This window comes from Typha angustifolia, chromosome 9, assembly GCF_048772165.1.
Source record: "Typha angustifolia cultivar Huaian chromosome 9, ASM4877216v1, whole genome shotgun sequence".
NCBI classification, from domain to species: Eukaryota; Viridiplantae; Streptophyta; class Magnoliopsida; order Poales; family Typhaceae; genus Typha; species Typha angustifolia.
In genome coordinates this window covers 10083992-10228170 of record NC_133247.1, presented here as the reverse complement: position 1 = coordinate 10228170, position 144179 = coordinate 10083992, and the positions used below count along the sequence as shown (strand labels likewise).

Below are 144179 nucleotides of genomic sequence, written 5' to 3'. Positions count from 1 at the left end.
CGCGCGTCGAGGGCGAGCCGGTGGCGACTCCCGGACTCGACCTCGAGCCACCGCCGGCAGACGAGGGAGCACCGCTTGCGGTCTCCGGAGGTCAAGGAGTGGAATACCAGGGCCAGTACCTCGTCGGGGAGGTCGAGGGTATGGTCAAGCGCGCTGGCCACACCGGATGTGATCGGATCTGACGACGCCATCGGCAGGATGTCTGAGCGGCGGGGAGATGGCGAGGACATGGTTTGGCCCATCCACGACGGAGCCAATGATCTTACCGCGAGGCGGTCAGATGGGAGAAGTTTACACCAGAGGGAAGACGGAGGAGGAGGAGGAGGAGGAGGAGCAAGAGGCGACCATTTCTGATCCTAAGAAAGATAGAGACGAAATAGACGGACTCGTGGTGGGAATTAAATCCAACTTATTATTGCTCAGGTTAGCTGTTCTTTTTTTTTTTGTTAAAATAAATAAAAAGTAAATAATTAAATATCTTTTTTTCTGATTAATGGAATAAATGAAATAGAGAGGGTTCTCTCTCACACTAACTCGTATTCTCATATATAAGATGATGAGGTGGGAGAGAGGTGATGACGTGGACAGGAAGCGGGCGACTGTCAACCAGAGGCGTGCGCGTCGGCAGCACTCCTGAGAGTGGGGTGCGTGCTTTGACGCGGTACACAGTAAAGCGGTCGACTCTCTGCAGGCCACGCTACACAAATTTCCTGCAGCTGTCTCCGAGTTGAACGTTGAAACTTCTTTTAATCAAATCTGTATAATAGATTTAATTACACAAACACCCAAACTAGTTTGGTATTACTTAACTATTATAAGTCTTTTCTTTTCTATGTTACAATTTGCTCCCTCCTTTTTAACATTTTTTATGTACTAAATTTACCTTTTGTATTGGACATCGTATATCTTGACAAATACCTTTTGTATGTTACGATTATTTTAACTTTAATGGCAATAGGTTTCGATTATTAATTTTAACCGCCCCCTCCCATGCCACCCACACCACCCCTCCCTCCGCACCCCGACGACCACTACGCTCTCATAAAAAAGAAACAAAACACGCTGCAACTCATTTAGGTCGGCATCACCCTCTCTAATGTCGACGGCTGCCTACCCGATCTTTGGACCGGCAGTGTCACGCACTTTATTTGAGAGTTCAATATCTGCAACTTTGACGTTCAACTTGACCTTCACTCTTCGGACTCTGTTATGAAGGGATTGACTCAGGCACTTCGTGCATCTCCTCCTCTTTAACTCGGGCCTTCTCTCCAGCAACGTTATCAACTGGTTGAGTTTCATAGCACGTACGATTTTAGATACATCATCAAAGCTTTGCTTCGTAACAACCCGTCGAACAATCTCAGACAATTCATGTGGTTTATTCGAGTTTTCTTCTGTGATCAGATTTTTGACATGAACATTATTCGGTACTGCAATAGATCTACGATGAGTTGGAGAGAACATTGAGTTTGCTGGGTATCATCAATCAGGATCAGATGCTCTCCTCATATCTCTGGTTTTTAAAAGACTCGTAGAAGTTTATTTTGCTAAGAATTATCGATGTCGCCTCGAACATTAAATTGGGATCTTATCGTTTTTATTCTTAAACAAAGTTTGACAAAGATTCGCATTCAGATTCGAGGTTTCTGAGCTTTTAGATCTTACTGTTAGTCTTTCATTAAATAAAAATATTGACTTCATTTGAGAGATAGAAATAGATAGAGGATGATTTCGCCTAACATTCAAGTGCGCTATGTAGAAGACGAACATGGAGCACGAATTCCATCTCATCTCTCACTTCACTTCATATTCGTCACCATCAATATAAATTTCTCCAGCTTCATCTACACCCCTCCCCTACACCCGACCCCACACCCCCGCCCTATCCCCCACCACTACCCAGGATTGCTATGCTCATGCACCTCATTTAGCTCAGCATCACCCTCTCGATCTTACTCGACCTTAGACTCCATCTAGGAGTCAATATCCTTGGACTCCATCAACCTTCTCATCAACTAGGGGATATCAACTAGTTGAGTTTCATATAGCATGTATGATTTTAGATACCTCATCAAAGTTTTGCTTCGTAGCAACTCGTCGAACAATCTCAGACAATTCATGCAGTTTATTCGAGTTTTCTTCTATTGTTGGATTTTCGACATGAAGAACATTATCCAAATCTATGACGGTTTGGAGATAACGAGTTTGCTGGGGATTAAGAGGACAATAATATGTCTCATATCTCATATATCTAGCTTTAAAAGACTTATGGAGGTTTATTTTGCTGAGAATTATCAATGTTGTCTTAAACATTAGATAGGAATCTTATCATTTTCATTTTTAAATAAAGTTCAATAAAGATTCGCATTCGGATTTAAGGTTTTCGATTTCTTTTTAAATCGTACTATAGTCTTTCCTTAAATTTACTTCATTTGAGAGAGAGAAATAGATAAAGGATGAGTACGAATTCCATCTCATCGGATCACTCATCTATCATTTCAGTTCATCACCATCAACACAAAGTTCCCAACTTCATGTACAACCTCTTCCCCTACGTCCCACCAACACTAGCCCTGCTCCTCCCCTTCCCCATTCCCTCCCACCACTAGCCCCGCTCCTCCCCTTCCCCATTCCCTCCCACCACCACCCCTCCCTCCGCACTCGATCGCTGCGCTCTCATAAAAAATAACAAAACATGCTGCACATCATTCAAGTCGGCGTAATCCTCTCCGATGTCGACGGCTGCCTACTCGACCTTGGAATCGGCGGCGCCACACACTTAATCTAAGAGTTCAATATCTGAACTTTGACGACCATCTTGACCTCCAATCCTCGGACTCCGTAAACCTTCTCATTAACCAGGTAATTAACCTCAATCGACTCCGTAATGAAGAAATTGACTCATGGAACTTCGTGCATCTCCTCCTATTTAACTCATGACTTTTCTTCTCTGAACAATGCCATGAAGTTTCATGGCACGTATAATTTTAGATACTTCATCAAATCTTTGCTTCGTAGCAACCCACCGAACAATCTCAGACAATTCATGTGGTTTATTCGAGTTTTCTTCCATGGTCAGATTTTTTAGATGAAGAATATTGTCATGTAATGCAATGGAATCTACGACGGGTTGAAGAGAACAATGAGTTTGCTGGAGATTAAGAGGAAGGTATGGAGGTCTCATTAATCAGGATCAAATGCTATACTCATATCTCGTTTTTAAAAGACTCATAGAAGTTTATTTAGCTGAGAATTATCTAACATTAGATAGGGATCTTATCATTTTTATTATCTAGGGTTTAGCATCTAACTAGCCGAACTTCAAATCAGTCTGCTTTTTTGCAAGTTCTATTTGATAAATTTTACATTTCATATCTTAACTATATATACTTTATCTTATATCCCTATTCCTCTTTCAATCTTGGATAAGATTGACAAATTTCTAAGTATTACCTATGAAGTAGGAGGGATTTAAGCACTATGGATTTAGGCATCTACAACACCAGGAATACTAGGGTTGGTCTTCTAGGATCTTGCGCCCTTGATCTCCTTAATTGCGTTGATAAATCTTAGGTTAACCTTATGATGTCTTAGTATAGCCAACCTTGCCGGATTTGGTGTCTTCTATATGCTAGGGCTAAAAATTTTTTTGTGTTTAAACACATTTTGTATTTAGTCCTAGTATACGCTTGGACTTAATTAAATCTATTGGTAATAGTAGTATCATGAGCTTTTTAGATGAACTTTAATTCTTTCATCTCTCTATCCGCTTAAAGCCCACCTTCATTAAAATGTCACCTTATTATTTTGTAAAAAGATGTCGTGACTCATGTTTGATCAAACATTCAATAGGGATAAAATTAAGTATTATTTTGGAGAGGTCTTAGCCTCGGTTATGTGTTCCTAGCCTCTTTCCTATTTTTAGGCTGAGGATTTTTGGATTTGGACTCCTAACCCCTTTGGCCGTGCTATTGCTTTCTCTATTGTACCACAGCTCAAGGGATGTGAATGTGGCAGCGTTGGAAGGGCCACAATAATATTCCAAAAGAAAACTACCACTCATTCACAACTTTTCTACAGAAGTATGGCTGATGTCATTAAGTCCATCAATACTAAAAAAATGCAAAGAAAGTCGCCACAACAGCCTAGTACAAAGATGTTGGTGACCCCCAGACTATGAGGTACACTAAACTTAACGTTGATGGAGCTATGTATGTTGCCTCTGGTTGTGTAGGGGATGATTCAATTGCTTGGACCATGGATGACAGCCCTTTGCTATCTAGTGCGGATGATTGTACTATTACAAACTGTTTGCAAGCGAAGGTTGAGGTACTTAAGTTTGCATAATCAAAGCTTGGGACCACAATTTATCAAATATCAATATTGAATCCAACTCTCGCTCCCTAATCAAAATCTGACTACGCCATTGTGCGGCTCATTGAAATATAAGCACATGTTTTATGATAATTATCTATTACTTAATACCCTATTTACTCTTTTTATCTCTCATTTTGTCACGAAGGCTAACCATTCTATTAATTGGTTGGGTAACTAGAAAAGTCTCAATATTTTTCTTCTGTTTGGGTCTCTTCTTAGAAATTATATATATAAATACTTTTATTGTCCCAGATACATGAAGTATTTTTGAGTCATTTTTTTTTTGAGATAATATAATACCTTTTTTTATTAAAAAAAATCTTTCTAAAAGATATACACCCTAAAAGGAAAAGAATACCCTTTGCAAAATGCACCCACTAGGTCATTTTGTTGTGTAACAAAGGTAAATAATGGACAACCCTAGTAACAATTTACAAATAGTTCCCAGGGCCCTGTTCCACTATGTGCAAGGTCTCTTTATCACTATCACTATCACTATACTGTGATAAATTCTAAAGGAGTTCACATTGTTTTGTATGGTGGTTGATAGTAGTTGACAGAATAGTGAATAATTATTATTAGCTTTAAAACAGAAAAATAAAAATAAAAGTATCTAAAATACCCTCATTTGCCTTTTAAGACAATATCCCTTTCTACTCTTATCTCAACTTCAACAAATTTACTCACACTATTAAGATTACTCTATACTTACAGTTAATTTAATTTATCTAAGTTATATATGTCTTTTGAGATATTAAATAATAACATACAGAGATCTAATATATAATATATTGGTAGGACGTGATATGCAATTGTTTCTTCTTTCATGCGCCCATCCCTGCAGCCGATCCAAAAACAGCGAGGCCAAAGCGGAATGCGTCATCGATTTCTCCGAAAGCTACCGATTACCGTCGTTATTCCGCATTTCTTATTCGGAGGCCATGGAATAGTCTTTATCGAGACGTATAAGTTTGGAGTTATGCGTAGTATCTTATGACTTTAATTTACGTAATAGAAGAACAAGCAACGTTTAATTAATCCAGCCCTCCTTAATTAATTGATTAATTAATTAATTAATTAATAGTGTTGCCAGCTAAATGATGGTCTTTATTGCATTATTAGCAAGAAACTCCCATTTATTTGGAGAAATGGGAGAACTGCAGTGATATATGAAGAAGAATTATAAGATTACAGTAATATTATTTGAAGCATAGTAATAGTTTAATAATTATCTTAGTAATCCACTTAGTAATAATTTAATAATTATCTTTATTTTCTCTTTTTTTCACGTTAAAATTATTTATTTATTTTTTTCTCTCTTATGATTCATGAGTATGTCTCAAGACCAATTTATTTATTTATTTATTTTCTTTTATTTATGCACATGAATCATACTATGCTTCATTTGAAAACATCCATATACAATATATATGGATGAAGTGAATCAATAAATGAAGTGCATTTTGGTTTTCCATGCAAAGGATTCATGCATCTATCTATCTATCTATCTATCTATCTATCTATCTATCTTTGGCTTGGAATTCGTCAAGCATAAGACTTCTCTACTTTCCCTTCTATGATTTTGAAAATGGCATGACAAGTTTCAAACAAAGACAGTTAAAGGAGAATAATTCTACCCAAATTGGAAATTAAGGTGTTACTTGGTATGACCATGACTGTTATTATTTTAGAATAGGAGCAGTTTTTATTCTGGAAGTACAATCAATCACATCTTATGCCTGTACCAAAACTTTACATATGTCATAGAACTACCTTAAAAATTATATAACATCCTGTCTATTTATAAATAGGGCGTTATAATTTAATGAATATGTACAGAAAATACTCTGTCGTTAATTTAATTATACTAAAAAATTATAAAAATATCTTCAACAAAGTCATATTAAGAGTATTTAAATTATTTAGAAATAAAGATATTTTAAGTATTTTAGTTAATTTAGAAATAAATATATATATGTAATAAATATTTTTATGTTATTAGTTCAAATCTAATTCAGGGTATTTTTTTTTTGCATATATTAACTAAATTATAAAACTCGATTTATAAATAGTAAATTCTTTTTTATATTTATTCATTCTACGTACATTGCAATATATTTCTCTAGTTTATTCGATTTTAACATGATATAGTTTCTTTATCTCTAATTTATCTAATTGTATTATAATATTACCCTCTTTTTTATCTGCATAATCGGATAAACTAGATAAAGATATCAGATTTAAATCAAAAGATAAGATAAATATATAAAAATCCAATCTTCTTAGTTAATTATTTTATATTCGGAATAAAAGATCGTTGAAAAGATTAACGGGTTACATGTTATTTAAAACTCTAATCATTCAAATATGGCAAATAATTCAATGGTAAGATATTAAATAATACTAAATAAAATTAACTAAAAGTGCATGACACCTTTCAAAATTATAACGGTAAATTAGTTATATTTTATTTCTCTCTTAAGTATCTATTATTTATTAAAAAGATAAAATAATAATAAAAATTAGTAGAAGTTGACACTCTTATTATTAAGAAAATAATTATAAGGAGTGTCAACTATTTTCTAACGAATCCAAGATCATAGGGTTTGGATGGTTAGATCTTGAGATATTAGCTGAACAGTAGTCGAAGGTCGGATGAACCCTAGCTTGTTAGCCTTGTAATGACTAGATAGGTACTGGGTTAATTCTTTCAGAGTGAAGATGGAGAAGTTGTGTAGAAGAGGGGAATTCGGAGTTAGAGGAAATTGACCAGGGACTTAGGCGGTAGAAGAAAGGAGATGGGAGAGGACGCCAATAACTAGAGCAAGAAGGAAGGAGATAAAGGCACAATGCTATTTCAATTATGAGATAAACTCCAATTAGGGTTTTTTTCCATATATTTATAGAGGCTTACTTTAGGGACTCAAACTAGAGTAATACTCTTGATTCATGATAAATCCAAGAAATTGGTAGGTTATTAATCACCATCATTGTCACGAAATAAGTGCTGAATTATCTATTTTGTCTTCTCTTGATTGTATTAATGGGAATTATGTAGCATATTAAGAGGAAACTGGATAAGTTTAACGAGTAATTTAACCCCATTTCAGAGAGTACGGTCATCTAATTTAGCACAAAATAAACTTAAAGGCACAACTACAAATGTCATACTTCTATTAGAGACTAAGTTTAACCACAAGTTTTATCTCTTAGAATACTAAAAAATACTCTAATCTAGAGTAGTACAATTACAAATGTCATACTTCTTCAAGTTATTTTAGTAAATTTAGTTAGCGTGGGATTAAGCTAAAAAGGATATCAAGGCTATTTTTATAAATTTATTTATAGAGAAGTTTACATATAACGCCCTGCCGTGTAACGAAATTATGGTTAGCACCCTATATTTTCACTATTTGTAAATTAAGCTCTAATATACACAGAAGATACCATGTTAGTAAATCTGTTAGTTAAACTTAACCAAGCATATGGGTTAAATTAACTATTCTAATAAAATTATGAAAATACCCTCAATTAAGTCATACTATGGGTGTTTAGTTATTTTAAAAATAAAGGTATTTTAGTTATTTTAGAAATAAATATCCCTACTTAATGTAATATTCTCTCAAATGCAATATATTCACTAAATTATATGACTTGATTTATAAATAATAAAATATAGGGTGTTATATGCAAATTTCTCTTATTTATAATATAACGTTATGACTAGTTAGTTAGAAACATAGGGTGCCGTATAAAAATCACAGGCAAAAAGACGAGGTCGGTCGATGATAAATAGCTTAAAGACGGGTGTTGATAACGAAAACTACTTAAAAGTAGGGTGCTATCTGGAAATTTCATTTATTTTCTACGTCTAAGGTGAAAAAACTGGCTATAAACTAAATAAATAAATAAAATATTTATAGCGAAAATTGAGAATAAACTGCCTGGCCCCACAAGCCACTAAAAGTGGAGTCTCCACCAAAAGAGTTGACTTTATTATAGAAATAGATTCCCAAGACAAGATTTCACTCTCAAAACTTAATTGCAAAAAAAGAAAGAAAAAAAAAGAAGAAAAGAATAGTAGTCGTTGCAAAGTTTCTCATGTCAATCTCACGTTTTGCATCTGTGGTCTATAAATGAAGTCTTGGGTCTTTCTCAGCATCTACTTGGCCAACCAACCATCAACCTTCGACCTTCTCAGAAGCTTGAGTTCATTTGGTCAAATGGGTTACCGAGAAGAATCAAAAGTGTCCACGATTTGCTTCTCGGGACCACCAAATATGGTTGACTCCATGGGTTCTTATTTCAACTGTTGGATATTTTTTATTTCTTTTGTTTCTAACTGCGAAGCTTAGTGGTTGCAGTGGAAACTCTAGAAGGTCAGGAAGGTAGAATAGAATTGGGGCATTTCAAATTGAGCTCTAAAATAGTTTGGTCAAAAATAGACAAAATTTGCCCCTTTCAATTTATAATAATTAGTTGAAATTTAGGTTTTGTTAGAACACTTCAAAGCCTTTTTTTTTTTTTTTCTATCTGCTTCAAGACTGTACAGCGATGAATGAGAAAACAAAATAAACTAAGGTCTTATATTCTTGATGTTAAAGATCAAAAGAATGTGTTTTGACATTCACTTATTTGAATCGGATGTTTTATAGCTGGCCACGAGCAGAATTGTCTATTAGAATTTCCCTTTCCCCTCTCATGTGAGAGCTTTCTTCTGATGCCGACATTGTTGATCTTTTGGCGAGGAGGAAAGACCTCCCTATAAGAACTCCATCTTTCTTCTTTGCTTAGATCGTGCGCTATCGGTGGTTTTTAGTTAAGATTGGATGCTGACATACAACTTGTCAACCTCCTCATCAGTCCTTTCTCCTTTTCCTCTCCTTTCTCTTCTCCTCACATAACTTGGTCTTGACCTTTCCTCACTATTGCTTTGGGGGCTTTCCACCTCTACCTTCTAAGTAAAAGGTGTAGCCACGTTCTATTGCTTCTTTCATTTGCTCCACTTCCATCAATTGGGATTCATTGGATGTGTTTGAAAATTTTGGATTCTTTTGTAGTGTTTTTTCTTCACCATTGCTGTGGTCGGAAGCTTGGTGGCTTCGAGAGCAATCCAGCTGGCTAGGGAGTACATTAGGTCGCCCAAAGTATCTCTAACAAGGAAAATAGGGAATGTAAGATGTTGTTGGAGAATATCAAGATGGTGCAGGACTAATAATTCAAGACAAAAGTGGTTTGCTTTGAGCTATCGCGTGGGAGCAATGCCCTAGTGAGTCGATCATCCTCTCAAAATCTTGGCCAATTTGATTAGGTCTCCATATGACCCCTAGAGGGTCCAATATTGTCCTTACGACGGATTCCTTAGATGCAATTAGAATCGTCAAAAGATAGATATTTATTTCTTGGAGGGTGAGGAACATAATTGGAGAGTGTCTAGAGTTAATGAAGGGATTCAACAATTTTAGGATGCAACATATTGTTAGGGGAGGCAATTGGGTGGCCGACTAGGCAACACATTAGAGTAGGTGAGAATCTGACAATTGTGTTCTTAGGCCTGAAGTCCCTTTTTTGCTAGACTTTTGTACAATTTTGTCTTTTGACTCCGACCTCTACATAGCAGGAATTAGGGCAATTTAAGCTGAAACAAGCTAACAATTCTAAAAAAAGTTCTCTATTTTTATCCTCTCCACGACATGAGTGTCGGTCTATTTGTTTCTCTATTCTTTATAACAGTATAGTAATGCAAGCTATGCATACTTGGGTTTAGTGGAGGTCATGACGGTACCATTGGACATCGAACCATTTTGCTTCTATATTCCTTCCAAGACTGGATGATATGCTAAACTTTATGCCTATCGAGCTTAATGTCATATCCTTTTCTTTTTGAAGGTCATAATGCCCAACAACATACAGAGAAGATAGAGTGACAACCTTTAATACCCTTTCCTTTGTTATGCTGTCTTTCTACAAGTTTGAGGCTTATCTTATTATCTCCTTATATCAAACATTGTAGCTTTTTTGATGTTATGAATAGAGATGTCAAAATAAACGAGCAGCCCGAGCTCGGCTCGACTGAAGCTTGGGCTTAGCTTGATTTGGCTTAAGTTGAGCCGAGCCTTAGCTTTATTTTAAGGTTCAATTTGTATTTTTAGCTAAACTTGAGCTCGCTTAGGCTTAACTTGATAGGCTCGACTTAAATATAATATTTATTAATATTATATATATTAATATATATTATATATAAATATATTTATAACTATTAGATCTTTGATCCAATGGTTATTGTTATACTATCTCTATCTAACCCTAACCCTAAATCTAATAAAAAACTCTCAACAACCCAACACCCAATCTCCTCCTCATTTCCTCTTACTTCTCCTCCATTGATCGGCTCTCATTTGACCTCTTTCGGTGGCCTCCTCCATTGGCTCGGCCTCGACCTTAGTGTCGGCCTCCTCATCTTCATCCTCCACCACCTCCTCCTCTTTCTTCTATGCCTCCTCGTCCTCCTCTTTCACCTCCTCATCTGGCCTTCTCATCATCCATCGACAAGTTGCCGCCTTCTTCTCTCTGTTGGCCTCCTCCTCCTCCTCCTCCTCCTCTCCTCCTCTCTAATCAAGCTCGGTCTTAGTCTAGATTGGCTCGAATTGAGTTGAGCCGAGCCTAAACATTTTTAAAGGGCTTAAAATTAATCTTGAGTAGAACCTGAACTAGAGCCTACTCGCTCAGGCTTAACTCACTCACATCCCTAGTTATGAATGAAGTCTTGCCTACGAGATTTCTCCCAAAAGAAAAAAAGATGGATGTTAAGAACCTGTATGTGAGTGCACCTTAGCCTTTAGAAATTCATGGGATCCATAAATTAAAAACTAATTTTTACATTACACTTTATATATATATATATAGCATTCTTTTATTTTAAATTTATCTCATTTCTAAAGTTCCAATATTGCAAACATCTCAAAAAGAGAGAGGATAAAATAAATAAATTTCAAAAGTTTGTAGGTCTTAATAGAAAATTGCCTTCACCATTATCTTTGGATAGAGAAACTAATAGGGAAAACTACAGAAATATTTAAGTAGGGGTGAAAATGGGTCGGACTAAAATATAGGTAGAGATTTCCTATCCATCTTGATACCCAAATTCACATCCATACCTATATAGTTTATGCGGATAAGGATATAACTTCAAAAGTAATATCTAAAATAATATCTGAATTAGTTTCAAATATCATATAACTTGTGATATAAAAACATTTTAATACTTTATATATATTTTTAATCTAGTTTTCTCGTATATATACTAATCGTCTATAGATTTTACTAATTATGTTACAAATTCTTATATATTCAAAAAATGAATATAGATATATTCAAAATCCGATTCATATTCATGGTTGTACTTGGCAGATATGGTAATTAAGCTTATTATCTGTATTTGGATTTGTTTCCAAAGAAAAAAAAAATTATACTGATATGATTTTATCACACTCGGATCTATATCCAATATGTTTTTGCTTCTAGGTTTAAGTGTCATTAGCGAAGGCTCAAACATAAGGCCATCTTGGCAATCGCCTAGGGCTCCAATCCTAATAAAATTTTAGAGTTTAGATAATGGGTCTCCAAGTGTCCACGCTCCAATGTATTTGGGGCCCACATTAGGTTAAATATACTTGAGTTGAGCTGATTGAACAAAGTTTTACAACCCATTTTAGACCATCACATAAGGTTCTAATTTATGTTGAGCCAACTCTAAGTGTCACAAATAAGGCGCAACCACTAACATAGGTAGCTGGAACCTATCACCCACAATAAAGGTTATAGATTTAAATCTTACCTTAGGTATAGGAGTGATCACGGTGAAAAATGAATAGCCTATTATTTTTGTCTATTTATAATTAGCTTACAAACTTATGATCTACCTAACAGAAAGTATTAAAAATAAAATGTCAAAGAATACAAGGGAATAAAATATATTTTTCCCTAAACAAAATCTTCTCTATTAAGAACCTTGAGTAGAATCAGGTGTTTTAGGTAATTAAATTTAGATAGCATTTCCTCAGTAATACAATTACTGTTCCTCTAATTTTTGAATTTGGGAATACTATTATCCCTCATGTTTTTGAATGCAAGAGGCATCTATTAAATTGGGGATCATTAAATTTTATTTGTATCACTTTACTTTTAAAGTAAATAAAAAAAGGCTGAAATTTTTTATTAAATTTTAAATAAGGTTAAATATATTTTATTTCTTTGTATTTATGGCTAAAATTACTTTATCCTCGTCTACTTAAAAAAAGTCTCAAATCAGTCTTTATACTTACGACTAAAGTGAAATCGTCGATTTTCCTATCAAAGTTAACGGAGCGTGCTCAAATATCCAAAGTACCCTCGTCGTATTTATTAGGCAAAATAGATTGATTTTTTATCTTATTTTTTTAATTTATATTTATTTTATTCTTAGATATGACATAACTATTAAACTTCATAAAAATCTAGGTTTAATAAAACTTACTATATAGTTAACACAATTAAAAAAATAAGATAATTAAGCATATGAGTATTCTTTCAAGAGAAAGAAATACTTATATAAGAGAGGAAAGAGACATTTTTGTCTGTCAAAAATTAAAAATAGAGATAATCCAGTTCGGCCCGCCATTTAATTTTTTAAAGTATTTGAGCGTGCGTTCCATTAATTTGGATGAAAAAATTAACGGTCTCTCTTTACTAATAAATACAATGACTAATTTTATATAGAGATGCATAAATACAAAGAAATAAAATGTATTTAATCCTCTCAAATAACTTTTTATATAGTTGGATATAAGAGTAGCATCTCTCCTATCAGCTTTGGCCTTTTTTGAGTAGCTTTGACCGTATTATACATCCTTTGTTTCCAGTGAATGCATCGATGCTCATCGATGGAGAGTCACATGAATCCTCCTCCGGAGCCCTGGCATTGCCTTGCTTGCATGCATGCAGCTGCGAGCCGACGAATCCGCCGTCGAACGCTCGATCGGCAAAAAGAAGACGTCCAAACGCCGGAAGTACTTCTCGTACGCCTTTTCACGGGAGCCTCCTGCGAATTGAATGGCATTGGATGCATCTGATTACTGCTACTGCTACTGCTACTGCCAGTATCGATGCATCCAATGCGATACGACAGCCGCCGTCGCCCCCGTGCCGATCGTGACTTTTACCACCACCAGTTAACTATATCATTCGTCAGCCTTCTCCTCCGGCGCCGGAGGTCGACTGCTCGAACCGGCGGCTGCGGCAGAAGCTCTCGGTGAGCCTGTCTATCAATCAAATTAACAACTACCAAGATTCTTTGCAGTGTTTTCTACTAGAGAGAATTATAAGTAAAGAGATAAAAGTTTGGGTAAAACTCCATTAAATGTACATTAATTGTTTGTGTCTGCTTAGATATTTATCTAAGAAGACTGCATTGAATGATTTTAAAAGTGTTTGACCTTCTACATAGGAGATACCAATAGAAGAATTTTTTTGTCTACCTACAATAAAGCTTGAACACGAGTTTCGAACAAATATTGTGCAGTGGGCCTTGGGCTTGGGCCTGGAAGGAGAAGTATTGGGGTTCATCTCATTTCTGCTATTTTGGCGAAAATGACAATTTTGCCCTTAGGTTAATATATATTGTTGGAAAATTGTAATATATGATTGTTGAAGATTGAATTTCTATTGTTCTTCGTATCCTTTGAATTTTTCTCGAATAAAATGGTAGTCGATGTTTTGTCCTAGCATGGAATATAGTATTGGAAGCTTATATAGTAAGCGGAGATTATAAGAAAATTCTAATGTCTTTTAGCAACAATGTCAACCAAAATATGTATCAATGCCGTGCTTCGATATTCAGCTTCAGTACTTGAACGATGAGATTCTTGGCTAGAAAAACTCCTTATCCACTTGTAGATCTCCTATTATCTAGATTGCCAACCCAAAGGTCTTCGCTAACAAAGCCCTTCGGCTGCTCCAAGTGCACTTCCTCTTCGAGAAAGTTATGTAGAAATGCATTGGGCACGTTTAATTGAGAGATAACCTAATGGAAGGTAACTACAAGAGCAAGAAAAACTCTAATAGTAATCCGTTTTTTTACGAAACTAAATGTCTTCGAGAAGTGAAGGGAGATATTTATCATGAAATACTTGTAATGTAATTATATTGTACAGGAGATTCACTACTCCTTGTGCTCGATCTCTAACCTTGATGACCCTTAAGGTTGTCTAATGGCTTGTCTCTTTGGTGATTAGGACTATGTTCACCAAGCAATTCCTTTCAATAGGAGCATCCAAGGAAGTTGATGACCTTTCGACTATCCAGCTCGGTAGTTTTCCCGGGTTTTTAATTAGAGGCGTAAATGAGCCGAGCTAGCTACTTCAATTAGAACTAAATTTTGAGCTCTTATTTTTAAATAGGCTTAAACTGAGTCCATTTTTAAATTATAAGTTAATATTGTTATTATTATCATTTTTGACCAATACTATCCAGTGGATGAGGAGGAACAGAGAGCATTCTGTGGTGTGGTGAATTGATTTGTAATGTTCCAAAGTGGTCAATTCAGGCAAACAGAACTTGCATTGATCCAAGAGGAAACAAAGTGGGACATCAGATGAAGAATAGCAAACCACTATCCATTTCTCCCAGAAGAACAAACTGACAGCAACTCAGAGTAAAATTTGTGCTTTGATCTTAAGAATCTCAACCAAAATGATCAAGAGATGGATCCTCACACACCCTTACGTTTCTTCTTTGTACAGATACTTGAGAGTAGTAGTGTTTGCAGGACCACGAATTGTATACTTCCAGGTCCACTGCAAACAAAGTTCCAGGCAATAGTAAGAGTAAAGACTGCTGGTTAAATATACAAATTGCCAGTCTTGTAAGCAAACAGCAAGCCACCAAAAAGCATAAAGCCAGCAGTCCTTTGAGGACCAGTCTTGGAAGGAAAAAACAAACACCTAACCTTAAGACAATGGAAAGTAATTTCTTACCATGCTAAGGGATTAGCATGTAAAGTGTAGGGAGATAAAAGTAACACAACTCACTGAAAATTAAAGAACTGTGTGTAGTAGTAGGCAATGTCTTACAGATTTAAAGTATATCAAACTGCATCAGTAATTTTCAGGAACATATTTTTCCATTGCAAATACCTACCTGAATTGATATGATAATTATTATGAGAAGTATGCTACTGTAGATATGTTGATTTGTTTTGTTTGATGATTCTCAGATCTAATTCCCACCACATTCTAAAGCCTCAACTGCGAGTTGAAAAGGCTTTGAAAATTATTTAGAACCTTACCATCAATGCTAAAAGCTGACTCGGAGGAAAAAGTAAAGGCATATGCCAAGAAAAAAGATTCAGCATTACCCGAAACTTCTCCTATTTCAATGGAGGAGGAAATGAAGGTCGACCGAAGAGATGGAGGATGACGGAGGAAGGAAGGCTAGAGGAGGTTAACATGATGAGGGATTAGGATTTGAGATAGTGGTATTGCACTATTTAAAAGCGATACAAGTCATCGAATCAAAAATAAAAAAAAAATCTAGTAGCTTCTACTCATGCTCAGACTCTGCTCGAAATTATTTATCAAAGCTACTCTCTTTATTTTAATGGGCACATATACAACCAAACTAGGCCCAATAGTAATGTCTCCATGCCATGAGGCACACATCCTCCATGGCACTGTCAGGAGGGAGAGCACCAAAATTGAATCTCCAAAGGAAGGCTTTGACTTTAGGTATGGCTTCTTTGCTTCACCAGATAAACCTCCATATATGGGTAGAACTGGATTAAGGTGGAAGAGCTGCTCCAAATTTTCATATAGCAGGCAGTAAAGAATCTCAAACATTTATGAATTCAAATCAATTAAACTATGTTAAACTATGCACACAAAAAAAAACTAAATTTCATTAATGGATCTACCAAATTACTATAACACCTATGTGCTGTTAACTATCCCATTATTTGAACAACCATGGATCTTCTACCTATATTTTTAGGATGATTAAGATATAAACAATCTAGACAATCACATGTATCATTCAAAACACCAAACTTAGTGTGATCATATAATACATCCAGAGCATTATAGTTTGTTTGTTCAAGAGATTGTCATGTTGCAAGTGGCATTTGAGTTTTGATATGACTCTTAACCCCACATTGATAACACGTTGGAGTATGATTTTTACTCTTATAATTATTCCTAGATGTCCTAGTATCTGTATTACACTTATCTATATGTGTCTTAATGTTTGACATCTTATTAATTATTTTCAATATCTTTTAGTTACTTTCTTAATTTTTCAGAAGCTTAGGATCAATATCTTCGTCTTCATTTGATTTTAGAAAAGCATGCATCATATTTTTTTTTCCAAGATAAATAATCATATTAATCTAATGCGAGATTTCTCTCTAGAGTAAGAGAGTTATGCTTTATATTAGGATATCGGATTTACTACACGCTATAAATATAACTATACAATATTGATACCAATTAAAAATATAAATATTAGGATATCGGATTTACTACACGCTATAAATATAACTATAAAATATTTAAGCATAGAAAATAATCACAAATGTGCATATTTTTATGTGAAGAACACTTTGAAAATAGGGTAAAGTTCCACAAATACTACCCAGAACAAACCAATCACTAAAATACCCATGACTATATTTGTAAAATCTTAATCACTTGAACCTAGGATGTACTACATAATTAATTTTTTAATCTTAGTGACAATCAAGATTGATGCTTACATTTAGATAAAATCTTTCAAAATCCTTCATAAAACCTCCCAAACTTTGTGATGTGATCTCCAAAAATCTCTAACAATTATTAAAGAGATGTCCTTAAGGTTAGGCTAATACCTCCCCTTAAATAACTCTTTTAAGTAAGTCCACATAGCATCAAAACTGCCCACCAAAAATATAGCATATTGAAGTCTCAAAGGTGCTTTTGAACTCCTTATACTAAAACCCATTTTATTCTTAATATTCATTCCTAGAGTAGTTAGAACCAATCTTCTAACAACAGCATAACAAGAGTAGAGTTTCTGAGTTTGTGTGTTTGAACTACTTTCAAAATAGTTAGAACCACTTCTAAAAGATTTGCCTCTCAAAATTCTACATATAGTTATCATATTATCCACACAAATAATCTAAACAGTTTTACACAATTTGAATGTTTTAAAACATATTGCCGAGGTACAATAAAATATTTAACCTCCGTTCACTTGTAGAATAAAAATTGACTTCTTCTATAATAATCGTCCTTATATTGGTATCGTAATTAAACAATCTCTTATGCTTATTCTACTATACTAATTCTTATTATCTCTACTCTCAATTTATACACAAAAATTATTTTAATTTAATAATAATGTAAATTACTATTTTGTCCCTTGATAAGAAAACATTCATTAACCTTACACATTTTAGTAATAATTACTTTCTCTCTACTCTCACAACAAAATTATTTTAATTTAATAATAACATAAAATTACTATTTTGTCACTCAATCGAATAACACCTATTAACTTATCACTTCAGTAATAGTTCTCCCCAAAGTCAGTCGGTTTATTCCATGTAGGTACTGAAATAATACAAGAATGTTAAGACAGTGTGGAAAAAGATTTCTCTTTGTAATCATATAATGCGAGTATATTATATATATGGTCTACACTTTTATTAATAAAAATAATCACCGGTATAGATTTATTATAAATATTAGTACTTCTTTAAATCCAATCAAAGGTATTTTTATTATTCCGTATAAAATACCACCAATTCTTAATACGATACAACTCTCTTCTTCTAATATAAAAAATTAAAAATACAATCTTGAAGATAGACATCAATTCAAACCAAGATAGATATCAATTCCAAAAGCTTCTTTGTATTCACAAAGAAGTAAGTATGTATGGTTAATAAGACATTCCAGGCTATGGAACAGTGGTCAATAAACTTTTGCTTGGCTGTTTGTAATGAAAACTGACAGTGCAGTGATACTGATACCTTCTTCTGAAATCTTCTTTTATATAAGAAGAAGAAGAAGAAGAAGAAGAAGAATTGTTATTAAGCTTTTTCCACAGGCATTGAAGTTTTAGTAGTGGAGAAGACAAAGACTGCCAAAAGCTATGCTTCAGATGTTTCTTAAAAAGAAAGCCAAGTTTCAGAAATCCGTAATAACGGCTGCTCAAACGTTTCAAATAAATTATTTTTCGTTCTTGGAAACTTAAATCAAAGTCTTTTAAGCTTTTGCTCCTCTCGGAAACTGGAGCAGAGGAGGAAAGAACGATTAAGAACAGTGGGCTATACCTGGTAGAGAACTATATGATGTCTATATAGCATCAGGATTTTTTATTTTTTTATTAATGAGTTGAATCTCTTTGATGATATCTTTAAAAATTAAATGGACAAAGATTGTATTATGTTAATTTTTAAACTGATTAAAAAAACTTAACCTTGTGAAGGATGATTTTTTATTTATTTTATATTTTAATAAGAAAATGTGTGAAGTTCGGTTCTCAGCTGCGAAGACGAGGGTAGAAAAACCCTAACGGACCGGGTAGGGTTATATATATATTTTCGGAGTTTAAGAGTGTCTATATATATTTATATTATACCGTTTAAGATTATACCTAATTAGGCTGCTAGCATTAATAAAAAAGCAAAGATTCTCTTCAAATACTCATTATTTTATTTTATTTTTAAGGAAAAGTTTGTCTACTATTTGGCATCCTATGATGGGGCTGTATATTTAAACTTTTTAATATTTTTTTTAAGGATTTAAACATGAGAACAAATTCTTAATTGATGCCATAAAATGAGCAGGGTTTGATTCATTGCTTTAAATTCGAAATTAAATTTAAGCCAAGTTTTATATATAAAAAGACTCATTTGAGTTTGATTATATTCAAGCTTCAAACAGGTTTGAATCAGGAATAAACTAGGTTTTGCATAAATAACTTTTGAAAAGAGCTCAAAAGTACATAGAAATTTAAAATAAAATGAGCCAATTCGCAAACATGGATCCATAAAAGAAGAGTGGATTTGCAAATGTTTAAAGAGGAGGGGGTTTCTCGCAATAAATCTTTAGGTGGTTATTTGCAAAAATGTCAAATAAAAAACACTACATAGAGGGAGGGAGGGAGGGAGGAAGGGAGAGAGAGAGCGAGAGAGAGAAGCGGAGAAAGATAAAAGGTTGACAGCGAGAGAGGGAGACAGAGACCAAGATGAAGGGAGTCGACTCCCTCTCTTCCTCCTCTTCACGTTTCTCCCATCAACTCTACCACCATTACAACCCTTTCGTATCATGAGCAAAACCCAAGAAGGACATGGCGCTCTCCTCCCTCCTCGACCCTCTCTACTGCCAAGAAGAGCACTTGGAACTCGACCAACCCCAAGACCAAGATTTCCAAACCCAACCCAGTAAAGAAGATGACTTGCTTGAGCTCTTCGCCTCCCTCACCGCCAAAGAGTCCCAAACCCACCCCGAGCTCCGGGAAGGAGACGACGGCTTCGACAACCACCATCCTTATCTTTACTCCGCGAGGAAGGCGGCGGTAGACTGGGTCCAGCACGTGGCGGCGCACCATGGCTTCTCGGCTCTCACGGTCCTCCTGGCCGTGAACTATCTCGACCGTTGCTTCCTCCACGGCGGCGGCGCGCTGCGGGTACGCAGCGACAAGCCGTGGATGGGTCGGTTCGCCGCCGTGGCCTGCCTCTCCCTCGCGGCCAAGGTGGAGGAGACACGCGTCCCTCTCCTCCTCGACCTCCAGGTGCCGGTCGACGAGGTGGGCCACGTGTTTGAATCGAAAACTGTTCGTCGAATGGAGCTTCTGGTGCTTACCACACTTGGTTGGAGGTTGAATCCAGTCACCCCTCTCTCCTTCATCCACCCATTGCTCTGTTCCTCCTCGGATCGTCTCCAGTGGTGTGAGAGCATTCTGCTCTCCATTTTGGCTGGTGGGTTCCCAAATCCTTATATTTGCAATCTTTTATATGGGCCCATGTCTTAGATTCATCAACTTTATTTGCTGTAGATTTGAGATGGGTTCGTTACTCAGCATCGGTTTGGGCTGCTGCCCTGCTACTCTACACGACGACGGAGTGTGATGAAAGCCACCAACTCCTCACCCTCCTCAATGTTCACAAGGTTCCCTTTTTATTCCACTTCTCAATCGATTTGATTAAAGTTCTTCCTGTGAGCTAATGTTTGGTTGGACTAATTGGAGGAGAAATCTTGCAGGAGAAAGTGGAAGAATGCTATCAGATCGTCGTCGAGTACATGGGCAATGCTGCTGTTGGTTCAAAGCGAAAGCATTTCATCTCTCCCTTGTACTATTACTCCTCCTCCTCCTCCAACTCCTCCTCATCACCATCTAGCCCAAGTGGGGTGATCGGTTCTTGCCTCAGCTGCGAGAGCTCCTCCAGCAGTGGAGAATGGCAGCTTCCACCGCTCAAGAGACCCAACTGCAGCGTCGTCGCCGAGAGTGGAGAAGAGATATAGAATTAGCCCCCATTGTATAACTTTCTCCAACTGTTCCTCCTAGCTCTTGTCATATCAAGTTATCATCATCAATGCCCACTGTTTTCACTTCTCAATCTCATCAATACAATCCCAATCTATTTATGAGCAGTTATATATATATACCTCTCTCTCTCTCTCTCTTACAAGTTACAAATGCTAACATAATAACAAGAATTGGGAAAAGGAAAGGCAAATTGGAGGGAAAAAGAGCAAGGGAAGATCAGATGTTTTGTTTGCATGTGAGAGAGAAGCAAGGATTCCAAACAGGATGTCGGCCACTAGCAAGGAGTTAATATAATATCCCACTTCTTGGAAGGGTCTGCTTGGACTTGTGTAGGCTTTGACCTGGAGGCCTCTTTTTTAATCATAAGTTTGTCATTACTAACTCGTGAAAGGTGGGGAGGGGTTTGGATTAAGATTATAATCTAAGGTTGGGTTTTGCTTAAAGGTGAGAGGAAAGAGGAGTAATTAGGGAAAGGGGGTGGTTTTCTTTTCTTTTCTTTTGGAAGGAATCGAGAGGAGCAGTGGAGCCGGACAGGAACCACCATATACTTTATTTATTTATTTTTCATCCGTAGCATAGGATGGGATGGGGGCTTTTGTGGTATGTTGTAGGCCAGATGTGCCCCAATAGAATAGAATCAGGAAACAGAGAGATTTTCAGAGGCAGGTAAGGAAGACAACCAAATTATCCCTGTTTTTGACCCAATTAGACCCCTTTTTTTTATTATTTGAAATAGACTGCTGCTTATAACTTATTATCAAATAGGATTTCAAACTCATTCTTGAATTGATCAGTCTATGGTGAATAAAAAAAACTAATCAGTTCAGCGTTAGCTAGCGCTATTAACGTCGAATGTTTTTTTGTCTTAACCGCTGAAAGATTAAATTAAAGAGATTTTTATATATAATATTAATTTATTTATGTTTTTTTTATTAGAGCCACGATGAATTAGATCGACCCCACTTGATAATAAATTTAAGAGATAATCTAAACTTACTACCAAAATTGATCTATTTTACGGTAGTCCTATAGAAATTATTGAACCTCTAGGGTAACCGTTTTTATATAAAAGTAAAATTTTAACTTAAACCACTGAAACATTACCTTAAATGAACTCAAACAAATAAAAGAAAAAATTCTTATGAGTTTAGTATTCTAGTTAGAGCTATAGTAAAATATTTTTTTTTGGTAATAAATTTGAGGGGGCAGGCAATCTATTTTGGTAAAATAAATTTAGAACACGACTAGTTTGGTCGATCACTCCAAATTAACCTATATAAGTAAAGGGGGGTAGTTTAGTATTTTTATCGATAGCTCAATAGGTCGAAAGTTCAAAAGAGGTATACAAAAAATATGTGATAATTTAAAGATATAATTAAAATTATCAAAGTGTTTAGTTAATAGAAAATAAACAAATAACTTGATTGAACTTCAATTTCTATAGCTAATAAGATTTTGTTTTGCCACATTTATTATTTTTATTTGTTCATTCTAAATCTCAATCTAATATCTATGTTTTAATAAATTATCTGATCCTAATCTAATTTTTATTCTATTTTATTTTATCTCTAATGTAAAACCCTAATTATGTTAGTGGCTTTGACCCCCCCCAAAAAAAAAAAAAAAATGAGGTGATATGGGTCATCAAAAAAGATTAAAATGGATGTGGTGATCACTTTCAACTGCTGACTTACTTTTGACCATGGAGAATTTTATATAGGTTTTGAAAGCATACTTGGATTTTGAGAAAAGTTCAAGATTTTGAGACATTGGAATATTCTAATGCTTTATTCTTCTTCTTTTATTCTTCTCTTACATATTAAAAAATAGGAAAAGTTTTATTTCTCACACTACCTTTTTAATGATATTATATTTCATATTTATAAATCAAATTCTATAACTTTGAGCTTTAATCCACACCAAAAATTTAAAAAAAAAAGGAAAAAAAAAAAGCTGAGATGAGATTAAATTAAAAGGGCCCAATGGAAAGGCAAAATGCACATTGTTTCTTGTAAACATTTTTTGGCTTAATTATTTGAAATATTTAATTCTTCATATTTTACTTTTTGACATTTATAATTTAAAATCCTAATAATTTAGCCAAAAATATTTATACCCTTCTATAGTTAAAATGATAGATTTTAAATTGTTATTTAGATATGTGAAGTATCCATGCAAAAAAAGTTCATTATCAAATTAGAGATCCTGGGAGATTTGCATCATAAACCAAAACAATGTTCCAATGTTTTGTTTCACTCTATTATTTATTTTAGTTTTATTTTGAGCTTTACTCAAGTTTTTTTTAAAGTAAAAAAAAAATTATCTCTCCAACTAATTTTGAGGATATTTTCTTATATTAAATGCAGGAATTTCTCTTCAATTATTACTTACCATAATATCTTATTTAATTTAAAATTAATAAATTAAATAATTTTTTTTAGTTTTAGAATGATTAAGAAAGAAAATTACCATTCTTTGAGGAAAATAGGAGGAGAGAAATATTTTATTTTTCATTCGTTATATTACTCTATTTTAGTTTTTTAATAGCAATGAAGAGTTTTGTAATAAATTCTTTCTTTTTAACTTCTCCAATAAAAATAGCTACAAATAATGTTTTATTTATATGGTTATGCTATATTTTTTTTCACATAGAGAGTGCTATAACAATGGAAGAGCATAAAATATTTTAACACTGGATTTTATAATTATTAGATATGAATTTCATAGTTAATAATTATAGAGTCAATAGTTACTTAGGATTTTATTGAAATAATAATTTCAAATACACTCTGATATAGATAGTATGAGTAATTTCATTAAACTCAACTTATCAAAATAAGAATTGATTAAGCATAAACCTAACACAATATATGAACACATAGATGAGTCTATAGATACAAAATAGGAATTCATATATACACGTAGACTGATAAAATAATATAATAAAATAAATTCGAATGTTGTGGCAGGCATCAGAGCTAGTGGTACAGTAGACACTTGGTTATTTAGATCGTTCGAATTATCCTAGTAATATCTTATATTATGCCCTACTTTTTTATATTTTGAGTATCTCATTGTCTTTACCACCACCTTCTCACAGGGGGAACCCCCGCCTGCATGCATTCGGATTCATGTAAGATATTAAGAATTTTGGTAGTTTGCAATACGGAGAAGATCAGTTATACAAATAATATTCAAGATATTTTAACTTTTTTTCATCAGAGAAGAAATAGAATTAGAGAAATAAAAAACTATTTGTTTTCATATTTTATAAATGAAATCCCTCAGCAAAATTAGTGCAATTTTAGTGGGATATATATGCAAAGAAAATTGTATTAATATAAGCAAAATGATCAATTTGTTCTACTATTGCAAATTATAAGTTTGCGCTGTTGGCCCAGAAGGCATGCAGGGTGGCAGAGTACGTTTCGAGTCTTGGGAGATGAACAGTGCGCCAAGATTGACGTCGCATGTCGTCAATCTCGAGACAGGCAGAGGCCGCACACTCTTTACTTTTTGCCGCGGCGAGTGAGAGTATCAGTGCTTAAGTACGTAACGTGTAAAGCAAAAATAGTCAATAATATAGGGTCTAAAATAACAATAATAATTTAATAATAATGTACGGGCTAAAAGGTAATAATGGTGTCAACTTTTATTTAATCTCCAATCCAAAAAAATAAATATATAATTTTTTATTTGTTTGATTTTGTAGACTAAATAACTATCCTTTCCATTAATTATATTTATTTTTTAAAAAAGAAGGATTTTATAAACTAAATTCCACCGTTATAAAAAGCTCTGTTAGAATCGGAAGCTAACAACCGTAGAAGATCAAAAGGAAAACCCCCATCCCAGATACAACCATAACCATTGGTTCTACCAAAATTAGCAAGCCAATCAGCATAATAATTTGTCTCTCTAAAAATATGATTAACTTTATAATTTTGGTAATTATAAGTTAGGAGGAGGCTACGAGGAAAATTATTATTGTTGGTTTGAAAATGAAAGGGTAATAATAATATAATTGGGTTCCATGATGAAGCCGTGGAAAGAAGCTTCACGTCCATGCAGGAAGAACAGAGCACGCTCATGCATGCAACAATGCCAAAAGAAAGAAAGAAAGATCCTACCAAACACCAGAAGAAGACAAAAGAGAAATGAATGGAGGGGGCGGCATGAACCCCACCATCTCCCCCCGTAACTCACAAGAAGAATATATATAATGGAGTTGTTTTTGAAGTGGGAATCTCATCACAGAAGAGATCCACTTTATTATATATTACCCCTCCTTTTGAAGTTTGAATAGGGAGAGGAAGATCAGAGGAGGAGGAGGAGAAGAAGAAGAAGAAGAAGAAGGAGAGAGAAGAACACCAACTTTTCTTTTTGGTTCGTCTGAGCTTCTTTTCGAAGCCTTTTTCTTTAAATTTGTTGATAGGAGGAGGTAGAAAGCATCAAAGGAGAGGAGAGGAGAGGAGAGGAGGGAGAGAGAGAGAGAGGCCACACAATAATTGTGGAATAATATGATGGCGAGGTCTCCTTTTTGACCCGGTCATCCTCCACGCTGCCTTCTCCTTATGGGGACACCGACAGTAAAATTACGTAGGGGTTGCAGAAGAGGGAGAGAGAGGAAAGCTTTATTAGTCAACATACTTGGAGAAATAAAGTTGGTAGGTTGAAAAAAATTTATGAGAAATTTATATATAACACCCTACATTATAGCGTAATCATAATTTACATTCAATATTTTCACTATTTATAAGTCGAGCGTTATGATTTAGTGAATCTATACAAAAAATATCTTAAATTAGATTTGAACTAACACCGTGAGAATATTCTGTTCAGTAGAGATATATATGACTTAGTTGATGATATTTTTATAATTTTTTAGTATAATTAACTTAACAATAGCATATTTTTTTTATAACATAAGGCTCTATTTATAAATAGTAAAATTATACGGTATAAACAATAAAGTTAGATTTGAACTAATATTATGAGAGTATTATATTAAGTAGAAATATATTTTATTTCTAAATAACTAAAATGTCCTCACTATGATATAATTAACTTAACTCAGAGATTTAGTTAAGTTTAACTAACTGATCTAACAATGTAATTTTTCAGTATATATTTACTAATTATATGATATAAACCATAATTATAGTAAAAGATAAGGTATTATATGCAAATTACCCTATAATCATTGGTCCTACTAGAGGTTCATCTTTCGATCTTTACTTTGCTTCCAACGACTTAAAAAAGCTTTAGCAACAACCGAATAGATAATAATTCGTTAATGAGAAGTATAATACATAAAACACCTCTCATTTGAGTTTAAAAATCTAGGTCTCTATTTCTAATTTAAGATCATTGAAGGGGTGATGAGGTCTTTTTACATTAGTTGAGTTATTTTGACTCATAGATTTGGTAACAGATCATTAAGAAAATTAACGGAAGAATCGAATGGCAAATATCCAAAAATATAGGGTGTTTTTTTCTAAAATTCTCTAAAAATTTAAAGAGGTATATATTATATATATATATATATATTAGTTTTGTTAGAGGGTAGGGCTATTAGTTATTAGAGAAATTTAGTTAACAAATAGTATACATTTTTGGCTTTTTATATTCATACTCTAATATATATATATATATATATACCTATTTATTATTCAACCTATGCATTTTTCTTTTACTGTCTAAAATGTTGGAAAAATCATGTATTTAATATTAATTTTGAGCCTAAATTTAAGTGAGGTACAAGCATTATTAATAATATATTAATAGTAAAATTAAAAGATCTTATAGAGTATTTTAACATCGTATATTCACTTATTCAAAATAATAAAAAAAGTGAAGAAAAATTAGTTTTAAAATAGCTATTATTATAGTAAAAAATAAAAAAATGAGTTTAATACCATTTTTACTATTTAAGAAATATTAGTAGGATATATATAAAGTACTAAGTTACTCGTAGCCTTTGGGCCCTAAAGAGGTACTTAATTTTGTGGGTTAAAAAAAAAATCTATGCAAATCAATTCGAACAGATGCACGCTACCTGGCCTGGCTCGACTCGGTTCTCATGCGGGGTCAAGTCTAAAATTATTTTTTAACTTTTGCTTGTTTGATATGATTTTGGCTTGGTTGTGATAGGAAGAGGTGTGTGCCCAAAATGATATCTTTTGGTTTGAAGAAGTGCATCCTTTCATGTGAAATAATGCATCATTTCTTGATCAGATGCGACCTTTAGTTTTAACCAAAATTTTGTACTGATTGGTCGTAATTGTTCATTTCCATAAATACGTCTTACAGTCTGATGAGACTGTTCTTAAAGCAACTGATAAAAGGTAAATTAGTTTTAAGAAAATAGTGTTCAATATTAGATTCGACTTATATAGAATGTTACATTATGTAATTGATAAGTTTAGTTATTTATCTATTACTGTTGTTGAATTTGATTTTATAATTATTTGAATCAGATTGTTATCGACGTGATAAAAAAAACACACAACTGAACAAAATTTAAACTTAGAATTATTAGGGAATAGAAAATATTTTATTACTTTCAAAATTTTTAAAAAATAATATATATAATACATAAAATATGCCTAGGTAAAGTTGTCTACAAAGGGGACAACAATAACTTAGCAGGAGTGAATGTAGATATATTTACATACAATCATTATCTTATATTTTTAATTTAACTTCTTTATGTGGTAAATTCATAGTACTAAACCGTGCTATACGCTAATAATTATTATATATATTAGCCCTCAAATAAGAAATATTCTTTGTATACGTTTTTTATTTGTAACGAAATATTTCTTTGTTGATATCTTTCTGTTTGAAAATAGTTATGTTAAATTAACTCACAGTATATATAAAAATTACAGAGAAAAAAAGGGCAATTGAGTTATCAAATCTTTAAAGATTCAGTGCTAATGAAAGTAATGAAAAATTAAAATACTCAAATCCTAAAAAATTTCTCTTTATTTAATATCAGTTGAAAATTTTGAATGAGATAGAAATTCCTAGACCAACTAGGTAATGATAAAACTGAAATCTCGAGTCAAAGTCAAAGTCAAATAGTCAAATAGTCAAATAATCAAATCTTAATCAAACTAGGAAAGTCTAATCACTTACTAGGTTTAGAAAACTGATTAGGATCATATTTAGAAAACCAAAATTAAGTAAGAAAAGAAAAACATAAAATTATATAATTTTTTTACCTAGAAAAACTCACATTAGAGAGGAAAAATGTTGATCTGATCACCCTCTCAGATCAATCCATTTTATACTCAAAACTTTTAACAATCATGTTTACCATACCCCGAATGGGCGATGATTGAAGGCCTTTCTTACTCATACTTCTTGCTTCAATAAGCTATTTTGTGAATTGATTGCTCATCATTAGTTATTCTTAACTCGACGTAGATCAGACTATCAAACTCTTTGTATTAATGTAAGTGTCGACATAGATAACTCGGTTTAGCTCAGACGGTGCTCAATTATCTATCTTTGTAGTAGCCTAGCACATGAACATATGTAGTAGCTTTACTCATATTTTTGTAGAAAATATGCTCCGTGAGAGAATTAAGAACTCACTAATGATGAACTTGAAGCTTCTCAATTCTCTTTAGATAAGTCCTTCCTCTAACCTCTAGTTTCAGCTCCTCCAAAGTGCTACAAGATATATTCAATATTTGACTAGTGCTCGAAATAATAACTCCTCATTCAATGATAAAATTATAAGCTCTTTAGATGAGGAACCCTAGAATTGGATGAATACCTTTACTCTATCCCTAGATCCCTTTCTTAAGTGCGGTAAAACACTTTCGATCATAGTTAAAGATTTACTAAAGAAAAACACCAAATTTGAATCAGTTTATCCTTTCCTTATCAATTCTGTGTGATCAGTTTGAATCGATTTGAGTTCGATTCTTACCAAATTTATGTTCTTTAAGTGTTTCGGGCAATTCAAAAACTTAGCTGCAGTTAGAGCCATTTGAAATCAGTTCAAACCGACACTAGTAATATTGCCTGATTTTACTATAGCAAAGGATAAAATTGAGGTTTTTTTTTAATACTCCAATTGATTCATTTTTTGGTTATCTTCGAATATACACTTCTTCCATAACTAGTGCGACTTGATCATATATTATTTCTATATTATTTTTCTAATTGTTCTATATCCACCAACTTGTCATTAAATTGCACTAATAGTTGTTACAACAACTTATGATGGTTAAATGATTTAAGTTGTATGAGTAAACTAGGGTCTAATTCTAATGCCACCCAATGGTTTAAATGGGATGCCATTATAGTTCTCACTTCTCTAATATATATAATATCCAATACCTATTTTGCATCTATATTTAATCTGGATCGATTCAAAAGTAAAAAAAATTATGAAAATTTAAGTGGTGATAACCACACGAGATAAAGTTCTAATTACTCTAGTTTCATATTAATCAGACGTCCGGATGAAAAGACATAACTAAAATAATAGTGAAATATCAAAATATAACAGAATGGTAAATATCTGATATTATGGCGGGCATCGGAGGGTGGGGAATGGCCATAAAGTAGGGTGGCTCATGGTGGAGAAAGGTGACTAAGGTTTAAAAGCTTTAGATATTCTACGACTATAATATATTTATAGAAAGATAAAGACGATATAATGACTATAGTAAAAGGTAAAGACGAGATAATAAATATAACTTAACTCAATTCTCATGATTCATTCTAATCAACACATGACCACTCATATCTATAAGAGTAAAAATCCTAACGAATTGGATACATATACAAATTATCTAATTTATTTGAAATTTAAAATAATAGGATAAAGTTAACTAACTTGACTCAACTTAACATATGTGATTGGATTCAAACATACACCCTCCATTCTAAATCAATCTTTTTTTTTTTGGTTAAAAATTTGCTAAAAATATCTTATTTTTTGGTTTTATTATCATTCACATTTTATTATATAAATATTTGGTAATAGAAAATATTTTGTTACTTATAAAAATAAAACTAAAAATGCATACAATACGTCTCATTTGACTTAAAATTTTACTTTTCCATTTATTTCTACCCTAACCTAAAAATCTTGTTTTTCCATCTTTAGTTTAACTCATTTATATGTTAACTTTTCTCTGAGCGTGAGCAAAAGAAAATGAAATAAAATTTGACTAGGAGGAAGTTTCAGTTTCCTGATAGCATTAATGACTATGCTAGAGTCTCCTTGAATAAGGATAATGAGAGCACTGTCAGTGTTATCTGTTAAGTTAATCTCTAGAGCTACTCAATATGAGCAAAAAGAAACCCTAAGAAAATTGGTTATTATAACCGTTAGATTAAGATTATAATTTGTAAAGAGGTATTTAAGTATTTACTATAATATATAGTCAAATGTTTTAATACCTCTTTAAAAGTTATAATCTTAATCTAATGGCTATAATAGCCAGTTTTTCGGTACCGGTTCCAAAGCCACATTACCTAGATTTAATTACATGTGCCTAACTTTAAATTATACATTCTTTTCTTCCATTAAGATATGATTATGCCTTAATTATGAGAGTTGTCATTTAATACTAAATATTTAAATTTAAATTAATCTTAAACTAATGAGAGATATATGTAAATAATAAACAAATAATCAAAGATATAAACTTTAATTAAATTTTTATCAAGTTAATTATAAAAAGACATCAATACCCTTATTTTGATATATATATATATATATATATATATAGAGCAGATAAGGATATATACATCTTCTACTTAATAAAATATTAAGATAATATAACTGTCAAAAAAATAATGTGCAAGGCAATATCTTTTACCTATTGAACCAGTAATATCTTTTAAATTTTTTGCATTCTTATTATATTTTCGAGGGTTTTAACCGTAGGTTTTATAGAACCGATTGATAAATAATTAACTCTTTCGTACGAAAGAAGAAGCGTTACTATATATATATATATAAAATATTACTTGAACGCAGACTTGATTATGGCGTTCACTGTTATACGTGTGCCAATTCAACTGCATCCCTCCCTCCATCCATCCATCCATCCATCCATCCATCCATCGTATATACGCAGAAAAACCGATCTCTGGCAAATGCCAGAATGAAGAACAGTTCGACGTACGTCAGGCTGGCTGCTCATCACGTCGATCGAGAACGCCGTAGATTAATTATATAATGTATATATATAGAGAGAGAGACATTTACTAAGGGCTATGAAGGCATCTAATACGGGTGGTTGGCTAAGCTTCGACGATCACGTCGTTCACGGGCTTTGCCATCACTTTTGCATGCCGGAGAAGAGGGAGAAGAGGGAGAAGAGGGAGAAGAAGGAAGGAGGAAATTTTCCATATAACACCCTGCATTTAGATATTTTACACCTCTTAACTTTCCAAACACCGTTTTAGATTGGGATTTTGATTTATTTTCCTGGACTTCAGTTCTCATTTTGCGAAAAGGGCAGGTGTGTTTTGTAAAAAGATGAAAAAAAAGAAAAGAGAAGAAAAGTGCCTGAATTTATTGCCAGTGTGGGTGGGGTGGGGTGGGGTGGGGGTGGTGACGAGGAAACACAATTAAATTGAAGAATTGAAGGAAGGAGATAAGATATATAGGATGCGTAGCTCTTGTAATTAATTGTTATCAAATGCCAAAGCCATCTTAATTGATGAGAGATGGTCAGCAGTAGACAGTGGGCAGAGAGGGGCTCATACTCACTCATACGCCTTGCGTGAATCCAATCACGCCCAGGATGGATGCCTTCCTTCCTTAATTTATTCTCATCATGAGTGGATATGATGAGCTCTCTGCAACCTCACTGCCATGGTACATCCAATTTAAACATCAACATTGTACAGGACATAGGAGGAACGACATGGCCCTACCTCATTAGCCACTCTTTAAGTCCTTCTACACACATTGGGAATAGAGCGGAATAAGGATAACAAACTCTAAAATGAGGGTATTACTTGAGGAAAAACTATTCCAATATCTAGTTATATTCTCGAATAAGAGTTTAATGATTATATTTAATGTGATATTTTATGTATGTAATGTTTGGAGGCTAGACATTACATATGTAATTTTAGTTTTTATTTGCACACTTATGTAATTGATAAATTATATTTTAAAATATAATTTATATTCACGTATTTTATCTAGAATTTTATGTATGGGCATATGCACTAGTTATGAAATATCTGATGAATAATATTGAAGTGAAAAATTAATTTTGCAGTCAAAATATCATTGAAGTCTCAAACGACAGTGTCATAAAGGTTGAAATAGTATGAAAAAAAAAAATACTCAAAGGCATAGGAACTATTACTCTGTATTAAACTATCTAGTATGCCATTCGAACGAGGCGTTTGAAGTGTGTTTGAAAAAACATAGAGCTTGTTTTGGCCGTTCAAACGCACCCTACAGGCGTTCACACGTACACATGTCCATTTTTGATTGTTCGTAGCGCGTTGACAATTCAAATCATCGTATTGGAACGCACTCGGGTCGCATTCGGGTCGCATTCGAATGAACTCATGTAATTTACAATTTTTAGAGTTACATGATATCTGATTTGTCTTTATCTTTAAAAGGATGAGGTTATCGAGTATTAAATTAGAGATCATCTTTTGAAAAAGTGGTATACTATCATATCGAGATAATCTTTTGGAGACTATCAGAGATCATTTCTTAATTTTAGATAGAACGTGTTAAATCGTTCTTATCTCAATACATTTACATTGGATCTAAAAGAACTATGTCTCAAGGGTTACTAAGATAGAATGATTAACGTTGAGAGTCACTAAGGTTTGAAAACTTATCATAGAAAGTAGTGTGTTGCGGGATCTAGCGAACAAGGTTGATACATATTGAGTCGTGTAAATGAACGGGTAATCTATAAACCTCTTGTTAACTGCTATAGATTTTAGTAATTGGTTTCGATAAGAGTTTGAATATATAGTTTTTTACCCAGTTTGAAAATATCATTGATTATTCATCTATTTTGTCAATCCCCAATAAAAATTAGGATTACATATATAAATATGTAAAAAAATAATTAAGTATATGAATTTGTTTGAGACTTTTTAAAGTATAGAATAGTAAAGTGAGTAAAATACATTTAACCCTAAAAAATTTAATAATCTTTTATTCAATTTTGTGGTACAACGGAGCTCGACGAAAACAAAAAATAGAATAAAATTATGATTATAGATAATATAAAAAGAGATTGATACTTTTGAATTCTACTAACACCTATCTAATAGGATTTGATATTAATGTAGTTGGGCAAATGTTTCTATTGAGTTTACTGTGCCCCTATGCATGCATGGATGGCAATGTATGATCAAAGAGAGGGCAATCAATCATCCCCCATCATTCTTTCTATCACCCTTAATTTCTCCTAAAATAAGCAACAGCTAAGAAGGCCATCTAATTAACTCATTCCAGCCCGTTATCAAATCAATGGGCCTAAAATATATTGAAGAGCCTATTGGATCATTAATTATAGTTGCTCTTTTTAATCCTGTGTACAATGAGAGAGAGAGAGATGGGAGCTTACAAGTGCATAGATCTACGGCAAAAGTTAGTTTTGGATATTTTTTTTTTAATTTTTAGCCGTTGAATACTGTTGAGATTTGCTTTTGATCTTGTAAAATATAAAGATTTTAACATAAAATTTGTAGTCTGAGTTAATTAAATCTAACCTTTTTTTTTAATATGATAAGAGTCAATAGGCTAATAGTATTAGACAAATGAGTAAACTCTTTAGAAAACGCACCATAAGGGGCCCAAACAATACTTACAGAATCTATGATCTCTGTTTAATAAACGGACCATAATAGCCTCGTTTTAGATATAATCATTAGGCCCGACTTGTTCAAACTCAGCTCGAATTTGCTCGGTTTTAATTGGGCTAAGCCTTTGTCCATCCGACCCGGGCACGAAAACTCGATCCACTACTCTCTTGTATAGCCTAACCCATAATACATACATATTCCTATATTTTTTCTAGTCCTATATTAGATATTTAGTGAACTATATATTAATATATAAGTATGTTCTCATGAAAGATAATTAAAATATCTTAATATAAACCCATTAAACTTAGCCAAAAAAAGTATAATATTTTTTAATATTTAATCCGCCTAATATCTAATGGACTAGTGGACGGTAACAGGCTAGAATATTTTAGCCCGGCCTGAACCCTGCACGATCCGAGTGATTGGTGAATCGGACCATGAATAAATATTTAAGCCCAGTTGGCTTGTAAAGCACGGCCTAGCTCGAACTGCTCAGATGATATGTACAAGCTTAGGATGAGATCGAGCTAGGCTTATTTAATAAGCAAGTAAGCTATTTATTGTAACACCTTATAACCTATGGGCTAATTGGGCTTGGATCGAAGAGCCCCACACTCGGCCCAACATTTCTTGGGCTACTTGTACGCCCAAGCTTAACAATAGTGACATGATTCAAACTTGGCTTGAAAGTGCCATGATTTAAGCTTGATCTGCATAATAGGTTCGGAATTAATTTCGAACCGAGCTTGCTCACTCGGTGGAATAAGCCTAAAAAATTATGTATTTAGGCTCGAGCTTCGGCTCTAGTTCGAAATTAATTTTAATTCAAGCTTGATCATAACTCGGCTCGATTATATCCCAGATTTCTGATTAACGTGAAATTGTTAAATTTTTTGTCCTAACTTAACATAGCTTTTCCAAATTACTAAAGTACCCTTTTATATTTATCAAACAAACTAATCGAATCGAAGAAAAAGGTAATTTGGATATTTATTAGATTTATTATATTTTATATAAATAGGCATTCTAGTAATTTGGATAAAATTTGTTAAGTTTAATAGAAAATTTCATACCGCTCTAAACAACTTAAGAAATGAAATAAAATTTATCTCCATTTGGATGTCATTTAAGTTTCTTAAAGTGATCTTAGGTTGAATATTAGGTCGTCACTTACTTTCATTATAATAAGGTTCTAAAATAGAAGATTAATACTATTTTTCTTCACACTTCGACTTAATTTTTCACATTATTCGATCTTCCATAAGTTATATGACTTGATAGCACACTTGAACTAATTTGTACAACTTTAAACATACATTCCATAAATTTAACACTAAAAAAAATTTAACTTACAATCTCCCTTCAGTAATTTTGTGATACAACACAAACCTAAACAAAAAATCTTGTAGAGTTTATAACATCCATAGATTCAAGGCCCATAGTTTATTTCATATTTTGAAAGAGTATAATCTTTGCAAAAATCAAAACCCCTACAAATCCTATGAAAAAGAAGTATGTAAGATATGAAATTAATGTCATAAAAAAAGTCTCAAACCAAATCCCTAATCAATTTTCATATATGAATTTAAGCAATTAAGATTTCGAGACATAAAATTTATTACACTATAAATTTATTTGGAATAAGTTCCTAGAACATACTCAAATTAAGTTTTCAGACTATATGCAAGTAAGCTCTAAACTTGAACAAGTAAGTCAAACAAAGGCAGAAGTAGGTAACATTGTCTGGATGCCATCCTGATGGGACTAGGACAGATTCTACTTAGATACGATTATATTACGAGAGTCAAGTCAGTTTGGTTGAGTCTAGTTAGTTGATTTTGCTTAAATTTTTTTTTAATTTGAATTAAAGTGGATAATCCGTATATGTAAGTCCAATATGACAAATTAAATCTGATCAGCTATGACTCTACTTCTATAAATAGTAGTGGTCATGAGTTATTATGAGAGGATGGAATGAACCTTTGTTTAAGTTAATTCTTGTCATATAAATAGCCGTTATTTTTCTAGGAGTAGATCTAACCTAGAACCCTAGCTCTACATCTAAATCCTAGCCACCATCTACCTCCACGAGCCACCGAGCCTTACGGCTAACCTCCACAATTGCATAGTAGTCCGTCATCCTTAGAGACAATCACAACATTCGTATTCCTGATTTTGTCCAATTTCGTCCTATCTTCATTGTTTTCTTCATAATTTTTCATTTCGACTTCAAAATCAATTCATTCCAATAGATCATAGACTAATGAGATTACCTCCCATAAAATTTTTATCTACTAACAGATGATTCTAAATTTGGTTCGTAACACTTCCCTTTCCTAATGCAATCTACACGGGCTAATACTCCTTGGAGCTTAACTTCATAATTGAATTGTCTTAGATTTTTTTTTTCATTTTGATCCAAAAATCTACAAATGGGCAAAACAATTTTTTCAAAGCTTTTAAAACAAAATTTATAAGATTCTCACATTTATTCTTTGATGTAGCTATTTTTAAGGTTAATTTTAAAGATTTTCTCTAAGATTTTCTCTAAGATTTTCTCTAACATGTAATTGCAACAAAGCCAAAAATGAATCTATTATGATAAAATATGGATATTATGCAACCAACTAGATATTTAGGATATAAGGCTGAATTTTAGGCTTAACATGCATACATTTTTGATCGTGTGCTTTCAAACGAATATTAAAAAAAATCATATACGATAATTTATACCCATGAGAATAATATATAATATATTGAACAATATGTAGTGATCAAATAGGTAGGTAATCAATATGAGTCAAAGTTTTCATCTTAAAATATTTGGGTATAAATCAAATTTTCTTACAATTTATATTTTTCTTTAAAATAAGAATAAAAAAGGAAATCTATCAAAACTAATCTAAAGAAAAAGAAAAGAAAATCTCGACCACAATATATGGCATTCTCGAATAAGTATCCCTTATGTACAAACTAAACGATATCTAAAAGTATAATAGTTAATTTTGATATGATATATAATAAAGGAAAAATTAGGAATTGCGTGGTTCAAGGTGTAAATTGATGAATAGTATTTATATTCTTGAATATAACTATTATGATGTTTAGCTCTTATTTAAAAATTACGAATGTATTCTAGAATAGTGTTAATCCTAAAATGAACATGAGCTTAGAGTATCGGACAAAATTAGATCTTGATCTCAAAACAGTCAAAGTCATTGACTTCTTACTACACTGTAGATGAGTTCTTAAATTATTATTTTCAGGTCATTTGAAGTGCACTCTCAACCCAAAATATGCAACTTAGATTTCTCATTCTATTGTTTAATAGCGTATACATTTTATTGAAAGTATTTGACTAATAGTCATCTTAATGTATATAATGATAATAATATTTAGGGTTAATATTACTTTATCTTCTATTAATTGACTTAATTTCACAAAATCTCTTTGTACTTTAAACTTAAACAGTTAACTCCCCTGCGGTTCGGATTATATTATAATCGTTATTTTTGCATCATATTTGATCAAATTATTGGTCGAATTAAAAAATCCTAGTTAGAGACAAGGTTTTAGAGGATTTAATAAGTTTGCTAGTGCATCTAAAATAATATCAATATGATTTCAAATGACAAAAAATACAATAATATATATATATATATATATTTTTTTTTCTATATATTTGTCATATTTTTATTATATAAAATATGATTGATATTAATTTCGATTTATTAAAAAGCTTATAAAATATTTTACAATTCTATGTCCAATGAAGATATTCAAATTCACCCTAGAGTTTGATAAAATATGATAAAAAATAAGCTATGATTATATTATGATTGTCACTATATAAATATCATTGACTATAATCTAGTTGCTTTTTGTTGGTTTTTATAACCCTGTTGCACAAAAGCGTGATATGCATTTGAAATAGATACTTGAGTTATTATATATATCATGATCGATACAGAAATGGATCGAGTCATCTATTCCTTTACCCAAAAAAAAGTATTTCTATTTTACATGTCCATGAATCCCGAAATTTCTACAATAAATTAGATAAGATAAGAATCCAACTTAATCAGGTTATATATATAAATGTACAAATATTCCGAACAAACATCGCTTTGTGTTCTTACATTATTTATATATAAGTATTTAACAAATCAAATCTCGTATCAAACATTATAAGTAGAGGATAAGATTATGCTACATCAACACTTTTAATAAAGTATTTGTAGGCGTAGCATTATTCATTTCAGAAATAAGTTAATTTATTAAATAATTTTATTATTCACAATCTGCATTTATCTCACGTAGAGGAGAGATGCACGATAAATTTGACTCTATTTGAGCCTAATTAGTATGTTTGATTGTAAGAAAGTGAAGTTGAATGAAGTGCCTCACTTTAATAAAGTTTTTTTTTTCTTTTAATAAAGAAGTCAAAAAGAGAAAGTGAAGCTATTTTTAGTAAGTAAGAAATTTACTTCTTTAATTTATTTTTGTAATCAAACATTAAAAGTAAATTTTTTTAAAAAAGTGAGTAATTTTTTCTCCCACTTTTTAGCAACCAAATATCTCGATCACAAGAAACAAAAGTCTTTTTATTTATTAATTACATATTTACCTCTTTTATTTTGTAAACTCTTTGAAATATTAATTACATCAATTCTCTTTTTATTTTTATTTTCTATTAAAATATATTAGATAATTATGGCGTGATGCCACTTTAGAGACCAATAAAAAAAAGAAAAGTTTAGGATAAAAAAATTATTTAATTTTTTTCATTAAATGTTAGATAATTAAGAAAATCAAGTGTAATGCAAATATAAATGAGAGAATCGATCTAAAATAAGTAATAGTTTAGAGAGTTTAAGTTTAATTAATCGAAAAGGCTATTATCCGATCTATTCAAGAGCCTATTGGATCATTAATTATAAAAGAAAAATAATTCTTGCTTTGCTTAAGAGCTTGTATAAAGAGAGAAAATAAAAAAATTTCTAATTTGAATTTAAATAGATTCTAAATTAACTCTTGAAATAACTTATATCTATTATTTTCATGTCTTATCAATATTCTCTCTCCTCTCTCTTCCAGAAAAATATATTTTAATTATAAAAGAGTTCCCGGACAAAAAATATAATTCTGAAAAAATATTCTTACACACAGATAAAAATTAATATTTTTATTTAGTATAATTTACTGATAGATTTAATATGTGCGTAAAGTAAAGTGGCTAACTTACATTTATATTTTAAAATTTTAATAATAATATTTTATTACTATTTTATAACTTTTCTCTAAAATAAATATATCTTTTCTAAAAAAATTTAAAATTTACTAAATCCGCAATAAATTATAGAGTAAAGAGTGGTCATAAGCTGCAAGATTTTAGTCCCCAATGACTCACTTTTATTTTTTAATAAAGTTTACTATATTAAAAAATTATATAAAAAATAGTAACCTTATGTTATTATTTTAGAATATATATATATATATTGAAAGTCTAAAAATAAGAAATTTTATTTAAAAAAATATTAATTTTAAATATCATTAAAATCAAAGAGCATTTTAGTCTATTATTTCATTCAAAATTTAAAAAAAAACAATCACTTTCTCATATCAAGTTAAAAGTAACACTGGGTTAACAATCTGCGTTTAAAATTTAGACTCAAACCAAACAGATCGATGGTTTTTTTTCACTTTTTTTTTTAAATTATTATCTGTAGATGGATCTGCCATTAATGGCTTCCTTTGGAATTTTAGTAAACAGTGGGTGCCACTGCCACCCTGTTCCTGGGACGAAGCATATTCCACCATGATTTTATCCAACCTCCATTCTCGATCTCAACGCGTGAAGCATTAAATTAACCCTTCCTTCCCCCACATTAAATTCTAAGTTAGATGCCAACTTAGAATTGGATAGATCTACGGGGAAGTTAGTTTTGGAATTTTTCTTCTTTAAATTTTATAAATTACACGTTATATTTTACCTATTTTATTATTTACACTCTGTCTTTACATATTTTTATAATTAATTTTTAATTTAAACGGTACCGGTAAAGAAATATTCCGTTATAATATATGAAATAATTTATAAATATTTAAATTAACTATGTCTTTTTTAAGAAAGGGGTAGATTAGAGGAAAATTAACAGTAAAGATATTTTAGTAATTTGATCAATATATGCTAATCAAAATAATGCTAAGGTATAATACGAGAATTATAGATAAAAAAAGATCAGAATACAAAATCGTCAAAAGTAAATATGAATAACAAAATAGGTAAAATATAAGATGTGATTTGTAAAATACTTTTTTTTAGCCATCGACGAGATTTGATTCTTATCATCCCAAAGTATTCAACGCCTAGTAAAATGTGAAGTTTTAACATATAATTTATAGTCCGAGTTAATTAAATCTTACTTTGAGTTGATAGGCTAATAGTATTAGATTAACTAGGTCAAACTCTCTAAGAAACGGACCACAAGGGCCCCCAAAGGATATCGAATCTATAACATCTATCATGGATTGGTAGGAACCGACAGACGAGTTATACCGGTGGCCTTGCTTATTAAATAAGCTCATGGTATGAGCTCGAGTTAGGCTTGTTTAAAAAAGTAAGCTATTTATTCAACATCTTGTGCAACCTATGGGCCAATTGGGCTTGGATTGATGCCCAACAATCACCCAATGTTGGTGCAACTTCAAAGCACAAGCTTGATAATAAGGTTCTCAAAATAATTACATCGGCTCGAGTTCGACTTTCTCGACTCAAAAGTGAACTAATTCAAGCTTGATCCGAAGAACGGGCTCAAAATTAATATTGAGCCGAATTTGGTCATAAGACATCACAATAATGCTCAAAAATATTATGACTAAATTTTAGATTAAGACCTAAAGGCTCATAATATTACTATATTAGTTTTGTACATTCATTGGATAGGGCTTTATTTCGACCTTACTTCACACATGAATTCAATTTAGGCTTAAAATCAATTATTATTGAATTAAAATTATTTTAATTTAATTATAATTTTATAATTAGGCTTAAAATTAATTTCAATTCATACTTAATCAAATCTCGACTCGATTACACCTGGGTCTTCAGGGTAACGTGAGACTATTAGATTTTTTTTATCTAAACTACTGAAATATCTTTTTATATTATTAAACAAACTGAATGGGGAGAAAGAATAATTTATTTTATTTGCTATATGTGATATAAAGGGGAAAATTTAGTAATTTAGATAAATTCTATTAAATTGGATGAGAAAGCTATTTTTTTTTAACAAAAAGTTACAGGGGGAGGATAAATTTATTTTGGATAAATATACGAGAAGATAATATAGATTCATATATCAACTGTGGTCTGGACTCCACCACCTGCCCAACTTCACGTCCAAACTGTAAAACGAAGTACGAATCAAAAGAGGACAGTAAGAAGAAGACTTACACTTTAGCTGCAAACCTAAGCCCCGACATTGATTGCAAATCTGAACACGGCTCTGGGCGTAACATAGTTGACTACAACCAAGCAGGCATTTCATCAAACACATGCTGCCTTACTAAAAGGGCCCATGCAGCCAGTTGCCATGGACAGTATCAATTATATACAGGGAAAGATGAAATAACTAGGCCTACCATATCCATGCATTCCTTCTCTTTCCAATTGTTAAATGTGATGTTGGCATTCATATAGATAGATAGATGGATGGATCCAATACCTAACTAAGGGTGGCAATTTTTTATTATTATTTCGATCTGATAATATGATTTGAACCTGAACATTTTTGAACAGATTTGGGTTTAGTATGAACGGGTTCGTCTAATAAGTGGGTCGATTACTCTAGCTAAATTATTAATTGGGGCTTGATATTTAAGGTGGCATCTGGGTTAACAATAAGAATTTTCTTAAACTAGTTTAGTTGTCATAACCAAATATTAAATTAAGGCAAAAACATACTTAAACTAGCTAATCTCCTCTCTCCTTTCCTCATCCATCCAACTATTGTATATTTATCAACTAAGTCAGAATTATTATTTACCTTTGAAATATGAGAGCCTTAATTCAATATCAAGAAGAAGAGATACAATCAGATCATCATACTCCAAACTAAGACCATGAAGAAGCCACTCATCATCATCGATCAACTTTCCAGCACTTCCAAAAACAAAGGCCAATGCTTTCGCAATACAGTGCTCTTACAAGAGAGATTGTAGTTCTCATTTCTATGTTGAATATGAGCATGATTGTGGGTGGCATAAAGCTTCTCAAGTGCACTCCACAACTCATATACTGTTTGCCCATGGATAACCTGAAATAATATTGATTCAGACAAAAAGTGAATCAATCATGCCAAGATCCTTTGATCAAGTTGCACTCACTTTGTATAGCTGGAGTCGAGTATATCATCACCATCGGACCCTTTATTAGGCTTTAAAATAAGAAAGTTTACTAGTAATAAAGCCAAGTAAGATATGGGGGCTAAGAAGAACATGGAGTACTTGTGCTTTCTATAGTACGTATAGTTCATGAAAATAAGCTTTACAAAGATCTCCTACGTGATATCATATGTTTAGCCTTGCAAAAGTGATTATCTGAGAATTTACATTAATTATATTCACGGGACTTTAAAGTGTGTTATTGTCCTAAGTGCTCAATATACTTATGCTTGTTATCTTTTTCTTTTTTAATTTGAATTATAATGTCTTGACTTATTGCTATAGTTATTGTGAAATCTATGGATACATCACTTAAAAATTACTAGGGACTTATGATTTCTCTATAAGGAACTAAACTTTGAAATTCTGAGCTAAGATTTTATATAAGAAAATTAAATGTTTGCAGTATAAAATTCTTGGAATCAAGGAACATGAGACTTTGGTTGTCCCCAGAGATCTGATGCCAGTGAGTTTCTCATTCTTGATTGCCACCTTTGTAAAGATGATTGCCAATTTACAACAAAAATGAGGAGAGAAGGAGAGTGATTTATGATATCATACAAGATAAGATAGTTTTCATGCGTATATTTCTCTTGCCACATGAACTTCACGTTGGTATTGTTAATAAAAGTTTGCAGGTTTTATTTTGATCCTACTTAGCACTTATGCAACGTTCTGTTAGGATCATGTGAGGAGTGTTAGTTTAGACTTTGTACAGAAAGATAATATTTTGCTAAAATGCCAAAAGAAGAGATTGTAAAGTACTTGTAACAACACATTGGCAATGTGATCAAAATAAGTTGAATTTGTAGAGAGCAAGGAGGCAAGATATATGAAGAAAAATAAAAGGTAAAGTGGTTTAGTAGAGAATTCCATGTCTACTAGGTGTTCTTAGAGGGTTACAACAGATTAAGATCAAAAATCCCAGAGATTATGTTTCATTAGGGTGCTCTGGAACGCACTTAATGGCGTTCAAATGCCCATATGTCTTGGGGTCTTACAAGTCCAATTTGCTAGAGTTTCTTAATAGGCATTTATGTATATTATGGGAGATGTATATATTACAGTTTTAACCAAACCCTAGGCATCTCATCTATCATTGTTTTGGAGGCTACTTGGAGATCATCTCATGACTTTGAGAGATCCGTGACGGATGGTGCTGAACGATTCTTGCACTTTCTCATCTACTTTATATGGCAGGGATCTTTGTCTCGAAAGTTATTGAGATAGTAGCGTCTACTTCAAGGATCATCGAGCTTGGAACCGACTATGTATGCAGTGTGTCGAGGGTTCTAGAGCAAAATTGTTATAAATTTAGTTGTAGAGATCGTACGAGTGATTTGTAAAGTTCTTGTAACTATTATATTCACTTTTAGAGGTTGGTTTAATCTTGGATATTTGTGATTGCCTGCTTTACACTATATTATTTTATAGTTTATTATATTTGATATCGTGTGACAAATCCTAGTATGTTATAATTTTTCAATATAGGTCAAGTTAAGTGAAATAAAATTCTAGGAACAAAAATGACCCACCTAATAAAGTAATAATTTACTTAGAGGTTTGTGACATAATGACCCTTGTTATTTACTTACATTTGATTTTAATTTACAATAATAGACTATTGTGCATTGTATATATAACTTGTGTTATAAAAAATTTACTTAGTTTTATACGCTAAATCAAAAAATTAAATATAGTTAATGTAACATTCAAAAAAAAATTGGCGCTGCCGGTGAACTTAAGAGCGCATATGTGCGGGGCACATGTGCATATTTTCCTCTTTTCCCCTCTCTTTTTCTTTCTTCTTCTCTTTCTTTCCCTCTTTTTTCTTTTTCTTCTTTCTTCTTTCTTATACCTGCGAGTAGCCTTTTCCCCCTTCATTCTTCCCGCCACACCGGAGCGCCACTGGAACCGCCGACCCTCTTGATAGAAGCGTCGAACCTCCCTCATCCTCTAGGTAAGTTTGATTTACAATTCGCTGGTGAGTTTCCCTCTTTGTAAGGATTTCCTTGGTGGTTTCCTTTGGTGCCTTCATGACCGGAGCCGCCGGGCGGCTCCTCACATTGGCCAGCGGTAGAGGCAAGGTGAATTCTTGCTACCGGCCACTTTTGGCAGCTGGGCTTCCCCTCAACTAAGTTCTACTTGTCGAGGGGACCATGTAGATGGGGTCGGCAGGGTTGCTGGCGGCCAGGTTCACCGGCAGCTCTCCCCCCACTAATTGGGTTATTAGCCGTTGGTGGGTGGTCCTCGTCTTCCCCACCAGTCGGGTAGGCACAGTGGTGCCTTCCTCCGCCGCCAGGGTGTTGGCTAGTTTGTTGGCCCCGACTACCGGCGGGGAGTTGGCTAGTCTGTTGGCCCCGACTGCTAGCGGTGGTGGCCACCGGCAGCCGCCCTTCCTTCCTCTTTTCGGTAGAGGTGAGGAAGGAGAGAGGGGTGTCTTGGACTCGGGCTGGGTGCGACCACCCTGGCGGCCTAGCCTAATTGCTGGGTCAGGATGGGTGCAACCCAGCCTAAGTTTCGGGTTGGGTTGGGTGTGACCCAGCCTGTGGGCCGAGCTAGGTTGGGTGCAACCCAACCTGAGTTTGGGGTGTGGTTGGGCTGCATGCAACTCAGCCCAAGTTTATTGTTGGTTTGGGCTATAGGCAGCCCAACCTAGGTTTGTTGGTGGGTTGGGCTACGGCCCAACCCATGAGGCCTTTAAGCCTAGTTACCTTAGGGCTTTGGGCCCAATTTTAGTAGGTTTGTGCTTAGCCTTGAGCTGGCCAAGCCGATTAGTTGCATCATAATTAGTTTAATTATGCTAGTCATCTTATTCTTTTATTTTTGTCAACTTGAGCCTTAATATTAATTATCGATAAATAGTGGTTTGGTTAATTTTAATAATTGCTTTTAATAGGGAATTAGTTCTAGGTAACGTTTAACATGTTTAACTTTAGTTAAATTTATTTTAGCAAATGAGTCGGTGATCTGGTTGTATCTGTATTAATTGCTCTTGTCGGTGTAGGGAAATTATACTAAGCAAATTGTCTTATTTAACGAAGCGAATTAACTTAGTGTTGCCCATGTGATTTATCTAAATGATAATAATTAGTAAAACGAAAATTCGAGGTAAATTATTTATAATTGCTTTTAATAACGTGTTAAGCACTAGTACAGCTATGCTAGCTCGATCTAATTAATAAATATGAGAATTTGTAGATAGACATACCCAAGCTTATAGTGTGTCAGTAGAATTATTTAAGTAATCAACGGGAGATATTTGTGTTTATATTTTTTATTACTTTTTTTATCGAGGTGAACTACGTATCCTATGAGGATGATCTCGCGACGCAGTGGTGGCTAGTATCAAGAAAGCAGTTCAGGCAAGTGAAAATTCTATAATATAGGAGTAGTATAAAGAATGAAATAATCTACATTATGACATCATCATATTCATAACATGCATGTGCATACGTTTTCCTTACCATTATTATTGCACGTCATGCATGGTAATTTTATTTTGTTGTTCGATAAGATTTTGCATATCATGATTTTTACGCATATTTATTAGGCATGAACATGTGTGTTAGCACACAAAAAAAAATGATATGTTTTACATTATGCTTATTATGTTGTATAATATCATGCCACTTGCACACATGCACGACCATAAAGGGGGTGACTGCTATATCTCAATAATACCCAACACCTCCACAGCTAGGGTTAGGGGTGGAAGATACTATTACATTTATATATACTAGAGCTCGCGTCTAAGGTATTAGTCCGTTGATCACAGACAATCTAATAGCTGTTTCGTCGGGCAATGGACGATTTACTATTGATCGACGAGAATTATACCATTTATGATATATAAGATAGAAAGAGAAGGGTAGGATGACGTTCATCTAGTGGTACCTAATGACGTAGGGTGAGGGCATCTATGAGCAACGTCTCATGATTTCCATACGGTGATGTGATGATGTGAGGTCGAGAGCTCGAATGGTAGTATCGATGTGCGATACTGACTTATGTGATGGGCTTACGATTGAGATCCTTAGTTTGCGGTGACGAATATTTGATCTTGCTGTTCATCAGGTGATGGGCTGATAATTCTATCACTAGAGTCTACTCTCCCTTGAGAGATGTGTATGATCAAGTGTGAGTGATGATGAGCATATGTTGCAGACTTGGTAGTTTGAGATAATGCTTATTATGTTGCGAAGTGTTGTCTTGGCCTATAGGCGGATCTCAATATGAGCTCGAGTTTGAGGACTTAATAGTTTGGATGATACATAGTAGATTATCGATTTGCTAATGCATGTGCGTATTGGATGAGCATGACGAGTATATGGTATTAAAGCATTCTATTTAATCATGATGCGTATATTCATATTTACTTATTATTGTATTTTTTATTGTACTACTTTTATACTATAGCAATAAATACTTGCTGAGCTTTATGCTCGTCACTGTTTGGTTATTTCATATTAGTAGATTACCCCCAGGCTCGTGTAGGATCTGGCGAAGACCCTCTTTCAGGTTTCTAATTCTCATTTTTATTTTATTCATGTAAATTAAGCTAGGTGACTTATAACTCCTACGTGGGCTTTGACTTATATTTTATGGATATATATTTTGTGCTTGTTTATGAGTTTTTCTATCTGTTTTATTTGTGAAAATATAGATTTTTCGCTTATATATATTGTGTTGAAATATTGACTAGTAGGTCATGTGATAATCATGTGGATTCTACCTATGAGCATGTGTTTGATGTCGGGTGTTACAGTTAAATTGCAAAAAGCCCCTCGCGACATATATCCATTTTTTATATTAAACTTAAATTTATTTACCAAATGGACTCATAAAATACCTAAATTTTAACTGTGACACCCAATAAAGGGTTAGCAACTTTATTGCAAGTAGTGAGCTTGTCTCTCAATTTTAATGCTCGGATTCAATTACCACTTCTTAACTCTTCTTTTCTTTTCTTTTACATTAGCAAACGCTTACTACACGTACAGACGTACAGTAAATCGAATTATAAAAAGAGAATTGAAGTTACCAGAAAAGAAGTCCTTTTTGGTTTTGTCCGGACTCTCTACTTGTCAAACTTCACATCCCTCTCCAAAGGACTCGAGTAGATCATATGTTCTTTTCTTCATGTTACTATCCGTATACCAAGCACATTAATGCATGTTATGTCCTTCTCATGAAAACTTTATTAATCTTTGCACTATCTTCCAGTTCTTATATTCCACAACAAGAATACTTTCCTTCTGGCTGACAACAATTCTACACATTAATTTCTCAAAAAACAATAGAGTAGTACCCAGCAAAAAATATATATAGGAATGTCCATGGTAACAGAAGAAAAATATATGATCTGAGACATAAATATCTCAATAATGGAGTAGTACCTGTGCAACAATGCCCATGTACGTAATATATATATATATAAACCAGGTATACCAGATCCATGCATGTCTTGTCTTCGCTTTCCATTTATTTTGTTCGATTAGGTAATCAGAACAAGGACGATAGAGATATTAATCAATAGTTAGATACATACCATGCATGTATAATTAGCCGGACCCATGCACGTATCTGGAGGTGGTCTTTATATAGTTTCTTTTGATCTTTTCATTACTTTATCTTTGCTGAACTTTTGTTCTCCACTCGCATAAAGGGTGGCAAGTGCACTTGATTATTAGGGTTGTGGATTCGGGTCAGGTCAACTACTGCGTACTGTGAATATAAAAAGCTATACTTTTGAAAACTTTGGTGTACATTGTCGTTTTTGTAAAGTTAATGGTGGAAATTAAGTTAATAGCATTGCATTAAGTCTAAATGAAGCTTTCCACATGCTTGACAACCACACAAAAGTGAATAGGACTTGGTACTCCTGGGAAAGTTTACATAGCTGGGAATTATATGTGTGTATATATTGACAACATAATTGACAATATGGTTGTGGTAAACTTTGTTTGCTTAGGTCTTTGATTTTTTTTTTAGATGGATGAAGCAAATGGTGAATTCATGATCTTTTGATGAAGACAATATCTAATAATTAAAATGATATATAGTCGATCTTGACTCGCTTCGTTCAATCATGAAAGATATGATTATATGCTATTTTTTATCACATTATTAGGATACTCTAAAAGGTTAGACTCTCACACATATATAGACATAGGTTCTCTTTTATTGAGGATGACTGCGGCTGATATTCTGGCCTTTCGAGTAAACTGTCAATTGCACGCCAACATATTCAATTGCCATGGCACTCTGGTGATGTCCTCATAGATGGGGCCACTCCTCGATTGACAATTTATAGTTCACATTTTATAGTCAAAATAAATAGTGGGCAAAACCACTGCATAAGTTATAACATCTTTTCTATTATGTAAGACTGCTCTCTACCATAGACTGTTATATGAATCGATGTAACGAAGCCGATCTAGCTATTTAAGATTATATATTCAAACAATGAAATTATCCATCTCTTCATAAAAATCTAAGGTATAGAACTTATCCTATATGTTATTTCCTTAAAAGAGGAAATTTGTATGGTCTTTCTAATTTGGAAGAAGATATTGGGAGACATCAATCCATAAAAAAGGCAGCATAGAATATCAAGGAATAAAGTAATATATTAGACATGAGTTAATAACTATTGTAAGAAAGTAAAAGTATTTTTGACAAGTAAACAAAGCGTTGTTGACTCGCTATTAATGATCGACTTCCATAAAATTTAATGCCCGTAGGGACCAGTCAGTAACTCTTATCCCTCAAGAAGAATTATTGAATGAAGAAGGTCAACTGCAATTCAGAGAGCCTAATAAACGCTCATCTCATCATGGGTCAAAAGTAATAATATTCAAATCAATATTTCGTATAATATATAGTTTAACATTATTAGATTTTTAATTTCCTTCTCTCTAAGATGAAACCTTTTTATTGTTCCTTTGAGAAGGAATCCCCTTAGTATGAACTTTGAGAGGTTTTTTTCAAGTACTAAAAGCTGCTGCTAGATAACATGTGAGATGTGCAGCAGACACACTCAACTCAGCTGGAGATTCTAGGAATACCTCAAGAGAAAGATTGCAATCCTCATAACAGTCCATACTTTATTAGATTTCATATCTGGCAACAAAACTACTTATCTATTCATCCAAATTTTAAATTCCATTCCCCTGTACTGGTGAAATCAATCCAAGTTTCAACTCCTACCAAATGGAATTTATGAGAACCAAAACAAAGCACCTCTCTCTCTCTCTCTCTCTCTCTATATATATATATATATGTATGTCTCTCCACCTTAAACACTATTAGGGTTACTAATGATCAACCATAACCCAGATCCATGCCCATCATGAAGGTGGTATATGATACCATGTGGTCCTTACAACCCTTACAATAAAAACAGGGATGAAATATTCCACCCATTCACACACACACACATATCCCTCCATAAATCATGCCATGTGAGGAGAACATACACAGAGATTAGATAAATAACATTCCCTTCTCATCCTCTTATTTCTTATTTTGTCCACTCTTGTTGAGAATAGTGTACCGGTGGGATCTAACTTCGATCCGGCTCGCTATTTGGTTTGATTTGAATCAAATTTGGATAAATTTTTTTTTTATCCAATCTAGATACTGATTCGGATATGAATAATATTTTTGAAAAAAAATGGATATGGATTTAAATACTGGTCAGATATAATTTTCTAATTCAGATACAAATACCAAATATCTATTTATCTGCATATTTTTTATTTTTTTTAAAATAGTAAATATTAATAATGTTACTAATAATATGTTAGTTGTACAGATTAATTTTGACATGCACTAAATTTATCTGTTTTTGAAACTCATAATATTTGTAAGTTAATTGTCTCTAAATAAAATATTATAGTTCATTTAAAATTTCATCTTCTATCTAAAAAATTATCTGTATTCATTTAGTTAGGATATGATTTTAAATTTTATTATTCATATACTCTCGGATAAAAAATATTAATTCAAATAAAGGTTAAGTATTATCCGATCCGCTTTGGCCTCTAAATGAATGGGTTTTCTACCCGGGGGGACCTTGTAGTTCTCACTCCTCACATTTGTGGACGCTTTCCAACACTGGGAGATTCCTCTCTCTTCTCTTTCTTTTGGCCATTCCATTCCCTCCTTTTTAACATCCCAAGCCCGGGAAGAGTAGAAAAGAAAAACTACTTAATTAATAATTCTTCTTCTACTGTTACTCTGTTTTCAAAGGTTAAATATTTATGGAGGGATGAGCTGTGGTCTCATTATATTAACTCCACCAGCAGCCAAGCTGCTCCCCCCACTCTAACCTCACATGCTCTTCTCCTCTCTCTCTTCTCTTAACTTGGCTTAATGTTAGTGGGTCTTCTTTTTTTCTCATTAATTTGGTGAACTACTCCCCCTCCCCTCTATAGAAAAGAGAAAACAGAGAGTAGCAGGTGGTACCCAAAATTCCTCCTCCTCCTCACCACCATCACCACCTTCTCTCCTGCTCCTCCTCCTCCTCCTCTTCTTATCCTCCTGTCTCCTGACGCATGGTGTGTGCTCCAGGCGTCAATCAACATGAGGTCTTCAAGCAGTTGTGTTCCTCTGTTTTTTTCCTTTCTTCTTCTGCTCCTCCCTTCTCCTCTCCTGAGTCTTAACTCGGATGGAATTTTCCTCCTCTCCTTCAAGTACTCCATCCTCAGTGATCCCTCGTCGGCGCTCGCTGACTGGGACTACGCCGACAACTCCCCCTGCTCCTGGAATGGCGTCATGTGCATGGGCTTCCCTGCTGCAACAGATGCAACTGGACTTAATTTGAACGCCACCACCGTTGTTACGGCTTCTGATGTCTATACTCCTACTGTTTCAAGAGTGATCAGCTTGGTTCTACCCAACGCCCAGTTGTTGGGCTCCGTCGCGCCGGAGCTCGGCCTCATCGAGCATCTCCGCCACCTTGATCTCTCTAACAACATCCTCAATGGCACCCTCCCGGCCACCCTCTTTAACGCCTCGGAGCTCCGGGTCGTCTCCCTCGCGAACAACGAGATCTCCGGCGAGCTGCCCGAGCTCGTCGGAGGGATGAGGAGCCTCCAAGTACTCAACCTGTCCGACAACGCATTGACTGGAAGATTACCGGCAAATCTGACGCTGCTGTCTAATCTCACCACGCTTTCCTTGGCTAATAATTACCTCAATGGAGAAGTGCCAAGTGGGGGATTTGATGGTCTTCAGGTGTTTGATCTGAGCTCCAACCTTGTGAATGGCTCTTTACCTCCGGATCTTGGCGGGACAAGTCTCAGGTACTTGAATTTGTCTTACAACCGGCTCACGGGGGAGATCCCAGTTGAGCTGGGATCAAGATTTCCAGCAAACGCTACGATTGATCTCTCCTTCAACAACCTCACCGGACAAATTCCTCAATCGGGTGCTTTTCTTACCCAAAAACCATTAGCTTTCGCCGGGAATCCGGATCTTTGTGGGAAGCCACTGAGGGAAATGTGCACAATTCCTTCGACTCTCTCCGACCCTCCTCCCAATGGCTCCACCACGGCGCCCGCCGAATCCAAGTCTCCGCCGGCATTCGCGGCGATGCCGGAGAACCCAACTAGGAGTTCGCCAGGGCCTGGCGGAGAAAGGTCCAGGCAAGGCGGGCTTAAGCCGGCGGCAATTGTAGCTATCGTCGCCGGAGACGTAGTCGGCATTGGGGTTCTTTTCTTGGTAAGCTTGTATGTATATCAAGTCAAGAAGAAGAAGCAACAACAACAACTACAGCAGCAGCAGAAAGAGGTGAGAGGAATTGGGTTGAAAGAAGCAAAGGCATCAGCATCATCCCCTGAGCACAGAGGACTAGTTTGCTGTCTAAGGAGCAAGAATGGCAGCAGCGGCAATGAGACCGAGGAGACCTCCGAGAGCTGGGCGTCATCTGAATCTGAAGCAGAAGCAGATCAACAACCCCGCAAGGCTGGGAAAGAGGGAGCCAATGGCAAGTCGCAAGCACAGGGTAAACAACAGGCGGCTATGCTTGTCTCTGTCGACGGAGAGACTGAGCTAGAGCTGGAGACACTACTGAAAGCCTCGGCTTACATACTCGGAGCCACCGGATCCAGCATTGTTTACAAGGCGGTGCTCGCTGACGGCACCGCCCTGGCCGTGCGAAGGATTGGCGAGAGCACCACCACTGATAAGTTCAAAGATTTCGACGCGCAGGTCCGTGCCATCGCAAAATTCCGCCACCCAAATCTCCTCCGCCTTCGTGGGTTCTACTGGGGCGCCGACGAGAAGCTCGTCATCCATGACTACGCCCCTAATGGCAGCCTCGGCAACATTTCCTTCAGCAGTAAGTGCTCAACTCTTATCTCTCAGCTTACATATTGGTGTCTTTGCTATCAATTGATCGCGTCAAATTGTGCGCAGAGAAGCTGGGCTCATCACCATTCAACCTGAACTGGGAGGCAAGGATTACGATTGCGAGAGGCGTGGCGAGGGGGCTCGCGTACCTTCATGAGAAGAAGAGCGTCCATGGCAACGTGAAGCCAAGCAACATCCTACTTGGTCCAGAACTGGAGCCATGGCTTGGAGACTTCGGCTTAGAGAGATTAGTTTCCGGCGACGGCAGCTCCAAAACGGGCGCGTCGGCCCGGCAATTCGGAAGCAAGCGATCGATGCACTCGACGAGCAGCCTCCCGGACTTGTCGCAGATGACCGGAACTAGCCCCTGCTCCTCCTCTGCTGCAATGGCCCCTGCCCCATACCAAGCACCAGAGTCCTTAAAGAACCTGAAGCCCAATGCAAAGTGGGATGTGTACTCTTTTGGCATGGTACTACTTGAGCTGGTTGCTGGGAGAGTCTTCTCAGAGGTGGAGTTATGCCAATGGAATTCTGGGTTTGTTTTGGAGGAGAGGAATAGGATTCTGCGAATGGCTGACCCATCACTGCGAGGCGAGATAGAAGGCAAGGAAGAAGCTCTCCTCAGTTGCTTCAAATTGGGTTTTGCTTGCTCTGCCATGGTTCCTCAAAAGAGGCCTTCCATGAAGGAAGCAGTGCAAGTGCTAGAGAGGATACCATCCTCTTCCTTGTCTCCTTAGTCTTTCACTGATCTCACTGGCAACAATGGGATCAGAATTCTCAGTGTTGGGTGTTGCCATTAACCTTTTCCATTGTAACAAAAATACTTCAATTGTTTGTGTTGTATTATGATTTCGAGCTCAATATCTGAAGGGAAATTTCTTTATGTGCATTGATGAAGGTGATTGTTAAAGTAACTTCTCCATTTTAACAATTGGTTGGCATGGTCTCTTTTATTGAGTTAAATCAATGACATCTCCAATCAAATCGGAGTTTTATGAATGGGTTTTATGAATTTTCTATGGGTAGTATTATTGTAGCCCATCAAAGCAATGAGAAGCTCATCAGTTTAGTTATCATTTGCTTCTTTACTCTATACACATTGTAGGAGATTAGCTCAACTACTCTGACCAGCAACATCATTAAGACATTGATTGATCAGGACGTTTACCATATCAACCATTAAAAGAATGTCTATATTATAAATAAACTTAAAAGGATAAAAATATACCATATTTACACTTATACTAAGTATCATATACTCACAGTATTACCTATTTAGGGCTAAATTCATTTCACTCACTATAGTTTACTTGTCACTTTACCTTCTTATTATTACATTCAAACTAAAATCATCATTTGTCATTATATTTGATCTATTGCTAAGTAGAACTTGAAGATATTTATTAAAAATAAAGTTATAATAAAAACATACATATGTATTATCATATTTTTATCATCTAAAATTTGAATGACATTTTCTACAATTTATCTCAAATAAATAAAATAACGATTTCAGTTTGAATATAATTATAATGGGATAAAATAACACAAGTAAAACTAAAAGGGGGTGATATAAATTTAGGTCTAACCGGAGAGGGATAAAATGTAGTTTTTCCGTATCATATATTAGATATTGACCGTAATGTATGTTTTAGTGAACTTTAGGAAAGATATTTCGAGAAATATGAGTAAATATTAAAATTTTATTATAACAAAGGGTTATTGAACAATGAATGTGCCAAAGAAGATTAGAGATAAGAAATATAAAATAGGTTTAATCACATGGACATAAAAGCATCTTAGCTTTTAAGAGCATATCAAAAAAAATTAAATGGAGGTCTTTAAGAAGACAATGTCCTCTAGGCATTGGATTCCAACCAAAGTCTCTAGAGAAAGCTACAGAAAGTAGTCTGTCCATTTAACATTTTTTTTTTAAGCTAATGAAGGACAGTAACCCAACTGGAGTCTGCAAGGCTTAGGGTTAATCCAAGATTCCAAACCCTCGTGTTTATGCCTAAGAAATTAGTACTAAACTTGTAACGGTATAATTTCTCTTTTTCTAATTAAAAATGACTAAAAGAAATAAAGTATTATCTAAAGCGTTTCAATAAAATTTGTATTAAAATAAACTCAATTTGGTACTTAATTAATCTATTTTAATAAATAAATTAAGAAAAAAATTGATTTATTTTAGTCAACAACTCTCGAGGAGTTAGTGAATGGTCTAAACGAATTAAAAAAATATATATATAGGAAGGGACAAATATTATTATTCCTAGAAAATATAGGAATATTACTTATCAAATTCAAAGTCTAAGATGATGGCTAGATGTAAGTTTAGAAGGAAAGAAACTCACTATTTGCAACAGGAAAAGAGTGCTAACCTACGGCAGGAATTGTTGCAAATTAGAAGCGAAAACTATAGCAAATTCTCCAACGCACACGTATATATTATCTACTTGCTGATGGAGTTTTGACATTCTTGTTCACGTTAACAACTATGACCTGGAAGCCCCCCACACAAGAATATCAGGATTTTATGCAAGCAGTGCCACATTAGCCTGCCAACTCTAGTCTCTAGATGAAAAATGAAAAATAATAGAAAAAAAGACTCTAGTCTCTAGCTGGGAGTTTTTGATTATTTTAGGTCTTCTAGTAACTTTTTTTCGCATGACTAATTCCCGTCTAAATTTAAATCCAAGACTATATGAATTCTATTATGTCGGCAATTTTGCTGAGCGGAGTGACAAGTTTTAAACATAAATTATTATTTTTTATTTAGTGATTTATATAAAAATTTGAAGGTCAACTAGTAAATTACTAAAAGTCCGGGGGAGGAATTTCTATGTAAGTTGCCGTTCAATTTCATGACTTTTAAATTCCTAAATTGAAAAGCGATTATATAGAAATTGATCTCCTTAGATTTAAGGATTTAAAATCGTTGTTCGAATTGATAGTTTATCATTGTTAGATGTGATCATCGGGTAACTCGGGCTAGGTTTGGGTCGGACCGATCAACTTGGCCACTATGTTCGCTAACCTGTCTACGAGTGGGTCGGGCTAGGCCGGGTTCAAGATGGGCTAGAATAGTCTAGCCCGTTATCTCTCGTCAACTCGTGAAAGATCGAGCTAGCCGGGCTGGGTCGAGCCAGGCCAAGCTCCCCCTCAATATAGGCTATACACTTGGATATATAGAATTATCCTCTCTATTCTTCCGCCTTCTTAATCTCTTATTCCTTCCCTTTATTCTTACTATATTTATCTCAACTTCCTCCTCTCCTATGGACTTCCCCGGTGACAACATCGTAGCCTTCGGATCCAACGAAACATACCTTAAGGACATCGTCCCTGGCGATTCTCGCCTGAAGAGCTCCCCCTCTCCCAAGAACCCACCTTCCCAGTGGCGCTGCCAAGCTCTAAGCATATTCCTTCGATGGCGCTAGGAAATTCTTCTCTAGGGATTGTGATTTAGCAGAAGGAAATGGAAATTCCTTCACTTGGTGCCACGTCGAGCTTCCCCAAGGGAGCCAAAAGTTTGCCCTAAATGCTCAATATCTAATCGAATCCCTTTGCCCTCCATTGAAGCTCCAAGAAATCTTAGCCCTTGTAAGCAACATGGATGGGTCATTGGTGTTCAGGGTCAAATCTCCTAGCACGACAATGAGCCCCTTTATAGGTTGAGAAAATCGGCATGGCAGATGAGAAACCGCCATCTAAGAGACTATTAGAGATCTATGTATGATCTCGGATGCCTCTCCTCGCTTCATAGCCACACAAACACCACTATGATCTCCTCAACTCTCTTCTCCTTAATGGCTAAACCCTTTGTCCTCCCCCAATAAAACCACCCTCCATCACCTCCTTCCTCCCTAAACAGTAACACTTCTTCGTCCTCCCCCAGTAGTACTGCCATCCATCACCTCTCACCTCCCTCCTCCCTCCTCCCTAAATAGTAACCCTTCTTCGTCCTCCCCAAATAGAATCGCCCTTCATGCAAGGCCTCCTTCAGCTCCTCCTCCCTAAGCTAGTTGAAGGAGGTGCAAATAAAAAATTGATGACCGAAGATGATGAACGGGTGGGCCGAACAGGTCAAGTCGGGTTGGGTGGGCAAAAAGCTTACCCATGCCACCCATTGGTAATTTGGACTTGGGCCAGGCCCAAAACAAGTTCAGACCAAGCTTAGCTCGGTCCAAACCAGGCTGGGCTGGGCCAAGCACGGGTGTGCTGGGTCGTTTTATCAGGTCTAACCATCGTGATAAAATACACTTAATAAAGAAACAAATTTGGGAGGACAATTTTTGTCAAAAACTTCCTCTGATTGGTACGGCGATCATTTTTGAGGATCCTTCCACTGCTGCCATGAGATCTTTGTACTTGTATATTCTATTTATCTTGTGAATGGTTGCCGAAGATTTATTCATTTACTTATAACATCCTCTTTTAATTTGCTCTTTTGGATTTTCATTTAGGCAGTCATTGACCAAAACAAACGAAATGCACATCCTAATACTGCAAGTTTAATAACAATAAATGTTACGTAAAATAACAAATCGAGTTAAAAAAAAAAAAAAGAGAGAAGATGTTATAGAAATAAAATGTCAAGTCCCCCCAAAGGATCAATGGTAGCTCAAAGATATGATCACAAGCACCACCGTCAAAAGACATCGAATACCACCGTTTGCGGCAATCGCCGGCTGACTGCTTTTAGGGTCTGTCATCGTCGTCGTCGTCGGTGCTGCAGCCGGTGCTGCCTCATCAGCGATGTGAATAACCGGCGGCAACGGTGGGTCAACAATATCGGCAGCGTCCAGTGCAGGAGCCGGAGCTTGGGCCGGAGGCAATGCTTCCGGTGGAGCCAAGGAGAGCAGAGAACCGGGCTCCGTCGGCAATATTGTGTAGGGCAGTTGGCTCTTCTCATATGAGCATGGGCTCCCTGCAAACGTTCACTTCTCATTAGTACGCATGGGATGCATGCCAATGGACTGCTCACTTGGAAGTTCTTTTCCTTTTAGAGAAAACAATAAACAGTTCATGTGGTTTGCAAACTGCAAGATAGATTGCAACATCGAAGATAGTATCAGTTTGGATATACTACTCCGAATTATGATAAGTTGTTCAACTTTTTGATTGCAACTTTTGAACTCTTTACCTGAGACTAATTAATACTTGCAGAAATCCACCTTAAGAATAAAACAAGCTTGATTTCTAATCAATATGCGCAGCAACCAAATTTCGTTTCTATGATAAAATAGTTATACATCCAAAAGGATGCTAAGTTTGCAGGATAAGTGAACGATAGAAAAAAAAAAAAGAATAGTCAAAAGTATAATGTATGAGATCTTGGTCATCAAAAAGCAATAATTTGATATCTATTTACTGTGAAAGTTGGTACTTACTCAGATATGCAGTAGCAGTGGCAGGGAATTCAGTGATAAGACCAGCAACTCCAAGACCATCAACATAAGTAGCGATTTCAACCATGGGATCTGAGAAGAAATCAAATGGTAGCGAATCTAGCTCATTCCGCAGCACTGAGACGTAAACAGGTAGGTTTGCATCTCGCATCGCCTTCATCACACCAGTAAATCCTGAAAGAAAGGGGCCTGCAGTTGAAACAAGGGAAGCTCTGGGGAGTTTTACTACGTGAGCAAACTGCTTGATCTCATCCACTGTTGGCTTTGCAGTGTTGCTTATGGTTTCTGGGATCTCGAGAACTCGCTTGTAGCTGTTGTATTTCTTGAAAATAGAGAGAACTGCAGTGTCGTCAGACTGGATGAGGACTTGCTGAGTGGTTTGTTTGTCGTAGCTCGCATTCGTTAATGCACCCGAGACCGCATCAACAATATCAAGACCCTTCTCGGATGCCAGATAGGGAGCATTCTGCATGTAAAGAAAAAGAGATTCTCTAATGAAATGGCTTCTGAGATGTATTAAATTTTCAGGCGATGGTCACAGCATTTCTTAGGATTCAACGATAAGTACACAGTGGTATTTGACATTTAATCTCTAAAAGCTACAAGATGTCGTCAAGTCCATTTAGGCATGGATTTATGTTGAACCATCCAGACATAATATTCTTATGAGATTATGAAATGTGCATCTAAATTAATTAACAAGTGACAATAGTTTAATACTTCAATTTTAACAGAACAAACAATTTTATCCTACTGACTGGTGATACAGTTGCTGTAAGCATCCAAACAATTTTAATAAGTGCTGTTCGTTAGACAAGTAAATTCTTAGACAGGAATAAGATAATGATCACTTACCTCTATATTGATTAAGATACCAGGTACAGTGCTGTTCTTCGCAAACTCCAGAAATTCAGCCAGAGTCATTAATTTTCCCTTATTTTTTGCTGCAGGATTTCTTATCGCACCCGCTTGAGCGAAGGGGCTCAGGATCTCAGCTGAGAAAAATAAAATTGACAAGAGCTATAAGTAATATAATTTGAGAAATACTGCAATAAAATTCAATAGTACTTGCTACATCGCCTAATGACATAGAAGTTCTAGTATCACAATTACGCGATATAGCTGCAAGGTCTTCATCCATGTTTCAGTAGTCCATGAGAAACTCCTTAAGGGTTCCTCCTATGATAACCACAATACATATAGCTTCAGTCTGAGTTTCACTCTTTATCTACTCTTTGAGATTCCTTTCCTAACAAAGTTAGGATAACGCACTAGCGTGACAGTACTAGTGTTTCTGCTATCTTGCAGCCACAACTTCTATTGTTTCAAGAGAAATTCAACATTTTTAATTGATTAGACCTCCTAGTCGCTTAACACGAAAGAATTGATTCCTTTTAAGACAACCAATTCTCTATATTGAAAGTTTTACTTCTGAAAGTAATGTGCTAATACTGTACATAGTCTTGAATAAGTCTGTCCAATTAGTCTTATTGCATGATATAGAGCAGCAAATATATAGACTGTTATTTTACGAATTAACCGCAAAGTAGAGCACAGCAACAAAAATCTAACACATTGAAGGAACTGAAGTAAAGAGTATAGAAAACATCAATACTAACACCTGTGACCAGATTTATCATATATATTCAGCATCTAACATAGGTGCAAATCAGTGTAGGGAGTAAACAATTTGGATTATGACCTGAATACAAGACACTTATCAGTGTTATCCTACGCAAAAAAAAAAAAACTTAAAAGCACCAGCAAAAATATACTCTAGATTCTAGAATGGAATGCCACAACCAAGAAAGTTGATTTCAAAAGAGTGCAAATTCTATAAGTTCTACATACTTGGCTTTCATCATTTGAACCCTATGAAGGTATCACTTCATGTGACAGGTTGATTCTCGCCAATGCATCCTAAATCCTAATGCTGGGGTATGCAAGTCAAGCAAAGTGCCTCTCCAATAAAGAAAACACAGCCACAAATTCTTGTCTATGGACACCTTGTTTGCCTGATTCCCTTTTTAAGTTATAAATATAATCTCACACTCTGGAGATATCAACAAAATTTATTATGAAAATGGCTGACTGTCCTTACGCTTCAGGGTCTGGATATCGCTCCATGTGAGATCAAAGGAGAAGATCCCACTGTCTGTTTGTATGTCAGGGACATTGCTTGATTGGCTCATGAAAAAATCTATTGCATTTGTGCCACTCATAAGATCTGCTGTATCCAAGCAGAAGGCTACTCCGTCTTTCGACATCTGAACGGAGCAGTCAATTACATCTGCACCATCTTCCACTGCTTGCTGATAAGCAAGATCTGTAGATCCAGCAAAGATGCCACTCGCACCGTTGTGAGTAATTACCAGCGGTCTCCCTGAAACCAACCAAATTTATAGAAGTAATTGGTGTCTCACTAAATGAACAGCAGATTAGTATGTTTAAGTTTCAGCATAGCTAGCTTACCTTTCTTACGAGCAGTATCATTATTGTTATATGCCAAGCAAGCTACAGGAAACCATAGAGATTCATGTATCAACAATCTTCTGCCAAGTTAAGTGACTTGGGAGAACATTTAGAACTGCAATATTACTGTAAGTAGAGAAGAAAAGTACTTGCCTACTGATTCTGATGCTGTGGATGGGAAGTCTGTAAGCAGACCATCAACTGAGAAGTTTGAGTTATCTATATAATGCAAGTACTCTGCTGTTGGGTCAAAACTATAGTTGTAACTCGCAGGTAGGTCATTCGCGAAAATATCGGCATAAATTTCAAGGCCCAGACTATGAGCATCTGTAACTAGAGTAGTATGTGGCTCTAGATATTGATCTTTATTGACAGGCCATATGTAATTCTTGGGCACAAGGATTCCAGAAGCAAATGACTTAATTTCTTGCAGGTCTTCGAGTAGGGAACTGTATGTTTTGTTGGTGGAGGGTTCCACTGCATTCGCATCTCGAAAGCGGAAGATGAGCTTCGTCTTTCCTTTCGGCAACTTTCCATTGAGACCTTTCAAAAAGGCAATTTCTGGAGACGATATGTAATCAATTCTATTCATTTTTGATGCTCCTCGAATGTATGTAATAATGTCTAATTTATGTTCCTTGAAGAACATGTAATACTGCAACAAATTGAAGACAGGTTCAGATCACTGCTGAATATTTACAACTAGCATCATTCTGAAGTGGCAAAGTATAGTAAATCTTGAAAGAGAAAATATGAAAGTTAAACAATAAGCTAGAATGATTAAGCATCACAATCTAGACTATATGCAGGAAAACAAAAATGATAAGCTTTGGTACAGTCATGCTTACCTGCACATTCAACCAAAACTGTGAGGGGCGAAGGCCTGTGACTTCCTCGACGGTGAGCAGTGGCAAACTGTCATCAAATATACTTGGCCGGGAATAGATACTCTGGACCACTTTGAAATGATAAATGTAACAAAGAAAGGTAGTTCAGCCTAAGTTTCAGTTATTTCAGTTATCGCTATAAACGTCAAAAGTATCTGAGATTTAGCCTAGGACTCTTTTCTTCTAGCTTGAATTGTGCAAATTAATCTAGTAATGATACAATTACCTCGAGCGCCAAGTAGAAGAGTAAGAAATGATGTATACTTACTTGTGATATTGTTATATATCTCATCTAAAGTGAAGTCCACCGAGAACCATCCGCGAACGGATTCTCCGTTCACAGAGTAAATTTTCCTCCTTTTTGGAAAAATAGTAGCTATATTTGTGGAATTGTCAAGTCTTAAATCTGTTTTGCAAATGCCAGCCCCATCCTTTGTTAACTGCAGATCACACAACAGAATAACATCCTTCAAGCTTGTGGACAAGGCGAATTGGTAGGCGAATTCACTAGACTCAGGGAAGAGCCCCGAGTATCCACCGCGTGCTACAATCGCCGGCGCATTGCCTGCAGATTTGAAGACAAAATGTAGTAAGATCCTAAGTTTGCAGTTCCCTAACAGTTAGATGTCAGATTTCTTGTAATTGATTGACATTGAACCTACCTGATATACATGCATTTGTAGTTAGAAAAAGAAGATGAATTGCTAATGCCTTGATCTAAAGACATGAACAATATTTAGGGCATGAAAGAGAATCTGAATTAGTATCTGTGAAACCGATAAAAGAGAATGCAAAAGAATCAAATTTTGACTGTTTACTTGAAGATCCTTGTGCATAATTGCTACAAGGGGCAAAAGAGCAATCTTTCATATCATAGTCATGATCATTATGATTTATTATTATCTAACAAATATATATATATAAGAATCTCAGATTTATCTTGATAAATTCATGAGAGAGAAGAACTTTGAAACATAAAAATGTTACTTGGTCCAATTAATTTAAGAATACGATAAGATTTTACCGCGGAGCGTCAGCCATTTCGGTGGAGGAGAACTAGCAGCAGCTGCTCCATGGAGAAGAAGCAAAAGGGGAAGAAATGGATACCACATTGTTTTATAAAGATTTATCCCTGGAAGACCTATAATCCAAACAATTAATCAAAACCAAAATGGAAAAATTCAAATAAATGCCAAAACAATCAAGAAAAGAATTATAATTTAGGGAATTCACCAACCGCAAACAAACAAAGGATTCCTGATTCGTGTAGGATTTCGCCGGAGGAGAGGTCCGGCCAGAAACCTACCTAAAAGAAGCTACACAAAAGAAAACTTCTTATTTATGGGGACTTCAAATGCATTTTATTTTTATTTTTGTTGTTTATTTAATTTGATCTCTCTGGAATTGATGTCCGTTTTATAACAAACGGTAGAGCTGAAACTTCTCCCATCTTTCTCCATTATGGCTACTGCTATTTTTAACCCCCTTTCCCATTATATCTCTCTCTGTCTCTCTCTTCCCTAGACTTGGGCAGGACGGTAGTTTGATTTAATGGCGGGAAGATTTGAGCGAGCTTGAGAGTTTTTATTTGGACTACAAATTATTTAAAAAGGATTAATTATAAATTGCCCCCCATAGTTATGCCTAAAAATTAAATTACCCCCTAAACTTTTAATTATGTCACTTTTCCTCCCCTATAGTTAGACTAATAGAAAAGTACAGGAAAAAATTAGTAGAGAAAATTTTCCTACCACAATGAATATAAAATGTTAGTCTCTTTCCATTCAATTTACTCATCATATTTGATACTTTAATTTAAAACAAACTTATATTTTCATCCTCTTCTATCTTCTTGGATTTTTGTTATTATCGTAACTATCATAATATGAAAAAAAAAATCAATCATCTTAGATTATATTTACTTAATTTTGTATGAATATTATAATAATTAATACTTTCTGAAGACCCACGAAACCAGTAAAACTGGACGGCAACGGCAATTACCCCTAACATATAAATATATATAACACCCTCTTCTAATTTTCTTCTTATATAAATAAATATTTAATCTAATAACTCTCATTTTAGGATAAAAATATTATGTAACCCACCTGCTAGACTATCTAAGAAAATAAATTAGATACTGACAACAAAAAGGAAGAAATTAGTTACTGACAACCAAAAGGAGAAAAGGTCCGCTTGGAGAAGCAATCTTGTTTTCTTTTGGTCTTCGATGAGTTACTTGTTATTAGTTCTAGTAGCTAGATGTATGTAATTATATGTCTTGAAAGTAGCTAATGAATGATTAGAACAAGCTCATAGGAATTAAGAATACAGAGAAACAGCAGCTGAAGACAGCAGAGAAGGATTTTTACATAAACCGAGTGAGTAAGCGCAGCAAGAACACAAGGAATCAGCATTACTAGTATTTCAGAGCAATAATGCATCACTGTTACATTGTTACGAACCGAACTAATGAGAGAGTTAGATTGTATTTGGATTGAAGGGAGTTTTTTTATGGTGATAGAAGGGATAGAAAATAGATGAATATAGGATTAGGGATACTTGCGATTAGAGAAGAGAATATGACGAAGGAAAAGAAGGGGTCGACAAATGAGAAGGATCTAACTAATATAGACTAGGGGTCGATGTGAAGTTAGGGCAAGAAAAAGAAGAGAGAGGAAGAGAGATAGCGAGACTCCACAATACTCAAAGGCTATCTTTTAGACCCAAACAACAAAAATAAATCCCTAGAAACCAACACGCTGCAGCGTGTGGCCATTTGAACGAGTTCACTGTTCTTGCGAATGCGTGCAAGAGTTCGAACAAGCCTGAGGACATTCAAACGCATAAATATTGTTCTCTGATTTTATGAATGCGTACAGACGTTCGTATGGTACATTCAAATACAATCCAGTAACGTTCCACCGCCCAAAAAGCCTTATTTTCCAAAGTAAATTTATTTCTTCCTATACAACTTAGATCCTGTATCATTCACTAACATTCTCTTAATTTGAAGCCTTCTCATAATTAGTTTACTTTAGCTGAAGCTCCCAAGATAGAAGAAAACATAGATAGCACAATTTGCAAGTTGTATTCAGATAATACTACAGCAAAGGAAACAATAAAGTAAAGAGCTCATATAGAAAATTTTAGGCCCCAGTAGAAAATGTTCAAACTGAATCATGACATCGTACATGTCAATCTCATCAAGTACATCCAAAACAAGCAATTAAGCACAGCCAAAAGTTCCCAAAGGTCGAAACATAAATATGATTTAAACAAAATTTTTGCCTAATTCGTTTTTGACAGGACTCCGTTTAAACAGAGCTTATGAAAATTGGCATCTTACAACACGCATAATTAAGTACAAAATACTCGCATAGAACTGTCTCAAGAGAAATTAGAAAGTAGTTGACAGACAAGACAGTAAAAAAAAATCATATAATGCACTTTAAGCTCTCCAAAAGGTTGTCCACTGTATTAGACTCTCAAATTCTTCATGCAATAACTTGAACAGGCAACAACACTATCTCCGTCCTGTAAAAGGACTCCATTACAAGCCTTCAGTTGCAGACTCGCAGATGAGCCTGAGATCCTGAAACAACAACGTATTTGTATAATAATTCTCAAAAAACGAAGTAGTTGTATAATATGATCTACTGAAGTAGGAAAGAAAAAGGACGGCAAGGTAAAAAGTCAGAAATTTTACACCACCAATTAGAAAAGGTGAATCTGATACCTAATTTTTCACAGTAAATGTTCGCCATTCACACACCTCTAGCGTCGGCTGGTCTTCCCAATTGACCGCTTTCCAGAAAACAAATGTTTCGGCTTCAAGTTTGGAATGACCCTATCTGCCTCTCCCTTGCGAGCAGACTTGTTCCTCAACCTAACAGATTTCTTTCCAATCTTTAGTGCCTTGAGTTTCTGAGCTGAGTCCTTAAACCCTTCTCCAGGAGTGACCTCACTAGGTGGTCGTGATGTCGACCTTGACCTCGACCTCATCCGCAACTTCTTGCGGGATTGTTCACCATCAATATCCATATCTTCTGCATCTTCACTGTCTTTAACCAGTGATCTCTCCCGCTTCCGGCCCTTCCTCGAAACAGACCTGCTCCGAGCACGATCGATAGCTGCATTTGGATCCAACCCCAAAGAAGAAAGCTGCCTTCCCATTCTGTCAGTTGTGAATTTCCTGTCTTTGTCAAACTTCCTTGGCACAATGGGACGACTTTCAGCAGTGCTCTTTTTTATCCTATGTTGTTGAATGAGCAAGCTCTTCTTCTTTCTGATCTCAGCCAAAGCTTCACGTTCCTCAGGAGATAGTTCTTTCCCATCAATCTCAAACTCTTCTTCCTCTGCCTCAGCCTCAAGCCGAAGTCCCTCCTCCCTTTCCAACTCTTCCAACCTTTGTAAGATATCAGGATCGATAAAATCATAAACATTGTGTCCATCCAGTATCTCGGGCATTATATCTTCCTTCCATTCCTCATTTTCCAGAATATAATGTTTCCTTAGATTAGAAGAATACACACCAGCTCCACCATTTTCATTCTCCAAGTCTTTCTCAAGCTTCCTCTTTTCTTTCTCAACAGTTTCCTTTGCTCGGGCCTCCAATACAGCCTGAGGAATACAAGGAGGCCGCTCTTTTGTGTCACGAGGTTTTGGAATCGCAACATGAAATCGATTTAAACAATCATTGATCTTCTTTGATTTCATCTTGATCTCCACCCTCTGATCCAGAAGTCTTTCGCAGGCAGCATTTTTCACGGCTACTACCCCATCATCTGTTAGAGTACTCATAGTCAATAGAAGTCCATCATCATTAGGTTCTGTTCCTAGGCCTACAACAGTTTTTGCAGCTTCAGCCTTCATCTCCATTACCAGCTTCCTGTCCTCCTCAGACAGACCCTCTACAGGCTGTAGATCAATCTTGTTGCAAACAATAATCAGTGGTTTGCTCATGAACAATGACTTTATGCTGTGGAAGAGTGCTGCTTGCTGTGCTATGCTGTACCCACAAGATCCTGAGATGTCTAAGAAGAAAAGCACAGCAGCCCTTAAGTGTGCTAGGGCTGTGATACTGCACATTTCTATTGCATTCCTGTCCTCAAACGGCCTATCTAGGATTCCAGGAGTATCAATTACTTGGTATCGGAGATACTTATAATCTGTGTGACCAACGAATAAGGACTTGGTTGTAAATGCATAAGGCTGGACATCGACATCAGCCCTAGTTATCTTATTTATGAAGGAGCTCTTCCCTACATTAGGATATCCACAAATCAAGATTGTTCGAGTGTTGGGATCTATGGAAGGAAGCCTGGCCATGTGTTGTCTTATCAGCTCCAGGTAACGCAAGCTGGGGGTGATACGCTTTATAACAGTGCACATGCGACCAAGAGCAGCAACCTTCAAGCACTTGCATCGGTATAAGGAGTCTCCATATTTAAGCAACCTCACATAATCTTTGGCAATCTTCCCAATGATGTTCCTAGCTGTGTTGATCTGGCCAAGTGCAAGCTTGTAGTGGTCTTTGTTGTAAAGAACATGGAGGAGATCGCCATAAAAAGGGTGGATATCATCCACCCGAGGGAACTCATCAATGATAGTAGACAGCTTCTCATGAAAGTTCTGCAGTGTGAACCTCACCTTTCGCATGTAGAATTGGCGAAGGCGAGAGATGGCATATCCCTTGTGGACCACTGTAGGAGTCTGGCGCTGGGTGCGGGACAGAATTATATCAATAAAGTCCTTCCCAGATGGGATGACAGAGATTTTCTTGAAGTTATACTGAACCATCTTCCCTTTATAAATCTCTAAACCAAAATACTGTTATCTTTACATGCACAAGAAAAGAAAACACAGTGAGTCATAAGAAAGAAAAAGAAATCCTTATTAGCAAGAGATTCAATAACAAAAATAACATGAAAAATCTGCCTAAATGACACTTAAACATGCAAAACATTTTAATGTTTAATAATCTATAAACACATCCTCAGAGAACAGAAAAATGAAATGACAGAAATCAGCACTAAACTGTGTAACTGACTATACATCATAAGAAGGTAGATAACATGTACAAGGCAGCTTAGGTTTCATAGCATGTCTATCTATTTGTTATCACTTATCAGTACACCAGAAATCAGATTGCAGGAGCCAGGAAAGTTTATTTGACTAAATGAATTTCATCTGGAAGGTAGAAAAAAAGGTATATGACATCTTAGTTTGTATGGCATGTTGCAAACTTATGGGATGTAGATCAATTATCAGTGCACCACAAATCAAATGCTGGAAATTTTAAGTAATTAACAACACTAATTTAAAATGTAAAACAAGACATCTTAGTTTTGCACTGGCCCAATTTGAGGTCTGGCAATCCATTACATAAATCAAATGACTAAAATACTCTCTACATTTATTTAGAAGGTAAGGAGGAAAGAAATATCATCCTTTACTCATTACCAGGGAGTCATAAATCATAATAATTTGGTGTCCTATTGTAAATAACCAAGCCTGGACAGAATGAAAGCTACAACCTCATCGAATCAAAGAAGTTGATTTTACTGGTTATTCCCCATCTAATCTACGGGCTAGGCTCTGCATATTACTCATTCATCTGGCCATGGTTGCATGAGAATTCTTATGTGCTAATTAAAAACTATTCTAGACAAACCCTCGGGAAGAAAAGTATTCACAAGAAAAGGCCATCAAACTTCAAAGCATAAATATTTCTCTTCACAATCACCAGATAAATTTGCGGTGAGAAAAGGCCATGAGACAATAACAGATTAGACATGGATCTGCCTAGCAAATCTTTTTCTTTTAACCAGACAAGTGATTATTGATAAACCACTTGAATGAAATCGAGAACGAAAGCTACCACCTTTCTTTCTTAGATCGAGATAAAAAAAAGAATCAAATATTTCCCAGAAATTTGGCATTGCATGCAGGATCAGTCCTCAGAGTTCGAAATAAACAGCAAAATACATCAAATATGGCATGGAGGACAAAAAGGATGGATCAAAACCAGTATAGAACCAAGGGAGAGAGATTACCTCAGGTAGGAGGGAGAGAGACGGCAACGAGACAAGCAGCCGCTTCTTCTCAGTTCGTATCACCCACGAAATATGAAGACTCTTCGAATCGAACAAAGGGTGTACGAAAACGGTAACCGGCAACTTGGATTTCTCTGGAACTCCGCAGAGGATAGGCCGTCGGCACCGCCGCACACGAGAAAGAGAGTGAAACGAACGGAGGAAGAAGAGATGGCGGCCGCAGGGTTTCGGCAAGGGATTTAAGCAGCGGCGGAGAAAGAGTCGGATTTAGGGAAACGGATACAAGTATATATATGTATATGGATAGGGTTAAGGGGATAGCGGGTTGGCCCCAACCTGACCCGTATAATAAATTAGGTCAAATTGGGTTAAACACTTAAACGGGTTAGTGTAAAGCGTTGTGCATTCGGACAAGATCCGACTATTCCAAACCCATTTAAACATTATATGAGTTTCTATCTAGCGGTGTAATCAAGTTTAGACTCCGTTAACCTAAAATATTAAGCTTGAATTGATTAGATTCAATTCTGGGTATAGCCTATTTCAAATCTATCTTGAATCAAGCTTAGATTGAATCTAGGGTTATTATTTAAAACTAAATTAAGCGAGTAACAGATTTATGTAGTTATTATTTATAATATATATTAGACTGTTTTGTGAGAAAAACTCTAAGTTAGGTTTAAATGTTTAATAACGTAAATTCTTCTCATTTGCAGTTTCCATCCGAATCACCTAGCACATACACTACTTTTAGACTAAGGTACTATTGGTTAGGGGTAGCAAAAATTAACTCAACGTGATAACTCGACTTTTAAGTAAGTTTTGTTATGTTTACTTGAACTTATGTAATTTGATAAATTTTATTACAAAATATAATTTATATTTATGTAATATGTCTAAATTTTATGTAAGGGCAAATACACAGTACATGAGATATTTGATGAAAAATATTAAAGTGGAAGATTAATTTTAAAATCAAATTATTCAAAATAATTTTAGAATTATTATTGAAGTGCTTAAACGATATCATGATGGTTGGAGAAGTATAAAAATTTTATTAAAATGCATAGGAATAGGCACTCTACATTCAATTATTTAATCTTTCGTTTGAACAAGGCGTTTGAACGCACTCTAGGGCCGTTCAAACACACCCTGGACTTGTTCGAACTCATCCTACAGTCGTTCACATATACAGAGAGCTTGTTTTGACCGTTCAATGCACCTTATAAACGTTCATACATACAACGGTGATATTCACATATACAAAAATTAATATTTGATTGTTCATAGCACGTTCACACTTCAAGTCATTGTGTTTTAACACACTCGTGTTGCGTTTAAACGCATCAATGTACTTTGCAATTTCTGAAGTTAGATCTAAAAGAATCCATGAAAAATATTTTAAAAAAATATTTATCTTATCTCTAAAAGATATTTGTCATATCTCTAAGATTATAAGAGGGTTTAGTCTAACCGTAGAAGTGATACTATCAAGTATTAACTTAGATATCATCTTTGAAGGCCATTAGAAATTAATTCTCAACTTTAGACAGAATGTGCTGAAATATTCTTGTCTCAACACACACACACACACACATATATATATATATATATATATATATATATATATATATATATATATATATATCATATTTGAAAGAATTATGTCTTGAGGGTCATTAAGACGGAAGGATCAATCTTAAAGGTCATAAATATTTGTAAATCTATATGGGAAGTTGTATATCATTGGGTCTATTGTACAAGTCGGGCGAGGCCCGTCACGCACAGATACTCTCCTATCCACATATAATCATGACATCATCAAATAAAACATGCTAACCTATCCATGAGCACATAATCCATCACCAAATACATCATACTATCAACCAAATAAACTTGTTAACATATGAATATCCAAGTCCATAATAATATACACTAGACCACTACATAATCTAATAGGGCCCACACAGGTCACAACAAACCATCAAGATACAACTAAAACAACTAATACAAGAGTACGCTATGATTCAACCTGTATTATACAAATTATCATCTAATATAAAAGAGTACAATATCAAATACTAGTACAACTCAATTTCTATATAAACTACCACCTATACCGTCTCGCACCTATAGCCCGCATCATCAATCTAAAATATCTTCTCGGGATCTCTCAAGTCGCTATCACGTACCATATATCTGAGAAAGTTAGAAAAGAAATAAAGAGAGTCATGAGCAAAATGCTCAGTGAATAGACTTTACCCCAAATCAGTGATGTCAAACAGAGAGTAAATCATGTACTGGATAATATGAATCAGAAAGAGCATCATATCATGAACGAGTATATAAATGTATCCTCAATAATACATAAATGAAAGGTAAATAACAGGTCATAACTAATAAAAGTATATAATCTTCGATAATGGGTAAACAAATCTCCATGTCATATGATCATCATAACTCTCTCTCAAATATGACACATGATACATGTCGACCATGACCATGTTATGATATCAAATGTAACTAAATATGATGTATATTGACCACTCGATAATCAGGCAATCCGATAATAATGAAATTATATGCATTTTTCAACATCTTAGTCACCAACGTCAGCTCTATATGTCATTATCATACTAGACTACTGTGCATAGTTAACACCCGGTACCCGGTCTCAACATCATGCCCGAAGGCTCAGAGTATACTCTACCATCCGCAATGAGTATCTCAAATATAACCATACCCTGCCATCCGCTAAGGGTATCAACATCCATCTAGACCGGGCACCCTTCTAGCTAATAGAAATCTCGTAAGGATAATTTGCCACATATGCCCCGGCGAACGACATGTGTCTGAATGTATGCTGCCCACACAGACTAACGACCTCAAACGTAAGGCCAATAGGATCGCGACTATGTTGAGCGATCAATCATCCACCATGTGCGTCCTAACCCTCACGCCCACTCGGGTATCCTCACGCTTTCTATTAACTATCCTATCAATCACATTTCATACTTTCCTTCTAAATGACAGATTATATGCATATATCCAGTACTGCAACAAATCATGCAACTTAGGAATTTAGGTGGTAAAGAAGCCAAGAGAAAAATGATGTAATGCAGACTCTAATGTATCTAACACATACATACTGCTGCTAATTTATCACATGCATACTCATGATAGAGATCATCCCGACATAAAACCATAACAGTATAATCATCTATAATCATCTCTATATATCACCAATGTACTCATATCCCATATCAGCCTAATTATATGCATGATAAAAATATGCTCGACAGTAATCATCTCTAAATAAAGTCATATAATTATGCTGGAGGCCAAAACATGCATGTACATAATATATAATATAACCTAATTTGAAAAAGAGATATAGGGGATAAGACTACTCACCGTTTGATCAGAAGATACAAACCACGCATCTCTTACGTCCGTCAGTTAACCGAGTGACACTCATCGCTAGCAAGGTCCACGGGGTCTTAAATAAGGGGTTCGGGGGCTGAAAATATTTAAGTAACATGAAGTTAGCCGTTCATGTAATATATGATGATTTAGAAGGTTTTAGAATTTCTACTTATCTTTATAACTAGCTAGATGTTTAATTACAGATAAAAACAACAATATAAATATAGATGAAAACCTAACTATAATTATATCTTGATTAATTAGAGATTACTTTATAAAATAATAAATAAATACATAAGCCTAGTATTTTATTTGTTACAAAATAATAATATATAATAAATTAATAGAATTACTTAAAATGTATATCATAAGAATATTAGAATATAAATCTAATAACTATAATTTACAAATCTATCTATTAATCTAATATACATATAAGTAAATAAATAAATATAAGTATTACCTATATTCATGCGTAATAGCTTATAACCTAATTAATCATTACTAGTACTAGTGCTGGGCTTGGTCCAGCACTGGCCTGCTGTAGTGCTGAGCCAAGCCCATCACTGTTGTAGAAAAATAAGAAGAGAAGAAGCAGCTAAGGGAGAAGAAGAAGAGAAGAAGAAGAAAGAAGAGAAGAGAAGAGAAGAAGAGAAGAAAGAGAGGAGGGGAGGGAAGTGCGGACCCAGGCCGACGGGGAGGGCACCAGCTGCTGCTGGCCAGCCAGCAGCCGGCCTCTCGCCGGCGGCTCGTCTCCGACGAGCCCGAGCTTGGGCAAGAGAGAGATAGATAGAGAGAGAGAAAGAGAAAGAGAGAAAGAGAGAGGAAGAGCTTTTCATCGGCGACGGCGGCTTCGAGAAGGTGGCGGTGGGCTGACGTCAGCAACGAGGAGAGGAAGGAGTGCAAGAGAGAGTAGAGAGAGAGTAGAGTGAGAGAGTGACCGAGAGAGAGATAGAGAGAGATGTAAAGAGAGAGAGGGAAGGCGGTGGTGGGGGGTTTTCGCAGTGGCTGCGGCGGCGCTGGGGCCCGCCGCGGCTAGCTGGCCTCAGTCGGTTGGCTCCGGCGACGCGAGAGGGTGCCTGGCACGCTCCCCTCCTGCCACTGCATGGTATGAGGCCGGCTACACTGTGGCCGGCCACGTCGTGCCATGTAACTAGTTTTTTTTTCTTTTTATTTTTTTTCTTTTTTTTAAGGTTGGGTTGTTACACATTACATCGTTTTTATCTTTCTAGGAATATCATAGCCGTAGAAGCATTTCAATCTTCCATACCTTAACCATTTTCCTCCACTATTTAGTTAATATCTTTTTATCTAGATAACGGATTCTTATGAAACTAGACTCATTAAAACCCTAACTTTCGAGACTACCTCCATATAAATTTTCATAATTTTCTTATGTCCAGATTCGTCCAGATATGATTCGTAACATTTTTCCATATAATAACTTGTGTAATAGCGATCATTTTTTACGCTTTATTTCTATTTTCCGCATATTAATATTGATAACGTATGATAGATCTCATCTCGTAGGGCGTTCTTTATGTATTTTAATTGGTATAAGAGTATACCTAAGTATTCACGTAAGTTTCAGTTTTTTAGATTTGAGTTTAGTCTAATCTAAGTGCAAGTTATAAACGGATTAACTAGTCTACCAATTATTAGATGAGTCATAGTCATGTTTATTATCTCAACTCGTTTGACCCATTTATGACCCGACTCGCCAACTCGTTTATGACCTGATTAACCTGTTTATAACATAAATAAGCTCGTTTACAACTTATTTATAACTCGAATAACTTACAACAAAAATATTTTTTGTCACCCATTGACCTATTTAATAAATGAGTTGTGTTGGTATTTATAAATTCTGACCCCTTTAATAAACGGGTCGTATACGTATTTGCATTATTATGACTCAGCTCGAACCTAACAAGATTCGAACTCGTCTAATATGACCCAGTTAGTAGTGTAACCCTTGTTAAGCAAAGAGAATTCAGCTTTTTTATTTAATACCAATATGTCGTTTTCCAAAAGAAATATTATTTTTTTAGACAAGAAAATACCATTTTAAACCCAAGAATTAAGTACTCTTTTTTCTTAAAACCATTCTTTCTAAAATAAAATTTTCTTTATCGTCCTCACAAATCATATACAAAAAAAAAAAAAAAAAAAAAGCCTACTATTCCAATTTTTTAAAACTATCTTCTTCCAATAAATTGTTAGCCACCGCATAAGATTAAATTTGAAGATCCATGTGAGTAGCAAAGTTAGAGAAAATTGAATAAGATTTAGACAAAGGTGGGTTATTTTTTTATAAACAAACAATGTTGTTCAGATAATATCATTTAGCAGCATGTTAGCTTGAATTTAAAGATTCTCATGTGAAATAAATAAAGTTGCAGGTAATTGAATTAATACATCTAATATAGAAATTATTAGAGTTCATTCCAAAGATATATTACCAAGATATTAAATAGTAATATATTATGTTAATTAGTAGATTATGTCGAATTTAATGATCCTCGTAGAGATAAATTTAGAGAGATACGAATAAAATTTTTAAAATATATAAAATAATGCCGATAGGAGTGTATGTGAGAAACATATAATCAGAACATTGTATTAATTTTTTATTTACTTTTTAAATTATCATATTGCAAGGAATTATTATCCATCCACAAATTTGAATTTCCTCCTCAAAAATAAAATTATAAATAATTAAATAAACCTTTTGATGCATGTAAAATAATAACAATCAGCATTTATATAACAAAAATATGATTAAAACACCAAACTACTAAATATAACTTTATCAGTAGCTTATCCCATCCGACATCCGATAATTGTTCCTTTTTTTTTTAAATTTTTTTAAAAAATTATTCCATTTCTACCGTAACAAGCTAAGCACATTTCGTACTTCTTAAACCCAACCACAAGGAATTAATTGGTAACAAAAAGATATATAAACAACAGGAAGAGTTCAACCGGGCAAGCATCGAACTCCGCTCGCTCTCTCTCTCTCTCTCTCTCTCTCTCTCTCTCTCTCTCTCTCTCTCTCTCTGCCTCTAACCCACCACCACAATGCAGGCGTTGCTGCTGCAGCCGCGGCCAGCGCTGCGCTCCACCGCGCTTCCATCGCTGGCCTCCTCTTCCCCACCTCCCGCACGCCGAAACTTCCCGATATGCCCCTCTCCATTCCATCTCCCACCTCTCTCTTCCTCGACGCAGAGAGACCTTTCCTTTTCTTCTTCTCTCCCTTTCGCGGCTCCACCTTTGGCTGCGGCCAATAGGAAAGAGGAGCCAGTGCGCGCAGCCGGGGCTTCCCCTTCCTTTGGCGAGGAATCGGAGAGCGCGAAGCTTGCGCAGGTCTTCTCCTTGTTGTTATTTCCCCTTTGTAATGTTATGTTTCTTGTTGGTGAATTGGTTCGCTGATGTTCGGATTGGAGGAAGAGAAGGAAGAATGGGTTGGATGGGATTAGGGATTCTTCGGGATTTTGGGTATATGTCCGTTTGGTGGTAGGGTGAAGTCAAATGTGTGTGAATTTTTTTGTCTTGATGTGCTGAGTAAGCATTGTTTCATGTTGAATTTTGGATAGAAACCAAGAAAATGCAATTTTCTTTTGAATCATGGGAGGTGGTCATTATGAGAACGGAGAGTCTGAAAGTGTTTGTGAGCAGAGCGCATGGGAATTAATAAAAAATAATCTGGAGACAAGCATCTTCTCAAGGACATACTTTCGAATAAATAATCACTGAGCAGATATTAGGTTTCATTTGTTGGTATTACAAGATAGGTTCTAGACTTCTAGTTATTCCTAAAAGATTTTAACTTTTTCTTTCTGGAATTGTTCATCTCCTTAGATCGTGCTTATACTTCTTCGCTTAGCCGCCGAGAGCAAGTTTTTATTTACAAATCAGGAGCATTTTACTTGAGGACATATCCATTAAGACAATGATCCAGGGTCTCTATGCAAATCTTCCATCATGCATTCTGGTGAACAAGGGAAGGAGTTTTAGTTGGTTTTATCCGATCATATATTTATCAAGTAATGTAACTATTAGAATGATGGGGAGAAATTTATTTGGCAAATGGGTTCTGTCATATAAGAGATGTTCTGTCATAAAAGAGTTATCAGATTCTCTCAATACTTCCTTTTACATTAATTTTGATCTTACTTCCTCCCAAGGAATTTCTACCTGAATTATCTCAACCAGTACTGGTGCACTATGTTGTCTCCATGTCAGAAATGTCTAATAATTTCAATTGAAGTATGTAACTTGTGTTTGATAATAATCATTCTTCTTATCTTTCTATGAACTGTGTTTATCCATCACAACATGCTCATCTTGGTGACTGATATCTTTTAGATAGTCTTGTTTTCTAGTTGCTCAATATTCCAACTTACAAAACATTGTGGTTTACAGTTGTTCCATATGGTTTTCCTTCTAAGAGGTATATGACAATAACGCAACATACTATTTTGTAGATTCCGAATAATTTCGTCAGCTGAAACTTTTTTGTTATTAAAAACTGATTAGCTTGTTTGGATTCACTTGAAAAGGAGTAGACCTGGATTTTACATATGCATATTATATACCCAGAGAATGCATTCCAAATACAAATGGATGTATAAAGTATACCACTCTCGTTTCTTTAAGTGTTGGGTAGTAGAAAAGTGATCAGTTTATGGGATTCTGTTTTCCCTTCCTGTCTTCTCACACTTGAAGAGAACCCTCTATATTAAAAACACATCATAATTTCCTTCTTCATTTTCATTATAAGAGGAGGGTTGCTTTTTGTTTGTACGGAATTGTTTCTCAACTTTTTTCTTTTTCGTATCCATCTACTATGTCATTTTTTGGAACTGTTCAATATTTCATCTTGCTGTTTTTGCATACTTTCCTGGTGTTCTTCTAGGTCAATGAGGGAACTCTTTCCCATGCCATCCCATACTAGTGATTAATTAGAATATCACATTAGAATATTAGATAGCTTAAGCGTGTTGACTCGTACTGATAGAGTATCTATGTTGTGGACACTTATTTAATTTATTAGGTTATATGTAGGTGTAGATAAGAAGTTTCACTTTTATATGTAGACCATCAAATAAGGCATATAGTGCTCTTCTGTCATCCAAGGTTCTATTCATTGGATTTGGATTTATTAAGATCCAAGAGTTGCATTTTAAAGCATAACATGAACCTAGCTGCATCAGATGCTTTCTTTTTGGACCTTAGGATCTAGGTATTCTAGTGGCTGTGCTGCCTAATGTCTGCATATGCAAGTTTGTGGTTCCTATGTCGCTTAACTAGGGCTAACCTACAGAACTGACAAATGACTTATTATAGGCTTAGTATATCATTTTTTTAACTATAAATATTGCCAAACGTAGACAAAAATTCCTTGTGTAGAGAAATTGTTTGTCTTCCATATTTCTCATCAAGATCTTTTATTTCATATGGTTTATAACTTGCCTTACATATTATTTAGCAATTTAAATGCTATTAACAATACAATGCATATACATCTATATATGGGATTTCTTAATTGCCAAGTATACTGCGGCTGCCTTTTAGAAATTGGTGACCTTTGTTCTTATAAATTTTCATTAAATCTTGATAATTTTTGTATTATCTAAGGTTTCTTTGTTACGATTCGACCACGTGGGTTAAGTCGAGTCGAGTCTATTTATCTTTTAATTATTTCATGATGTAAGCTCTTTAGGCAAGTCTAGTTTAGTTATGTGAATCATTAAGATAAATCATAATAAGTCATGGCAGCTCTTAAGGCAAATCTAGTTAGTCCAAATAAGTCATGACAGCCTTTAAGGCAAATCTAGTTAAGTCAAGTAAGTCTTTAAGGCAAATTCAATTAAGTTATGCAAACTTTTAAGGCAAATCCTAATTCGAGTCATGTCAGTCTTTAGAGCTAAGTCCGAGTAGGACTTATTGTATCCCACCTCTTTATATAGAAGAGCAGAGTTTTTTTGTTATTCATCCAATAATCCAATAATCGAAGCATCCAAGCATTGAGAAAATATTCTAGCATTGAGTTTATCTTAAGAGTAAGAGTAAGATAAGATAGGAGTAGAAATAAACTAATCTCTCTTCATCACCGCCATTGCTGCCCATCATCTTCCTCACCATCACCACTACCATCATCCCTCCTTCCACCCTCTCCATCTACCGTCATTCACTCTAATCAAGCATACACTCCCTTGTTGTGGATCATCTCTAGTTGGTCCGTAGCATTCCCATGATCCAATGGTAAAACAATTGATGCTCATGCTGTAACCATATCTAATTCTATTATAATTTGAACTTTAAACTTGTGCTACTGCCATCTTTCCTTGACCTGCATCTATTGGTGTCATATAGTGATTTGACAAATTTTTGACATGAACATGTTGGTTTCCACTTGATCACCTTAGCTCTATCTAGGGCATCAATCTACAAAGTGAGAATAGAAAGCAATGATATAATTCACAAATTTTCCATGACTTCTACAGATCAATTATTACTTCATTTTTCCTCAAAGTATTCAGTGCTTTATTTTACATTTTCTTTTCCTTCAAGGATTTGCACATTCAAATGTAAATGTGATGTCTGTTTCACATGCTAACGTACTAATCTACAGGTTGATCTGTTAACTTATCTTTTCTTGCTGTTTTTTCTTCGATTTCACATTTTAATCTTTCTTTGTTGATAAAATTGGTTAAATATTTGTTCCTGCTAAAAGTACAGGGGAAGATACAATTTTTAAGAGTCAATGTGTTGTATTGTGCCTCTTCTGTAGGAAGCCTTTGCTTTCATAGAGTTATTGAATGCAAATTTCATATTAGAGAGTTCACAATAGGTCCTTGATGTCATCCTTGAGTCTAACTCTAGTTAGAACTTAGTAATTTTTCTATTTTTGGTCATTTATTTGTTCTACTTTAAAATTTTTGTTACTTTTATGTTATTTAAGGTGTTCATGGTCAATTAGTTAGTTTATTTAGCTTTTACATGATACCTATATGAGTGTGACACCTATTAGTTTATTGAGCCTTTTAAGTTTTAACTCTAGTTAGAACTTAATCGGTAATATTTCTGTTTCTTGTCATTTATTTGATCTACTTTATCATTTTTGTTACTTTTATGATTGATTTAAGGTGTTCATGGTCAATTTATTTAGTTTATTTAGCTATTTATGATACCTATATGAGTGTGATATCTTGTGGCCTATTCAAACTAGTAAATTGAGTTTGTTAAGTAGTTATCATCCGTCCTTCATTGGAAATAGGGGATGGTCTTCTTGTATTAATAGTTTGTTGATTAAGAAAGTTTCAATAGGAAAGATGCAGTTTCTTTCTCTTCTATTTTCTTTGTGTGAAGCATTGATCAAGAGATACCAATCCTCAGGACACTGTCCAGTGAGCCAGATTGAGTCCACTAGTTATCATTTCTCTTTTTCGTTTCATTATCAAAGTCCTTTCTTCTTTACTATATCCTTTTTATTATATTGATTCTTGATCTTGCTCCAAGTCCCCAATATTTTCAACCAGACAACTTGAAACTCCAACTACAAATCCAACTCCATCCAATGGAGGATTGTCTTCTTGTTGGCTTACTAACTCATGATCCTCTTCTGGTGATCTAAGATACTGTCCTCCTCTAGCAGTAGGGCGAAATCCAATCCCAAGTTTTATCAATAGGCATCCAATCCTGGGAAATTATTGTAATTATGGAAACCGGTTAAATGGATATGATTTCCAATCATTTGATGTTTGGCTAAATGAACCTTTGATTGTTCAGGTTTCGAAGAGATTGCAGAATACATCCAGATATTTTAAGCGCTTGGGTAATCTGGGATTCTGGGGACAACTAGTATGCACGGTTGTTTCTGCTGCAATTCTATCATTCTCTGCAGTTGTTACTGGGAAGATAACGTCACCAGCTACATTTTATGCAACTTCTGCTGGTATTGCAGCAGCATTTGTTTCAGTCTTTTGGTCATTTGGTTACATTCGTCTTTCTGAAAAGCTTAGAAGAACAGCTAATGAGCCAGCAAAGGTGATCTCTCTCTCTCCTTCACACACACACACACACACACACATGCTTGCACGCCAAATACTTACACTGATGTGCAAATATATCTTGAAATATGCCGGTTGAGTCCTTTCTTCCATTGGCAAAGTAAGTTTGCAACTTTGTGACCGAGGTAGTTTCTATCTCATATGTGACCTAAACGATCCACCAAGATTGAAATAGCCTTTGATGTATAGTAGTTTATGACTGGTTCATAAGCTGAAGTTGTCTTGATTGAAATCTAACCTCTGGTTATAAGGATATGTCATCTTCAATGTGCGATTCTATTGTATGTATTGTTATTTGAGACATGAAAATTTCAGCGAGAAGAGATGTACTGAATTTCAGACCGCAAAGAATAAGCTAGGAATAAATGCAAACTTGGTTTCACCAGCAGTTTCTTTAGAACTCAGTGAAGAAAAGAGAGAAGAGTCTTGTGCCAAGTGTCGTGCCACTACTAGCTTGGATTGAAGTTTCGGTTGATCCCAATTCGTATTGTTGAAATGGATTAGCCAATATGGTTGATTTGGTTGATCTCCGATCCGAATCATCCGAAACAGATGGCTGATTCAGCCAATTCAGCTAATACATATTTTGAAGTGTTCGATTCTGATCCCAAAATCAGTACTTAGAACCTTGCTCTTGAGAGTAATTACTTCTCTGATTATAATAATATAAAAATAAAATGTTCTGCAAAATGTGAAGCCGTGCTCCTACTGTCTGCAGGCCATGTGATCAAAGAAAAAGCACAAGAGCAGCTTTAAAATTTGAGAGGCTTCATAGATAACCACTATTTAGTGTCAAAAATTAAATAGAGTAATTTCTCATGCTTTCTATAAAGTTGGTTTCAGCTAAACCTGCTCCTTTCACTTGAATGTCTAGGACCTCTAGGTTATTCTAACTTCTTTGGGCCCTAGGAAGCATGGACACTTTAAATAGCTGCCGTGTCCGTGTCTGATACTTGTCGAACACCGTCATTTCTCGGATACTCATTGGACATGTGTCGGACACTTTTAAGAACTATGACACTTTTGGACACTCTCGAGACACGTTGTGAATATAAGATTTATCATATGCTAAATAAGTTTAAAATAGAAATGATCTCCTACAGGAGTTTCCTACATATACTGCAGAAATGTAATCAACAATCATAAGTTAGCACATATTATTATCCATATAACATTGAATTGTATTGTCACATATCAGTAGATTATCATTGTTGACTTGTTATACCTTTGTGATATTGTGCATACTTTGTTTTTCTCTCGTAAATAGTTTATGCATACTGTATTTATATTATAAGTTTAAAATTATTACTTTAAACGTATCAAATATAGCTATATATATATAGTGCTTTTATTTATTTTGTCGTGGCTTATATTTTAAGATTTGTCATATCTCGGTGTCTATATCATGTCATGTTCGTGTCTCGTGTCTATGCTTCTTAGGTGTTGCCATTCCTCCTTTGATGAGCCATGGTGCTGCATCTTCTACAAATGACAATAACTGTGATGAGATTATGGAGAGGGAAAAACTTTGTTGTCATTTTGGAGGGGACAGGGAGAGGAGAGAAGAGAGGAAGAGGTGGGTGGATGACATGATGTGGGGTGGTGTTGGAGAGAAAGAGGTGATGAGGTGGGGGGGGGGGGGAAATAGAGGTGGGAAAGATGGATGAGATGACAACTGACAAGGAAAGAGAAACTAGATTTGTAAATAGTTTAGAAGTACTATTATTTTTAGAATTTTATGTTAAAATAATATTAAATGTAAAACATAGTCTATTGGATAGTGGAGCCTTTGGACATGTTTTCCTACAGCGGAAATACAAGAAATGGGAAAACTAGTGTGGATTAAAAAACATAGGAGCTGTGATAAGAGGGAAAGGGGATATGTTATTGAGGAAAGAAGAAAGGAAGCCAATCAAGAATATGGAATTTCTTCTCCAATTTCATTAATCTGGGGAAAGACAGCTGGAAAGAGACCTATGTCATTTTTTCTTAGAAAGTACTAAAAGTATTTCCTTTTCTGGCTTGATATGAACATAATATATGTTAGGAAGTTTGTTAAAGCCTGAGGGGCATTCACTTGACTAAACCTGTGGAAAATGTGAGGGAAAAATTGTAATAATTCTGTTTTTTATAAGAGCCTCTATCAGGCTACAAGTAATAATTTACAGAGAGGGAGAAAATAGCAGCTCACAAGAAAAGGAAACCCTATATTTGGGAATCCCTAATTTTCTGTAATCAGTTTTCTAAACTTAAGAGAAAATATATTTATACAATCCCTTATTTTTAAACGACCACCAATCAAGGGTTCAATCTCTATTTTCCACACTCCCCCTTAAGCTGGTGAATAGATATCCTTCATTTACAGCTTGGAAATTAAATCTTGGAATGAAACATTGTTGAGTCCTTTTGTAAGCACATTTGCCAGGTTGACCTCTCGTGGGAATATAAGGTGTGCAAATTAATTCGCTTTCTAACTTTTCCTTAATGAAATGCTTGTCTATCTCAATGTTCTTTGTCCGGTCATGCTGCACTGGATTTTGTGCAATTCTGATTGTAGATTTACTATCACAGGAGAGTCTCATTGGTCCACTCCATTTAATCTTTAGGTCTTCCAGTATGATCTTCATCCACAACAGCTCACATACACCCTGTGTCATTGTTCTAAACTCTGCTTCTGCACTAGATTGTGCTACAAGTTTTTGTTTTTTGCTTCGCTATGTTACTAGATTTCCTCCAAGGAATGTATAGGCTTCTGTGATTTGGCTTTATAGGCATTGCAACCAGATTGCTTGTGAGCATGCCCGTTTCCTTGAGAAGATCAGTAACATATTTTTTCTGTGAAATGAAGATGCCCTGTTTTGGGTTGAGCAACTTCGATTCCTTCAAACCCCCTTTTTTACCATTAGCAAGAACTTACAAGATTTCAATTTTCTCGAATCTTAAATCTCGAACTCCTCGGTCAAACATTGCTTCAAGGTTTACTTTCTTCTTCATCATCCCCGATCACAATTATGTCATCCATATAGACTATCAAGGTCGTGACTCTCTTTATAGCCGAGTGTTTAATGAAAAGAGTGTGATCTTCTTGACTCTGCTTATATCCAGTATCTATCATCATTTTGTTAGATCTCTCAAACCAAGCATGAGTAGACTATTTCAGCCCATATAAGGCCTTCCTTAATTTGCACACCTTGTTTCCTTGTACTCCAAATCCTGGTGGAATACTCATATAAATTTCTTCTTCCAGGTCCCCATGTAGAAAGGCATTCCTGACATCATATTGTTGTAGTTCCCAATTATAGTTAGTCGCCAAGGATAGTAGTATCCTCACAGTATTCATTTTCGCAACTGGAGCGAATGTTTCATTTTAATCAACTCCATATGTTTGTGTGTACCCTTTTGCAACCAACCTTGCCTTGTAATGCTCCAACGTTCCATTAGCCCTGTATTTTAGAGAGAAAACCCACTTATAGCCCATTGCCTTTTTCCCTTTTGGTAGATCAACTAACTCCCATGTTCCTCAAATCCTGGTCCTAAAAGTCACAGTAAGAAGGGTAAAATGTAACATGGTAGTTTAAGTCTCTAGTAAGCTTTTGGATAGACACAAGGTTAGTGGATATAATTTGGGAACATGCAGAACATTTTTAAGGACCGGATTTGGAGTGATATGTTGGCCTCCTACACCAGCTACTGTGGTTGTAGTTCCATCAGCTACAGTTATCTTTCTAGTACTAGGACATGGGGTGTAAGTATGGAACAAATTGGATGCATATGTCATGTGGTCTGTGGCTCCCGAGTTTATGATCCATGAATCTCCAAACAATTTATCAGAAATATTTAGCCCAAAGGAGAATAAAGGCTCACCTGCGAGTGCTAATGAACAAGCACTAGAAGAGGATGATTTCTCAAGAGTTCCCAATAGTTTCCTTAGCTTCTCAATCTTGACACTTTTGAATCATTAGTTTCCTGTGTTTGCTCTGGTCCCTTTTATGAGGATAAGTTTGCTTGGCTTTGTTGTCTCTACTGCTGTCCACCTTTCCCCATTCTCAACTGGGTGGCTTTCTGTGTAGTTTCCAGCATGTATCTTTGGTGTGTTGTTGATTGTTACAGTAGGTACACCAAAGATTGTCTCGACTTGACCCTTTTAAAAAATCTCCCTTTCTAGGATCAACATGTGATGGCTGTTCCATGGTCAGACTCCTCTTGTTATCTCCCGAGGCTGCAAGTGCTGAACCATCTTGGTTGTGACTCGAGCATAATTCCTCTTCGACTCTCCTCTGCTCAAATCAGCAAAATCACTTCATTAAGTGATGGGGTCTCTTTTTTTGCCGACAATTTTAAGTCTAACTTGATCACATTCAGAGTTTAATCCAGCAAGGAAATCATAAATCCTATCTTTTCTCAAAGAAGGTTTTGACTTTTGACAGCACACTCGCTGCATTTAAAATCAATTACTCAGTAATAATCCAATTCTTGCCACTGATTATGCAACAAATTAGCATAGTCAATCACGGACTTGTGGAAGCTGTCTTTGTCTCGATCTCATAAACCTTCACCACATCTCGTACTTTTGAATATGTCTGGTTGAGGGCATCCTAAATGGCCTTTGCAGTTGGCAAGAGCATGCATGTATCACTGATCTCAGGTGTCATGGAATTCCACAGCCATGACATCACAATAGAATCCTCCTCATCGCATGCATATCGAATCCCACGTCTCCTTTCTTTGGTCCTGCTCACAGTAGATGGCTCAGTTTCTCTTTTCCTTTCAGAAAATTAGAACCAATTGAAACAACTTCAAGTAGTTCCGTCCATTAATCCGATAGGTTGGTTGAATATTCTGCAATTCACCTATGGAGTGCTGAGCCTGTTCCTCATGTTGTTGGGATGGTTGGACTAGAGGGGTTGAAGAGATTATCTCTGACATTTTCAAACACTGGTCTTTGAAGACTCACAGAAAAGAAGTTTGATGAAGAGAATAGGCTAAGCAGATTGTCAAGAAAGAAGACTGCAATCGGGCTATAAGTAAAAATTTACAGAGAAGGAGAAAATAGCAGCTAACAAGAAAAGGAAACCCTATATTTGGGGATCCCTAATTTTCTGTAATCAGTTTCCTAAACTTAAGGGAAAATATATTTACACAATCCCTTATTTTAAACGACCACCAATCAAGGGATTCAATCTCTATTTCCATAAAACCCTTTTTCGTTGGCTCAAGGTGCATCCATATGGTCTGGAGAGGTTCAATTTCTTTTCTTGTCAAGTTCCATATTTTTTGCCTAATAAAATTGTGTCCAAATATTCCTTTAGACTAATTAACATATGATGAAATAAGCTTTGCAAGTCAAAAATTGTAATGAAACTAAGAAACTAATAATAAATCTGCTTGATTTCAGACTTCTTAAAATCCAAAGTAGCTGTTCCTATTGGTTTGAACTTTGAAGAACAAGATATGATTCCCTGGATTGGTAGGTAGCTAAATTATTCTGTCACTTGGACCAACCTTACATCTTCTAAACTAGGATATAAGTTATTAAAATCATGGACAAATTTATTACTTCCACTGTTTGTTCTATCTCTTCATTCATCTGTTACATTCATTTGCAAGGGTAGCTTTTGAACTTCATTAACATGATTATAAATAGGTTGAATGAGTTTTGTTTCAGGAGATATTTCTTTCTGCGAAGTCCTATTGTTTATGAAATACCTAAAAGGCAGAAATGGTACTCTATTTAGATTCCTTCCGACTCTTAAGAGAAAGAAATTGCATAATGTTGCTGAGACACACTTTTATGACCAACTCAATATTCCATTTTACATCCCATTGGAGATCACTATGTTATAAAATGGATTATGTTATCTCTTAGCATGTCTTGGTGCTCATTGCTTACCTATTAAAAAAATATCTCGTTTTCCACAGAGTGAAAATTCCTTTCATGTCGATTATTTTCCTTTGATCCAGTATTGGGTAATATCTGTCATGTCTGATTTTTTTTCTCTATCAGGTCATTTTTTAGCAATTTTCAGATATTTATAGTATTACTTTCTTTTCTTTCTTCTGTTTCTTTCATAGTGATCTTAACATGCCATTGTTGAATTTTTTTAATAAATTCTGTCTACATATTGCTGCATGACGTGTTGATTACTTATTTTCCTTGATTTAAATAATAGTCACCTGTAACACCAAGGCATCCAATTCAAATGCTCATTGAATATGTGCTCGTTACATTATCATTGGATCTATTTAAGTCACAGAAACTCTAGACAATAGCGTCTATAAGCTTTAGATAAGTATCTAGGTTCTTGCAATAATGGGAGAATAATGGGATCTTCTGAATTACATTAAACTATAACATGTATTAGGAGCACACTTAAGATCAGGGTCAAAGAGAATCATTAGCTCATTCATTTCTTTGTTTTCGGTTATAAGCATGTTTAAAACTAAACTGAATTATCTTATAGACTATCTTTTATGTGTAACTTCGACAAAATTGTAACCTTATATCTTTATTGCAAGTTTGGAAATTATAAATGGGTAATTGGGTGAATAATTTAAAGCTTACTTGCTGAAGCTTCTTTTGATTATCAGTTCAATATACAAAGTTCTTAATTTCTTTGCTATTTCCAGGCTCCTCCTCGTGCTGATGTTGTTAAAAGTCTGAAAAATGGTATAGTGGTAAATGTTCTTGGAATGGGCGCCGCAATTCTTGGCATGCAAGCAACTGTTGGGTTATTGGTTGCAAAGGCCCTTACTACCTCAACAGTTCCATATTATCAAGGGATATCCCCTGGTCAGAGTCCTGTTTTGGCATTAGATGTATTCCTAGTTCAGGTATATTCCTCTATCCTTCACTTGCTTCCATATTTCTGCCTGTTGTTGGTTGAATGTGTGCTGAAAACTTTTGATTTTCCTTGTATAGTAGCTCCTAGGCCTTGGCCATAGTCATACTAGAATTTTACATCCCGTAAACGAAAAAAAGTTTAAAATTTAGTATCAGGATTGAAAGTAGCAGCTGACATCATTAGCAGTTCTCATTTAATCAATTGAGCTACAAAATATTAGGAATTCTTTCCACCTTTGATTGCAATCATTAATTAAATTTTGGGAATAGGATTCTTTGTTTGTTTGACTAGGTTTAGAAATATGAAAAGAAGAAATACAAAAAACTAAGTCAAAGTCAAGGTCAAATCCTAGTCGGATTAGGAAAGCGGAATTCTATGGTTTAGAAAAATAATTAAGACACCAACTTTAAAGACTGAAACTAAGTAGAAAATAGAAATCCAAATATTACTCAAACTATGAAAACTAATCTCAATTCGGGAAGTGACAAATTGAGTAAGAGTAAGAAATGAAAAGCTGAGAATGATTAGGAAAAATAAATATGGCAAATACGTCAGAATTTTTTTTAATGTGGAACAACCTCCCGATTGAATGACCTCCAACACTTCTGTGTCATGCTCCCTGGTTGAAAAAGACTAATCCCTAGGTTGCATCCCTTAATGTCTTCAACATCTGGAGATAGATCGGTGAATAAGATTTCAATCGTGGATCCTTTGAATGCACCTAGTTAACCTTCTTTCTTTTCATACCATTCTCCCTTGGTTGGAGAGAACTCATCCTCGAGTTCAAGTCAAGATAATGCTTCACTTTCATATCAACTCTCTGAAAATAATTGGCATTGATCTCTTCTAATTGATATGCAAAAAATTTCACTCAAAGAAAAAACTTTCACTGCGATGGTGTGCTGTGGGTCTAAATCCTTCCATTCTGCTTCAGGGATAACCATGATTTGCTGAATTAATAGACTGGGACTTTCATCCTCATTGATTTCAACACATTGCTCTTCATGATATGCATCGAACATGAGTTTGTCCATGTCAACGAATTGTTTTCCCTCGTAATCATCAAACAGGTGCCCTGAATAGTTCAAGACTATCATCAATATCACAGTAAAAAAGTTCTAGATGGGATCCATCAGGAAACTCAATCTCTGGATCTACCTTCAAATCTTGTGAATCAACCTCAATGTGATAATGTTTCCTAGCAGCTTGGCAATCCTGTAAGATTGTTGTTTGCACAAAAGTTGAACTCATACAAACTATTTCCTTGCCTTTCGGTTGTTGATTGCGACAATGACGTTGATATCTTGCCACCAAAACATCAAGTCACTATTGCATTAGTTTAAGTTGGCTTCTCAAATCTAGTTGCTGCTGTAGTAGTTGAACTTGCCTTTTCAAATCATCTATTTCCACATCATGCAGATCTCATTCACGAAAATATCCTCGACCATGGCTTGACATTACCACCAACCTTGAGCTTTGATACCAACTGAGACCTGAAACGAAACGACACGGATGCTCTGATACCAACTGAAACTTCTAGGGAAAGAAGATAACTGTTGATGAAGTGACAAGATATATGATCACCACTCTAGATGATCCTGCGAGATACAGAATGACTCCTTGTTCACCACTCCTGGAGGTCATAAAGAGATATAGATCAAATAATCATATGAAGAAAGCACATTTGAGATCAAGAAGCTTTTCCAAGCTGCTAGGGTTTTTTTTCAATAAACAAAATAATTCATCTATAATAGAAACAACGACATATAAATAGTCTTTCAGTTGTACTAGTTACTTGAGGAAAGAAAGCAAACACTAACCAAAGGGAATGCTTTGAAAAATAAATTAATTCGAACTAAAATTTACAGTGGGTGTATGGACGGCTTGGATGTGCATCGAATGCATCGGTGAATCCTGATGGGCATTCAAATCACATCATCTGTTCGAATGGCCTCTAGCACTTCTTTGTCATGCTCCCTCGGTTGAAAAAGACTCGTTCCCGAGTCACCTCCTATAATGTCTTCAACATATGGAGATATATCAAATGAATAAGATTTCAATCGTGAATCATTTGAATACACCTAATTAACCTTCTTTCTTTCTGTATCACCCTTAGTTCCGCCTGGGTGGGATTCTGGCTGTGGAATACGCTTTTCTTCATATGTTTGATTGATTTTTTTGTATGATTCGATCTTTTATAGGCTATGTGATTTGACCATATATTTGAATCCAATTTATAGAAGGTACATGTGATTTTATCCACGAATTTTGTACTTACAAAATAATTGCACTTATAATAAATGCAGGACTATAAAGGTTGACATGAAAATTCTAGATTAGATAAGTATAATCGATCTTTGATGCCAACTTTAGTCAATTTAGTTAGAATTAAGCTCTAGTTTTTGATACTTTTAAGTATTTTGATAACTTTTGTGTTTGGGTCTAATTTAGAATTGATTAAGTTGTTTTAAGTCAATATGGTAGTGCTATTGACCTATGGCAATTTTATTATGTTAAAGATCTTTCATCCCCTCCTTAATGAAACAAAGGATGGAGGTCTCTTATAATGAATTTTGTTTGTTTATCAAGAAAAATTATGCAGAAAGGGTGACCGATACAATCTCCCTTTGGGCAAATGTTTGATCTATCTCGTTTTTCAGATCTGCAAAGAATTCAATAAGGATTCCATGGTTGTCATCCACATCTTTAGTAGCTAATTAAACAATTCAAAAATGATAATTATTAACCTTAGAAATAGTGGATTTTCGTCAACCGCGTTCGAACGCACTCGATCGCGTTCAAACCAAGGTTCTCAGTATTGGGATCGGGATCGGTATCAGCCGTCCAGGAAAACGATACGTATCGGTCGATCATATTGGATCAGACTATTTTTTAATTATATAAAATTCTAAATATTATTTAAAAATACAGAAAAATTTAGAATCTAAAAACTTAAAAAAATGTATTAACTTATTCAAAATTTAAAACTTTGATGAATACCGAGCTGGTTCTCGTAAATTTCTATAGTCTTCATCATCATAATCACCATAAGTTTGTAAATATTGATGTCTGGGACCTGATGCTTTAAAAAGTGATTTCATTATAATAATCATATTGTATGGATCTTGTTGTGTGACTTGCGTTTGAGGAGGATGATAACCAGCATTTGGATCTTGTGCCTGAGAATATTGATGATACTGAGGATAATAACTAGCATATGGATCTTGTGATGGCTCCAAACAATAAATACTCGATGTACCATAATCATAGGAACCAAAATGCATCTCATGACGACGTCGCTGGTATGTATATATATCTTCAGTTTCTCTGTCTTCACTTCTTATGCTTCCTTAACTTTCCTCAACAAATGTAGATGGAACGATTTCACCACCATATGTATCATCAGGACTATGACTGGTACTAGTAGGTATACTATCTCTCGCTGCTGAATGACTCGTACCAGCCTTTGCCCTCGTTGTGGTCTCTCAATATTTCATCTAACCATGGGTTATCTCTGTCATCTAATAACCTGTTCTCTATTTCTCTGATCCATGGAGTCAAGGGGTCTTCTTCATCAAAAATATGATTTAAATCAATCAGTTCATTTTCTGCCTTTCTTCTTAAATTTCTCTTCCTTAATCTCATATTATAAAAAAAAAACTAACTTCTCTAATCTTTCCATTGTCAATTGGTTGCGTGTTTTTGTGTGAATTAAGGAGAAAGTAGTCCAATTTCTTTCACATTGTGATGAAGACACAGTTTGACTTAAAATCTTCTTTGCTCTTGGCGTCAAATTTGGTACCTCCTCCCATTCATAGATAGACTACCATTCAGCTGGAGTGTTATGAGATATAGTTGTAACAACTTTAGCAGTACTGAATTGCTTAGCTCTCAATCTATATCTCTCCATCTGAAATCAGAAATATATTATTAGCTTATTGATTATATTGAAAGTTAAAACTTGAAACAAATAATAATAAAATTATTTAATTGAATCATAACTCACTTCTTTATCGCACAGGATTTGTTTATGAATATCGGGCTCAAGCTTGCCAATTACCTTTCTAACCCCCAACAAGACTTCACCATCAATATTGACATTTTTAGAGAATTGAAATCTTGGATTAAGAAAATATCCTGTAGAAATTTAAAATTTGTAAGTATTCAAATTTTTAAATATTTATAAATAAAAGTAAATTAAAATTTAAAACTTAAAAGCATGCCTACCAGCAGCGTGTATATCTTTATGTAGTTGTTTGTTCCATCTAGAATCAATCATCTTCCACCATTTTCTATAACTTTGGCCCACATTTTTTTTATTGATTCTTTAGTTATATCCATTGCCTCATATAAGAAACCCATCTCAGACTTATTATCACTGTCTACAAGTCTTAATACTTTGATAAGAGGCTCAAATACTATGGTGGCAATTATAATATTATCCCAAAATGTATTTTCAAGAGCCATATTTTTCAAAGTTTCACCTAAAGATTTATCTTTAGGTTTCATATTCTTAATTTTTATAGACCACTCCTGTGATGTAAACATCCGCATAATATCATCCTTGTAGTGCATGATACTCTCCAAGGCTAAAAAGTGAATGACAAATCTAGTGACCCCGGGTCTGATGATCTTCCTACCATCAATCATTTGCCTAAGTAAATTAAGAACCCAACCATGGTTATATATAAAATTTGTTAAACCTCTGACCTTCATGTATGACCATGTCAATTTCAGGCTTTTTTGCAATATCCTCTAACATTAGATCAGTACAATGTGCAGCACATGGCGTCTAATATGAGGTCTTTTAATCATCAGTAAATTTCCAGCAACTTTATAATTTGCCCCATGTTAGTAACCACTTGGACTACTTTTTTTTCACCGATTTCTTATACCACCTCATCCATCAAATGGCAAATATAATCTGCATTTTTGAAATAAGCAGTAGCATCCACAGACTTCAAAAATATTGTCCCCATGCTAGAGTACACTAAGAAATTAATTATATTTCTTTTGTTTTGTGTACTCCACCGATCACACATCAGTGTACAACCAAATTCATTCAAATACCGTTTAAATGTCTCAATATAAGTATAAAGTTCATTTACCTCTGAGTTAAGATATTTAGTAGCAATATCATTTGAACTAAGAGGGGGAACACCAGGCCCTACTGATTATATAGCATCCAGTATAGTGTGATAGTAAGGACTATCAGCTATATTGAAAAGAATATGGTTGTAGAAGAAAAATTTAGAGATAATCCTACCAATGTGTTTCTTTGTATTTTTAATTCCTTTGAGAACTGTCTTGATGGAAGTCTGTGTACGACCCTTTTTTTTTCTAAATATGTATCTATTGGTTCAATATTTTTAGACTTTGCTGTAACACCAGGAGTCTTATGGGTAGAACTGTTGCCCCCATATTCTTTCTCCTCGTATATTAACTGATTTAGATCTCTGAAAGTTACCACTAGTGCTTCTTCTCATCTTTTCCTCTTCTCTATGCATATTTCTGCTTTTTCATTGCCCTCCTTATCTGTCTCTCCTCTTTATCCTTCTCATTTTGCTCACTGCTATCATTATCAATGTGTACAGGATTATGTATCAATTTTTCACGAATCATTGACTCTCTTTGTTGTGCAGATTGTTTATCTTTCTTTTTGTCAATTAAATAATCCAACATCTGCTTTCTAACTTTCAAAGATACTTGAGTACAAGCTGCTAAATTTTTTTGTCTTACAGCTAAATGTTCTTTCAAACGGCTGACATCACCACTCATTTCATTTTCACATCAGTTGTATTTAACGCATATTTTATTTTGCCCAATAGTACTGCAATGTTGCCACCCAATGTCGTATCATATGACTTTTCTTTTGGAGCCATTGATATTTAAACTCTACAACTAAAAAACATAAACAAAAATCAAATTAAAATATAAAATAATTTAAAATTTATGAGGCATAACTGTATAAGCAGCACTAGGTGTTGCTGCAGCAGCACCTACATCTGCTGTTGGTGCTGGTGCGCAGCAGGTGCAGCTGTTGCACAAAAAAAAAAAAAAAAAAAAACTGAAAAAAACTTACCCAAGGTCGTCGGAGATCGAGGTCGTCGAATCTTCGTCGGAGAACGTCGCCGAAGGTCGAGGTCACCAAAGATCTACTCACTACTCAAGTCGCCGATGAGAAAGAGAAAGAAAGAAAAGAGAGAAAGAGAGGAAAAAAGAAAAGAGAGAGAGAAAAGAGAGAGAGGCAGGTGATGTCCCCCGGGTCGGATCCGACCCGTTCCCACTTGTTTCGACCGAAACTGTCGAAACCCCAACCGAAACCAACAAATCGACTAGGATCGGGATCGGCTGAAACTGGGAACCTTGGTTCAAATGCACATTTTGCGTTCTCTGTATTTGCGAACCTGATATAGGCGTTCGCAAGTGCGTTCGAACGCACATTTTGCATTCTCTGGATTTGCGAACCTGATGTAGGCTTTCGCAAGCATGTTCGAACGCACTCCACCTGCGTTCGAACGCAACATACAGAAAACTTATTTTTCTATGAAATAAACAATAAAACAAGAATAAAAGACACCCCTAAAGTGTATCTATGTTTGAGACGACATTGGTGAAGTTCGAATCATATCAGTGACAAGGCATTTTCTCCTTATTTCTATATAGACTGAAGCAAGACTAGATGTCACGATCTAAAATCGGAATCATGACCGGTCATGCATCTCAATACGTTTGAGATACACAAAGCTTTACTAATATTTCTTAAGTATACAATGGCAAGAATAAATAAAAGAAGAGAATTTGCTTTATTTTATTTAAACTAATTGCAATAAAAATAAAACAATATCATTATTATTGTCTCTAAATGAAATTAAATTAACAATTAATCTAAAACATAAGACCAAAAGAATGAAAAGATAAATAGGTAGGTCTTAAGTGGAGGTATTGTCCTAGTGCGTCTTGCTCAGTCACCACTGACTGACCATTACTTGAAATAATAAAAGAGAGAAAAAGAAATCCATGAGCTAACAACTATAGCTCAATAAGTGGAATCACTCGAAAATCAAATAATTCTGAAATTTTATAGTGTTAAATAAAACCCAAGTTTAATAATATAAATGACAATTTCAAATAAGCATGCTCTTAAAATAACGACAATAATAGCAATAGAGTCACAACTTATAACTTTGTTCGGTTTCAACATATTAACATTTTTCTTAAAAATAATAATGTGTTTGTCTCAGTGGGTCTATACCTTATGGATCCACATCAACTAGAAGTCACTTCGAGATGACGTTCGGGACTTTTTCTTATAACTGATCTGGTTAGGGTCATCAGGAGGTGTCACTATGTGATCAACACATTTTGTTTTTCCCACTAACCGTTGAGAGGTTAGAGTCACCACAGGAAGTTTTTGATCTATCTTGAAACTATTCTCTAACTCTGCTAGAGTTACCTAAGAAAGTCATCGCAGTGGTTTGAAATAAAATTTTCCCTTGGACTTTCAGTTAGACTTGAGTCACCACGGAAAGTCATAAACGATCTATATCGGGATTGTTCTCTAAGTCATACTAATACTAGTTTTATTTTCTACCACTAAAATTTGTAATTTGGACAAAGTATAGCGATGCACTGGGTATAATAATTAAATGCACACAGAGAATGTAATAAATAAATTTGCACATAAAGAATGAAATAAATAAATTTGCATACAACAAATTACATGGTCCGATAAAGGTACGAAATATAATATAAATAAATATGTGAGTGAAATCACTCACCTGAGTCTAGGTAAAACAACTGAAATTTTTAATATCTAGTTCACGTGTCAAAAGTCACCACCTTTAATAAGAAACGATAATAAAATTTTAAATTAACTAATATCATTAGTTCTAAGTCTTAAAACTGAAAAACTAAAATGGGTTAAATTAAACCCATTGGATTGGGCTGGGTTGCTGTTGGCTTGCAGCCTAGACCAATTCAATCGGGTTGGGCCAAGGCCCATCCAAAAGCAGTGAACTCGGCTGCGAGCTAACCCACAACCCACCCACCATTTGAGTGGTTCGAGTCAGATCTTTGGATTCGAAATCTAGGCCTGAACTGAACTTGCAACATAACAAATAGGTTGGCTCAGGTTAAACCCGAGCCCAACCAAATCCCTCCCTATGATCGACACGAGAGAGAGTCCGTCAGTTGCATACTAAGCTCCCCGACACCCTCGCGACCCCATAGACCACGAGAAGTGGAGGAGAAGCCATAGATGATGGTTGGCTGCTCGACTTCATGGCCGACGGCCATGGAATTGTCTTCTACCACACATCAAGCCACGAGAACTCCAGGGAAGCGTGCCTGCGACATGAGGCCGATGACGCGAGGATTTGGCACACGAGCGCCAGCAACCCGAAGCCGTTGGTTGGCTCAATTAGCTGACGAAGCCGTAGATCCTCTAAAATAAGTATTTTGATTTTAACCTATTAAACTTAAATTTAATTTGAGGGGTGGAAGAGGGGTTATTGACAAATCACATGGTGGTCCCCTATTATTCCGGCGGTTCGAACCCACGTTGCGACTCTGATGGCAAGAAAGAAGAAGACGAAGTAGAAGAAGAAGAAGAAAAAGGGAAAGGAGGCTGGGGTAAACAAGAGAGAAAATTTAGGGTTTAATTTATAGAGCAAAAATCCAAATCTAAATTAGATTTGGATTTGGCGAAATACCTATAGCGGCCTCATCGCGTGCCGGAGAGGGAGAGGGTGAAGGGGCGGATGTGCAATGCACGTGCGATCCAAGAGATTTTTATTTTTGTCAGTTCTCACATTGGAGGCCGACCCGTGTGATTTTGGTAACCCTAAACTGTGTATTTATAGTTTACACCTTGTCTTTCAGTTAATTTATACTATAATCCCTGCATTTTCAGCAAAATACGAAAAACTGCCCCGAGACAGACCTTTGTCATTTGACATTCAAAAGATACATTGATCTGAGGTGTTTTCTGTGATTGAATTGAAAATCAGTGTTCAGATTGAAAAGTGAAAAAAGAGGGTATAGATCGCAATAAACACAAAATATAATGTGGAATGAGAATCCCTTTGGTTTATTATCTTTTCCTTCATTCTTTCCTTCTCTCCTTTTATGTTGCTTTGCTGTTCTTGCTGCTACAGCCCTTATTTTCTGTAGAACATCCCCTATCGATCCTGTAAGTCCGTCCAAATTCAACTTAAAGACCTTAAGCCTTAGATCCAAACTCCTTTACCCATCCACGTGCAAACATGAGCCTCTTCCACCAGCATTTAAGAGTTCCTTCTTCCAATTTGCGGGAGACTAAAGGCTTTTAATACTCATTTTGGATGGATCTCTGACAGAAATCCAAGTATCAACAGTGGACTTCTGCTGATTGTCCTATGTCAGTTTGGTCATTGGTTTGAGACTGAGAGCTAGTCGTCCCTCAACTACATGGTCCACATTTGCCATCTTTATCTCGGTTGGGTTTGATTATTGTAAGCAATAAAATTTGCAAAATTTCTGTCTGAATCTTATTTCCAAACTAAGAACATTTTGTATATGTTGATCAAGCGAAAATGGAAAGGCATTTTTATTAATTTCTTTTAGATTAACGATTATATGTAGGCCTTCATTCTCGATTATTTAAATATGACTTTCTTTATTGTATGTTCCTACTAGGTGTTAAATCATTTAATGATTTGAGAATAGCAACTTTGAAAGCACTGAAATTGCTCGAACATCACTAACGGATTCCAATGTAAAGATATTTTTCTGAACTTTGAACCTTGAATTGCTCTAGGCATTAGCTGCATGTGTCATCTGTACTACCTGTGCAGTTGTATCAATATCTGATCATACAAAAAGGGTTGCATTATTAACTTCACATGCATGTTTCGTTCCTTTGTTAATACAATTAGTTTCTTAGCCTGAACTAGCAAGCACTTATTAGTTAATTTGTTGTGACAGGCGTCTGCTAATACTATACTTTCGCATTTCCTGGGGCTTGTTTTCTCATTGGAACTGCTGCGGTCAGTAACACTACCACATCTGGAAGGTGTTCCTATCCCTAAAGCTGCATGATGTGCTTGTAGAGAAGATGTGTGTTTCTCGCTTCTTTTTTATTCTTTTTTTCTTTTTTCTTTCATTAAGAATACATAAAGCAGCAGCTTTTGGATGATCCCGTTCTTTATTTGTATAACTATGTACTAATGCAGCTGTAGTTTTCTTTGCTGAAATCATGTTTGACTCCATCGCTTGTGTGATGATCATGATCTTCAATGCAAAGTGGCCATAATGGAAACTCTGAAATTTTAGTAGGATTTATAGTCAAACTCTTCATTTTCATGTCTCTTTGTGAAATGATGAGACTTGGGTGTTCTGCAAAAGGGAAATAGCTTAAGGTATTAATAATGTTAATTGTTATGTATTAAATTTAGGCACTCTTTTGTGGTTCATGGTGTTCGTTTTCTGGTCAGCAGTGGGAAACATAATGTTCAACTGTCTCATTATTGGGTTTCGAATTTGAAAAGATTCATACAACATGAGTCTCTTTAATCATCGAGACAAATACCCCTTGATGTGGTCTTCCAGAATTGAGGATGTCAAAAGGCTTTAGCAAAGTCGAGTCATTTAATAGAGAGGATAGATACTTGTGCAGCACCTGATTGTTATTATTGAATTTGCCTTCTTATTCAAATAAGAAGAAAAATAAATAAGATTTAGCTTGTTGCTTTCTCCAATCCATTTTGGGTTAATTACATGTTTGTCCTCTTCAATTATTTAATTATATCACTAAGCTCCTTTTGTTACAATCTATTTTGAAAACATAAAAAATTGATTAATTAATTAGATGGATGAAAACAACCTTTTCTTTCTCTCCTCTGTTAGAAGTGAATGTTAAACAATTAGAGAATATCAACTTAGAATCTAATATTTAGAGAAATTACTATAGAGATTATTAAAGGAGAAGATTAAAGAATATAAAAGAATACACGAGTAATTTATCCATCTATTAATTAGTCAAACTCTAAAAATTATTTTTCAAATTTGTGGTGCTGAAAGATATTGTGGGGTTCAAAAATTTAATTAACCCTTCCATTTCCGTTGTAAATCTCTGATACATGTCATCCAATTGTTCCAGTGCTTCAAACAATTTCGGACGTGCTTCGGCATATAGTTTACAAGACTATTTACAATTACCATAACACTGATAATGGTACGGATAATTTGGTCATTTACACTATTAAATTTTGAATAAAAAATCTAACAGATGCAATTTAGCCTGGAGCCCAGGACTGGAGTTAAAAAATATTTATTTTAAAGTACAAAAATGTAAGTTGAAATTGATCCAATTTGCCCGTGAAGAGTATATGAAGGTATAAGAAACAATGTTCGCATATAAAAACATAAGAAATCCACCTAAAGTGTCAAATCTTTTCTTCAATAAATAAATTATTCTTTACAATTTCTCCTGTTGATTTGAGCATAAACAATACAAGTCAGAACTATACACTTTCTCTCTTTCCTTTTCTTTTATGTGAAAAGTGTAATCTTCAAAAAAAAAAAAAAAAAATATTCAATGATCATTTGTGATGTACAACACATACCTGGTTCTCCAGCCTCTTCAGTCAAAGGCCATTGCCATCACAATTGAAGAAGAAAGTGAGAACCGGGCCCAACCCAACCCAACCCAACTCAACCATCATACCTGAAATGAAATTAAAGCAAAAACAGAAGAACTGATTGATCAAACAAGGAACTAATTCTGTTGTCAAAAATATCAAAGACCAATGGAAAAATTTGTCAAATTGGCCTTCCTCATGATCCGAATTGGCTTGATGAGAGCATCAAGGTCCTCTGTGTTTAAGTCCAGTTGATCAGATTCTGACTGCACTGGCAGGAAGTCCTTAGGATGATTATAATCCTCACCATCTTCATTAATGCCATCACTGAGGCTGATATAATCTGCAAACCAGCCACCAGAACAAAAGAGATCCTCGTCCTTTTCAGTTTCAAGTTTGTCCGAGGGAATTTTGATAGGCTCAGCAACATAATTAATGCTGAAACCAAAATAACGTCCACTACTGCTACTTTGGCTCGCAGCTGCTTTTCTTTTCTTGGGCTTAGTTTTACTCTTAGGGTGATGAAGTTTGCATTTAGATCCTTGTGGACATTCTCCTTTTGCTTCAAAGAAAGGACACACATAACTGTGCTTTTTCCGACACTGCTTGCAAAAAAAAGTGATTTCAATATTCAGCAGAAGCTTATAAACTAAGAAACAAGAGAAATGATTGCATTCATATTTCAAGGCTTTCATAGATAAATCAACCCATATGTTATCAGCTACAACAAATTTTACTAAACAGATAAATGTTAGTTATTAGAGGAGTTCCACTACTAACCAATCCATACTAATCCTTCTTCATCAAAGTAAGTCCCTAAGTTGCATGTGCACATGAAGAGGATGTAAATATGGAAAGACGACTAAGAGAAGAGTGCCAATAAAATGTTTTTGACTCTACTTACTGCTTTGAAAATCTAAGTAAACAGACATTACACTTGCTACTTCTATATAGAATTCAGATGATAAATTAGGACAAAAAGTACTCATCTAAGTAGAAGTTCATACGAATTTATCTTTACACCAATCATTTTCATAGAAGAAAAGTCAATAGTTCCATAATGTGGATACAGATATACCAATATGACAATTTTTGAAAAACAAGGATTTGATATGTCACAAATACATAGCGCTCGTGTACAGGAATACACATGCACATGGACGTATAGTACTTTTCTATATTAATGTGACTATAAAATATATATTTATGTTTGTATTTAATTTTATTAAGAAAGCATTGCTTTTGCATGTGACAATTAATTCAAAGGCACATTTCCAATTATTTACCAACAAAACTTACCAAGCGTAACAAATTGTTAGTTACTAAAAATAGAAACAAAATGAAGAAAATTTTGATTTGTACATCATGAGTTTCATTATGACATTGCATCTTAATAGGGACCTCATTCAAATTCATAACTCATGCCCCAGGAAATAACATCTATGGTCAACATTTTTAAAGAATTCTTCAACAAGACTTATCTTTGGACTCTCACTTATCTAGGAAGCCCCTACACGTATCCTAACAGTATCCGACTTCTGAACCATACAAGAATTTTAATTTTAATTTAAAAAATTGGACACATAAATGAAGTATCCTCCACATACCCATGAAATATTTGATACATCCAATATGGATGCAGCAATGCATGGATTGGAAATATCCATGCTTCATAGGCTCCATGTATATCCTTCTCCTTCCTTTTATCATTGCTAAATATGAATAGAAATTTTCTATATCATCGTACAAACATTAGTTTTCTATTTTATAAAACATAGTTTTGAATATGCTCAATAAAGCCATAACTGAATATTCTAGCTGTATATCCTGTAAAATTGGATTAGAATGGAAATTATGGTAGAAACTAACAATTGAACACCTAGTCTTATTAAGATAAAACTAAGAAAGGAATCAGATCTTTTAAATCTCCAAGACAATAAAACTCGATCTGGTCCTACATTGCAGACATAAGACTCCTTAAAAGTTAAAACACTGTCCTTGTTAAATAGTATGATTCGTCTTTTATTTTCTAATGGCTGTCCATATGTTTACTTATTTTGATTGAGAAAGCCTTTGACTACAGTATCTAGAGGAAGTTAAATATTTTGATACTTCAATACCCACCATAGGAAGCTGTTTAGGCAACAATCTTTTAAATTGCAGACAAAATGGGAAATTGTATAGCATCTTAACTCAGAACATGATTCAGTGAACAAGAACTCAAGAAGAGAAAGAGATGAAGTAACATGGGATCAACTTCTTGTAATTTATCTTGCATTTTATATGAAAATAGTCGTTAGGTCATGCTTTATGCCTCTCAAGAAAATTCACCAATCTTCATCCATTGGCCACTAAAATGGCAAAAAAAACAGTGAGAAAATGAATTTATTCCTTAAAATTGTTCATTTACAAAATACAAAACTAGGAGTTCCTTCAAGCTTATAACAGCATTCATCTGGAGCATCACAGCTTGTGCTAGTATAATTCATCAACAAGAAGACAGTGTATATTACAGAGATGAAGATTTGGAATCAGCCAATATTAATGATCGTTCCAAACCATGATCCTAACCACTAAAGTGAGCTCATCATGTGGATCAGAAGTAAAAGGGTATTGTCTTCCCTAGCATTGACTTGTCATAACAGCTCTAGCAAGATTATCTAAATTTTCATGGCAGAATAGGAATAGTAGGGCTTGAATCTAAATAGCTAACTTTTATAAAATGCCAAACTATTGGTAGAATGGTGAATCAAGGATTAGTGTGCCAGTGGCATGGGGCATGCCAACCTTGGCTCAAGAAGATACGTATTGTTGGCATGTGCAATGTTGAGCCAGTGTACCATTGGCATATTGAATAGTCTTGATATGCCAAAAAACAATCCGTAAACATTTCTAGGTCCTTAAAATAGGTTTTAGGGGCTAAATTAAAGTCCTTCAACGTTATATATTAGTGTAACATATGTAATTAGATTCTAATGTCATGATTTTCCTCAATTTTTCTACAATCCTCTTTCTTAAGGCAAATAACTTGGGACAAACTGAAATATTCCTTTGATTTTTAAAATTTGAAGTGTAATTTATATAGATCAAACACCAAAATGCAAAGAGACGTCAAGAGGAATGAAAGAGATCCCAAATCCCAAATTAGATTTCTTTAAAATAAGATATGCTCAATTCTAGTGGCATAGATCAATAAGTGGTTCATGAAAGTGTATTGAGATGCTCCACTTATAATGGTGAGCCAATAATTCACTGCTGTTTAACAACCATAGACATGTCATCATACAAGCTATAACCTCAACAACAGTAAGACACATGCACAACTTTTGAGGGGTGAAGAAGTCGCAGGACCACTAGGGAAATGAATATTTATAATTTATCAAATTTATGATACATACCTCATCACCTTCAGCACAATATCCCCTAAGAAAACCTTCACAAACAGAAGCATTTGGGTTCACATTTACATGCCTATAAGGACAATTCGTATTGGTACACAATCCTGTCAGTGTATCAGAAATGCATAATGAGAATAGTAATTTAGATAAAAATGATAAAACAACATGACATGCAGATAGCAGCATAGCTGGGCACCTTTTAAAAAGTAAGAACAATCTGGCATTCTTTCAGGAACGACCTGTACATTAAATCTTGTAATGATGTCAAAAATGTCCAAGAGAAAAAAAAATGTAATACAAATAAAATGGCAGAACATCTCACCTTATGAGTTAGCTTGCAATTGTCATTTGAACATAAGCCTCTAAGAAATCTAGTACAGATAGCCACTTTAGCAGGGTCATGAATGTATGGACACTTCCCATCACTTTTATTGCACTGGCCAAAGCGGGTGAAAAATTGACAATACTGCTGTTTTCTAGCCAGGCGCAATCTAGCAGTGTGCAAGCTCCAGCGGACTTTCTCACTTGCCAAAACGCGAATTAGTTTCTTTGGATCTCTAACAAGTTGATTACCATTGCTTACTCTAACATATCTGTGCACAGGCATATCAAATTATAATGATCTCTATATGAATTTTCTAAAGATGCATACAATTCTTAACAGTAAAAGGAGAGAAAAAGGGAAGATAACATACTCATCATTTCCAATCGATAACCTCCTTGGAACCAAAGATGCCTGAATGCTGCTTCCTGATTGACTGGTGGCACATGAGGACTGCTCATCTGCAGAGAGCCCCAATGACCACAGCATGGTAGATAGTTACATGGTCAATGAAATGGAAGCAAAGTGCAGAAATGACGCTTGTTTATGCTGATCAGGACTCATAAGAAGTGAAGATGATGGATGTTGAAAGTAAAAAAGCGACACAGGCAAGCATATATAGCAATAAATCATATCTAGACAGCCCATGTGCTCTTTAATGATTGAAAAAAAAAATATTGCGCTAGTGTCATGGGAGTGTCAGTAAACAATCAGTACAGAGCGGGATGCTCCAATGCCAAATAGAAGATACCAATCTGACAAAGGATTGGCAAGGTTCTGCCCAAAGGATATAGGGGATTATCATGATACACTACTCCTACATAGGTTTCAAATTTTCAAAAGTTTGCTAACACAATCAAGTATTGAGTTGTGCTGATTGGCATAACAATCCATGTATTTAGGATATCTTAAATCTACTGCAGTTCCCTCAATCTGTATCCTATGACCTCAATACTTAACCATGCATATTCAATCTAAAAGCATAAAGAAAAAAAAAGAATCTCTAATTCTCTACAATATAATACAAAACGGTGAAAAATATTAACAAAGAAAGCGCCAATACCAGCAATTTCTAGCTCTCAAAGAAGATGTGCTAGTAGCTAGTATACTTTTTTGATGTTACATCAAACAAAGAAAAATACTGTATACAACCACAGTGTGATTATTTGTTTCTAACTTTCTATATTTCTCATTCTTTTCTATTGGCAATCAAAATTATGATAGCACATTTTGTACAGAAAATCTAAACTGAGATTGTCTTCACGAGTTCCATTGCAACACAAATTTCATATTTCCTTCTTCATAGAAGGGGCAGGCCAATGAGACTCCAGGTAGTTCCAAAAAGTCTGATGGAAAATGGATTCCAAAAGTTAATCCTGCAAATTTAATGATCCCACTGTCCTACCAAAGTACTCAATTGTGAAAGCAGGTTTCAAATATTCAATTGATGACTCATCATTTGGAAGCTCATAAGAAAATGAGTTGCTTGCCAAAAAGTATTAATTAATCATCACTTTTAATACTCATTTCTCAATGGAATGTAAAATATAGAGTTAAAATTTCAAAGGAAACATCGGGAAAGTAACCATTATGCATTGCATCAAGAGGAAAGAAAAACCTGGTATTTTTATTAATGAACATCTAGAGGGATCCATTTTGTACCGAGCTGAACCAACACGAAAAATACGCTCCCCTGCACATATGCAAATTACAGAAAAAGTATCATCAGCACCCATAATTTAAGGACAACTGCTACATCAAATATGTTCCCCCGTGCATTAGATTATATTCTTGTGATATGCAGACATATATGAATAATTAGAACAGAAAAAGTACCCAAGAAAGTTCTTCGATTAAAACTCAAGAAAAGAGCACCAGCCTCATATATCATTAGATATATGTAGATAGATAAATATATTATAGATATATAGACTGGGTTTGTGTATTCTGCTCAAAAGTGACTGACTATGGTTGTGTAGTTTGTTCTGGGGTGCAAAGATGGCTACAGATAGAACATGATGCTTGCTCTTGTGATATAAAACATATAGACCTTTATATATGCATAGACAAAGAGAAAGAGAAGAGCTAGATTATAAACTTCATAGTAAATCCTTGTCAGAAGATTTAATAAGTTTACAGTTGGGATTCTAAAACCTGATCCCAAGGACGGAAAAAGTGGAAACTTGAAGCTTTTCCTCTCATCAGCTAGTACTAATATGTTACAATGTATTGAAAGGCAGTAGTGGAGGCAGTCACCCCACCACCTAGCGCCAAGGCAGAAGGTGGGCCCTAAGGTAAGTGCTAAGGTAGACTAGCAATTTTAATATATAAAAAATAAAAACATAATACTATATGATATTTAATATATACTAATATAGTGATATAGCATATTACATGTATATAAAAGTTTTAATAGTGCAATTTACAACCATAACAATAAAAGATCACAATTCACAAATATGTATATGTATATACATATATATATACACATAATTATATATATGTATACGTGTATATATATGTGTGCGTGTGTGTTTGTGTGTCTGTGTGTGTAACAATATATATACATATTTTAATGCATCTAAATAATATGGGTGCATGATAGTGATGAGGGACAGCTAGTGACTGAGAGAAAAGAACGAGTGAGTAGGTGTGTCAGCGACACATGGCAGCTTGTGAGAGGGTGAATCAAAAGGTGAGAGAAGAAAAGGAAAAGAGTGGTTTCCAACATCAGAGAGGAGGATGTGGGTGCTGGTCGGCCCAATCGCCAAATCACTGCAGCCTACCCCTTTGCGTCCTCGCCAAGGGAGCCTGCCTTGGCTGCTTTTCAAAACACTGCTATTTTACAATCTCAAGTCGCAGTCAATGGCTCAAAAGTAAGTACTGTTTATACTTTAAATCAAAATTGGAGGAATCTTGAAAATACTTTTTAACTTCTTGAGATGACTGCACCTAAAAGCAACAGAAAGAACTAAAAGGAGTAAAAAGATTTCATTGAGTCCAACCATAATAATGAAAATCCAAGACAAGAATATTTAGCAACTGCATACTAAGCTTATTTTGAGTATTTTCCTCAATTATAGTTTAATTCTGGTTGGACTACATGCAGAATGGGCACAAAACATGATCTATATGGGTATATGAGCAATTGAGCAATTATGCCCAAGAGGCCAAAACTATGTGCAGTCTGATTTAGAAGAACAAAAGATTATTGCATTTTAAATATGATAAATTTCTGACAAATATTTCAATGAAAATATATCCATTTCTTTAGTATGCTAATATCAGCAGGACACAGATTGTACTACATCCTACATTCATGCACAATTGCATAAAAAACAACTTACTAGGTATATAGTTCCCCTTTTTAGACATGCGCTTCCTTTTCTCCTTTTTCTTTCTTTCAACCTCAGCAACTGCTAATGTAGCTTCCTGCAACATAAAATACAGTTCAGCTAAACGGACAAGCAAATTTCCCATCCAGGGTTACAATTCTATAAAGGGAGACTAGTTTGAACTTTGAAGCATAATTTAAGTGGAAACTTTTTCAGTTGTAAGACAAATGTTCTGTTAATGCAATTATGCATGTAGGATGTATTATACCATCGATGAGGTTCAAAGATAAATTTTACAGAACACTCAAATGAAAAAGTTTATGCCTTACAGTAATCTGATTGCTGAACTTTCTTTTTGCAATTCTTTCAACTTGTATCAAGCAACAAACCAAGTACAATATACAAAACATCTTTCCAAAATAGACTAGACAAATAAAATTAAGGGGTCAAGGCAGTAAATCTAACTATTAAAAATATATATTTTGCTTGATGAGAGGTTCAACCTGAATTAGACGCAAACTACAACATTTAGAAGAAAAATGGGTTCTTTTTTCAAATACATCACGAGCCATCTACACCCAAGTAAGATAGCAGATCTGAAATTTTTAACATCAACACATTGCATATGGACTTAAAACATGCCCATACAAAAGAGGCATTCTATAGGAGGTTCTAACTATAAAAAAATGTCAGAATTTTTCATGGATGGTCAAAATATTTGGTCATATGTAAGCAAAGTAGCTGATAAAAATAAAAGTACACAGAAGAACTAGGACAAAGGGTCGATACAAAACTTGATAGCTAGGAAACATGAATTCTTCTATATCCTCAACATACCCTTATTGGATATCATATCGGATACAACACACTTTGGATACTTCTTAGATACTTCCGAGATTTCTATTGATATTAGTCAAACAAAAGGAAACTATTACCTTTCATTTCTTTATCAAATCTAAAAGGTTTCTTTTTATGAAAAGATTGAGTTGGCTTGTTGTATTTTATAGTATATTAAGAAATTATGTTACGATGGTCAATTTCTTCTAAGTTATAGATTGGATTTACTTATTTATTTTATATCTTACTTAGGAATATGCTACCAATGTTTTGAAAGACGACCGTGGATGGCGGACAGTCACCCCACTGCCTAGTGCTAAGGTAAAATGGGAGTGACAAAATAGTCTAGCATTTTTATATTAAAAAATAAAAAAATTATATATGATATATTTATAATTTTTAATATTAAAATTTGTAATGATGCACTATGTCACAATATCAAATAACATAATCACAATTCACAATTATAACAAGTTCATATATATCACAACTAAATATCCAAAACAAGAACATGGCCAAAGATTAAAAATTATCAAATTCATAACAAGAGTCATAACCAAATATCCAAAACAAATAGCATGATAAAAAATTCAAAATTATCAACAACATAATAAGTTCATAAGAATTACATTCATAACAAGTTCACAATTATGACATCCAAATTCATAACAAGTTCATAATTATCACATCCAAATTCATAACAAGTTCACAATCATCACAAGAATCACATTCATAACAAGTTCACATTGAAAATTAGATTTCTAGTCTTCTTCACAATTTTTAAGTGAAGCTTTATTTGCCAATAAATTATCATCTGAATCATCATTAAGCTCTAACTCAACATCATCATCATCCTCTGTTTTCCTATTTCCTTATCTGACTGGATCAATTGCTCATCTAGAGAAGTGGAAGAAATGCTACTAGTAGTAACTTGAGCAACTCTAGCACTTTTCCTTGATGATAAAAATTCTTTCGCACCTAATGCTTTTGTCACCATCTCCTAAGTTAACCCTTCACTGGGGAAGACCTTTTGCTCTTGAGGATTATTATCTAACCAATTAATTGCATTATTTCTTTCTTTTGAAGTCACATGATTCTTTTCTTTAGCTATCTTTCGATCTTCTGTCGATCGAGAAAAGGAAGCTAGCCTCTAGAGTTTGCCGGTGTGTAATGAGAGAGAGACGAGAGAGATCAGCAATCGAGAGAGAAGAGGAGTTGGGTTTCCTTTTATATATCGATTAGTTATTAAACCCAATCTACTATAAAACTCCACCCATTTCACTTATTATCTGCATTTGACTTGGCAGGCCAAAGCGCCGGCTGGCCTTCTCGAGCTGCTCGGCCCACCTAACACTATTTAGCACTTAGGAGACTAGCTACCTTTTGCCAACGCATTTCAGCATAGCAGGGCAGCTAGTGCGCCGCCCCTTCATGGCAACTGCCATGTTGGCTGCCTATTCCGCCTTTCAAAACACTGTATACTACTTAACTATACTGGACCTTTGTAATTGATGGTATTTCTTTTAGTGGAGAAGAGGTCTCCTTATATAAGCTATCATATGTAGCAATAATATATAATTCCTTAATTAAAAAAATGCAAGTACACATGTCCACTAACATGTACATATATAATCTACATATCTTATGCATTTCATATCCTTATTTTTCAAGATTTTATCATATTGTCCTATACGTATCACATCCTTATCCATGCTTCATAGACTAAAAGATATATCATCCTCTAACAAGTCTAACTCTTTTATCTATTTCATATATAACCTTCTAAAAGGAGTTCACAAGACTCTATACATGAGGGAAGCTCTACCAATCCTTTCTTCATTAATGACATTGTGAGTATTGCGACCATTGACCAATGTAATCAAATGAGAAAGCACATGGTTCATATTTAGATATCATATTTGAGGCTCACTCTGACTAGATCCAAGCATCTCCTAGATTGTCTCGAACCTCTTAGGCGAGTCTATAAGGTCACACTTGTTGCCAATAAGCATATGAAAGTGAACAAGATGGAACATGTAAAAGATTTTATAGAATATCCAAATTAGGCTTCATAAATTTATAGGAAAAAGAAAGGTAATTTTTCTTGGTCTTTCTGCACATTCTTAGCAGAAAAAAAAAGGAATAAAAATTGTTTTAGGTAACCGACTATCTACTAAATGTAAATAGAACATTACAATAGTGATCTTCTCCAAAGAGTACTTGCACGTACTCTTGACACATGAGGCTTGATCCATGCTTCAAAGTATCGGTTTCAGGATTGGAATTGGCCGATACGATGATAACCTATTGGATGTTTTAGTATTGAACTAATTTTTTTAATATGTAACATTCTAAAAATTGTTATAAAAGTGAAAAAAAAACCTTAAATTTGCAGAAAAACTGGTACGAAAAATAAGTAGGAAAACTAAAAATCTCTCTCCCCCAACTGCGCCCTGCTTCGGCTGCAGCCCTATCTCATCTCCAACTCTCTTCTACTACAACAGCCTCTACAACCCTGTCTCCTCTTACTCTCTCTCCCACTCTCTTCCTTTACTGCAACAACAATTGAAAGACTTTTACAGTAGCAGAGAAGGGAGTTTAAGAAAGAGAGAAGAGAGATCAAATCTGGAAAAGAATTAAAGGAGGGAGAAAGAGAGAGAAAGGAGACTCACGAGCTCATAGGAGGTTGCAGGAGTGTGCTAGAGGTCATACAGTCATAGTTCACATTAGGAATAAGAGAAAGGGTACACAACATCTAGGATAGGTGGGAGGAAGGAAAAGAGGAAGGAGAACCATGGAACATCTGAATTTTAGATCCGGATTGGATCCAGTCTGGAAAATAAAAATCAAATTTGACACATTAATCCAATGAAGGTGTTTAGGCCATTTTGGCCGAAACATCAAAAGCTAGCCACCGACTAGTTTTGGATCCAAATCAGAATTGACAACCAGCCCAGTCTCCATCTCGTTCCTTATTGAAGCTTAAATTTTCTATAGCAAGACAAATTATCGAATGCTCCTCAAATTCTTCAATTCGATCTTTCTTTGGGACTATGTCCAATAATGTGCTTCATTAAGCTTAAGCAAACAACATAATTAATATTTAATAATACTCGAGAAATAAGTTAGGAGATCACTTGGCTTCACAAGCATTTGCAAGAAAAGGATCAAAATCTTATGGCCTTTAATATTGAATTGGCAAGTACCTACACTTTGATTAGCTAACATGTCTCTTACGAGTACTCTCCTCATCTTGAATACCAATGGATCAACACAAAATATGCATACATTAAGCTTCCAAAAGATCTAATGAGATGCATTGACCTCTCAAAGCCCATGGTTTGAAGCGGTCGATACATATCAATATTGCTCGTTGTCGATCCAAATTCCAAAACAATAGTCAGAAAGCTTTCATTGGCTAAAACGATTGAAATACTTTCCTACTTTGAGCTAGATCCAGATAGGATTTGTTTGGATCCAGCCTGCATCCTATCTTTGACATGATATTTCCTTTTAAAAGAGAGTGCTACTTATTTCTCATACCATATAGAAAATAGAATAATGACAACATAAATATAGAAGAATCAAGATGATGAATAATTAAGGAAACAACCAAGACAATGAGAATGTCGATGACAAGGTGATATACATTTTTGGGAGACACAGTCAAGAAAATAAACACTTGATAGACTCGTCTTCTCTACAACAGAGTGGCAACTCTTATTTCATAGAATAACATTGGCAAGAACCAACGTAGAAGCAATGAAAGTTCAAAGGTTAAGATGAGAAGGTCTATCTTATCTATAATTTTCTATTTCAGAATAAAAGATGAGAACATGAAAGATGTCCACCTAAAAATAAGATAAAGCAGCTCTTTATAAAATAACAATTTTCTGGCTTGAAATCTAACACAAGCAGTGTTATATAATATTTGTAAACCTAAGTATTACTTCAAAAGCTACTTTATCATCAGGAGTTAAACCACAATATCACATAATATGGATCACCATATTGAATAAAATCAGTATATTATGAAACAAGCAGTGTACATTTACTAATAAAAATGACATTTGCTATAAACTAATCTAAGAATAATGGAAAGAAGTAACATTAAAATCTCTTCATTTGGGCCAAATTACCTAGTAAAACATGTTACCAAAAGAAAACATTCAAGTCAAGAAGATATAGCAATTTAAGCAATATGTGGATTTTAACAAGTGATTCAGTCACAATTAAATCAGCAAACTTACTCCAGCAAGATTGCATTACAGGTCCTTCCCACCATTAACAAACACATACATGCCCAGGTACACATTCGTATAGATGATGTTAATAGTTTATAGCTTAAGGGAAAAGCTAGGTGCTCATATCAATTGTAAACCAGTGAAGCTGACGTAAACAGATCAATTTAAACTTCTTCTACAAACATTTATATGTCATTGCATTCACTTACCTCATTAGCTGATGTAAACAAATTTCTATGAACATATACATGTCATTGCATTCACTCACCTCATTAGCCTTTTTTGAGCGCCTCTCAATGGATCGTGACCATTTTAAACTAGATGCACCAATGCTTAAAACCCCAGCTTTTCGCAGTGAGAAGCCATTGCTGGAAACTGTGTAGATCATATCTCTTTTCCTTGTTAGGAGCAATTTTTGGCTGAACAAATCATAGCAGAGAATTACTGGTTAGCTGGTCTATGTATAGACCAGAGATAACTATTAAGATGAAAACAAGCCAAAACATCAAGGATAAATCAATAAGACATGATGTTCACATCGGTTTCACAATTAATAGTTACCTGACTACTGATAAGGAACTATTATTCAACATTGTTGATCTGTTACTCCCATAATTCTTCCAATATATTGATCTCTTCCATGGAAAAAGATGAGGCAGCACCTTCCACTGATTAACTGGTGTCACACTTTTCGACTGTGTTTGTTGGCCACCGAGTGTCCACACATGAGAGAAATGTGCTAGTTTCTTTGTTTTCCGAAGGGCTGCATTTAAAAAAGTTGCTCTGAAGACTAAAGCACAAAATTTGCTTGCATATTAAAAGTTTGGAAGCACCTTCTTAGTAGAATCAACAAGAAATATAATAGATACATGTATCTATGATGTCATTTTTAATTAAATTTCTATATGTTTTCGATATTATTCACTTAGAAGTCCTAAAACCAGCCATATTATTGATTTAGGATCCAGCTCATCAAAACTTCAGCTAGTTTTAGAAAACTGAATATGTGGTCATGTTAAAAATTATAGACCAACATAAACCCAAGATTATGCTCTCTATGTAGCATCGCCAAAGGAAAATACTAAAATTCATACTGCCAAATCCATAACAAATACAAAAGGAAATAATGAATTGACAAAAGACACACCTTTATCTAGTCTTTTCCTGAATGGACTAGTCTTGCTGACTTCCAAGGAGGAAATAACTGAATCTTTATGATCAGCTGAATTTGAATTATCAGCAGGAAGTACGTCTTTCCTGTTCTGACCATCAGAAGAGGCAGAATCCAAAATGATCTGATTCATTTTTCTCTTGTAGTAGTGATCAGAAGATATGAAAGAAGGGACTGTCAGGGTCTTCTCCAAGGAAAAGTTAGATGAATCACCAGCTTTAGGCCTTGGGGCAGCAACCAACTGATTTGATTTGTGTTTGACGTACACCATTCCTGTACCTAAGGGCCCAGATTTTCCCAATTTCATACTTCGATCACCAGCATTACTCAACTTTGGATGTCTGATCTGATCTTCTACAATTGATTCAGGAATCACATTCTCGAGCAAGGGGTGACAAGTATCCTCTGGAGGATCAATAGTGCAACTTATAGGTTTGGTGCCAAGGGGTAAAGGGGGTGTTTTAGGTCTTTCAAATGTAGGATTATGAGCTGAGTCACCTTTTCCCTCAGATTTGAAGCTTCTCTTGGTGACATGCTTAATTGAATTATTTGAAGCATCCAGGGTATGGGATGAACAAAGGGAAGCAGATTCAGTGACTGATTTTCTAATAAGACTATTACCCTTACGAATGTAAGAACTCTGAAGCTTTCCATGCTTCTTTGGTAATAGCTTAGTCAATGAATTATACCCTGCTAGCTGCAGATTTCCTTTCGAGGCCGAAGTAGAAGAAAGGTTGTTGTCACGGTGCCATGTCCTGTGTCTAGCATTGTGATTCAAACGAGATGATTCTCTCGATGAACTAGGTAAACTCACATGACCTGGAATAACTTTAGGAAGTGCACAACCTGCAGAGGTCTTCTGCCGATTAGATTCTTCTGCTCCAACCAATTTGGAGTCCACAGTCACTTGATCTTTATGTTTTACTGTTTCTAATACCTTTTCTTTCTCAGGTAAAGAATGATGAGACAGCAAGCTTTTGTCTGAATTCATATTCTCTTCAGTTTCAGATATTAATGATCCTGTAGAATGTAATAAAATGTCCTGTTTGATGCTAGCTTTTTCCACTTGGTTCCCATCATTACTGTCTTTGATGCAACCCTGATTATCTGACAATGGAGGGAAAGGTCGTTCTCCATTAATACCTTGCAAGACATTTTGAAACTTGGGCAAAGCATTAGCAGATTCTATACTAGAGATAGTAGTTTCACTCCTGTTAGAAATCTCCAGCCTCTTCTCCCTAGGGGCCAAACAATCAGTTTGGAGAGACTCATTGCTGGAAAGCAGTGTAAGACTATCATCTTCAGCAGGACTCGCATCATCGAATCTTGTTCTCTTTTCCTTATCAAGAAATTCATTATCTTTTGTTCCCATAGTAACCTCCTGTTCTTGTTTTTCTAGTTTTAGTCTCTTACTTTCTGTATTTTCACTTTTGAGATAACTGCTGGTGAAGGTGGAAGTCATATGACTAGCCAATATTACATCTTCATCAATAATTCCCACTGAAGAAGAAACCACATTAGATGATATGGCAAAAGCATTTTCAGGTCGTAAAGAGATTCCACAGTTATCAGTCACTTCAGGTGCTTGGTACACAAGATCCACCTCCATGTTGTTATCAACCATTGTAGCCTTCGGTGAACCCTTTGCAGTAATTTTGTCAAGTGATATAGCCTTTCTAGTGAAAGACTGTGAGCTGGCATCATATGCCACTATTGCATCAGGAAGTGTATTCAGATGAACCACTCTATCTTTCTCACCAACTGTTAAAAATTCTTCTTCCAGGATATCCTTACTACCACCAACTTCCAATATATTAACAACGCCATTGTCTCCATCACTCTTTTCAAATTTTGTAGTAAACCCTTGCTCACATATCTCTGAATCTGTATCAACATTAGTCAACCTTTCACAACCCATGCCACTTGCGGTTTTTGTAACTTCCTTGTTTCCACATTCAATAGTCCTCATAATAATTTTCTCTGAGTTCTTCTCAATAATAGGTGTCATCTTCTTCATCCGTTTTGTGTGAGGTTTAGGACTGCCAACTTCTACAATCTCACTAGAAGAGGCCACTGCCTTTTCTGATTCCATTGAATGATACGGCTTGAGAGGACTGCTTGATATTGGCCTCTTGGGGGCTCCCATCTTTACAGTAGACCCTTGTGGTGCAGAAACAATAGGAAGAACCACTTTCTCCCTCTTTTTCACCATCTTCTTCTTCTTTATCATCTTCTTATTTGGCGCTATCACATTAGGGCCCTCTTTGTTAGAGCTGTTCACAACTTTGTTTGGCGAAATCAAGACCTTAGCCACCAGGGCATTGGACCGGAACGAGAGATCCAGCGCATCCATCTCTGTTTGATGCTCATCGGAAAATCTCGCAGGAGAAAATTTTGGCGAACAGTGCTCATCAGAAAACCTTGTGGGAGAAAATTTGGGTGGAGAAGGAGGAGTCAAAGAAGATGATGACAAAAATGAAGGTTTTTCTGCTATCCTATTCCAGACAGATATCCCAGATTGAATCCTAGAAAGAGCACTGGGTTTCTGTGGAGGCCTCTTACGATCAATTCCTCCATTGGGCATCTTCCTTTTCCCCTTCTTGCTCATAAAGTAGTCATCTTGAAGCCTGTGCTCAAAGGGGCCGCCCCTGGCATCATATATGGTCCTTTCGCTCTTTTCCACAATCTTTGCATCAATACATAAACGCGGAGAAGACCACATCGGTCGCGATGGTGGCGCAGGCGGAGGGAGCCGTTCCATAACAGCGGAATACTCTTCCGCTCTTCTTGGCACAAAGAAAGCATCGGGCATCCCCGGCTCAAAGGAGAAATCTTTCACATCCCAAGACCCGTGCCTGCTATAAGCCCTCGCACCGGAATCCTCCTCCAAGACATGATCTTGCGCCCAATGGAGCCGCTTCTGTCCCGAGGGAGATGCGACAACGTCATCCTTCGGCGGTAAGGGAAGACGCCACCTCTCGTCTTGCGCCCACTCCAGTTGGGAAAACCTGGACCTTTCATTCAGAACCCTAAACCTATCGACGCCGCCGCCATCATAGAATCCATGGGGAGGAGCTTCTTCACGGGGCGAAACCCTAGGAAGAGGAGGAGGAGGAGGAGGAAGAAGAGGGGGAGGAGGAGGGAGATCTAGAGGAGGTGGTGGGTAAGGGAAACAGAGACGGGCATCGTTATGGTAGGGTTCGCGGTCGTGGCGGTGGTGAAGAGGAGGAATAGGCAGGGGAGAAGGAGGAGGTTGGTACGGGGGTTGGGGGTGGGGTTGGGGGTAGTAAGATTCGTGGAATTGAGGAGGATGTGGGGGAAGAGGAGGAGGAGGAGGAAGAGGATGGCGGGGTTCGTATTCATACCTGGGGTGACCGGTTCCGGCGAGGTGGTGACGATGGTGGTGGTGGTGGTGGTGAGGATCGAGAGGGGGATCCATGAGGCGCCGCCGCCGCTTGCTGGAGGTGGCGGGGTTGAGATCCTATCAAAGGTGCTTTCTTGCAGCGGACGAGAGAGAGAGAGGAGGAAAGGGGGAGAACAGGACAGGAACAGAGGAGTGCACGCGTTAAGCGTACGTGTGCTTCAAGATTGGAATAGCGAGAGATGCCTTTCAACCATTGTGTGGTTTCCGTTTCACGGTTTGACCCCGCACTCTATACTTAGAGTTTTGCTCAAGTATTGCTATAGTGAAAGAATTAACTTCTGAATGCTAGAGTACAAATTATCTTAGAAAATAATTTATAAATCACTATTCGAGAAAGCAATTCATATATGATATACTAATTCACAGACATAGATTGTCTATCGACATCCTTCTCCCTCTACCTCACAATCTATTTATCTATAATAAATTGCTCTCTCCAATAGTGATTTATAACCGCGATTAGGAAGAGCAATTCATTAATCATTTTTTCAACGTATCAATCTTATGATTAATTAACTTAAAATCGTTGTATGAAACAATAATTTACCATATATATATACCATGTGATATAATTATACTATAATCTCTTCAAATATAACAACATATAATGCATTATAATTATAACTATGTTATAATAATTTCAAACGCAATCATATATGATGCATGACAACCATTATATAATTATGTATATTAAAATGTGATAGAATCAATACACTTATCAGTATCTTAATTATCAATGTTAACTCTAAATGATACAATCATACTAGACCATCATGCACGGGCTACACCTAATATCCAATTTTACTATCTTGTACAAAGGTTCAAAGTATACCATACATATAACACCTTGTCTTTTAGTAAAATTGTAGTTTACACACTACATTTAAACTATTTATATATCGAGCCATATGATTTAGCGAATATATACCAAAATTTATTCTGGGTTAGATTCGAACTAATACTATGAGAATATTATGTTAATTAGAGATATTTTATTTCTAAATGATTAAAAATATCCTTAGTATAGGTTAGATTTAGTTGGGTTGAATTTATTTGGGTTTAGTTGAGTTAGTATAGGTTGGGTAAATATAAGTTGATTGAGAGTATTTTCATAATAAACGATTTGAACACCTATTGATTCTAACAAGTGATTGCAGAGTGGATCGTTCAGACTTTTTAGTATAGTTAACTTTACTCAGATGTTTGGTTAAGTTTAGATAACAAGCATGGCATTTTCTACACATATTCGCTACATTATATGGCTCGATTTGTAAATATTAAACTATAATTTTATTAAAAGTCAGAGTGTCGTATGCAAATTTTTATATATATAATTCTGATAACATTAATATGCTTCTAATAAATCTAATTATCCTAATTATAAAGTAATTATAAAATGGTTATTCTCTTTTTATATAAAAACATAACAAGGGGCTAAATGTACACATTATATCATTAAAAAATATATATATATATATAGTATCTAATTTTATTTTAATTATTCTGTGATTATTACTCTTGTTTAACTAATTATTAATTACATGTAAAAAGTCTTGATCCGATTCAAAACGGTTTTAGACTAGATTGTGGATGTGACTTTTGAAGAAAGCTGCAGATGATCTAGTAGTTGAATCTTTCTGAATTTTGGATATGTTGTCGCGCTTGAAAAGAGCTTTCCAACAAATTCAAGATCATAGGGTTTGGATGGCTAAATCTTGAGATATCAGTTAAACAGTGGCTGAAGGTCAGATAAACCTTAGCTTGATAGCTCTTCAATGGCTAGATAGGTGCTAGGTTAATTGCTTGGTGTGAAGGGTGAGAAGTTGTTGTAGAAGAGGGGGAATTAGGAGTTAGAGAAAACCAACCAAATACTTGGGTGGTGAAAGAAAGGAGGTGGGAGAGGGCGCCAATGGCTAGAGCAAGTAAAGAAAAAGATAAAGACACAATGTCATTTCAATTATCAGATTTTTTTCAATTAGGGTTTCCTCCATATATTTATATAAGCTCACCATAAAGACCCATCAATTAAGTTAGAAAACCCTAACAAACTAACAATTCTCACCGCGATGCATTCGAGCGTGCCCGATCGCATTTGAACGCGCCTGATCGCATTCGAACATAAAATTACAGTTCCTTGCCGTTGCAAACGTGTGCAGGTGTTCGAACAATCACGTTTGAACGGTTCGATTCCATTCGAACGCACAATTTGCGTTATCTGTTTTTGTGAACGTGTGCAGGCGTTCGCATAACCCGTTTGAACGCCCCCCCAGCAAATATGGAATGAATCGTATCACTTTACCATGCTTACATTCACCTTGCCCTCAAGGTGTTAGCTTGGGATAACGGTCCATGAAGTCAAATTCAAGCATCCAAGTCACCTCGTCCACTGTACGTCCTTGCCACTCTACCAAAATCTCAGTCATCCACTCGTCCTGGACTCAAGTGCATCGTCTGGTTAAGATCCGAACTGGAATGGGAGTACTCAATTCTGCTTCTGACTCATTGGGGTTAGCCCTTATTGGCTTAGGTGGAACAACTCCAATTGGCTCAGCATAGGGAACTCTAGCCCTAAGGCTTGAGACATAAAAAAGCTAGATGTATCCGCGCCTCCTAAGGTAAGTCTAGACGGTACACCACGGGTCCAATTCCCTTGATCACCTAGTATGGTCTATAAAATTTTGAATCCAACTTTTGATTAGGAATGGGTCTAACCGAGCTTTGCCAATATGGTTGGAGCTTGATGTAGACCCAGTCCCCAATCAAGAAGGACCTCTCTTGGTGCCGCTGGTCATAGACTTGCTTCATTCGGTTTTCGGCAGCTGCTAGGTGCATGTTAAGTCTCCTCAACACCTCATCACAATCTCACATAATCGCATCCACCTCAGTTTGGTTAACTCTGGTCGATGGCAAGTATGTATGCAAGGTCAGAGGTGGCTGACCATAAACGGCCTCGAACGGGGTCATGCCAATGGCCGAGTGAAAGGCCGTGTTGTAAGACCATTCAGCCCATGGCAAATAAGATAGCCACTATTGTGATCGCTTGTCGACAAAGCACTACAAGTGCTGCTCTATGCAACGGTTTAGCACCTCGGATTGACCATTTGTTTGAGGGTGATAGACTGAACTCATATGAAAGGTAGTCCTTTGGAGGGCAAAGAATTTCTGCCAAAATTGACTTATAAATATAGGATCACGATTGACTTTGTCATACCATGTATCTTGGCCACGTCGCACACATAAATCTCCACAACCTTTCTTGCCATGTAGGGATGCACTAAGGCTAAAAAATGTGTATACTTACTGAGGTGATCTACCACCACCATGATCACGGAATGTCCTCTGGCCTTGGTAGATCGTCGATGAAATCCATAGCGACATTCTCTCAAACCTTCATTGGAATCAAAAGCGATTGTAGCAAGCCGGCAGGTTTTGTCGATTCTATCTTCACTCCTTAACACACTTCACAAGCCTTGACATAGGCTTGTACATCCTTCTTCATTCCAGCCCATGTGCAACTCTGGTTCAACCGTTTATAGGTGCGCAACACCTCTCCATGTCCAGCCATGGAGGTGTCATGGAAGTGGCACACCAACTCCAAGCGCAAGTGGCGGTTAACTGGAACAATTATCTTGCCTTTGTCCACCAAGAGTCCATCCTTCACCACAACTCCTTGCATATAGCTGGGATCGGTGGCAAGGTTGTCCAACATCCTCATGGTGTCGGGATTCCTGTTGTAGGCCTCCCACAGCTGTTGGGAAAAAAAAATTGGCGCCAAAATCGCAGCCAACTCGGCTGGATTCGGGAACCTTGATAAGGCATCGACAACGCTATTTTCGATCTCCTTCTTATACACCAACTCATAGTCATATCCAAGTAGCTTGGACACCCACCTTTGCTGGGCTGGTGTGTGTATGTGCTGCCTAAGGAGGTATGACAAACTCCTTTGATTGGTGTGGATCATGAAGCGTCGCCCAATAAGATAAGGCCTCCACTTGGTGATAACATGGATGATGGCAAGCATCTCACTTTCATAAGTGGATAACAGTTGTGAATGGTTGAAAAGAGCCTTGCTCATGTAAGCTATGGGTCTACCTTCTTGCAATATGTTACGGACCAGATCTGGAATAATCCGTCTATTGGATGATTATGAAAATTTAGGTGGAGGTAGATTCGTGAGTTAGGGTTCTAATGGGGCTAGTTTCACCTAAATCGGAGGTTAGAATGAAAAGATAAAAATAAAATAGTAGAGATACATTAGGAAGGGCAGAACGGTAATATCCGACGTTGTGGCAGTCGTCGGAGGGTGATGGACAGCCAAGGGTGGTGGTGCATGGCCGTGTAGTAGGGTGGCTGCTGGAGGTAGGAGGTGGCTAGGGTTTGGATGCTTGAAGGGGATCTACGGTTATGATCTACTTCTATGAAGATAAATATAATCTAACAGCTAATGTAAAAAGATAAGGACGAGAATAATAACTGGCTAAACTCAGATTTCTCTCAATTCAATTCTATAAAATTATCAATACATGTCCTCTCCTATTTATAAAAGTAAAAATTCATAGTGGATCAGATCCACATGCGGATTATCCGATTTATTTGAAATTCAAACAACAAGATAAAGCTAGCTAACTAACTAAATCAGTCTTCCTTATCCTTCACGGATTAATCCTTCATTTTGCGATAGATACATTCCGAATCTGGAGAAGTCGTGAATACCAAAGTTGTAGATCTTGAGATTGGCGATCTTATCCAGTTGGCTTGATATTATTCGAACATCTGTAGAATATTCTGCGAATATTCTATTGAGCCCAATCTCTCCTTGATGTGATCCGATCTGATCCGGTTCGCATCAATCCACCACGCTTCCAACTACCTTGTCCTTAAGGTGTCCATGGTGATTTCCAAACTTTCGTTCGCAATCAAACTTTATGTCCTCTATCTTCATGTGGATCTCGTCTACCACAAGGAAGAGGGGCTCATGGTGGGTGCTGCTCTAGGGCCCATCGTTTTGAGCCATAGACCATTATAGCCATGGGTGACTTGAGCCAAGGTCTTAGCACATGAGGTTTAGGCCATGGCTCAAGTGCAGCTAGTCCAAGAAAGGTGCTAACGGTGGTGGCTTGGACTGAAAGTGTCTGGGTCACCATCGGTGGAAAACTAAGGTTTTGACCTTTATTTTCTACCTCGATCATGAAAGATGACAATGGGGCTGTTGTTAGGGGCTGCTCTAGTGTTGCTACAATGGAGGGCTCGATCTGTAAGGATGGAGGGTGCTCCACTGCAACCGGAGAAGGGATGGTTGCTAGGGGTGGCAAAACTTGACCCGACCCGATAACCCGACTGTTAATCGGGTTTGGGTTTAGATTAATCGGGTTCGGGTCATAAACGGGTCAACCCGCCTAACCCGATTATTAATTGGGTCGTGTTCGGGTTTATGCCTCTGACTCGCTTGACCCGTTTAACCCGTTTAAGTAAACGGGTCGGGCGGGTCGGGTCGACCCGCGAACCCATCACACACATATATATTCTAAATTTCTAATTTTACCCAAATACCCTCCTACCCTAAAACTCAAGTCACCCAAATACTTTGGCCAAAGTCCCAACTCCTCAATCCCCACACCAGCCCGCCGTCGCCCCCTTCCCATCTACACCCAAGCTCCTTGCGTCGCGCCGCCGGACACCCGAGACCCTCGCACCGTCGGACACCCGAGAGGAGACAAGGCAAGGTTCGATCTCTTCTCCTCTCTGTTCCTCCTCTTCTTCTACTTGTTTTTTTTTTCTTAGTTGAACATAAAGGCCCGGGCCGTTTCTAGAGCCCCAGAGGTGTTCTCTTCTTCCTATTAAATTTAGATGTGTCCTACTGGAAGAAGAACCCAAGTGAGTCCTCTATCTTCAATTTCTTGTTGCTTTTAAGGTCTTCCTGTAGTTTGACTACCAAGATAAGAATTTTTTTTCCCTTTCTTTCTGAGTTGGGTTTTGAATCTTTTGATTGATTTTAGTCTAAATGGTATCTTGGCTGCTAATGCCCTCAATTCCCTTTCTTTCATTTTTCTTGACTGGTCTTTGTTCCTCTTGTTTTAATTCTTGTATAGTTTTCTAGCTGGTTGGTATGTTGGTGGTGGTTGTTCTTATATGATGGTCAATTAAGAGGAAGTAGTTATTAGGATTGGTGGAATGAGTTCTACTTGGGTATTTTAGGAGAGAAAGGAGGAGCTAAACAGGAATATTGAAGAGATTTTCTTTCTCATGGAGTGGGATCCTAAGTTGTCTTCATGGGATTTGGAAGAACTGGGCCAAAACTCTGATGCCAAAATAGGCTCCATAATTGGGTTTGGGAGCCAGATTGGTGGCCAAGCTTGCTCAGTTGATCTAAACCTTGGTGGGTTGGAAAATTCTGCACCTCCAGATAGGTGGAAGAATCAGACCGTGTTGTGCCTGGTTGAGGGATGCAAGTCTGATCTTAGTAATTGCAGGGAATACCACAGGCGCCATAAGGTTTGTGAGATCCATTCTAAGACCCTTGTTTGGTAGGGCCCTCTAGCAACCCTTTATGTTTTCGAAATTAAAAGTATGTGAACTTTATCTAAAATACTATAGGAATGTTTGGTAGAAATATACTTGTTTTAAGAGAGACATATTTCTCTAGATATTGTATCTAGAAAAATAAATGACTTGTTTGATTAATTGTATTTCATAATGCTATATTTGTTAAACACATATTTTGTTAGCTATATTTCATAACAACATATTTAGTAAACAGGTGTTTAATTAGAAAAGAATAGAAGGGATGAGAGGAAAGGAAAAACGAGTTAAGAGTTGAGGATAGAAATAAGAAGAAATGAGATTGGGTTCTGAAATTATATTGCTTCGTTGCAGACGAAGTGAGAGTGGCATTGGAAGTGATAGTATAAGTCACTATTGCTGTCATGTCTCTTTTGCCTATTCTCTATTGGGTACATGATGAGTTTCGCTTATTTGATTGGGAAAGGCAAACGATCTCTTTTATTTATGTTGGTTGTTTCCCATTTAGCTGTTAGCTAGCATGAAGCCAGTGACAAATTTTATCATCTTGCTTGAATCACAATGACTGAAGGATTAGAAGCTCCATTTTCAACTCCTTGATATTTCTTCCAGGAGATGCTCTCAGATTATTTGGTTGAAAATTCTCCATTTACCCAATGTTGTTTCTTTATGCATTTTGTTATGTTTTTTTTTTAATTTGAGAAAAGTCTATAGGCAAAGATTTTATTTATTCAATGTATTCTTTTCATATCACTATTACAATAGTCTCAATTTTCAGAGATACTGAGGAAGAAAGTCTTTTGTGATCAATACTCTGATAGAAGTTCATCTTATCTGATTTTAGTTCAATTTAATTTAGTTTCATAGCTTTGGTTCCATGTTATGATATTTTTTTTATTGCTTTCATTTTAGTTATGGGTGATGATAGTACTGAAGATGGAGAAAATATTTCTGAGGAGGTTCCTCCTCCCATAGTTGGTGGAGAGAATTCTAGTAATAAAAGAAAAAGAAAACAAACCTCCAGTGTTTGGGAAGTGTTTACAGAGCTACCAAAAGGAGAAGATGGGTTAAAGAGAGCCACATGTAAATTGTGTGGTGTTATATACATATCAGATAGTAAGTATGGGACTGGAAATATGAAACGTCATATACTTGTATGCCCAAAGTTGAAAACTAAAGATATAGGCCAATTATTTCTTGCCAAATCAGAAGGATCAATGTCTTTACATGTTTCTAAGTTTGATCAGGAGAAATATCGTGAATTGATGACAATGACAGTTGTTAAGCATGAATTGCCTTTTCAATTTGTTGATTATGAAGGAGTTAGAATATTGCACAGTTACTTATGTGATGAGGTCAAACATATTAGTAGAAATACAGCTAAAGCAGATGTTTTGAAAATGTACAGAAGGGAGAAGAATAAACTCAAAGATTGGTTACATTCTATTCCTGGAAGAATCAGTTTAACATCTGACTTGTGGACCTCCATAACCACTGATAGTTATCTATGTCTCACGGCACACTTTGTTGATGAAAATTGGGTATTGCAAAAAAAAATTATAAATTTTTGTGCAATGCCAACCCCACACACTGGAATAGCTTTATCTGATAAGATTTATACATTGTTGACTGAATGGGGTATAGAGAAAAAGTTATTTTCCATAACATTGGATAATGCATCTGCAAATGATTTGTTTGTTGAGTTGTTGAGGAGCCAACTTATGTTGAATGATGCTTTATTATGTGATGGTGATTTCTTTCATGTTCGTTGTTGTGCTCATATTCTTAACTTAATAGTGCAAGAAGGTCTGAAAGAAATAGATGATTCCGTATTCAAAATCAGAGAAAGTATCAAATATGTTAAGGGGTCACAAGTCAAAAAACAGAGATTTGCTGAGTGTGTTAAACAAGTTTCTTTAAATAGCAGTAAAGGATTAAGACAAGATGTTCCTACAAGATGGAATTCAACTTACTTAATGCTTGACAGTGCTATTATATACCGCCGTGCATTTCTTCATTTACAATTGAGTGATTCAAATTACAAGTATTGTCCATCACAAGAAGAATGGGGTAAAGCTGAAAAGATTTGCAAGTTTTTGAAGTTGTTTTATGATGTTACATCTCTATTTTCTGGATCTATATACCCTACAGCAAATTTGTATTTTTCTAAGGTGGTTTTGATCCAATTGAATATAATGGAAGGCATGCGAAGCTCAGATAATTTTATCAGTCATATAGCCACACAAATGAATGTGAAGTTTGAAAAATATTGGAAACAATACAGTATTATTTTGGCGATAGCTATCATTCTAGATCCACGATTCAAAATACATTTTGTGGAATTCTCATACAACAAACTCTATGGCTCTTCTTATGAGATGATAAAGATCCGCGAGAAGTTGTTTGCACTTTTTGATTACTATGTTCAGAATACTTCTAAAGTTTCCAATGTGACATCTTCAGCTACTTTATGTAAAGTTTCAAATGATACTGAAGATAACAACTCTATGATGAAGGTAATTTAATACCATTCATATGTTCTTATCATTATATATTTTTTAATATTTTTTATATATTCAGAATAATAATTCTTTTTTTTATGTAGGAGTTTGATTCATTTGAGAGTTTTGAGTTTGTGAGCAAATCACAAAAGTCACAATTGGAATTGTATCTTGAAGAGCCTCGAATTGATCGAAGTTCTAAATTGGATATTCTTAATTATTGGAAATCCAATCAATTTCGATATCCAGATCTTTCTCTCATGGCATGCGATATATTAAGTATTCCTATCTCCACAGTTGCTTCTGAATCTGCTTTTAGTGTTGGTGGTAGAGTACTTGATCAATATAGAAGTGCTTTAAAGCCTGAAACTGTAGAAGCTTTAATTTGTACTCGAGATTGGTTGTTTCATACTAGAGGTAAGTATATTATTGTTTTCTTATATAGATATTCAAAAAGTTTAGTCTACTAATTATTTTATCATATTATGATAGACAATTTGGTAGCATTGGAGGAGCTAACGGAAGATATTACAAATTTGGACTTAATAGCTAATGCAAGTGAAGTTGTAGAATCTGGTGAATGCTCAAATGCATAAATCTAAATCTGGTGAATGCTCATTAACTAATGTAAGTGAAGTTTTTATATATATCTTATATTTTAGATGTTTACTTTTTGTTCTTTTTGGCAGGGTCGTGATATTTGGAGATGGAGAGCTTAATGATAATGTTTACATATTTCAAACTATTTGTAATTTGTAATGGATTGTAAACTCTACATTTTGTTCTAATTATCATGGGATTGTATGGACTTTGTTGGAACTTTATTTTAAACTATATTGTATGGACTTTTGTTATGTTAAATTATTAGGATTATAATTTTGATATTGTATAAGTTTTAAGTTGGAAATGTATTATTTGTTTGTACGAATGTATGATACATTTTTTGAGAGTTGGAAATTTGTTCTAAACTCTATTGAATGGGTTTTGTTATGATGAATTATTAGGATTGTAATTTTGATGTTGTATAAGTTTTGAGTTGGAAATGTATTATTTTGTTTGTATGAATGTATGATACACTTTTTGAAAATTGAAATTTTGTTTTAAACTCAATTGGATGGGTTTTATTATGATGAATTATTAGGATTGTAATTTTGATATTATATGAATTTTGAGTTAAAAATAGGTTGGGTTTTATTATGATGAATTATTAGGATTGTAATTTTGATATTATATGAATTTTGAGTTAAAAATAGGTTATTTTATTTGTGTAATACACTATTTATATATAATAAATTAGTAAATATTAAATTTTATATAGAATTTATATTAAACGGGTTAGACGGGTCGTGTTAACGTGTCGGGTTAACACGACCCGTTTAAGTATACGGGTTAGACGGGTCGTGTTAACGTGTCGGGTTAACACGACCCGTTTAAGTATACGGGTTAGGCGGGCCGTGTTAGTGTGTCGTGTTAACTTGACCCGTTTATTAAACGGGTTAGGCGGGTCGTGTCGTGTTACCCGTTTATTAATCGGGTCGTGTTCGTGTTTACTAAATGCAACCCGTTTATTAATCGGGCCGTGTTCGTGTCAAGGTAATGTTGACCCGACCCGAATCTGACCCGACCCGAACCCGCTTAACCCGACCCGATTGCCACCCCTAATGGTTGCCATGGTTTGGATGGTCTCCACTGTTTCACCATTATTAGTGCTTGGCGGTGGAGGTGGTGCATGTTCCGTAGTGGCCGGCGGTGCAGGTGGTGCGAGGTGGAGGGGAGGCTAGTAGGACTTCTGTCAAGGCCTGAAACGAGTTTTGAGGGCAGTTTGGATCTCCTTCGCATTCTCCTTCGTGTTCTCCTTCGCATTCTCCTTCGTGTTCTCCTTCAACTCGATCGAAAATGCTTTAAAAAAAACTTTTGCCCATGCCAGTGGCTCGTCGTCGATAATTGCTGGGATTGGAGGGAGTGCCAAATCAACTCCCATAGGAACGGAGATGAGATCATGGTCCTCCATGGTCAATGCCTCCTCGTTGGCCTTGGAACGCGTGTTAACCATCTTCCGAGGAACGTCAGCTCTGATACCAATGTTATGGATCATATCTGAAATGATTTGTCTATTGGATGATTATGAAAATTTAGATAGAGGTAGCCTCGTGAGTTAGGGTTCTAATGGCTCTGGTTTCACCTAAATCGGAGGTCAGGATGAAAAGATAAAAATAAAATAGTGGAGATACATCAGGGAGGGCAAAACGGTAATATCCGACGTTGTGGCGGTCATCGGAGGGTGGTGGACAGCCAAGGGTGGTGGTGGATGGCTGTGTAGTAGGGTGGCTGCTGGAGGTGGAAGGTGGCTAGGGTTTGGATGCTTACTCCCATGAAAAAAAAGATAATCTAACGGCTAATGTAAAAAGATAAGGACGAGAATAATAACTGGCTAAACTCAGATTTCTCTCAATTCAATTCTATAAAATTATCAATACATGTTCACTCCTATCTATAGAAGTAAAAATTCATATCGGATCGGATCTACATGCGAATTATCCGATTTATTTGAAATTCAAACAACAAGATAAAGTTAGCTAACTAACTAAATCGGCCTTCTTTATCCTTCACGGATTAATCCTTCGTTTCGCGATAGATACATTTCAAATTTAGAGAAGTCATGAATACCAAAGTTGTAGATCTTGAGGTTGGCGATCTTATCTAGCTGGTTTGATATTATTCAGACATCTGTAGAATATTCTGCAAATATTCTATTGAGCCCAATCTCTCCTTGATATGATCCGATCTGACTCGGTTCGCATCATAATAAAATAGCCCAACGCCGATTCCGAACGCATCACACTCAATATTGAATGGTTTGGTAAAATCAGCTTAAGCAAGGGATAGGGTTGAGATCATCGCCTACTTCGAGTCTTCAAATGCTTTCTTTGCTTTGTTCGTCCATGTGAATGCACCCTTCCGTAACAAGGCCGTAAGAGGAGCCGCAACCTTGCCATAGTTTGCTACAAACCGATGATAATAGATGGTTAAACTGAGAAAGCCATGTAGCTCCTTGGTAGTCTTGGGTAGCGGCCATTCTACCATGCTTTGGATCTTCTTAGGATCAGCTTCCACACTATCTTTAGATATAATGTGGCCTAGGTAGTCGACCCTTTGCTGCCCCCTATGAACACTTAGAGTCATTGGCTTTCAATTTGTATTGCCGCAATAAGCTAAGTACTGCCCGAAGATGTCGCAAGTGCTCCTCCTATGTACGGCTATATACCAATATATCATTAAAGAATATAAACATATATTGCCTTAAATGAGGCCTAAAGATATCATTCATTAAGCTCTGAAAGGTGGCGGGAGCATTAGTAAGACCAAAGGGCATAACGAGGAATTCATAGTGCCCATCATGTGTTCTAAACACCGTCTTGTGCACATCGAATGATTCTACTTTGATTTGATAGTACCTTACCCTCAAATCCAGCTTTGAGAAGTAATATGCACCCGCCAATTCATCCAGCAACTCTTTGATCACCGGTATGGGATACCGATCTTTGACGGTGAAAGAATTGAGAGCTCGATAGTCCACACAAAACTGCCATGATTCGTCATTCTTCCGCACGAGCAAGATCGATGAAGAATAGACGTTTCGACTTGGTCTTATCACCCCACTAAACAACATCTCTTGGACTATCTTTGTTATAGCCTCCTTTTGAATGAAGGGATATCGGTATGGCCTCACATTTGCTAGACCTGCCTCGGGCATGATCTCGATGCGATAGTCTTATGTCCTAGGTGGAGGCAGTCCATGTGGCTGCTAGAATACATCTTCAAATTCCTGCAAAATAGCCTTTAAGTCAGCGGGTAAGTGCGCTGATCCTCTATATCCTTGGCCCCTTCGATGAGTTGCATGAGGAACCCACGACACCCGAGTATCGACAACCCCTTAGCTTCCTTGCTTGATGCGGCTAATAGCTGGATCAGTTGGCTTTCATGATTGAACTCCATTGCCATGATGTTGAAGTTGAAAGTGAGTGGTCCAAGATTTCGAAGCGATTACACCCCAAGCACCAAGTTGGCTCTTCATAATGCCAATGGATATAGATCAATTCGAAAGACATGGCTCTGAATTTGCAGTTGGACTTTGCGGCATATGCCCTTCGTTTTTAACATGGTGCCATCACCAATAGCTACATCGAAGTTGTTGGAAGGCTCCGACTCCAATCCCAAATGCCTCACTATCCGAGAATCCATAAAATTATGAGTGCTTCTTGAATCAATAAGAATTATGATTTTATTCTTCTTAATCATACCTTTGACCCGAAGAGTTCTTAGAGTCAACTCATCGGCAAAAGAGTGAAGGGAGAGCTCGGTTTGGACTTCAAGCGAGTTGTCCTCTTCGATTTGGCCACCATCCTCCTCTTGCTGCTCCTCAAGTTCTTCAATGGGATCATCCTCGGGCATCTCCATGAGCATGACGGCTACAGGTTGTTTGGAGCATTTGTGACTCGGTGTGAAGCGCTTATCACAATAAAAACATAAGCCCTTCGAGCGCCAATCTTCAATCTCTACTGGTGTGAGGTGTCGTCCCATCATCTATGGCTGTCCCCTAGGATTAGGGGTTGTCCGTGGTGGGGGTGGCCGATTGGGGTTTGGCCAACCCACCTCGCACGTGCCACACCCTAGACCGAAGATCTAGGGTTAGAGCGCAAGTCGCTAGTGCTCCATGCTGGATGGCGTGTCACCTTCAACTCCTTTATCTTCTTTTCCATCATTTGAGTCACTGATAAGGCTTCTAACAAAGTAGTAGGACGAGTTACCTTGACTTCCGCTTGGATATCACGACGAAGTCCGAAGATAAAAGTACTTTTGAGAGCTGAGTCTGACCACCTATGGACTCGATTGCTAATTCTTTCAAATCCCTCTTGATAGACTCTTACAGAGGTCTTTTGGGTTAGCTTCGTCAAGCTGGCTTGGAAGTCTTCATAGTCGGAGGGTCCGAAATGCACAAAAAATGTATCGACAAACTCCTCCCAAGTGGTAAAGGCGCGCGCGCGATGTGCTACTTGAAACCATCTCACTGCTACGTCTTGAAGGTGGAATGAAGCCAGAAGCACCTTTTGGTGGTCAGGTGTCCCTTGATAGGTGAAGAATTTTTCCACCCTATAAATCCAATCCAACGGGTCATCCCCGCTGAATTTAGGAAAATTGACTCAAACAGTGCAAGGTTGTAGCATTTGGTCGCATCCGTTCTCGTGTCCTCGGTGAAGCGGCTCTTGATCCTAGACCCTTGGTTGATATGGAGGCTCCTCCCACTCCTCCCAAGGTTCCACCTCTAGATGTGGGGCCATAGGTGCCCTTGGGCGCAAGGGTGGTAAATCGGTACGACGCCCTTCCTGTTCGTCGCGTTGTTGCCATGGTGCCTCCAAGATTGGTCATCACCGGATCCTATCTCGTGGTAAGGGACGATCCTTTTGTTTTCGACGATGTTTAGGGGTACACCTTGGAATATCACTCCACTTGTTCACTTAGGGTTTTGAAAAGGATAAAACAAAGAGAATTATGAGTTAAAGGCTCAATGAATAGATATTACCCTGAATTACTGATGTTAAACAGAGAGTAAATCATGTACTGGATAATATGAATTAGAAAAAACTATGATATCATGTATGGGCATGTATATATGTATCATCGATAATATATATATAAATGAACTTAATATTATCTCATGAATGGGCATATTATATTCTCAACCAAAAATATATCTAATGATAAAATTATAATATAACATCACCAAATATAACAACATATGATGTATAGCAATCACGATGGATGCCAACTACTTGATGTCATATATGTTAGAGTCAGATACAATCTACATATCTCTCACTATCACAGTCATCCGTCTCAACTTTAAATATCATCCACCATGCTGGACTACGGTATCTGTCCTCAAACTCGATACAAATCATGCCACAAGCTCAAAGTATACATTGTCATACCCTAAGGGTATCTCTGAAGACAATTATACCTTACCATACGCTAAGGTTATCTCAATAAAGAATTATACCCTATTATACACTAAGGGTATATTAATGATAGTTGTATCCTATCATACGCTAAGAATACAACTATTAGCTATCATCATACTCTGTCATAAGCTAAGAGTATGTCCAAAATCAGCTCGGACCAAAATATCGTTCCAGCCATCACATCACATATACATATATTTTTATAATTTTTTAATACATGATAGATCATATGCATATATTCAGTATTACAACAGATTATGCAACTCAGAAATTAGGTGGTAAAGAAGCCAAGAGAAAAATAATGCAATACAGTTTTCAACCATATATCTAGCATATGCATCCCCCTACAAGTATATCACATGTATACTCATTTTAGAGATCATCACGACCTAAAGTCATAACATTATAGTCATCTACAATCATCTCTATATATCACCAGTATATTAATATTCAAGATCAAACTAATCAAATACATGATAAAATATGATCGATTAAAATCATCTCTAAATAAGATCATATAATTTTGTTGAAAGTTAAAACATGCATATATATAATTATATTGTATCGCCCCCGCCCGGCACGGGCACGTGCACGCACACGCGCCCACACGGCACGCGCGGCGCACGCGACAGGTCGGGCGGGGCCCGTCACGCACGGATACACTCCTGTGCACATACGTTCATGACATCATCAAATAACACCTGCTAACATATCCATGATCACATAATCCATCACCAAATAAATCATACTCTTAACCAAATAAACCTGTTAACATATGAATATCAAAGTCCACAATAATATACACTAGACCGCTACATAATCTGGCAGGACCCACACAGGCCACAACAAACCATCAAGATACAACTAAAATAACTAATACAAGGGTACACTATGATTCGACCTGTATTATACAAATCATTGTCTAATACAAAAGAGTATAAATATCAAATATTGGTACAACTCGATTTCTATATAAACTATCATCTATACCATCTCGTATCTATAGCTCACCTCATCATCGCTCTAAAATATCTTCTCAAGTCGCTATCACGTACCACATATCTGAGAGGGTTAGAAAAGAAATAAAGAGAGTCATGAGCAAAAGGCTCAGTGAATAGACCTTACCCCGAATCAGTGATGCCAAACAGAGAGTAAATCATGTACTGAATAATATGAATCAGAAAGAGTATCATGTCATGAATGAGTATATGAATGTATCCTCAATAATATATAAATGAAAAGTAGATAACACGTCATAACTGATAAAAGTATATAATCCTCGACCATGAGTAAACAAATCTCCATGTCATCTATCATCATAACTCTCTCTCAAATATGACACATGATGCATGCCGATCATGACTATGCTATGATATCAAATGCAACCATATATGATGCATATTGACCACTCGATAATCAGGTAACCGAATGATAATGAAATCATATGCATTTCTCAACATCACGATCATCACCGACATCTCGGTATAATATCATCATACTAGACCACTGTGCACAGTCAACACCCGGTACCCGGTCTCAACATCATGCCCGAAGGCTCAGAGCATACTCTGCCATCCGCAAGGAGTATCTCAAATATAACCATACCCTGTCATCCGCTAGGGTATCAACATCCATCCAGACCGGGCACCCTTCTAGTTGATAGAAATCTCGTGAGGATAACTCGCCACATATGCCCTGGCGAACGACATGTGTCCGAATGTCTGCTGCGCACACAGACTAACGACCTCGGACGTAAGGCCAACAGGATCGCGACCATGTCGAGCGATCAATCATCCACCAAGCGCGTCCTAACCCTCGCGCCCACTCAGGTATCCTCACGCTTTCTATCAACTATCCTATCAATCACATTTTATGCTTTCCTTTTTAAATGACAAATCATATGCATATATCCAGTACGATAACAAGTCAATGTATAACAGGAATTTAGGTGGAATAGGAATCAAGAGCAAAATGATGTAATGCAAACTCCAACCATGTATCTAACACATGCATACTCATGCTAATCTATCACATGCATACTCATGATAGAAATCATCCCGACATAAAACCATAACAGCATAATCATCTCCAATCATCTCGATATATCACCAATGTACTCATATCCCAGATCAGTTTAATCAAATGCATGATAAAATATGCTTGACTGAAATCATCACTATATAAAGTCATATAATCATGCTGGAAGCCAAATTATGCATGTACATAATATATAATATATCCTAATTTGAGAAAGGGATCTAGGGGATAAGACTACTCACCGTCTGATCAGAAGATACAAACCACGCATCTCTCACATCCGTCAGGTAACCGAGTGACACTCATCGCTAGCAAGGTCCACGGGGTCTCAAATAAGGGGTTCGGGATCGTCTGAAAATGTTTAAGTAACATAAAGTTAGTTGTTTATCCCATTATAATCCGTTCGAGTAAAATATGATGATTTATTAGATTTTAGAATTTCTACTTGTTTTTATGATTGACTAGATTTTAATTATAAATAAAATATAAATATAGATAAAAACCTAATTATAATTAAATTATATCTTTGATTAATTAGGGACTATGTAGTCATTATCTTATTTGTTACAAAATAATAATGTATAATAAATTAATAGAATTACTTAAAATGTAGATCATAAGAATATTAGAATATAAATCTAATAATTATAATTTACAAATCTATCTATTAATCTAATAGATATGTAAATAAATAAATAAATAAATATAAGTATTACCTATATTTATGCCTAATTAATCATTAATTATAAAAATTATCATTAATAAAAATACATTGAAGGATATATAATATTATTAAAATAGTTAATGTCTAAATAATCTATTTGCATTAATTAAGAAGCAAAATACTTAAATAAATAACATAAATAAACTAATTAATTAATAAATTAATTACAACTGCCATCAGTGCTGGGCTCGGCCCAGCACTGTCTGCTACAGTGCTGGGCCGAGCCCAACACTGTGCAGAAAGAAAGAGAAGGAGCTGAGGAAGAAGGAGAAAAAGAAAGAAAGAAAGAAGGAAAGAAAGAAGAAGAAGAAGAAGAAGAGGAAGAAGAAGAAGAAGAACAGAAGAGAAAGAGAAGAAAGGAGGTGAGGGAGGAGGTTGCGGACCCGGGCCGGCGGGGAGGGCACCGACCGCTGCTGGCCAGCCAGCGGCCGGCCTCTCGCCGGTGGCTCGGCTCCGATGAGCCCACCCTCGGGCAAGAAAGAGAGAGAGAGAGAGAGGGAGAGAGAGAGAGAGAGGAGCTCACCGGCGCTCGAGGAGGTGGCGACGGCGACGACCAGCCTCGGCGAGAGAGAGAGAGAGAGATAGAGAGAGAGCATCCAGAGAGAGAGAGAGAGAGAGAGAGAGAGATTTAAAGAGAGAGAGGGAAGGCGGTGGGAGGTTGGCGGTGGCTGCGGCGGCGCTGGGGCCCGCCGCTGCCAGATGGCCGCAGCCGGTTGGCTGCGGCGACGCGAGGGGGGGGGGTGCGTGGCACCTCCCCCACGCAGCCCCACTGCATGGGCACGAGGCCGGTCACACTGTGGCCGGCCACGTCGTGCCCATGCAAAATAAATTTTTTTTTTGTTACATATATAATATATCTTAATTTGATAAAGGCATCTAGGGGATAAGACTACTCACAACAAAGTGTAATTATCAAGCTACCACTCTTTTACGTTTGCTACAACAACGATCAGTCCTTGATAGAGAGGTCCACATGATCTTGAATAGGGGGATCGGAATTTAAAATTATTTATAACATATAACGTCAGTCTTTCCACTAATTAAAAATTAACCCGACTAAAAGATAATTTTTTATTGTAATCATATCGTATTGATTCCTATATTTATTTTGTTATTTATTAAACATAATTATATTATATAAGAATTTTTTAAATATAATCATTTCCATATTCTCTTTGATAATTAAGAAAATAAAAATAATTTAATATAAGTAATTACATATGAATATATGTACAGAATTCTAATAATTACTATACCTAGCTAGGATTAATACATTAAATCATATTACATGTATTTTGCTAATCCTGGTATAATTAGATTTATTTACTAATTATGATATAATTAGATTTAATTCATAGAAATTAAATACTTTAGATAATAACATAATTTCACATAATTTAAATAATAATAAATAATTTTAAAAACATATATATTTACATAGTGCTGGGCTTAGCTCAGCACCTCAACACTGTAGGTGCTGGGCCGAGCTCAGCACCATGCAGCCAAGGGCAATCTGCCCGAGAAGAGAAAAGGAAAGGGAAGAGAAGAAGAAAGGGAAGAGGAGAGGAAGGAAGGAAGAAGAAGAAGATAGGGGAGGGGCTAGGCTACAGGGGAGGGGAATGATCGCTGGTGGCCACTCAAGGGCCAATCTCTTGTCGGCGGCTCAGTCCTTCGACAGCCCTGAGAGAAAACTATGAGAGAGAGAGAAAGCTAAAAAGAGAGAAGGAAGGAGAGAGAGAGAGAGAGAGAGGCTCACAGGCGGGTAGAAAGGTCGTGGCTCTTATGATGGTTGGTGGTCGCTGTGGGGTTAGAGGGAGAGAGAGAGAGAACCAAAGAGAGAGGACAAGGCCGAGAGAACAATGAGAGGAACAGAAAGAGAAAAGTAGAGACAGATAGAGACCGAGGTGATCGCGTGGTGGCAACGGAGTGGCAGTGGGCTCAGTCCCACCTCCACGCATCGTCGTGACGTCAAACGGGGAGGCCTTGGTGGGGGCGCAAGGCCAGCCACAGCGCCACAGCGTGGCCAGTAGCATCGTGCCGAGCTATTTTAATTTAATTTAATTTTATTATTTTATTATTATTATTATTTTTTTTTTGGTAACTTGGATTATTACACTAGAGGTCCATAATGCTTTTGGATAAAATAGATGAAATATTTTTACTTCTGTATAAGTGAATAATAGACTTGCAATAAACACTCTGATCTCATCAAACATAATTTATGCTAATATTGTTCTCCATGTAGTGAAAGCCTTGAAAGCATGCAAATTTTGTTGCCATCTTATATTTATAAGTATCAAGTCATGTGACTCCTCCAAGCAACAAACAATGAAGTAACATTAAAAATTAACAATTTGAAACTTAGTTTCAAGTCAAAAATCTCCTTGTTAAAATTTTGTTAGAGAAATTGATAAATGTAATTAGTGTCATAAAGTTTGTACTAGATTTGTCTAAATATTTGTATCATTTTAAGTTAAAAATGGGTTTGATGTATGATTTAGAATATAAACTTAAACATCATAAGTTCTCACACCCTCTTAAAAAGTAAAATGATATAAAATATTAAAAACAACATACTTTTTGCCTTTCTTATCATTAACACCATTGCAAATTTTGAATTGCATTTGCCTTGAATATTTAGGAAATCCATGAACTTTGGAATATTAAACCTATCTTAAAATTAAATAAACTAACCATTCAAGTCAAGTCCCAATTTACCACGCAGCTTTATTCCTAAGAGCATCTCCAACCGGGCTCCAAAACTTTAAATTTGGAGCCCGGTGGATCTCCAACCGAGCTCTAAATGGGGCTCCAAATTTGGAGCCCCACCATGGAAATGGAGCCGGGCTCCATTTGTCATATCAACTTTTTAAAATACCAAAATTGCCCAATATGTGTTATATTCAATAATTTTAATTCAATTTGTATCATTTGTTAAATAATTTAATTAGTTAAACTAAGTATATAATTAGTTTTACTAATCGGTTTTTAACAAAAATAATACCATTGGAAAGATCTCACGAGACCTTTAAAATGAGTCTAATATTAAATTACTTTTGAGTTAATTTTAATTTTAATTTTTTTATTATTTATAAAAATGAGTCTAATATTAAATTATTTTTGAGTTAATTTAAATTTAAATTTTTTTATTATTTATAAAAATGAGTCTAATAAATTATATATCCTAAAATATAATTACTCAAAATTATCCTCAATGTAAATATTAAAAATTAAAATACATTAGATATGAAATACATCAAACATGAAATACATTAAAAATGAAATACATCAAATAAAAATTATGTTAAAATTTATATTCCTTCATTCTCGTGCCTCTTCCATAAGTATTCAATTAGTGCATTTCGAAGCTCAAAATGAGCCTCTCTATCTTGGATCTTCTTATATCACGCAAGGAATCGTTGAAATACGTTTAATTAAAAAATTAGTAATTTAAAATTACTTCTAAAACTATTAAATATTAATCTTATTTTAAAGATCTCAATGAGAGTTTTCTAACTATATATTTTTTAATAAAAAATAATAACGCTAAGATGATCTATTAAGTAATTTAAAATAACTAATATAATAATATATATAATATTATTATTATAATATATATGGAGCCCGGTGCACTGGAGTACACCGGGCCCTTGCTCTATTTTTGGCTCTATATTTGGAGCCCAATATGGAGCAAGCATTGGAGATGTTCTAATAGAAGAATTTTAATTATTTTACTCTTGTACTTCCAATGAAGGAGGAGAGTAGTGAAGAAATTAGATCATTTCACAAAGGCATTAAATAAGTAGCATTCTGTAACACCAAAAAAAGGGCATGTGTAGTGCACGTGCATGCTTAAACTTAATAACCTCATTTTCTCTCCACCCTTTGATTTTTACCTCAACGCCAACTTCCCCTTTCTCTTTTCTTCCCTAGTATGCATTTATTGTGTTCAATGTGCCACCAAATAAGCAAGCTGATATCGATGTTCGATCCGTAGGTGACCTCTTTCATTTCCCCTTTATTTAATTTGAGTACTACTGTATGTAATGTCATTTGTTTGAATCTTTAGGTTCGCCTTTCTTGGCTAAATTGCGAACCAATGACATCTAATTGACTTCATTTCCACCCGATGAGCTTCATCACGTAATTCCACTGGTACTCTCTTCTAACCTTTAAATCCCTCTATTGAGGCTACACCATGTACCCCTAACATATTTATGACTTGATTTCTCTTATAACATGAAAAACACTCGTTTTTAACTCGAATAAATTCTTTTACAATAATATATTTATAACCCGTTTATGATCCATGTAACATATTTAATAAACGAGTCATATTTATGTGTAAAAATTCTGAGCTATTTAATAAACATGTCGTGTTCATGTTTGTATTATCATGACTTGACTTGAACCTGATTTGACTCAAACCTAGCTAACTTGATTTATTTGCCACCCCAAGTTGTTAGGTCAAAACAGCTTGATGTGCTACAGTTTGCCGTCAGGGGAACCAATTTGAGGGTATGAGCTTGTAACTCCAAGTTGAGGCGTTAGATGGCATAGGATAGTAGGACTCCATTATTTTGGCCTAAGTGCATCCTTTTGTTTTGAGATAGTCCTAGGCATACTATTTTGCTATTTATAAAGTCTCTGGGATATTACATTATAACACATTTGATTAGCCTTTTGGATTGCTGAAACCAAATATTATTGGTAGCTAGTGATTATAAGCTCTAATTATACATTTAAATCAACAAGCGAAGGAGAAAGAGTTCTTTGGTTCAAGCTGCCTTTCATCTATCATACCTTGGCAGCTTCACGTTCAGATCAATAGGCGAGATGTTTGTATGTATATGTTAGGCTCAAGAACTAGTTAATCTTGCCCAATTTAACTCAAATGCAAGTTGCCTTAATGCTCGTATAGATCTTTCTATTAATTTTTCAGAATTTTTGCATAATTGCTATCGAAAATTGCAGCTAAAATCTTTTGACTCTTTCAGAATTACCATTATAATTAATTTTTAATAGAATATTCATAACAAATTATTTTTAAAATTAATTAATATATATAAATGACCAAAATAACCTCTTTTTTCAAGTTTAGGGTGTAAGATATTTATCAACTATCTTTATCCCATATAAAATAAGATATATTTTGTTGTACTATGGTATTGGGTATAATATTTGATAGCTTTAAAATTATTTTTAATAATTTATGCAAGGGTAAAGTAGTCTTTTTAGATCTAAATTATGTTTTAATTATGATTAGTTAGATCAATGAGACGATATTTTTGAAAGAATATAATGATTTGTGGCAACTATTATATTTTGAAAAATATCAGTGGTAATTATGTTATTTTGAATCCCTAATGTTTTTAATGTAATATCTTCTTTATGTTGAAGATAATTTGTTGAAGGTTTGTGACAAATCTACCTAGAGATAGACATGATCATCGGGCGGGCCGGGTCGGATTCGAGCCGAGCTTTTTGGGCTAATCGGGTTTAAGTATTTGTTCACGGTCTGACCCACCAATCACTCGAGCCGGGCTAGAATAGTCTAGGCCGTCACCGCCTGTCGGCCCGTGAGAGATCGGGCTAGCCCGACCCACCAATCACTCGACCCAACCCAAATTTTAGCTATTTTTAGATTTTTTTTTTTTACTATTAGCTTATTTAAAAAAAATATTTATATTCCTTTATTTAAAAAATAATTAAAATAAATTAAAAGTTTTTAAAGGTGTGCTTAAAAAATGTAAAACAGTACAATACCAAAATATTTTTTACTGTAGCAATAGTAAATACTGTAGCGGAATGGGCAAAGTACTATAGCAGCGGGCGGGGTTACTGTAGCAGAACGGGCGGGCAAAAGGCTGGCCCGTGCCGTCCATAGGTAGTTCGAGCTCAGGCTGGGCCGAGCCTAAATCGGGTCCGGGCTAGGCTTAGTTCGGTCCAAACCGGGCCGGGCACGGGCAAGCTGGGCCATTGATCATATCTACCAGGAGAATGATCTAAGAAATCAAGTATACGTAACAAACAGGGGTGAAAACATATCGGACTTAATATGACATGACCCAAAATAATTTATTTGTTCAGATCCGGATCCGGGTAGGGATAGCCTTTTAGGAAAAATCCGGATGTCCGGATACGAATACGAAAAAGTTCTATCTTATTCGGATCTGAATAAGGGTTATCCGTTTAACTACGTAAAATTACCCAACCAAACCCGTTACCACTAACACTAACCCAACCCCTGTCTTCTCCTCTCTTTCCCCAAATCGCATTGCATCCGCCGTCTCCACCAAGAAGTGAAAAATCTCACCGTCGGCCATCACCATCTTCAATTCCTCTTCGGCAGCCATCGCTTCTCTGCCACAAGCTGCGCTGCCATATCCACTCTCCGTTGGGTCAACCAAGCTCACCGGTGACGATAGGAAGGTATTATACCACAACACCTCTTATTTTGGAGGATTCATGGTATAGACTTAGAATTATCTAGTATGCAATTTCTCGATGATCTCCTTTTCTTGCAACTACAAAGCAGGAACTTGCATTTTATATGCTTAATTATAATAATTGCCATTTATAAGAAACCTGGTATATGGCCAAAGTAACTGGGAAATGTATGTCACAATTCAGTAGGTGAAGGCTGCTGAAATTTATGATTCACCTTACGTAGAGTAAAGAAGTTGTTGAAGGGCTTTGGGCCAGTCACTCTGTGAAATTAGACGATCGTACCCACAATTTTTGGACATGGGATTTTACTGATGGGGCATGCTTCTTGTTATCAGTTACCCAGATTACAATTCCTTGCTTCAATGGATTAAAGATGAATTGCTTTTTATAACAATAAATTATTATCTTGAATTCGATCTTAATATTGACAATGTCTAATTTATAACTAAGATCATCAGTTATAAACTAGCTAATTGACTTAAGGCTTTGATGATTCTTGAGGTTAAAATAATTATCTTAATTTTATTCAGTATTTACTGACATGGAACCATTGATCCATCTTAATTTTGTTCATCATTTACCAAGATGGAACTATTGATTCATCTTAAAATAGTTTCAGCACTTTTTAAAACATCCTAGTTTGTATTTCAACTATATATTGAACTTTTGATAACATAAGCAGAGGGCAACACTTTTTTTGAAACTCTTAGTATTTTGTGTTAAAAGGTTATAAATTTTTTTCAGATCTGTATCCGTTTAAGATCCAATCCGTATTTGAAAATTATCTGATCCATACGCATAAATTATCTGTACCTGTTTAGTTAGGATACGGTTTTATTTTTTGCTATCCGTCCAATATCTGTATTCGAATCCATATCCAGACTAAAAGTATGGATTCGGATGTGAATTAAGCACTATTAGATCCGTTTTCACCCCTATGCTCAATCTCTCTTCCATCGGCCGCCAAGAAACTCAATCGCTCCCTTATTGTCTTCAATGGTCCAACAACTCCAACCCCCTCAAGGCTCTACAACTTGCTTATCTCTCTCTCTCTCTCTCTCTCCATCACTCTCTCCAACAACTTTTCGACTCGCCCTCACTCCCTTTTCATCAGCTGCCACGACCCTAGTTACCCTGCCTATCTCTATCTCCCCCTCACTCTCTCTAACCTCTTCACTGTGCCAGTTACTGCCTCCATCCTTCTCCGATGTATATCTCTCTTCACCCATTGGATGCTGTCTTTGAACTCTCCAGTCTTCACCCACCAGTTGCTACCTCCGCCAGACGTCGCCTCCGACCCTTCAGTCTTCACTTGAGTGAGTTTGTTTTTCCATTTGTCAGGATTTCCTGTCCCTATAAATTTCTAACAAAAAAGGGGAGTGATCATATTAAACACTAATTAATTTAGGGTACAATTTGGGTGACACTCTTGAATCTAGTACAACAAAAGGATAAGAACGTAGTCAACAATCTAATTGATAGAAGGCGACCTTTATCTACCTTTTAAAGTTCACAAGTAAACTTCTAACTTTTTAATTTCAGTTTTTTTGTCTATTGATCAGTAACTACTAGATTTGATTGACATCTTAAATTAGTATGCTCTTGATTCTTCAATCTTTATTTTTAGCACGATATTTCCCAATAAAAAGAATGTCAAACTTAGTTGAACTTTGAATTTCTTTCCAAGTATATATGAAACACCAATTTATTAAACAATATTAATAGTGAGCTCTATTAGGTACCTCTAATTGTTCATGTAGCTGCCTGCACGCTTCAATTTGCATTTGATGTGCTTCACTTATCTACATGGTTCTAAAATGAGCATGTAGTTAATAAATTATACCATGGCTAGAAATGATCATTGGGTGGGCCAGGTTGGGTTCAGACCGAGCCTGCCAGGCCAATCGGGCTGAACAATCTTTTTGCCAGTCCTCCTGTGAGTGGATTGGACTGAGTTAGAATAGTCTAGCCTGTTACTGCCCATCAACTCGTGAGAGTGTGGGCTTGAGCTGGATAGGCCGGGCTTCAGAAATGTGGAATATTGGAGAAATTCAAATCATGTGGCTTAGAAAGAAGTCCTATGTCAGCCTAAACACACACCACTCAAACATCCATCGTGCATAGGGCCTAGGTAGGTGATTACTTATCAACTGAGGACAATTGTCCCTATAACTACTTAGTAGGACTACATACTAGTTAGTGCTAGTTAGTACTTAGTAGGACATTGACGATAAACTTTTGATCTTAGATTCTTAGTCAAAATTTGAAAAAGAGATGTGAAGTGCAACTTGGCCAGACTAGTTAGTACTTAGTAGGACCATCATGCACCCACCACAACCTAGAGACTAGTTAGTAATTAGTAGTGCGTGTGCGACTTGGCCAGCTCAATAAATGGAAAGATGTTTTATAGTTAAATAAGTAGTTATACAAAATAAATTTGCGGGCTTTGGGCTACGCTTTATGGTCGGACCAACGGGCAGCTTTCCGAGCCGAGCTGGGTGGGCGAAGGTCGGGCCCGTGTCGCCATTGGCAATTCGATCTCAGGCGAGGCCGAGCCCAAACCAGGTCCGGGCCAGATATGGGCGGGTTAGGCCATATGATCACTTCTAACCATGGCATAATGATGGAGTACATTTTTACCGTCTCTTACTTGTCTATCTAGTCTATGATGTTCAAGTGGCTCGTTGATGATCCATTGGCTTCAGTTGTTCTATTTGTTGTTAGGGTGCAAACTATAAATGGCACATCAAGTATATTTTTAATCTTTACTTTTTCTCAAACCTAGTTTGAACTTAAGGGGAATACTCTTATGATTTTTCATATTTCCACTATTAGCTTGTCCTTGAATATTCTTACTAAGCCTGTATTTCTAGGAGTCAGAAAGGCCCATGAGCCTTATGAGTGATTTTTGGTGAAGCTTCTGCAAGAGGATATTTAATGTTAGCTGGTACCTTTGTATTTATCTTATTAAAAATGATGAGTTTTATATTATTACACTTACCTCCTCCAAGTTGATTTACTCTAAAACATTCGTGGAGCTCCACTGTCTATTTTTAATCTTGGCTCTCAATTATTATTTTAAGTTGATTAATCTAGTTTCTTTACCTCAGCTTTCTCTTTATGGTGTATGTACATCCTATCTCTTATTCACTTATACCTCTCTACTTGGTGTGGATGCCATGATTTAAAGCTTTGGATGGATTGCGTACCTACCTCATCATGTCTATTTATGTTTAATTTTATGTGATAAATGAAGATGTTGAGTGAACTCTTAGAGTTTCTATTTAATTGCATGTACATATGAATTGTGTATGATCATGTTTATATTTGTATCTAGTTAATATCCGCTGATATGTATCCATACTTGTTTAAGATCTGATCCATATTCGTTTAAAATTCGATCCATATCCGATAAATTAGGAGATGATTTTAAATTTTGTTATCCGTCCAGTATCTATTTTCATAAACGTGTGCAGGTAAAAATATGGATTTGAATGTAGTTTGAGCACTATCCGACCTGTATCCGATTCATTTTCACCCCTAATCTGACTATATCATTTTGCCTATACCCATATAGATCACCTTTAACTATCTTCCTCAATTATTTTCATTAACTGTGTAGGATTAGTTTCATATTCCTATCTGGTTAATATTACATATATCCGTATTAATTTAAAATCTGATTTGTATCCATGTTAGTTTAAATTCTGTTTTGCATTTGATAAATTTCTGTATTTGTTTTATTAAAATATGACTTTAATTTTGTTATCCGGCCAATATCTGTAACCATATCCAGATTAAAAAAAATATGGATCTGAATATGACTTGGGCATTATGCAACCCTTATCAAATCCGTTTTCACCTCCTAGGCATGCTGCATCATTTTGCCTATGCCCATACAGAGAACCTTTAACTATCTTCATTAACAGTCATGACATGATTGAGACAGTTTTTCGACATATGTAAAATTTACAACTGCTATTGTGTTAACATATGAAAGATCAACATTGTTTAAAGGAACATTGCAGTCCATGTTTTTGTATTCTTGGCCTCATCGGCAAATTTTTCTTTCCTCTCTCAATACCACTGTTTGTTTAAATGAATGGGAGTGTCTCACAGAATGCTCGAAATCCATCTGTTAATTAACAATTTGAAATCTCCATTTGCGACTACATCTTATCTGTGTCTCTGCTAGTTATCCACCTCTTCAGTTATAGAAATGTAGCTAAACAGCAACACCACTACTTCCAAGTTTGTGCTCCCTTACTGTTTATTTGATTTCCCTTTGAGCAAGAAAATGTTGGTACATTAAACATTTAATATTTGAATCACTTCTGAATGGCAAATCTTGTTGCAAATTAATTGTAGCTACAAAGACTTCTCAAAAGAAAAAGGAAAACCATAGCTACAGAGGCTCTCTTATATTATTAAACATTCACTCTCCTCTTTTTGCTAACCAGGAAATTTCTACTGCAAGCAACTCTCCTCAGAAAGAGATTTAGAAGCACAGCAAAACACTTGGTGAAGCTCTGCAACTAAGCCTAACCCTTAAGAACTTCGAATTAGTTCACATGCCCAGATTTTGCATTCTCCTCCAGCTTAACAAATCTGCTCAGATGCCTCCTATGTGAAAATTACATTGTCCAGTATGGATAATATTTTCTTAGCAGTTACGTTGGTATTAATTAGGATGAGACATTTGAAACATTTAAGTTCTATAAAGTGAAGAACATAAGCTTCCTGATTGGTGATCGTGATGCAAGTTCATTTATACATAAGCTTCATTTCTGCAACTTTTTTTAAACTTGTATTCCTGAATTT

At 35.7% G+C, this 144179-nt stretch overlaps 9 protein-coding genes across 15 annotated transcripts in view; 5 read left to right on the top strand and 4 right to left on the bottom strand.

The window, feature by feature from the left end:
• LOC140767460 (F-box protein At1g47056-like) overlaps positions 1-466 on the bottom strand; it is a 2226-nt gene extending 1760 nt beyond the window's left edge. The window contains exon 1 of the mRNA XM_073107379.1: positions 1-466. This exon is cut by the window's left edge and continues 1760 nt beyond it. Within this exon, the coding sequence (XP_072963480.1) occupies positions 1-242 (242 nt within the window). The 5' untranslated portion in view covers positions 243-466.
• Positions 467-19593: 19127 nt separating this feature from the next.
• Positions 19594-21034, top strand: LOC140767433 (cyclin-D3-2-like). Its single transcript, XM_073107335.1, has 3 exons — positions 19594-20371; positions 20449-20561; positions 20655-21034. Exons 1-3 carry the CDS (start codon positions 19741-19743, stop codon positions 20913-20915), a joined length of 1005 nt encoding a protein of 334 aa, XP_072963436.1. The 5' UTR covers positions 19594-19740; the 3' UTR covers positions 20916-21034.
• Positions 21035-50534: 29500 nt separating this feature from the next.
• On the top strand, positions 50535-53461 carry LOC140766446 (probable LRR receptor-like serine/threonine-protein kinase At4g37250). The gene is made up of 2 exons (XM_073105790.1): positions 50535-52567; positions 52645-53461. Exons 1-2 carry the CDS (start codon positions 50809-50811, stop codon positions 53313-53315), a joined length of 2430 nt encoding a protein of 809 aa, XP_072961891.1. The 5' UTR covers positions 50535-50808; the 3' UTR covers positions 53316-53461.
• A 3733-nt stretch (positions 53462-57194) lies between these two features.
• Positions 57195-62811, bottom strand: LOC140767651 (glycerophosphodiester phosphodiesterase GDPDL7-like). Its single transcript, XM_073107645.1, has 13 exons — positions 62779-62811; positions 62589-62667; positions 62376-62492; positions 62170-62192; positions 62014-62068; positions 61620-61916; positions 61313-61422; positions 60618-61119; positions 60465-60506; positions 60094-60375; positions 58848-58987; positions 57975-58458; positions 57195-57511 (listed from the first exon to the last, which is right to left on the bottom strand). The coding sequence occupies exons 1-13, from the start codon at positions 62809-62811 to the stop codon at positions 57195-57197; spliced, it is 2481 nt and encodes an 826-aa protein (XP_072963746.1).
• Positions 62812-64583: 1772 nt separating this feature from the next.
• Positions 64584-68664, bottom strand: LOC140766928 (nucleolar GTP-binding protein 1-like). Of its 3 annotated transcripts, none has more exons than XM_073106623.1 (3): positions 68413-68664; positions 65094-67193; positions 64584-64949 (listed from the first exon to the last, which is right to left on the bottom strand). In XM_073106623.1, the coding sequence occupies exon 2, from the start codon at positions 67154-67156 to the stop codon at positions 65132-65134; it is 2025 nt and encodes a 674-aa protein (XP_072962724.1). In that variant the 5' UTR covers positions 67157-67193; positions 68413-68664; the 3' UTR covers positions 64584-64949; positions 65094-65131. The 3 variants fall into 3 exon arrangements, with proteins under 3 accessions (XP_072962724.1, XP_072962725.1, XP_072962726.1); XM_073106624.1 differs by having other exon boundaries at positions 65130-67193; XM_073106625.1 differs by having other exon boundaries at positions 64584-64941; positions 65130-67193.
• A 6188-nt stretch (positions 68665-74852) lies between these two features.
• LOC140766441 (protein TIC 21, chloroplastic) lies at positions 74853-97071 on the top strand. Its single transcript, XM_073105785.1, has 4 exons — positions 74853-75204; positions 79633-79890; positions 86541-86744; positions 96722-97071. The coding sequence occupies exons 1-4, from the start codon at positions 74920-74922 to the stop codon at positions 96833-96835; spliced, it is 861 nt and encodes a 286-aa protein (XP_072961886.1). The 5' UTR covers positions 74853-74919; the 3' UTR covers positions 96836-97071.
• Positions 97072-98168: 1097 nt separating this feature from the next.
• Positions 98169-115289, bottom strand: LOC140767514 (uncharacterized). Of its 2 annotated transcripts, XR_012105585.1 has the most exons (11): positions 111660-115289; positions 111074-111275; positions 110781-110931; positions 105444-105528; positions 103715-103789; positions 102470-102557; positions 102097-102367; positions 101971-102013; positions 101775-101878; positions 98362-98978; positions 98169-98225 (listed from the first exon to the last, which is right to left on the bottom strand). XR_012105585.1 is itself a non-coding variant. In XM_073107451.1 (10 exons), the coding sequence occupies exons 1-10, from the start codon at positions 115120-115122 to the stop codon at positions 98535-98537; spliced, it is 4926 nt and encodes a 1641-aa protein (XP_072963552.1). In that variant the 5' UTR covers positions 115123-115289; the 3' UTR covers positions 98169-98534. The 2 variants fall into 2 exon arrangements, 1 of the variants encoding a protein (XP_072963552.1); XM_073107451.1 differs by having other exon boundaries at positions 98169-98978.
• A 6061-nt stretch (positions 115290-121350) lies between these two features.
• On the top strand, positions 121351-124858 carry LOC140767649 (zinc finger BED domain-containing protein RICESLEEPER 1-like). Its single transcript, XM_073107644.1, has 5 exons — positions 121351-121599; positions 122239-122284; positions 122539-124142; positions 124232-124544; positions 124620-124858. Exons 1-5 carry the CDS (start codon positions 121351-121353, stop codon positions 124721-124723), a joined length of 2316 nt encoding a protein of 771 aa, XP_072963745.1. The 3' UTR covers positions 124724-124858.
• Positions 124859-139142: 14284 nt separating this feature from the next.
• Positions 139143-144179, top strand: part of LOC140767799 (thioredoxin domain-containing protein PLP3B-like) — an 8340-nt gene continuing 3303 nt past the window's right edge. For 2 of the 4 annotated variants that reach the window (XM_073107845.1, XM_073107846.1), the window contains exons 1-2: positions 139143-139340; positions 143819-143879. The gene's annotated coding sequence lies outside the window, so the exon portion shown is untranslated. The remainder of the gene's footprint in view (positions 139341-143818; positions 143880-144179) is intronic. The other 2 variants (XM_073107844.1, XM_073107847.1) reach the window with 1 other exon arrangement.

Excerpts from the sequence above, each read along its gene's own strand:
- LOC140767433 (XM_073107335.1), top strand. The coding sequence starts at position 19,741 with ATGGCGCTCTCCTCCCTCCTCGACCCTCTCTACTGCCAAGAAGAGCAC. Across the intron at positions 20,372-20,448 it reads TCTGCTCTCCATTTTGGCTG|ATTTGAGATGGGTTCGTTAC; the intron begins GTGGGTTCCCAA and ends TATTTGCTGTAG. Across the intron at positions 20,562-20,654 it reads CCCTCCTCAATGTTCACAAG|GAGAAAGTGGAAGAATGCTA; the intron begins GTTCCCTTTTTA and ends GAAATCTTGCAG.
- LOC140766446 (XM_073105790.1), top strand. The coding sequence starts at position 50,809 with ATGAGGTCTTCAAGCAGTTGTGTTCCTCTGTTTTTTTCCTTTCTTCTT. Across the intron at positions 52,568-52,644 it reads CGGCAACATTTCCTTCAGCA|AGAAGCTGGGCTCATCACCA; the intron begins GTAAGTGCTCAA and ends AATTGTGCGCAG.
- LOC140767651 (XM_073107645.1), bottom strand. The coding sequence starts at position 62,811 with ATGGAGAAAGATGGGAGAAGTTTCAGCTCTACC. Across the intron at positions 62,668-62,778 it reads GGAGAAGTTTCAGCTCTACC|CTTCTTTTAGGTAGGTTTCT; the intron begins GTTTGTTATAAA and ends TCTTTTGTGTAG. Across the intron at positions 61,423-61,619 it reads GATATATAACAATATCACAA|TGGTCCAGAGTATCTATTCC; the intron begins GTAAGTATACAT and ends ATCATTTCAAAG.
- LOC140766928 (XM_073106623.1), bottom strand. The coding sequence starts at position 67,156 with ATGGTTCAGTATAACTTCAAGAAAATCTCTGTCATCCCATCTGGGAAG.
- LOC140766441 (XM_073105785.1), top strand. The coding sequence starts at position 74,920 with ATGCAGGCGTTGCTGCTGCAGCCGCGGCCAGCGCTGCGCTCCACCGCG. Across the intron at positions 75,205-79,632 it reads AGAGCGCGAAGCTTGCGCAG|GTTTCGAAGAGATTGCAGAA; the intron begins GTCTTCTCCTTG and ends TTGATTGTTCAG. Across the intron at positions 79,891-86,540 it reads CAGCTAATGAGCCAGCAAAG|GCTCCTCCTCGTGCTGATGT; the intron begins GTGATCTCTCTC and ends TGCTATTTCCAG.
- LOC140767514 (XM_073107451.1), bottom strand. The coding sequence starts at position 115,122 with ATGGATCCCCCTCTCGATCCTCACCACCACCACCACCACCATCGTCAC. Across the intron at positions 105,529-110,780 it reads GCTCAAAAAAGGCTAATGAG|GAAGCTACATTAGCAGTTGC; the intron begins GTGAGTGAATGC and ends TTTATGTTGCAG. Across the intron at positions 103,790-105,443 it reads AAAGGGGAACTATATACCTA|GGGAGCGTATTTTTCGTGTT; the intron begins GTAAGTTGTTTT and ends GCATATGTGCAG.
- LOC140767649 (XM_073107644.1), top strand. The coding sequence starts at position 121,351 with ATGGAGTGGGATCCTAAGTTGTCTTCATGGGATTTGGAAGAACTGGGC. Across the intron at positions 122,285-122,538 it reads AAATTCTCCATTTACCCAAT|TTATGGGTGATGATAGTACT; the intron begins GTTGTTTCTTTA and ends CTTTCATTTTAG. Across the intron at positions 124,545-124,619 it reads TTGGTTGTTTCATACTAGAG|ACAATTTGGTAGCATTGGAG; the intron begins GTAAGTATATTA and ends ATATTATGATAG.